Raw genomic sequence first — 144,179 nt, 5'->3', positions numbered from 1 at the left:
TGACACATCAGCTGCTTTAGCTTTACTCAGCCCACATTAAAAAATCAAAACAGTGTGGACAGCCCTCACCTTTAATGGAAGGCACAGTGTTTTCGAACATTAATAGTTATCAACAAGGAAGCGATACTAATGAGCTTCCAAAGAGTTGGCAACAAAATGAACTGGCCCCATATTGCTCTGACTTGTTATTACCTGGAAAAGCTCCATGTCCTCTCCATTGGGTCGCTGGAAGACACACAGATAACTTCCACCATCCAGCTCAGTTAACTGAAGAATCCTTAGGGTCCCATTACGGAAAACTTTAATTGGTCTCTCTGGACTGGAGGCAGATGGGGGAGAGAAAAGGCACTGAGATTAAAGCAGTCTGGTTTAAAGGACACCTAAACATTTTGAGTAATCTCTTTGTTAGTGTTGTACTGGTTCACAAAATGGGACATTTCAGTTACCTGTATCGATGATCCAGGATCGTTTTGGATGGTAGTTGCCAGATGGTCCCTCTCGTGGAGTCAGTAGACTCCAGACAATGGAGGTAAACAGCAGAACCATACATAGCTGAGACGGTGTGTTGACGGGATGGGGTAGCATGCCGGTGTGTTGGAGGAATGGGAAGAGGAGGAGGAGGTTGGCGAGAGAAGGAAGAGGAATCTGCTCTCACATCCAGCTGGATCGTTCTTTTGGCAATTCCCACAGTGTTACTGGCCAAACACTCATACCTGTGAGAGACTGATCACAGCTTAGTGACATCTTTTAAACAACTCAGCTGTCACAGAAGAATATAAGAACAACCATATTGGAGTTTACTCATAAATCTGTGCTGCTTGGAACGCACGATTTTTAAAACCTGCTAGTGGTTGATCAATAATGTTATTTTAAACAATCCTGTATGGAACATAAATAAGAAAACTGCATGCCAATCCCTATGTCATGGGAATTTAATACAATTTATATGACTTATGAAAATAGATAGAGCCAAGATAGCTGCATTCATACATACAATTATTTAATTATTTTGAAACCGTCTAAAAGAAATGGCCATCTCTTACCTCCCACCATCAGATGGCAGAACATTCTTGATGAACAGTGTCCCATTTGGGAAGACAAACAGCCTGCGTCCCAGAAACTGTGAGGGTTTGACTTGGACACCTGCTGGGAGTGTCCACTTGAGAGCAGGTGGTGGTTCACCCTTCACAGAGCAGTGAAGATAGACACTTCTACCTGGTTGGATAGAGATTTATTGGTTTAGAAGGGTTGTGATTCTATGAACGTTTCAGCCATGTCTTTAAAAACACTTTCAATGTAGATGACATTTTTTGTTGTGTGAATTCAAATTACTGGAAAATCTCTGCTTCTGTATCATACCTGGAGCAATGATCACACTATCCAGTGCTTCTTCGCTTATGCTTGGAGGCAGAGCTGCTACGTGCAGATGATAAGTAATTGTATCTGCACCTGCTGCATTGCTTGCAATACATTTATAGTTCCCTTTGCTGGAGAAATTAGCAGAATGAATGTGAAGGGTCCCATTCTGAAGCAGAGACATTGGAGAGAGGATAGTGGAAAGAGTCCTGGCATCACGAACAAATGTTTTGTCTGGGAGAATCCAGGAAATCTGGGCTGGTGGTTTGCCAGAGGCCAGGCAGTCCAGAAACACATTTTTTCCTAAGTAGACTGATATCTCTGTGGACTTGGGTGGTTGAATCTTGGGTGCTTCCGTTTGGACAGCTAAGGTGATGACCATCCGATCTGATCCAAACCTGTTCTGGGCTGTGCAAAGGTACTGTCCTCGATCCTGAAGCTGGATGTTTTTAATAACAAAAGTTCCATTTTTGAAGACTTCAAAGCGGGTACCGTGCTTGGTGTTAGCTGGGATAGTGGCACCTGAGGAGAGACCAAACCATAAAGACTTTCTAAGAATTTCTGCTAGTAGAAAAAAAAATGGCAGACCTATTTAATACCAGACCAGAGCTGAAAGTCGAGCATATGGTAAATTGTGCCTTACCTGTTGAGACTTTCGTCCAAGCAACATTGGGTTCAGGATTCCCGGTTGCTTTGCACGGCAGGAGGACATCACTCTCTGCCAGCACTGACACGCTTGCTGTGGTAACTGTGGTAATGCGAGGTTTAGCCCCACCACCACCTTCAAACATCCATCGGAAAGGAGGTGCAGCTGTAGGATGGCGGGAGCTAATTCGTCCTGCTATTAAATTAATCAAAGCATCAGTATTATCAGAATTAATTTCTAAACAACATATAATATAATATAATATAATATAATATAATATAATATAATATAATATAATATAATATTTATAATATAATATAATATAATATAATATAATGTAATATAATATAATATAGCTCTTTCAAATGACCATACCTCCAACAGGCCACCAACCTTCATGCAAAGCCCCAGCAGTGGTGTGATGGTAGGGAAGAGGAGTCGGCATGAAACCAGAGAATGATGATGATGATGAAGGCTTAGCAGAGTTTGCAGGCTGAAGGTTGCTTGTGTAAGAGGCAGTAGGCACTGCTGGTTTGGGGGTGTAAGGTCTATGTTGGGATGGAAGGTTGGGTTTACGCAGTAAGGGGGGTGGAGAATTGTAGTAACTAGAGCGGGGTTTGGGTGTAACCATTCTCCCCAGCTGAGCAATGCGATCAAGCTGTGCCTGGAAAAATACAAACCAAGCATGATCCTTTGTTTTAATGTCAACATTTTTCAAATAAACATAATTTCTATTACAAGAAAGAAGCCAAACTGAGCTCAGATACTGAAAAGGTTTTTCAGTATCAGATACTGAAAAAGTTTTTCAGTATCACATGTGTACTATTGGACTCAATACACATTCAAGTTCCAAGTTTCCATTTAGTTTTGTTTTCAGTTTAAAAAAGTCAAACCTCGGATTTCAGTAGTTAATGCTTTATTTAAGAGCTAATGCTAACTGTCTGTGTCTGTGGTGAATTTATTCACACAGATTTTATTTCCAACGGCCTGTTTGCTGCAGAAGACATTAGATTAAGCAATAGGAAGCATGAACCATACTCCCAGCCTACGAGCCTACGAGCCATATGATCATTGCCCTGGGCTTAAAGAAGCAAAAAGCTCTTCAGCTTTGGAGTTTGGATGATCGAAGAAAAACCTCCTTAGACTGGTCAACAAAGGTCATCTCTGTAGGGAACGAACATTTTTCTTGATGGTAGATTATTTTATCTTGTGTAATACAACATAATGATGTGAAAAAAGACAATAGACCTGTAATACCTCACAACTTTGCAACAGAAAGAGCATGGTACAATTTTTTGGTCTTCTAAGACAGTTATGCTATTTTTGTGAGGTTGTCCAATATGAGCATGTCTCTGCCAGACATTTTCTTATGAGTATTTACATACAAAATTAGACAAAACAAACCATGTGAACTCTATACCAGCCCCAAGCCCCCCATTATACCTGTCTGTATCTGTTCCTCAGCCTGGTTAGAAATAGTTGGTCTTTTGTTTGGGTCATGCCATCCACATGATGATTCTGACGATGATGCTGAGATAGGTGGGTGTTTGAGTAAGTCAGTCTGATATTCCCTGCTCCTGAAACAGTGGGTGTGGGTTTGACTGTTTCAGCTGTAATTTCTGGTCTGTTGGTGACAAATGCGCCATGAGCCCATGGGTGCGGGAGAGCTGCAGGGTGTGACCCTAGGATGAGAACCATGAATTGCAATAAGGCTTAAAATTACAGAAAATAACAGAAAACTAATATTGTTGTGTGTTCAACCCTCACTTTTTAGAAAGGAAATTATAGCATGCTACTTTATTTACCTTGCCTTTGATGAGGTAAAGATCTTTGTCCTGGCCAGGAAGGGTACAGGGGATAATGATGATGACGATGATGGTGTAAAGACCAGCTAGAGGTTGGAGGGACTCTGGGAGGCTGGAAATGCCTGCCTGGATTCACATTAGTGTGCCTTCCTGTGTTTCTGTCTTGGTTTCCATATGTAACCCTCTGGGTGGTAGTTTGTCCTCTTCCCTGGTTGGCTTGATGAAGCCAGGGGTGAAGGGGCTCCATTACGGGGAAATTGCTCATTTGAGGCTTTACAGTTGGTTTGTGTATCCATTTGTCTTCTCTTTGTGTGCCCTCATCTCTGGTTCCACCACTTGCTGAATGTAAGGTAAAGATGTTGGAGGATGAAGACTTTGCATGCGTTAGTGTTTTTTTCTCTGGTGAAGGTCGAGTGTAAAATCTCGGTTGTGTTGTTGACCTAAAGATATCTCGTGTATTGTAGCTCTCTGTAACCAACTTTTCTGTGTCTTTCTTTCTCCCTTCTGTTTCTATTTGATATTTCTCTTGCTCCTCCAATGCTTTTAGAAGCAGGTTTTTATTGTTGATGCCATTTCCTTGAGTTTGTTTTGTCATCTCTACTTTATTTATCTCGGGTTTCCTTAAGTGTACAACATCCTTTGTCTTTTCTTCAACAGGCCGTAAAGCTGAATTATTTATTTTAGGAGTGACGATTGTCTTTGGATTAGGTAAATGGTTTCTACCTGGCAAATGACCTACGTGGGGATTAGTCTCCTTAACTGATGGAAAGGGGGTAATGCTAATGCCAAGCTCCTGAGCTGTAATAAGGATTTCACTATTTAAATCTTCCTTAGCATCCAAACTGTCACCAGTTTTGTAATTATATTCATCATAGTACTCATCTTCCTCTGTCTGATACTCAGCAGATAAGGTTTCATAGCTTTCCACTGTGGTTGGAACAGTTGTTGTAGTTGTAGTAGTGGTAGTTGTAATGGGCGTTGTTGTCATTGGAGTGGTGGTTGTTGTTGGAGGAAGAGTTGTTTGGGGTTTGTTTGATGAATGGTAGAGGGGGTTAAGATGTGGGTGGATTCTTCTCACTGGGGGTTTTCTACGTCTGTAAGGGCGCCTTCTTCTGTTTGAACCAGCAGAAACAAAGTCAACGTTTCTTCCTCCCTCTCCTAAGTGCTTATTTTCTGACTGTTTGACTGGCTGATGAATTCCAGAAGGAACTGTAGTCCTGGGAGAAGCAGTCTGAAGAATCTGACTTTCTAATGTTTCAGAGTGTTTTTTCTCATCCTCCTTCTGGCCTGTGTTTGAATGTACCTCAGGATTAAGTTTCGCATTGATAGGAAAATCTGTCAATTCTATGCTGGTATCAGGAGGTGTAGTGGTGTGATGTAAGTTGTAAGCAGCAGTATTAACCATAGTTGCAACTGCAGTTGTAGGCTTGGCTGTACTTGGTTGGATGATTACCGTGCTTGGCTCCTCAAGTGTCTGCTCAGTGGGCAGAGCAGCACCTGGTTTTGCATTAGCTTTTGCCAGTATCTCTGCCCAACGATTTGGATCCAACTCCTTAATGGATTTATTAGGTTTTCTCTTTGAATCTTTCATTCGTATCCTTTTCGAAAAACCGTTAGGATTCCTTTGCCTCGATCCCACCTTCTCAGGGAGTTGTGTAGAAAAATGATGTACAATTTCTTGAAAATCTCCCCCTGAGCCTTCTCCTTCTTCCAAAGCAACTGTCAAAATAGGATGTTCTTTCTCAGTTTGTACTTTAGTCCTTTCAGAAGCCTTTTCTCCCTTGACTTCCACTATGTGAGTCAGCATGTCAGCTCCATACAGATTGGAGGCCAAGCAGCTATATTCCCCTGCAACTTCTAGCGTCAGTCTTCTTACAACCAACGTCCCATTCTCCATCACTTCTGCTCTTCTTGTCTGTTGTGTGGGGAGAAGAACTTGATTTCTGGGTAGATACCATATAGTGTGACTGGGATGAGCCGAGGTCACCTCACAAGGAAGAGAGAAAGTGTTCCCTCTCTCAACTGTAATTTTCTCACCATTGAAAGCTGTTGGACTCAGTGAGCGCTCTTTGATGGTTAGTCTCAAGGGCATCAAGTCCACACCGGATTTAGTTCTGACAATACAGTGGTAGACACCGGAGTCAGACAGTGTGGCATTCAAAATCACAAGCTGCCCATTTTCAGAAATGTGTATTTTATCAGTTACATCCTCCACAACGGACAAATCTGGAAGCATCCACTCCATTTTCACCTGTGGATCAGATGCAATGACACTGCACTCTAAGTTAACCTTTGATCCTTCAAGAGCAGTCTGAACGCGTCCTGCTGTCCCTCTGCGAATTAGTGCCCAGGAAGACGCAAAGTCACTGTCATCTTCAGCCCTGTGGATGTTGATGTCCTTTGTAATTAAAGTAGTGAAATCCATCACCAGTTTCTTGGTCGTTGTCTGCTTTCTATTAAGCCTCAAAGTGACTCTGGGTTGAAGCAGCCATGAGGGTTCTGCTACCAAATACCCTTTAAGTTCTGTGAAATATGGAGAGTTCTCATTCACAGCTTGTGTGTACTGATAGGTTACTCTACTTTCATTTCCCCTCTGATGACCTCTCTCCAAAATTGCAGGGCTTTCGTAGTAATACGCAACCAGTTGCCACAGATTTTGCAATTTCTCTCGATCAATCTCGCATTCAATAGCAGTCACCAGTGATACATTGACAGATAAGTCCCTAGGTGAACGTGGATTTGCCGCCCACGTCATAGGTGAACTGTCTCCAGGATGGCGAACATCACATGCCACATGAGCACTGTTTCCATGGCTATCTGAGAGAACAATGGTCAAATGACCTAAAGGTTTTTCAAAGTCCCGAGTGTATGGAGCGTCAGGCTCTGCTTCTGATTCAGCCCACACTGGATTGTCCCACTTTTTGAGAGGGGAACGAAGAGCCGGTCGTTCACATGTAAGCTTGTCTGGATTTAACCCGAGAAAAAGGGTCCCATTCAGGTGCTGAGGTGAGGAACACTGTGGGCATATGTCTTTGGATCCACGTTCCTTCTTACACTTTATTACTCCTGGAAGGATGTGAGGGAAAAAAAGTTTGGAGGGAAAAGTAAGGCATTGAGAAGATATAAGGGAAATATTAGAGATGATAGGAAAACAAGGGGAAATAGTGAAATTACAATGAATTAGAGAAAGTGCATGTACCATAAAAAATATTTAATGATAATAAAAGAGCATGCTATGTTTCCAGGCTTTTAAAGTGCTCATGTGATGAAATAGGGCTAGGGTTATGCTTTCATACCTTCATGTGTGGAGCTCCATTCCATCAACCAGTGGAGCTGACAGTCGCAGGTCCAAGGATTACCATGTAACGAGAGGAGCTCAAGTCTGGGAGCTGTCTGCAGAGCTCCGGCAGGTAACTGCTCCAACAGATTGTCTGATAGATGTAAGTGTCTGAGACAAAAACATTTACACGGTGTCTTTGTTAAAGGGTCTTCAGAGTGATGGGGACTGGAAAGATTGTTGAGTACATTGCACATATTGAAAGGAAACACATGTATTACATTACCTGTGTATCCCATCCTATCCTAGATCCACAATGCAAGAATTTTAGGAACTATCGAAACTCTTTAAACGCTGTTTTTGGGGTCCTGTTTAGCTTCTGTTTGAAGGTTGCTACACTCTAAGAGGAATTTCTGAGCAACACATATGTGATTGGTCTGAGAGTAAGCATACATTAACTGAAACAATCATTTTGGGGGCTATTATCAGTTGCACTGGGAGCTAAAGTCCTCTAAAAAGTGTCTTCTTATATTCAACACATAAAAACACAAAAATTTCACTTGTAATCAGACATTATGTTGCTTAAACTAAAACAGTACATCTCTCTGCCTACTTCAGGATTACGCAATCCAAAACACACGACAAAAACACAGCTCCAGTTTGTTAAGGCATGAGTCTGGGTTTGCTCTCACAACCATCAGCTGGCTAATATGGGACATTAGCATTTCTCTGGTGGCACCATGCAAACCAAAAAAGAAATAAATAAAAAATAGGATGGCAGCCTCCTTACAATCAGGTGAAATCTGCTGTTGCCTGGTGATTTCATTGCATTTTTTGATATTTAGCAGCCAGTTTTCAGTAGCTGTGGTGACCAACTGGTCTGACCGACCACTGCACGGGTCATCTGTTAGAAGCGACCTAACTCAAGATTTCTGAACACCTAAATCCTTTTACAGTTAAATGACAGCAGCTATGTCACTACTTCTGGAAGAATTTCAGTTTTAGATCAATATGGTTCCAGTTCCAGCCTTTGAATTCAAGTTGATGTAAATTTCTGCAAATGCAGATGGTCATTTATTTTTATTTATTTATTTTAAAATTATATTTACATCTAATCACTATATTATCAGAAACAGACTGCATGGAATTACAAACTCAAGTCAATTACAGTACAAACTGATAGCAGACCGACTCCATTAATTTTCATTTCATTGCCTTCTTGAGGCATAATGAAGACAGCAGCTGACTTAAACTGGTTACAGACCTGGTCTTCATGGCAACCATTTAATAGGCAACAAGATAGCAAATTCATTACACATGGTTGTAATAATTTCCTTTGTGCTGTGTTGCCTTATAGCATAAGTATGCAGTGCTCAAAGGAGAACCGCGCAGAGTTTACGTTTGTTTGTCAGGTTCTTTGAGCCATTCCAGTTTCTAAATGAATGCCAGGGCACAAGGTTTCCTAGTAGAGAGCTACACTGTGAACCATATTTTGAACGGCTTGGCTTACTTGCGTATATTTACTTCCAATCAAAATAATGTAAATAGATAATTAGGTACAAACTCAATAACCTTAAGTTAGTTTCAGATAAATTTCTCGATGTCTTACTTGAGTCCTGAGGTCCAAAAGTGTCCTAGTACTGACACTGTTATGAAGGTATGCGGGTGGACCTCTTTGAGAACGTTCCCCTCCAGCTGCAGGAGTTTTAGGGAGGTCAGGCCAGAAAAGGAGTATGGCTCTATAAAGTCTATAAGGTTGTGGTCCAAATGGAGACGAATCAAACCGACAAGACCCTCGAACAAACCAGGATTTATTGACGTTAGCTTGTTGTAACTCAGCTTCAAGATCTGTAAAATAGTGAATGAGAGAACTATGAAAAGACAGAAGCACCAAACTGAAAGACATTTTCAAAGATTGCTGCAGTCTTTAGTTGGCCTGTGATGTTGCTACGGCACAAGAGTAATCAGGCAGTTGCAGTTGAGCCTCATTCCACCTGTCTAATGTGCAGTAATAAAGTCCAGAGTCTCTCATTTTTAATTCTGATGTAATTGCATGGATCACTGGTGTGTTTAAAAAGCTAATTTAGGCGTTGATCGGATCCATCTGGACCCAACAGGACTCACTGCAACTTTAGTCAAGCAATCAAAGAACAGCTAATTACTGGCTTATATGTGGTTTACACACGAGAAGATTGAACTCTGTGCATACACTGTATGCCATTGGTGTTCGTTTCTTTTACACTTATCATTTCTTCATTGTAATCTGTGTTTCCATAAAAAACATGTAATGTCACTGGTAGAAAGAGAAAAACCATCTGATCTACAGAGTGTGATGCAGAAGTAAACTTAGCTGTTGAATGAAGTTTCCACTTATGACCTAATCAAGTTTGTTTTATTCACAAATTTCTCCCGCAGTGGTTCTGAGGCAGTGCGTCAGAAAGCAACACATGGAAACACTTTGACACAAATGAAAAGTGCCACATTGGTTATCGCGAGTTTTTAGAGATGAGTCCAGTGAGTTTTGACTTTTTATTTTGATAAAAGCAGCAGTTCCTTCTATTTATACCAACTGCAATAAACAGAGTCAAGATATGAATGTGATGTATACAAAGAGACAAACTGTACCTGTAGTGATCTCAGGCTGTAAAAAGCTCCAGGATGAACCGTGTTAATGTCGTTGCCATGCAACATGAGCATTTCTAGCTGCCGCAGTGACCTGAATTCAGACCCCTCCACCTCCGTCAGGCTGTTATATCTGTTAGAGAAAACAAACAGCACCAGGTACTGTTATGGCATAAGGCGAAGAAGGCAACAATATTCAGCAATCTATATGTGTAAATGTGACCTTTCAGATAATAGGAAAATGCTTGAAGGACTGACAAGTGGAAAGAATGAAGGGTGACCGAGAGTGTTCAGACAGACTTTGACCCACAATGTTTTTTTCCTCCTTAAAGCTTTCCTATTTTTAAATCAGAGGAAACGCATGTGCAGATTCAAGTGATTTATCTTCTTTACAAACATCTAAAACAGCACCAATGTGGAACAGGAAGTAGCCTAACATGTTCAGAAAGTAGGCACCGTTTTCTAAGATATTATTTCTATTATTTCTAACAGTTCCAGAGTAAAAAAAAAAAAAAAAGACAAAATGATCATGATATGTCAGCATTTCCAGTAACTGGTTATGAACTTTTCATATAGCTTTGCCATGCAAAACCACTCTGCAAACCCCCTCAAAACGTCTTCTGGCATCAACATCAGCACAAAAACTGCGCTGGTGCTTCATGGCCGAGCAGCTCCTTTAAGTGTAGCGTGTATGTGGCCATGCACTTTTGTCCATAAATTCATTCATGTCAACATTTATCAGAAACAGCTACATCCTCAGCCCCACATTGACTATACGAGTCTCAAGCATGTTAGACTACTTGTTGCTTAGAAGTCAGCCTCCATCTCCTTACAACTTTAAATCCCCATGTGCTACAGCAGTCCCCTGTGCTGTAGGCGGTCCATACCATCCTCCAGGCCATTTACTGAACAGTTCCTTTGAAAGACAGTGGAAACCCGCAGTTTTCTTTTGAATTCAAACTGCATGTCTCTAAACCTACACTAAAGGAAACAGGCCCAAGAGTCTAAATAAAACACCCAAACATGTCTGGTGTGAACATTTAGAGTTAAAATCCCTCCACCCTATTTTCAGGGTGGTCCCGTCATTGGAAGGTTTTAAATCTGTTAGTTCCCTAAAGGCTCGTGGTCCCCTTCCAAATGTATTCTCTGTGCAGTGTCCTGCCGAAATTCCCTTTGTTCCTAATACGATAGACGCCGCCGCCACACACAAAGTCATCAGGAGTCAGTATGGAATCGTCAGCTTTCGCTCTCGCATCGTAGCCCTGAGTGTTTTTTGGCTTCACTTTGGAGAGCTGTAGCTGTAGGAACACGCATGTCCGATTTAGTCTGAGTGAATGTTAAACAAACGCTGCCATGCGAGCGTCCGAGTACATCTTATAATGTCTGACTGAGCCCATGTAAGAAAAGCACAAGTCATTTGTCCTCTGAACTTTTACAATCAACAAGTGAAAGACGTGTGGCCTCTATGCTCTACCCAGGCAGCTCCTAAAATGGTCTCTTAAACTAAATGGAGTTTATTTTCCAATGGGACAGTTTGCATCTTTGTCCGATGGTGACAACAGTTCAGACAAATGACTGTAGACATTATTGTCAAGAGTTCAGGTGTAAGCATGGCTGCTGGTCGTACTAAGCTTCCTAGTGAAACATCAAACACGTAGTGGTTAAAGCCTTGATTAAACTACGAGCCCCCTAGGGACCACTTTACTCTATGGAACATAAATTTCATCATCAGACAGTAAACACCTGCGATGTAATCCGACGTCCACTGCCGTAGAAATGTAAGTACACACCGGATCAGTGCAGTCCAGAGCTGTTGAGATCAAGTCCACCTGGGCACAGGGACCTCGGGAGGAAAGGACTGTTGCAGAAACAACACACTCTTCACTAGCAGAGACAGTGCCAACGCTTTCAGGCAGAACACACAACAATTTTTGGTCCGTTCGCTCCAGCTAGCGGTCAGCGCAGTGCATGCCGTTCCCTATGTGAAAGGGTCTTAAATCAGGCCTTCGTACAATGCATCAAGCATGCATATCCCACCCAGAAGTATAAGAGGAATGACTGAATGAATTAATCCACAGAGGAGAATAATTGAGGCATGACTAATAAAATAATCACCATTTAAAGAAGATAAACAGGATTTTTGGGAACTTCAGAAACGCTGGGTTCATTTCAGATGGACATACAGCAGATGAAAAAAGCCTTTTTAATTTTAGTTGTTGACTAGCAGCTTATAAAACTAAGCTAACGTGAGCCTCAGAAGGTCCGATACTCTGTAGAAAACTGTTTTTATTCTTTCCAGCAGTTTTTTTTCTTTTTAACGGCTTGATGGCTACGTACATGATGTAACCTTTGCTTTAAATTATAGGCAAACACAGGTGTTACCAATCACATTAACAAGGTTAAGTCCATTTCTAAGCCTTAATTGATGTGATTTATAACCTACGATTCTCTGTCAAAACAGAAAACATGGAAACCTACAAACTGCCTTGGTGTACATAGCTAAAGACACAGCTCTTACACCCAGCAGTGATTCACAGGAGCTGAAGTTTGCTCTCTGCTTGTTTAATTTCAGAGCAGATAAAGTACAGATGGTTCCAGCATCTCTGCTGTGCTACAGTTGAATCAGGTAAGATTTTCCCGGACACTTTTGATTGCACCTTGTACAACATTATTGCAATATTATCTGCAATATTGTTACAGATGTGAAAATGTTTTTGCTGAAGGATGTAACTTCACGTTAATATTTTATTTGTCTTACTCTAATTCCTTCAGTAACTGTCCCTGCAGTGTAAAACATGCATTATGCTTGGATTCAGCTGCTGCGGCGTGATAGCTTTTCACACAGAACAGGAGCCCATATGGAAACTGTTTGCCTCCTGTGAACTGCAGGTTGGCACTGCATGGTGCTTAGTGGACCACTTCCCCCCTGAAGTACTTATATTAGGATGCATATAATGAGTTAAAGTATCATAAATAGAATAATCTATGAAAAGTAAGTAAACTACACTCATGAAATGCAGTGAAAGGTTTTTCCCAAAACAGAGCCTCACACCCAAACGCCTCCTGTGGACAGTAGTGCTGTTTGCCAAGCAGTTTGATAGATGGATATGTATTGTTTGGAGCCAAGATAATTAGACAAGGCTGTGTGTTACATACAAAACAGTGGCTGGGTGATTTTTTTTTCCTACTGTGCTGGAGGGCAGTGAAAGCTCTATCCATAATTCCCACATGGAAGCTATTAGGAGATTTACTCTAGTACCACATGCTGGTGCTAAGCCCTTATCTTCTGGGCTTAAGGCAAATGTTGTAATATTAAATGCACCAGGGCCACTTGCTGCCTGGGGTTTCTTTAGTTAATATGGCAGGTTGATAAGATGCATGGCAAGCAATAATCCTTCTTCTTGATTGTAATTTCTCTTTAAGATTAATGTCATTAAAACAATTGTAAATATTTATCATGACTTTGTTTGCGAGGCAGCTTGATCATTAGTTACAGAAAGAAAACAAGACCACGGCATTCCACACGGCTTCATGTGTTTAGTTTTCTTCCCCTTGGACTGACATTTGGTAATTGTGTCTTAGTATGTGTGGGATCTTACCCCAGGTTCAGCCGCTCTGTGTCCTTAGGAAGAGTTTTTGTTATGCTGGTGAGGTGTCTGAAGGTACAGTGGACCTCTCTGACACCTGGACAGCTGCAGCTCCTGGGGCAGGATGGGACGGTGTGGACAGGAATGATCTAGAGGAAGTTTAAAGGAAGAAATCCATGAAGTGATATAAGGCAAATGTAGAAATTCAGAAGACAAATGGGCCTCTATACATTTTTTTACCATTTGCCACAGCAGTGATGAAAGGAGCAGGGAAAACCACGCTGTAGCCAGGCTGCGGGCGACCTTGGCGCACCACCACAGTGCCATGACTGGATGGCTGTTTGACTGATCACGTCATGAACACACCTGTAGGTGCAGATTTGTGTTAACAAAAAGATCTCTCGCAGTGCTGTGTACCTTACAGACATGATGACATAACACACTCTTTTCTTTATATTGATCCGTGTGCGGAGTAGATGATGATGTAGCGGAAACTATCACACTACCACACTCTTGCTTAGTGCATGCTGGAATGGACTGCTGATAGAATAAGCTGTCAAACTTTTAGGAAAGATGTAATGATAAAAACTATTTTATTTCGTAGGTGTGTTCAGCTGCAGAGCATAAATCCTTCAATAATGAAGGATGCGATACAGCAGATTCTTTGGCCAACTACAGTCATGTGAAACAGACAGATTTCACAGGACCCCCCCCCCCCCCCCACACACACACACACACACACACACCAAATACAGTGCTGCTGCTTGCACAGGAGTTCAGAAGGAAAGGAGCTCTAATCAAATGCACTTCATTAACTGATCCCCTATAAAAGCTGAAGTTTTGGCATTTTGCTGGTTTGGACCATTCAGGTTTGTCTTAATGCAAAGCCCGAATCTGGAGAGGATGTCCCAGCAAAGTCACCTGAAGGTCTGAGAAATGCTCAGAGAAACTACAACAACTTCACCTCAGACTCTGCAGGCCTCTGCTAGCATGTTAAATGTTAAAGTTAATGACAGTGTCGTTTGAAGTTTTTAGTGCCTTCTAAGTTTTTGAATCCTTTCTCACCCTTTCTCGTTTTACATTTAGATTTCATTTGAGATTTAAGGAGCTATGATGAAAGTAAAAATGTAAATGACCATAATGTCTCTCAAATTAAATCAGTAATCGTTTCCACAAGCCCAAGGTGATGGAAGAGACAGAGGCAAGAGCACTGGTAGCATTCAAAGCATGAGAAGCACTGAGAAAGGAAATGAGAGTCGTGAGAAAAAGTCGACAGTAGTTCTTGTCGTGCCAAACTATTCAGCCTCAAGGTGGACGAAACATCCTGGAGAGGTTAGTGCACTTGGTTTAATCCTGTCGGTCACTACAGTAGCCTGTAAATCCTCTCATAACCAACATAGTCGTATAAAAACAATGGCTGCACTTGGTTTTAATATTTTAATAAGTCACCTCAAATAAATAGAACAGGATAGAATGAAATACAATAAACAGTGGAATGGAAAATAACTACTTAACACTGGAAACTTGTCAGCCGTAGCTCGCTGCAGTGCCAGGGTGTTTGGCAGCCATTAGCCTAGCTTAAACATGCTCCTTTGAGAACAATACATGCCAATTACATACAACCAAGCACAATAAAAACACACACACACTGAATCCCACGTGCATGTGATATTGCTACATAGTTAGCCAAGATACAAATAAAGGAAGAGAACAGATAGAACCAAACATCATGAGCATATTTTAAGTCATTTGAGGCCATTTAAGGGTTTCTAGTTTCCTTGTGTGTCTCTGTGCTCCCGTCCCTCAAAGGCAGGCTGATTCATCTAACAGCTGGTTGTGTGTGCGTGTGTTTGACAGGAGGTCTTACAACGTGAAATTTGATTTGTTATTATCATTGCAACACAAATCTACGATTGTGCACTTCTCATTTTTCTTGCTATTACAGAGGTCAGGTCATCATCACCTGGATTTATTCATGACAGTTTTAATCACAATAAGGAATCTGTTCACACACAAGCGGAAAAAGACCCAAATGGACCGTTCTGTGTCAAAAACAATATTTTGACATTCCAGGAATAGTTTAAATTTCATAATAACAAGACTAAAGGACCCAGCAAAGTATATCACTCGTAGTGATACAGACGTCTACATGTTGTAGCTGTGATGGGGCAGTCTCGCCTGATCATGGGGGCTACTCCTGTTTATGTCTGCGTAGCTGCTGGTCTCTCGGTTTAGCCCACGTGTCTAAGAATGCACAAGTTGGAGTGAAATGGAGTGTTAAACACCAAACACTCCATTTCAGCCATTGTGTGTGCTTCTGATCTATGCTTCTTGGCCTTTCATGTTTTTGCTTTTTTCCACACGTCTTCCTTTTTGCGGTGACTTCTGCTTTCCGTCCAAAGCGAGTTATTGACCAGTTTAACCTACACGAACTTTTTCAAAGACCACACACGAGTACATCTCATAGACCTCTGCATTGGCTAAGTTTTCTAAATCATTCCCTCTGTGTCGCCAAAGACCTGCAAAAAAGCGGATACAACCGTGGGACCGTGAATTGGACTTAAGAGTCTACAGGAAGGATGTCAAACTCGTTTTACATGGTGGGTCACATACGGTCCGCTTTGATCTTAAGCTGCCTGACCCGTGAAACCCCCTGTTCTGTCAGCATAAAGACGTCTAACCACACATTTAATCGTTAAGCTATGTCCCTATAAGAACATGAAGGCCATTTTCAACAGTACTTCTAGAGTTTTTCTACATGATAAAGAAATCCTGCTGTTGGTTTAACTGTGCAAAACTAAAAGAAACAAAAAAGACAGAAGACCCATTGTGACAGACACTTCTATATTAGATTATTTTAAAAAAAAAACAAAAAAACAGTTACTTAATTACTTTTTTATAACAAATTATTCTATGCCCTCCCTCTCATTTTTCAAATCTGTCCAGTGGGCCAGATTGGAGTCTTTGCTGAGCCAATTCTGGACCCCAGGCCTTATGTTTGACACCCCTGGTCTACAACCTTGCCATGAGGCTTATGAGCCCTGAAATATCCTGCTCAGTCTGAGTATGATAGCAGCAGTTTGGGTTCATACAGGGAAAAATGTGTCCTCCACGAAGAGTTCAGGGGCTAAAGTACAAGTAAGGAAAATAATCTCTGGAGCTTTGGGGTCAAGGATGATATCACAGTATTCACAATAAATGTCCACGTAGCTTCAATCATCCATTCTGTGCTTAAAAGGAGTTTTGTTGCAGTTTATTGGGTGTTACACATACCTGAGCAGCAACTTCATGTCATAAAACTTAAAAACTAGGAGCCAGTTTCATCGACAGCTCCTGCATAGATTTTATAGTCCAGTAAAGGTGTCCGTTTGGTCTCAGTCTCCAGGATATGCTAATCACAGTGGAAAAGAAGAAAGGGTAAAGAAGTGTTTTACCCTTTCTTTAACACCTTTAACATTTCTCCGCCTGAAAACGCTGGAAACAAAGAGTAAAAGCTGGAAATTAAAGTGTAAAAACAGAGTGAGAGAGGGCAAGACGTCGAAGAAAGGAAAAAATGCAAAAGAGAAGAAGATTAAAAAACAGAGGCATGAGAAAACACATGAGGAGATGAGAAAAGGGTTTCCCTGAACTATGCAACCATAAAGCACCTGTTTTAGGCTTCCTCCCGACAGAGATTAAATGCATATACCTCCTGAAAGGGGCAAAGCACAAAACTCTCGGAGCTGTTTCTTATCAATTTCACGTTTTCCTGGCAAAAGTTTTTTTTTCTTCATGTCACTGCCAAAATACATCAATCTTTCCTTTCTTTCTATATGGTCATGCTGTCTTATAGCCATTCAGTTCTTTTCATCTCCACTGCACTTTTAAACACCCTGAGTGAATGAAGCAAAGAAAACTATACTGTAACCTGTAAAGTTGGTTTTCTATTTAGGTCAATGGTATGTTTTGCTAACACTTTACACTTCGGCACATGGATTATCCTTGTGTGGAGTGTGCAAAGAAAATCTATATAATACGCCACTTGGCTTCTTTTATGAGATGTTACTTTTCCCGAATCACATAAAGAGTTTTTTTGTTTGTTCAAACACGAGGTTTGTGACCACTAACTACGTGATGTTAACTTGTAAGATCACAGCTGTACGGCCCCAGTCACACAGACCTAGAGACTGTTTCAAGACCACCCAGCAAACACTGGTCACAAGGGAGAAATGTGGGGAAACACTCCTTGTGATTGCTTTGGTTCGTAGCAGATTGCTGCTCCTGCTTAGCAGAGGTGACAAAAGTACAGACATTCTCTACTTAAGTAGAAGTACAGATACTACTGTGAAAAGTAAAGTAAAAGTTGAAGTACTGACTCAACTTCTTTACTCCAGTAAAAGTTAAAAAGTACAGGCTCTGAAAAGTACTCAAAGTAACAAAGTAGCTCCTTGAAGGACAATTCTACCACATATTTTTATGCCAATCTAACTGAACCTTGTGCTACATTAATGCAATAATAAATAATATTAGTAGATGGGAATACAAACTTTATTTCAATCTAAATTTTATTCTAATAAAAGAATCATAATTTCTATTCAGAGCTCCAGCAGATTTTGCTAACGTACAGGCTGTGATCAGCTGACCTGCTGCTCTTTGTGGGTGTACACGTCTGAATTCAACCAGATGTTAGCAGATGTTTTATGAGTCGTCCTGGCTGATTTCCATCCTCTACACTGATAGTCCACTGTTTATGCTGTCTTTATATTTTACACTATACAACCACCTTAACTTCAAGTTCATCTCTGCCCTTTATGTAATCTAACTCTGACCATGAACACCACAGCCACTCTGCACTCTCACACACACTTTAAACCCATCACAGCACAGCAAACTAACCTATTTATCCTGCAGTAAGCTGTAGAGTATTTTCATGCAACCTTAAAAAAAACACAGTTACTCTGACACAGTTTGTTTTGTTTTGTAAATACTAAAACAAAACAAATGACTGTTTCTATTTTGTCAGACTTTAGATATTAACAGAACAGAATTCACATTCTTGTGTACAAACATCTTCTTCCCAGTAAGTACAAGATAGACGTTCAGACAATATTCATAAAGAGCAGATGGTGAACTAAGATAGGGGACAATAGAATATTTCCTTATGGAGCAGAAAGAATGGTAAGCCAGCGTTCATTCAACATCAAAATATTTGCTAGCGACTTCTCCTGTGTACTGGTGGAATGTATCGAATCAAGGTATCAGCAACTCTCGACATCAACACTAAGCTTTAGTCAGTATTCAAAGTCAATACATTCCAAGGTAGTTACTATATATCCAAGATGTGCAATTGCAAAAGTACTTTGAGGTGCTTTTCTTATGGCGTGATAGGCTAGAGTTTTAGTTGAACAGATGTGGCAACAACAGTAACAGGGTCGGGTAGGCTCATTGCTTTTCAGTGCAAGTAAGCTACTGAATGTAGTTTACAGTTTCCTACCACAAGCAAGTCTTTAGAGCTTGTCATATTATGTCTCCCAGCCTTAATTGTGTTGTTAGGGTAAAAGTACTGTTAGTCAACAATCCGCCACTGAAGACTGATCAAAAGTCAGATCCCTCTCACGTTGATTATTCTTTTAAGAATGCCGGAGTAAGGCCAATACACCTTTATGTCAAAAGCATTATGCTGACAGTCAGCCAAGTCACAGCTGCTTTATTCAAGATAACACATGTCAGGAGAGGACTACAATATGATTCCCACATGTTTTCCATGCACGTCTGTAGGCCTGCGATCATGTGCTGCCCATATATCCTCATTCAGAAATCTCTTTCAATATTATGTGCCGAGTGTTGCCATTAGATACTAACCCTGTCCACATAAGGTCATCTAGCAATTATAATGGTTACATTTACTCATTGATGTGGCGGTTATGATTCTTTATTAACGCCTAATCAGCTCATAAGGGAAGAAATGGTAAATGGACTAGAACGTACGCAGCACTTTTCTGTTCTACCTGAGCGCTCAAAGAACTTTATGCAACTTGCCTCATTCGCCCATTCACGCAGGCACTGTTTGCTATGCTTTTTCTGTCTAACATTCACACAAGTTCACACCACGATGGATGCTTTGCCTCTTGAGCTACAGCAAAATGATAATTGAATGTGTGTATTGCACAAAAAGGCTCTATGTTGGTTTTGCTACTATGAAGGTTGAGAAGAAAGTTTTTGTTTTGGTTTCTTAAAGTAGTTTAGTTGGAGATTCCATCTGGATTTTCCCTCCAAGTATAAGGTGTAAATCTCTTATAGTTTTAGCTTAGCATGTGGATGAAGGGAAGCTTAGCTGACTTTACAGCTAATCTAAATGCTGTTGTTGCGTCTTTGTAGAGTGTAGAAGTCTTATTTCTGAAAGCTGGTCCTCATTAGTCATTAAAACAGAGCCGTTTCTAACATATACTAAACTGTGTATTCATGTTGACCGTCTGTTTGCCTGAAGTGCTCATTTGTACCAGTATGATTAAAATGCATGTTGCCAAAGGACCCGGTTATAGTAAACAAAGATTTGGTCTCACATAAGTCTGTCTCGCACATAGTAAATCATGTATAAACATTTGCTCTTTGGACACCTTGGTGGGCTGTGGGCATGCATGTCACATTATTTATGTGAGAGCTAATTCACAGCTCCATTAAGAATTGTGGACAAAAGAATGGCAAATTTAATTCTAAGCCAACAAACAGATGAATTACTGTGACACTGGTGGCCAAAGTGGCTCTAAAACAATCATGTTTACTGTCTTTGGACTCTTATTAGACAACGTCCAATTGTTAAACATAGAAATTAAGAGTCAACAGTCACATTTCAACCTCTTAACTGGAGAAAATTACAGTCAGTTCTTGTAAAGTGTTCTACGTAGAAAACGGCATCCTGAAACTTCAACTCAAACAACTGCATCTGGGAGCATTTAACAAGTTCTCATTAGGAAAAACCACCAGAGACTCACCTGAAAATTCCTCTAGAAGAAGGAAAACATAAACAGCTTTAGTAGAAAATAGACAAAGTCCTTTGTTTTGGCTGCAGGATACAAAGCTTTACAAGAAAACCAGGTGTAGACAAGAAAAAAAGGATCCAGTTGATGTTCTAGTCCTGATGATGTTTGCTGATTTGCAAAGCCACCAATGTCCCGAGGTCTGAGAAGGAGGCAGTAAAAGAGGGGATGGAGCGCTCTGTCTGTGTGTGTGTGGATTAGTTTGACCCTCTGTTGGTCTCTGAGGCATCTGGATTTCAGTTTAACTGCTTTTCCATTTTCCCGTGCCTTTCTGTAACTGTGCAGTCAGGAATGCTGCTTCTCCATCCCCTTCTACACCTACGCTCCCTCCTTCACCTCCTTTATTCATCTCCTATTCCACTCTGTCTCTAACTATTCCTCGCCATTCCCTCTTTGAGGCTCGACTTCCACTTCATGCAGACTGTCCTGGTAGAAACAGATCACTTTCTTTTCCTTTTTGCTGTTTTCTGTCTTAGTTTTTACTCGTCTCTCTATCGCAACATTCTTTCTCTGTTGTCTCTGCCTGTTTTTCTCGTTACACCCTTTCACCTTTCCAACGCTCCCTCTCTAGCTTCCTCCCCCCACCCCCCCTCCTGAGGTATATTACAGTGTGTGAACGCATATTAGCCAATTATCATAACCTGTCCACAGATATCGAGCCTGCGGCTACACATGCCGATTCTCTCTTTGCAGAACTTGGCAGGTATTCAGTGTTATTCATTTGATCTGCCTACATAAGATTTACAATGAATTAAACAAGATGGGGACATTTGAGCTGTTCAATTGTGCCTTAAGCCCTGATGCTGTATGAAATACCTGCTGTTCTAACACTGTGGCACCGTACCTGCGCTCTGTTGACACAGCCGTTTTTACAGGCCTGAAGACAGAATTTTCTTTTAACCTCATAGAAACATGAAGTTTGGACTGTGGTACACCTTGGCTAAACATGAATATTAGATGTGTTATGTAAACTGTAATAGGTTTGATCTTATTGTTACTATTTGGAAAGATTTAAGCAACTAACTAAACATGTCAATATGAATAGGCCTTTTGTTGCAGAGCTCTTTTGTTCTCCAGCCCCTCCTATCATTTCACTTTTATGTAGTTTACTTCACCTAGCTTAGGCCAATAATGTGAGGTTTAAAAGTGCAAGCTAAAGCTTGTAAAACATTCAGAGAAATATTTTGCTTTCTGTTCTCTTCCCCCCCCCCCCCCCCCCCCCCCATTCCTCCATTGGAGAATATTATTCTTATTATACTCAAAATTTCTCTTGTCCATGAACTTAGAATCCAAAGCTGAAGCCACACAGTACAAATAATTACATTTACGAGGGGGCGGGGGGGAGGGTCTTGACTTTATATTGTGTGCAGCTTTTTCATCAGTTTTTTCTTCTTGGAAAAACTGAAAAACATTTCAAGAAGCAAACGAACAGGAACGCTGCTGGTACGATGAGCTTCTGAGGACATTAGTTTTATTATAGCAAAGAGTTCTTCATCTCTGATGTACAACTTGTTTGTTTCATAGTATTAAGTTATTGTATGGGTATAGCCCGTTTGGGTACAAAGTTTTTTGGCAAGTTTGCAGCTTCGGGCTGGTAATTGACACCTAAGCCAAATCTAGTTACTAAGCTAGGCCTCTTTGGTTTTCTCCTAGTTTTAGTGCATTCTTATTATGTTTATAGCATTCTATGAAATTAACTGTACTAACATGTTTCAGTGAGTAAAATTCTATAATTTATTTGCTTCTTTTTTTGCATGCATTGCAGCATGAATTAGCGGGTATTGAGTGCTAATGCTAGCAAGTTTGGTTAGCAAGATGCACTCTGTTGTCTCATCTAATCAGGCTTATTTCTATTGCTAGAAATCCAAGATGGTGACAGCCAGTACATAATTTGGGCAATAAAGTTATTCTCAGAAATTTAATGTTGTCCTTGAAGTGTGTATTGTTGCCAGGTAATGTTAACATTTAGCTGTGCACACGCAGACATACAACTGTAGGTCTACATATGTGTAGCTCTGCTCAGAGAGAAAAGTACAGGGACTTCCAGTATCAAGAGAACACAGTGAAAAAATGCTACATAATATGGCCTTGAATGATTCAGCCTACCTTAATTAGTTAACACGAGTGGATGGATATCAGCTACAGTAAACAGGTAAAACGTAAAATGTTAAGCTGTAATGTTTCCCCACTTCTTCTATAATTTTTTAAACATTTTTTTTAATATATGTTACAATACCTAACAGGAAAATACTATATGTTAGCACATATTTATTCTCAGTCCTAGTTTCTATATTATATTATTTTAGCCATATTTGACAAACTATAGAGCATACCAAAATATGAAGTAAACTTTTTGTCTCTATTTGCAGCATTTTTAAATTATTACTATTAAATTAGTTGTTTGGGTTTTTTTCTATGCATCCCAGAGTAAGTACATTCATTTCTACTTTGCCAATCCTCGAGTATCTCCAATCAAGAAATAGCTATAATTTTGCATCACTCTTTAATTTCTTCATTTTTCTTTCAACTGCACATGCGCGCACACATGCAAACACATATTTCACTCGTTAGCTTATCATACTAATGATAGTGCCTGGTGCCAGTTCCAATCAGCCAAGGCTCCCCATTATTATTCTGTCACTTTCTTTAATCGATACATAAAAAACGTTTTTGACGTTCTATTTTTCCCTCTTTCTTAATAATTTTTAGATGTGTGTGAGATTTTATTTTTTCCAGCTCATCTTCAGCCATTTAAAATCTTTTTTTTTCTTTCTTATTTACCAGTTGCGGGAATGTCCGAGGAGACACTTGTCTGACCATGTCTGAATGTGATGTGTCTCACACCCACACATAAAATGCTATGGAAAAAGACCTTCAGCAAAATACTGTTTTCCCATCACTGGGAGCATTCTCTGCCTCGGTGTAGGATTTCACTTGTTTTCTTTGTTTATTGAGACTCTTGGCCAAAGACTTCAGATTAAAGCTTTGTTATTCTGTCTTAACTTTTGTATGATGTTCTGGTGATCTTCCTCTCTGTTCCTGGAGCAGTAATCCCGTAAGCTCTCAAGTTCTCTTTTGTCTGTTCTCTTTCTTTGTGCTTCACCTAAACACCTCCATATTTCTATAAGCCATTTTCCCTTTCTCTTTGTCTCTTTGCCCTATAATACACTCCTGTAGACTAAGAAAGCGATTACACACATTTGAAAAGAAGTCTCTAGTGTATTTGTAATAGCTTTAGTTGAGGGGAGGCTCTGTTCTACATATTATCAGGTAGATTATTCACTTGTTGACTGTGGCTTAGCTGATGCTGTGATTCAGCTGCTGGGCTCCATACCAGTTTTTTTTTTGTTTTTTTTTAATTATCATTATTTTAATTTTACAGCTCCAGAGAAGGTGGAATTGTCCAATTACAGTGTAAGTAGGTGCTCTCAGATGCAATCCGGCTCTATAAGCATATATGGTGAGACAAAATGATATCAGGTGTACAATAAAGTAGGTGAATGAGAATATTCAATTTTTAAACACACAAATATAAAACATAAACATAGTTTAGTAAGGCTGTATAGTTGGAGCACACTCTGCGGTCCCCCTTCTTAAAGATTGGCAGATCGGGATGGTGGTTCCTGTCCAGAGGTAATGCCCCTGATCTCCACATAACATTGTAGAGGTGTGTCAACCAAGACAGCCCTACAATATCCAGAGCCTTCAGGAAGTCAGAGTGACCCAGGAGCCCTACCACCAGCGAGTTGTTCAGTGACCTCATTGCTGGAGATAGATGAGTCGTCCCCAGACTCTGCTTCCTCTACGGAAGACGAACCAGTGGGATTAAGGAGATCCCAATGGCGGTGGCCTGATGAAGTTCTCAGTCGAAGTCAGCAGGTAGAGCCATCATCTGGTTTGGGGGTTACCACCACCACAGGCTCCAACCACCTTGTGGCCACAGCTCAGCAGCTTCAGCACTGGAGATGCTGAACATGGTCCATTCAGACTTGATGTCCCCAGTCTCCTTTGGAATGCTGTTGAGGCTCTGCTGGTGGTGGGAGTTGAAGATCTTGCGCACAGGGCCTCTGCCAGGCCTTCCCAGGGCACCCTCACTATCCGTTTAGGTGCCCCAGGTCTGTCCAGCATCCTCCCCTGCACTCATCAGCAGGTGGTGATCAGATGACATATCAGCAGCACTCTTCACCCGAGTATCTAGAATATAAGACTCCAGATCTGATAATAAGATTACGAAATCAATCATCAACCTGCAGCATCAACCCATATTTTCAAACATGGTGTTTGTCATGGACAAACTGTGGTTAGAAGTCCAGTAACAGAACACCGCTCGGGTTCCTGCCAATCACACCCCTCCAGGTCTCACTGCCATTGCTCACATGAGTGTTGAAGTCTCTCAGTGGATGACAGAGTACTCTGAACTGTTGTTCGGTACAAAAGCGCAGAGGACAGTCAGGACCCATACCTGAAGGCGCAGGGAACAGACCCTCTGATCCACTGGGAAAAACACCAATATAAAGGCAGCAAGCCGAGGGGATACTAAGATACCCACGCAAGGCCATTACCTCGACCAAGGGCAACTTCAGGCTGAGACGGAGTCCAGTCCCTCCCAGGAGACTGGTTTCTGAGTCCAAGCCGTGTGTTAAGGTGAGCACGACTGTATTGAGCTGGTATCTCTCAGCCTCACGCATTAACTCCTAAGCTCCTTCCCCACCAGAGACGTGACATTCCATGTCCCAGTTGCTATTCTCAGAAGCCGAGGATCAGTTAACTTGCTCTTTGTCTACTTCCTCACCCAGGTCCAATTTGCCATGGGAGACCCTAGCAGGAGACAAAAAGCCCCCAACAATAGCCCCTGGGATTCCTGGGACACATTATTCCCTCCACCATGACCAACTGACATTCTATAAATGAAATTGAACTGAATTCAATTAAATTGAATAGCACATGAATGACAGTCTGAAAGACCGAATGGCAGAAGAGAGGACAGAGGCAGCTTGCAGAGGGCAGCCATCCCCCCCGCGCTGAAGAGGCACAAGCCGCCCCTGACCACCACCCCCAAGGAAAATGCCAACACGTTCTCACTCCCAAAGCGTAACATTTTACACTAGGTGACAAATCGTCAACATATTACGTTTTCGGCTACCCACCACGTTCCTAAATGACGACCTCGGAAAAAAGAGGAAATATGAGAACCGTCTGGATTCAATCTACACATGTTCGCTCTTTTTCTTCAAATCGCTTAGAAACACACTATTTAACATCATTATAGTCCTGGTTAAGGTCAGGAATAAGGTTATGGTAAGGGCTAGGGATAAGGTTAGGTTTAGGGCTGGAATACAGGGCTGGAACGTCTATTACCGCAGGAGCGTCATTGCACTGGATTCCAGCCATAACCCGCCGCGTACCATAAGAACGCCGAAGGTCTCCTTTCGCGTTCCTCAGGAACGCCGCGGGATGTGACAAAATGTCATGTTACGCCTCGGGAGTGAGAACGGGCTGAAAATGCTTATCGATGAACAGAATCAAGGACAAGATTAATCTTCAGTAGCCATGCCAGCAGCTCTGTGAGGCTGTGTGCTGCTGTGCTTTAAGTAAAATGTTGAGGGCAGCCAGCCAGCATAATCAAAGTAACAAGATCAACATGCTGATGTTCAGCAACTATGTTTACCTTGTTCACACTGATATATTAGCAACTTAGTATGTTAGAATTTAAGCTCAACTGTGGGCTATCAGAAAAAACCTGAAGTGAACTGAGACCATGTAAAATATGTTACCTCATTACCATGGTCAGTTTAAAAAGCAAGTTATTTTATGTGTTTTTAGGGTTAAGGTAAAATTATCCAGCATAATTATTTTTATCCTAAACAAGTAGTGATACCTGATGCTATAAACGCAGTAAAGGAAAACAGTTTAAGCTGTCTCCTGCTTGTGACACCTCCACACCACTGACCATTTAACAGACTTTGTCACGCTATTACAGTGAAAGCGCTGCGATATGTTACTTAAGAGTCAAACAGGTCTCAGACAGGTCAGTAACAATAAGTCTTGTTGAATTTAATCTAAAAGCAGAAGAAGTTGACTAGTGCAAAAAAAAAAGCAATGCATGTTAGAAAATGCCAGACATGCCACAAGCAGAGCTAAAGGGTCGTGATCAGCCACAGCTCCACAAAGGTCAACCGTACAAGGGTCAACCGTACAAAGGTCAACCGTACAAAGGTGGGACAGTGGCACAAAGAAGAACAGTAACAATTCTCTCAGACTTTGTTTGAAAGCTGCAAATACCTCGTCGTGCGTGTTAGGTGTCGATCTGTTTGTGAACATGTTTGTGTCTCATGGGTTTGGTTTCCTTCCTTCATTTCTCTTTATCATTAATTCTTTATTTTTGGTACCAGTCCTGTCCACTCTCTTCTTTCAACTCTGCGCATTATTATCCAGCCCAGCTGTGTTGATTTATCTGCAGGAAGTGAAGCACCTGTATGTCTCCCATCTTTTCTCTCTTGTCACGCACTTTCTCTCTTCTCTTCATCGCCAGCTTCTTCACGGAGCCAAGATTCCATCAGCCAACGGGTCATAAAGCATTTACAGTGTGTTGCAAATGTCTTTTATTTTCAGCAGCTCAAGTTTCTGCTTTTTGAGAAAAATAATGACAATAATCATTTTTAGGAGGAATTAAAATATTCTGCATTGTCAAATATTTGTATGCCTTGTGATGGCTAACTCATTATTGATGACAAGTATCTTGCCCTAACCCTGAGCCATCAGCATATGTGATTGTTGCCCTTTAAAAATCCCAACCCTCTCCAAAGCTCATGATTCCAGGGCAGCAAGTGTATTTACACCTTAGAAAAATTAGAAAAAGTGTGGAGGTAAACACAGACGACTTGAGAGCTCTCGATTAACACTCCTCGTTTATTCCTCTTCACCACACAACTGAATACTTTCCTGTCCAAAACACAGCAACAACACTTCCTGAGAACTGGGTGTGAGTGGAGCCCTCCAGTGGTCCACCACAAAAGGACAAAAAAAGGAAAAAAACTGCTCAGTGACAAGTCACCAACTTGTTGAAGATGGATATGGTCTGCTGCACATCTAACCACATCCAGAAGTTGAAAACGTGTTGTAGGGTCTAATATATATAAAGCACCTTGAGGTGACTGCTGTTGTGATTTGGGGCTGTATAAATAAAACTGAATTGAATTGAAACACTGGAAGTCGACAGAAAGCATGAAATTGATCTTCAAACAAACAAAATTACATGAACGGGCTATCACGTTGCTTCCATTACATGAGGACAAAATGAAGTAAACATTACAAAACGCATTCACATCATTTCCTAATTGTTATTAGGAAACATGCTCCTGCCTCTGTTAGGTTTTATGAGCTGTGTTGAATTTACATAATTTCCAGGTGCATCAAAGGAATGCCGATTATTATGAGTATTAAAGTTGTATCAATTACATAAAAGTAAAGGTCGCAAGAATTCATTTTCATAAAAATCTCCTGAGGGAAGTGGAGCTTCTCAACATTTGTGAACACTTGCAAACTATAATTCAGCTGTGCCTGCTTCAACAGGTTTCTGTTTGTTTCATGAAGCTTGATGTTACTCAGTCTTGTGGTATTCCTAAAATTATTAGCAATTTAATGATCAGGAGAATTTTTTGGTGTGCCTCGTAGAATATTTTCACAAGTCACATAAAAGTGGGTTTTACTGCTCAGAGGTCACGTTTTCAGTGTTCTGGGAACTGCTGTTTACTTTTCACTTCCCTTTTTGGTTTACCAGACAAACCTGCAGCCTCCACAGCTACAACACAATTTTTTTTTCCTTTCTAACGTTTGTGATCTCTGCTGATTTTAATTAAAATATTTTATTGTTGCACAGCCAAACTTTAATTTAAGAGCATATTAACAAAGTTCTAAATCCCTTTTGTCAAAGCCACACAGCTGTAAAACACCATGTGCACATCTGTAATAGATTTTTTGGCTTTTGTTTGCACGGTGACTGTTGTCAGCATTTCACAGCTCATTTATCAGTCAGTAAAAATACACATATCTGTGTGTTGTACTGTTACAGTGATTCAAGTTTTTATTGTCTGTATGCAGCGAGTGATTTACTGTCACTGGGATAGCCAGGTATTCTTCATGCTGTGTCATAAGGAAATGGTTTATGTTTATTGGAAAGGAAAATCTGATTGTTACAATTGAATCTTATTTATGTTGCATACTTGGCAATATTATTTCTGTAGTACAAGGAATATCCATGAGAGGCGGACTAGTATCTCCTCAGTTGGCTGCTTTTACATTGGGGTTTTTCCTGCTGGACAAGAGGGTTTGTTCCCTCTGGGTCAGGGAATAGATCCTGACTGTCATCTGTGCTTATGCACCGCACAACGGTTCAGGGGCGGTACCTCTGGATTGGTAGACTGGGATGGTGCTTCCCATCTTTAAGAAGGGAGACCTGAGGGTGTGTTAAAACTATAGGGGATCATACTCCTCAGTCAATGTCCCTACTCTCACATATGGTCACGAGCTGTGGGCAGTGATCGAAAGAACGAGACTGTGGATACAAGCGGCATAAATGGGCTTCTTTCAAAGCATGGCTGGCCTGTCTCTTAGAGATAGGGTGAGCGGTTCAGAGTAGAGCCGCTGCTCCTCCACATCGAAAAGAGCCAGTTGAGGTGGTTCGGGCATCTGACAAGCGTGCCTCCTGGGTGGCTCCCGGGTGAGGTGTTCTGGGCATGCCTCACTGGGAGGTTAGCCAGATAACTCGAAGCCAGTCAGTTAAATTAAACAACAGACCTTTATTCATTATCAGCAACATAAGACCATACAAGCCAGGTTTCCACGGCTCTACTCTGTCCGTACATACATGTGTGGGGATCGGTAGTCGCCGGCGCCAGGCCGTTACAATGGTGAGGTCTATCCTGAGAACAGAACACGAGCAGCATGTAATGGCTGCCACGCTATACTCACACACCCACTAGGAGACTCCCCCAACTACTACAATAGTAGGGCAACCCCCCTAGTGGTGCTATAACACAATAAGGGTTGTTACAATATGCATCCGTAGATGAATCAGACTCAGGGGTGGAGGCAATACTTGCTCAGCGCTCTGGCCCACAAGGTAAGCTGCAGCCTTGGCCCTTCTTTTCACACTGACAAACACCACCCAAGCAAAACTATGATGTAGGAGGCTGCGAGTTACTTGCAGTGAAACTGGCTCTAAAGGAGAGACAACATTAGTTGGAGGGGGCCGAACAGCCTTTTGTCATCTGGAGAGATCATAAAACTTTTAAGTTAGGATTCCTCAGAGACTCAATGATTGAGTGATGAGACTCAAGTTTCCTGTTGTCCAGGCTCCAGGAAGATCAAACTCGACCTTGTCAGCATTTTGCTTTGCTTTGTATTTTAAACATATCCTGTGTAGAAATAGTTATATCAGAGACATTAGAGTCACATTACTCAGTCTGCTTAATCCTTTGGTGAAGATATTAAATGAATGTCTCATAATTAATTCCAGTTTAATGTTCCTCATGGGCAACATTTTAAATAAGCCCTTGATGACTAAGACTGTCTGAGGACTGTTTACTGCCAAAACTTGTTGACTCTTCTTAAAGCATTATTTGCCTTTCTCCATGTAGCTTTAGTGATGGGCCTGTTCAAAGATGCTAACATATTTGCAGGAATACACACCCATCATTTCAAACTTCAAAGCCAAACTTTGGTGAGACTGAAGTGTAATCGACAATGGGGGAGTTGGAGTTCTTCTTTCTCTTGTCCTGAGAAACAGAATGAGGATGCTCTGTGCAGTCCAGTGACTCAGCCTCCATAACAAAGTCAATCATCACCCTCTGAAAGCAGCACTGCTGACAAGTTTAAGCCAAAGCGTTGCACACTAAGCTGTCCTGGAGGCATTTGGTAACTGGCCTGGTGCAACTGAGAAATGAGAATTAAAGAACAATAACACCTGATGCACAAGTTCAGGATGATGGCTACACCTGCAGGCATACACCCTTTCTAAGCGTCTCTCACTATGCACTCGCAGTTATATATAAAAGATATAAGAAGATTTTGGGCACAAAACAAGATACACTAGACATGCAAACTGGAAGATCCACAGCCCACCAAATATGCTATTATTATGTGCAAACTAAAAGGTTTTAAATATCAGGCTCTCAGGTCGAACCCCCACGCAAGCGAAAGAGAGGCCGCCCAAGAAACACCCGGTGATGAGAACTTTAGGCAGAAGCAAAAATGATGGGCTACACCTGGTCCCATCTAGAAAGAATGGCCTAGGACAGAAATCTCTGGAGATCTATCTTTGGCGGCCCGGAGGGGAGACAGGCAGTAGTAGTAGTAATGAGATGACAATGACATGGTCTGGACTCAATCTATGACATGGAAAATGCAGACATGAAACACAGAACAGACTGGGAAGATGGAATAATACACAAGGAGAGGAACAGGAAAACAGATAAGGGGAACGAGGCACTGACATAATTAAAAATCTTACATAGAGGACAAGAGACTCACACAGGAGGAAGAATATGACACATAAACAAGGAAGCATGGATGAAACTTTAACTAAACAAAACCTAACAAAGACACACAGAATTACAAAATGAACTCAAAATGCTGGGTCATCGACCCGGCGCCCTGACACAACCATTTAGCAAGTAAATCCATTCAAACTACAGTCAACTGCAGCAATGCACGAGTGACCAAAACAATTGCAAAGAGGCTTTTCATGCAGCACATTCAACTCTTTGCAATCAGTTTCAAAGTCCTAACCGGTCAGGGTATTCATTTTTCATTAGTGATCACTGGTTGCCAGGTAGTTGCCAGGCCGCCTCGGCCCGCATGACTGGGGCCTAAATAAGATACTTAAGCAACAGTGTCAGTCTTCAAATTTAACCTCAAAGTTTCTTTCTGGATTATGAAGAATCAAAAGCAAATGTGTGTGCATGTAGTGCATTAAATTTGTCCAGGCAATATGCACAACATTAGCACATGTAACAGGAAGGTGCTGACAGCTGAAAATTACACAGCGCTTCTTCCATTCCAGCTTTTCAGTTCTGCTGGCAACCTTGAAACATGCTGGAGTTTGAAACACCTCCCCTGACATCCTTTGCGCACTAGAGGAAAGCCAAAGGAAGAAAAAAACATTATGTACAAACTGAAAGAAAAATCGTGGAAGAGAGATTTTCCTCCTGATTCAAAAAAAAAAAAAACATCTGGGATTTATTCATATTGACCTCAATATTATCCTTTCATTGTTGGATAAAATACAAGCAAACTTTTTATTGTTAGCTCACTTGCCATTTTTTTTTCTGGCCTCAACTTTGACACAGATATATTTTGATAGTAGGTAACTGGAAATATCAGTGTCAGTTTTTGTGGATTTCTGTATCTTTGCAGTTAAGCTTTGATGCACTTTGAAATGATACTTACTACTTATATACATCACAGACAACACCTCTGTGTGTTACGGAGCCCCGCAGGGGACATGGAAGAAAAAAAAATTAAGACGGACTTTTGCGAGATCTTGCAAAAGTCCGTCTTAATTTTTTTTTCTCCCATATTCCCTGCGGGGCTCCGTAGTGTGTTGTCTATATTGTCATGGCGATAACACACAGGTATGAGTTGGAGAGGTTGCTTGTCCTGTGTGTGTGTGTGTGTGTGTGTGTGTGTGTGTGTGTGTGTGTGTGTGTGTGTGTGTGTGTGTGTGTGTGTGTGTAAATCAGAGAGGGTGTGTTTGTGTGGGTCTTAACAAGCCGGCAGAGACAGATGCTTGACAGAACAGATTTGGACCCTGGGGCCAAAACAAGCCAGCTAAGGAGGAAGCCCACACACACACACACACACACGACAGACTTCATAGCTATACAATAGCTATACAAATGAAAATCTTGACAAGCCTCTAACTCTGACAAGTGTGACGCAGTTATTAAAGTTTAAAAGGTCCAAGGTGGAATGTTTTACAGGCTGCAGGATCAACAGTGTGTTATAACTGTGTTATAACTGAGTGTTATTTATATATTCAGCGCTGGATATATCCAGAAAAGGCTGCTGTCACCAGTTGGTAATATTAGTAAAAATGTATTTTAATTCAATTCCCCACGTGCCTCTTGCACCACACACTCAGGCCTTCCTTCAGTGATTTTGGCCTGTCTGCGATTGTGAGTCACATTTGTGTATTTATTTCTTAAGGCAAACCTCACGTCCACTTCCTGTACTGTAGTAGTCACCACCATCAGAGCGACCAGCTGCCCTCACATCAAATTTGACACAGCTACTGGAGGGACTGGGCTCTCCCACCTAAGGCCACAGATGAAAATATCTGTTGACCCTTTGCAGTTTGCATACAGACCTAATGTGGAAGTGGATGATCAAATCTGCAGAGAGCTTACTCCTTTCTAGAGCGTGACAACTGTACAGTGAGGATCTGTCAGTATCCACCATGTGTATCATGGATTACTGACTACCAAACAGACAGGCTGCAGTACGAGCAGTACTTGTTTTGATTTGCAGATGTGCAGTACAGGAGCTCCACAGGTGACTCTGCTGTTTCCATTCCTGTTCAATTTGTACACCTTAAACTTTCAGTACAACTTTGGGTCATGCCACCTACAGAGAGACAATTCTGCAGTGGCTGAATGTGTCAGCAAGAGAAGGATAAAGAGCACTAACAGATGATTTATGGGACACCATCAGTTTGCCTATTGGGCAAAGTCGGTGGATGATGCAGTGAACATGGGACATCCTGCAACATCTCAACTGTCCGGGAACTTATGCCAGGATCCTATTTGTGGACTTTAGTTTGCCTTTAAATACTATTGTGCAGATGACACACCGTCATTGGCCTTATTTAGGATGGTGATGAGTCTGCGTACCGGCAGGAAGATGAGCGGCAAGTACTCTGGTACAGTCAGCACAATCTGGAGCTGAACATGCTTGAGACTGTAGAGATGACAGTGGACTTCAGGAGACAGCCCTCAACCATATCAGACAGCCCTGTGTCTACTGTGGAGATCTTCAAGCTCCTGGGTACCACCACCTCCCAGGACCTGAAGTAGGAGACCAACATCAACTCCATCCTCAAAAAGACCCAGCAGAGGATGTACTTCCTGAGACAACTGGGGAAGTACAGGTTTCCACAGGAGCTGCTGATCCAGTTCTACACTGTAGTCATTGAGTCTGTCCTGTGGTCCTCCATCACAGCCACTAAACAAGACAAGTGCAGACAGCAGCGGACTGTACGGGCAGCAGAAAAGATCATCGCCACCCCCATGCCCTCCATCCAGGACCTGCACCTCTCAAGAACCAGGAAACGGGCAGGGAAAATCATCACAGACCCCTCACACCCTGGACACAGACTTTTTGACCTGCTGCCTTCTGGTAGACGGTAGAGCCTGCAGAACAGTTTCTTTCCCCTCACCATCTCCCTTCTAAACAGTTGAACTGTCACATTGCTTCACACTGCCAGACTGCAGCTGCACTTTATGTACATTCTGTGGTATTAATTTTTGTAATCCTGTATTTTTTATATAAGGATTTAGACTGTTTATACTGTGGTTTATTTATAGTGTTCATTGTGTCGCTCATAAATTGTGTGTTTTACATTGCTGTGCTTGAGAGACACCAAGCACAGCAGGTCTGTGAGGAATTGTCTGAAAGATGGGGATCGCCTTCAGAAGGACGAGGAAGGTTGTGTGACCAGCGTCTATCCTGGGACAGGATATTGATGTGGTGGAGAAGTAGGAGTACCGGGGTGTCCGCATCGGCTGAACTGGGAGACCAAGAAAGAGGCTACAGAAAGGAGATGAGCAGGCTCCTGCTGCAGAATGATGCAGATTTTCTGTTAGTCATTAGTCTATCGTGGGAAGTACTGTCTGATGGGAGAACCTGTGACAGCAACAGATGGAACAAACTGATTAAAGTTGGCTCTGTGATTGGCTGCAAACTGAACAAAAGGTTGTCCAACATGAATAGTTGTAATGACTGTGCACCTGTCATTAATATTTTATTATTATTAGTATTAGTATTACTATGCATCTTGGTATTGGCTTCAGTCCTTTATACACATTAAATTATTATTGCAAATAAAAAGTTAAATTTATACATTAATACATTTAAATCTATACATTGTGATCTGCTGGGGGAGGGGGGCAGCAGCATCTCTGCCGGGGACAGGAAGAGACTGAACAGTCTGATCCGAAGGGCCAGCTCTGTTCTAGGATGCCCTCTGGACCTTCGGAGGTGGTGAGTGACAGGAGAATGGTGGCTAAGCTGTCATCCCTGTTGGACAACATCTCCCACCCCATGCAGGAGACTCTGACAGCACTGAGCAGCTCCTTCAGTGGCTGCAGCACCCACGATGTGGGACGGAGAGATTTCGCAGGTCTTTCCTCCCCACTGCTGTCAGACTCCACAACAAAGACTTCAACTGATCAAACACACACATCCACACATGTGCAATAACACTAAGTGCAATACTTTTCTGGCATCATTGTATTATACTCAATTGTATATAGCATTTGTATTCTATTTTATTCTATTGTACATAGCATTTTATTTTATTCTATTCTATACAGTTGTGTTCAGTGTCTTATTCTTATCTTATTCCAGTGTTTTTCTAATTTTTCTATGTAACTTTGCACTGTCCACTTCCTGCTGTAACAAAACTAATTTCCCACGTGTGGGACTAAAAGGTTATCTTATCTTATTTTAAGTTTTCAAAATAATTTTATTAATGATTTCTGTGTTAGTCGAGCTCTGGTAAGGACAGCTTGTTTACTGTAAATGTGATCTTCTAGCAAACATTTGTTTGCCCCACAAGACATGAAACCCCAGTAAAAACAATTTGTGTTCAATATTATTTTGGGGAAATAAAAGGAGCTTTAAATAGTGCCTAAAGGTAAATTCTTATAATTCTTAATGATGGAGACAGACAGACAGACATATAAATTATACACCTGTGCTAACCTGTGTTGAACTCTCTGTAACTTGCAACTTCAGCAATGAATAATACATAAACGATTCAATTCCAGAGCAGCACTGCCTTTTAGCTCCAGGCAGAAAAACACGGAGCAGGGAGGGAAACAGAGAGAGGGTGAGAGGAAGCAAACAGATAGAAAAATCAAACATACCTCCAGAAATTCCAGTGCAAAACGACTGACAAGCCAACACACATACTGCAGAGTGAAGCCTTTAGTCGTGCCAGCCTCTCCAGCACACTCCTTAAAATTCATGAATGACTAGCTGTGTCCTTCCCCTCCTGTACACCAGCCTAACATAGTGTGTTACTATAAACTTAACCACAATACTGCACAATAACCCATTTACCCTGCACTAAACTGTATCAACTCCCCTGGGATTTTCATATAACCTTTCATGCAGCAACACAGGCATAGATCCAGTCTCTTATTTAAAGTGATCTAATTTTACTCGTTGAACAGTCCTTGTCTTTTAATAATATCTCCCGTCTTCCCCTCCTGCCCTCCCTTTTTCACACCTTTCTCCAAAATCCTTAGGGACCAAACTGTTTTTAGAACAGGTTGTAATGATGCTGTAAAGTTGCCTCTTTTATAATGACTGACTGGGATTTGGAGCCAGGTTTTTAAGCTTCCAGTGCCAGAAGTTGTTGCTTGGTCCTTACCAGTGTTTGTGGTGTGGCATATTGATGGGGCATAGCCCCTTACCCCTAAACCTAACCATGAAAAATGATTGCCTAACCTTAACCCAAACCCTAACCCTCACCCAATTGTAACCCTGACACTAAAACCACATTTTTAGTCTCAAAAATGCCTTCAAACTCGTGGGGACCAGAAATTTGGTCATTTAGCCATTTAATTCAGCTGTGATGGATCAAGGACACATCTAAAACCTGCAGGACACCGGCCTTTGAAGCCTGGAGTTCCCCATCCCTGCCACAAGGGCTGTTGGTCCCCACAAGTATAGTAAACTTCCAATTTTTTAGTCCCCACAAGGATATGAATACACACACACACACACACACAGATTTTTATTTTTTACTGCAGAAAAAAGGGAGGACACACGTGGACAAGACAAAAAGAATACAGACGGGCACGAAGAGGTGAAGGAAATGATGAAGAGGAAATTTCAGTGGGAGCATCTTTGAAAGACATTAAACTTTTAAAGCTTCACAGTGTGACCACATGTTTACTGATCTTTACTGATGCTGGATACAGTGGATACACAGTAACATGGTTGCTTTGTTTCCTACCTCTGTTACCGTCCTTTCATTGCCACGTGTATACAGTCTGCCCTTTTTTTTCTTTAAAAAAAAGTATTTTATGATGCAGAGAAGCTCCAGCAAGTTCCGCTTCATCATTTTTAAATGAGCAGGTGTTCAAGAATGAAACCGGTGCCACTGTTAGTGCTTTGGTGCTGTTCTGAATTCGTCCTCATCTAATTTGTCAGTAAGCTTGCAGAGACATGCTGTCTTTGATGAATAATAGATGCTGTCAAAATCACCTGAATAGCAAAATAATCCTCTAAAAATAGCTCAAAGGTAAACATGAACTACATTTAAACCTGACACTGCCAAGTGATAGCATGCAACAGATTTTAACCAGAAAAGTATTCTAACAGTGTCAGATCAGATTTATTGAACTGTTTGTCCAATTTGTGGCTATTGGGGAGCAAAGAAAATAATAATTGCATATGACATACTTCAAAAAGAGGGTTAAAACTGATTAAAATTGGTTTGCAAATGGTTAGGATAAGCTTTGTTTTCTTTTCTTTTTCTCAGGTTTGTGTAACATTGGGTATACATAGCATTTATACAGGTAAACAGAAAGGAAAACAAATCCTTAGCAGGTCTTAGCAGGCAGTAAAGATGTGATATGAACTATATGCTCAAAGCACTTCATAACGATGGAGGTGAATGCTACTGGGGGATAGTCATTGAGGCAGCTCAGATTCTTTGGGACAGGTATGATGGTGGTCCTCTTAAAGCATGAGGGCACTACAGGTTGAAGATTTCTGAGAAGACATCTGCCAGTTTGTGAAGGCATGCTTTGAGAGCACAACCTGGGATGTTATCCGGTCCCGAAGCTTTCTGTGTGTGGTAGTAACACACATCTGCTTGAGGGATCTAAAACAGACCGGATTATTCTACAATGTTTCTCACTGCAGAATAATGCAATTCAAATTGTTTTTAAATGCCCTTGCATGTAAAAAGTTTTAGCCAACTGCTAAAACTTTTTACACTCACACTAATCAAGTGTGTTTGATTACCTGGCTGCTACTTACTCTCTCAATCACAGTTGAAACATTAACCCTGGAGAACCCATGGGGTCAAATTTGACCGCATGGTTTCCCTAGAAAACCAATGGGGTCGGCTCTGACCCCGTGGGTTCTCCAGGGTTAAGAGTGCATTGGCTTTTCACACACTGCTTCTGTATTTTCTATTTAAAAATAAATAAATAAATAACACAGTGTATATCATATGCTGTGTTATGCTGTTCAGTCTGAGATTTTATTTTCCTAATTTTAAGACCTGACCAGGGGATTTGTATTATGCACTGATTTGTAAAAAATATAAGTTTTAATTATGTGTGGATGAGTTTATTAAAGTAAACTGTATATTATATGTACTGTATAACTTAAGCACATTGCTCAAGGTATCTTTCCACTCTCTTTTAATTGCACGTCTTTACCTTCCTGTAATGAAAAATACAGAAAGCTACTGTAGCTTTCTCTCCATCTGTCGCGGCTGTTTTGTTGTTTTTCTTTCCGGCTCCGTGGCCCCTCCCCTCCCCGTCGCTGCTGTCTCCGTGTGATGACGTATACGCCTCGGTGTTTACTATGGCGGCTATCTGCTAATTGAAAGAAAAATGCGGGTTTTGTAGCTGCAAAGACGACAACAGTTTTTCGTAGAAAGTCAGGAGACATTGCTTTCAGAATGACCAATAGAACATCTTACTTTTACGACCCAGACGTGGGCAATTTCCACTACGGTAAGTTTAATTATCATAATGAACCGGCCTACTCAGGGAGCTGATGCTAAGGAAAGCTAGCTACATGCTAATGTGTACGAGACTGTGTTTTATTCTTATTTTCTCAGTTCTTTTCTTTCTTTCTTTTTAACATTTAGTTTTGCCTCACTGCTACACTTTAATATTTAATTTGATTTGTTTATATATTACAGTTGGCCTTTGCTTGCTCCTTTAACCTTAAGATGTAACGTTATTGACGCGTATTGTAGCCTTGTGTTCAGTATTTGCCTGTTAAAGCTTTTGTTAGGACGTCTCGGTGCTTCCTACGGTGTCCTGGATGGATAACGTGGCGATTGTGTAACAGTAACGATAAATAAATAAAGTAATATGTCTGTCTACGCTTATGCTGCTTTTACGAAATGATACACTGTACAAATTCAAACTTTAGTGCTGCAATACGCATGCTCACAGAATATACTTACCGTGCTTATTTTTTTATTTTATTTTGCGAATTACCTCAAGTATTTTCGCTTTTGTAACAGCGCATGGATGCCTCTGTTTCAGTGTGCCAAATCTCTTTCGTCATAAATTGTACCAATTTCAACCGTGTTTCTCTTTTAGGTGATTAGCCATAATGTATACACTTAATTCTTTTTTTTAACCATTTTGACCTGATTAATGTCTGTGAAATGCAGATATAAGCCCTGTAATGCATGAACTGTGTGTTTCTGTTAGGTGCTGGCCATCCGATGAAGCCTCACCGGTTGTCTCTCACTCACAGTCTGGTGTTGCACTATGGACTTTACAAGAAAATGATGGTGAGCGAGCAGTAGTGACAGATACTGTCACGTGTTCACACCTGTTGATGCTTTTCACACTGAAATAACATTTGATAAATCTTGTGTTTGTTTGTTTGGTTTTTATTAGAAACAACAAGACCATGCTGCACTCTTATCAAATGTTCTTATTCCCACCAGGTGTTTAAGCCCTACAAAGCGTCTCAGCATGACATGTGTCGCTTCCACTCTGAAGACTACATTGACTTCCTACAGAAGGTCAGCCCCAATAACATGCAGGGCTTCACAAAGAGTCTCAACGCGTTTAATGTGGGAGATGACTGGTGAGTGTTGTCTCTTTCTCATTAAATACGTTTTTATCGAGAAAAAGAATCTGAATGATTCAATGAAGTTTTCACAAGACCTGTGAAAAACTAAGTACACCTTTACTGCTTCCATGGGAACTAAGGACTGTATTTTTCAAGCCGCCAACTTCCTTTTCTTACATCACATCTGTCAGGATTGTAAATGTTTCAGTATAAAAGCCTCTCTGATCATCATTGCTGACAAACCCATAACCTAAATATTTCATGTCTGTGTGTTTTAGTCCTGTGTTTCCAGGACTGTTTGAGTTCTGCTCAAGATACACGGGAGCATCCTTACAGGGGGCTACACAGCTCAACCACAAGGTAACACGCACACATAAACCCAGCTGATGGTTTTGGTGCTACAGAGAAAAAACAAAACAAGACTGAGGTAGCCTAGGGTGGCATCTGTTGGTTTCATTTTGAATTACAACTTAAAGTGTTGAGAGAGACACTCATTTATGTGATATCGTTGAGGAGTAGGTTGAATCATTCATTGTTCTATGTGACCAAGGCTCTCTAGCTGAAGTAAGAAGGAAGAAGAAAGAACTCTCTTCATGTTTGCTGGAGGGAACGTATCTCTCTCTCTCCCAGCAGCAGTAGACTTGCTGTTCAGTCTTTGGTCGTGTCCAAATTCATGGGCTGCATCCTCACGTAGACCGTGAAGGCCAGGTCCTCAGGAGGATGCAGCCCATGAATTTGGACACCCCCTTTCTGTTTGTAAAGGGCAGCTAATCAGAAAAAAGTGAACTTAAAGGGAAGATAGGAGAAGCACTGCCTTTGAGGAGTTTTGTGAGAATATTTTAGTTTGTGTTTAAAAACTAAAATCGTTACTCATCAAAGACATTTCTGATTTCTTGTTTTGATTTCCATCCTTTAAAACTGTCATAGTCTTCAGCTTTGTGGTCAGTTAAAGTTGTGAGCTCTAACTAATGCTGACTCTGCTTTATTTTCCAGATTTGTGACATTGCTATAAACTGGGCCGGAGGTTTGCATCATGCCAAAAAGTTTGAGGTTAGAACAAAGCCACATGTATTGATGTGTTTCTTCTCTGTTCAGCTCATTTGAGTTAAATGTCTCTTTTGGTTCTTGTGTTGGTGTAGGCCTCTGGGTTTTGCTATGTCAATGACATCGTCATCAGTATACTGGAGCTCCTCAAGTAAGACGGCGCTCCGGAGTAACTCTCCTCGAATCTTTACCGTGTCTGTTTGTGACATAAATCTCCTGCTCTGTGCTTGTTCAAGGTACCACCCCAGGGTTCTTTACATTGACATAGACATTCACCATGGCGATGGCGTCCAGGAAGCCTTTTACCTCACAGACCGAGTCATGACCGTGTCCTTTCATAAATATGGAAACTACTTTTTCCCAGGGACAGGTAAATGCAGCTTTAATTATCTAACAAATGTTTGCTGTCCACATAGTGGTGTTTATATCATTTATTATTTTACTTGCGTGCATATTCAGCCCCAAAAGGCCAATTTAAAGACATAGAAATACTGAAGTAGTCCTCTGTCAGCTGTATCAGCAGATAAATGATAAGTGTATTCCAGGCGGGTTTCTATCTGTAGACTCAGGGTGTATCTGACCCTGTTATTATGAGCCGTTTGGTCCCTATTAAGTTTGTCTTGGACTCTGTCTGGGCTGCCCTTTGTCACTGAGTCAGCTGTTTAGCAGTGCTATTTATTTTCTTTTTAAATAAGACTCTAAAGTAGTGTTTGTTTTTCTGACTGTGGAAACATTGAATGGAATTAAAAGTCCAGCAAAAACAGAAGTTCATCATCAGTTCTTCGCTCTGCTTCCTGTAGGTGACATGTACGAGGTCGGGGCAGAGAGCGGCCGGTACTACTGCCTCAATGTTCCTCTCAGAGACGGCATCGATGACCAGAGTGAGAGCAACAACACATGAGGTCACACTTTCTTATTGTTCTGCGACTATCACATGAGATTCGACCAACGTGTTTGCATGTTTTGTTTTGTCTTCAGGCTACAGGCAGCTGTTCCAGCCTGTTATTAAACAGGTGGTGGATTATTACCAGCCGACCTGCATCGTCCTGCAGGTCAGTCAGTAGCTCCTATCATTTGCTTCTGTATGATTTAATCTGTGTGTGTGTGCGCGATTGCCTCACCTGGTGTGTGTCTGTCTGCAGTGTGGAGCGGACTCGCTGGGCTGTGACAGGCTGGGCTGCTTCAACCTCAGCATCCGCGGACACGGGTGAGACATAAACAGTTTTTTCCAGCTGAACTCAAATATTTTGAAACAGCCAGCACATGAGTACTGATAGTTGCATAATCTGTGTGTGTGTGTGTGTGTGTGTGTGTGTGTGTGTTTTTCAGTGAGTGTGTGGAGTTTGTGAAGAGCTTTAAGATCCCTCTGCTGGTTCTGGGAGGAGGAGGATACACAGTGAGGAACGTGGCTCGCTGTTGGTCAGTCTGATGTGCACTTTCCATGAATACAGCTTTAAGATGATGATGATGATGATAATAATAATAATCTGTGCTGTGTTGTAGGACCTATGAGACGTCTCTGTTGTTGGATGAATCCATCAGTGATGAGCTGCCTTACAGTGGTGAGCCATGTTTCATGTTTCAGTGAGATTTTAATATCTTTGTTGGATAGTTTTTGTGCGTTCTTGTTGTTCAGGATGTCACAATGAGCCTGAAAAATGATTTATGCATAAACAACAAATTAAAAGCCAGTTAGTAGTTAGTCTCAGAGTCGCTACACGTGCCGCTACAGAGGACTGCGGGTGAAACAAGAAGGAAAGTGAACAGAAATACTTGGAACATCCTGTTTGTCTGATTTGGTTCGTCTGCAGAGTATTTTGAGTACTTTGCTCCAGACTTCACGTTGCACCCTGATGTCAGCACCAGGATAGAAAACCAGAACTCCCGACAGGTAAAAGCGTCATTCCTCTTTTCATTGGTGTAAAGTGCACAGTAGAGATCCTGACATGCAGTCGGCCGACCTCTCGCTGTGTTCATGTGTGTGCAGTATTTGGAGCAAATCCGTCAGACGGTGTTCGAGAACTTGAAAATGCTGAACCACGCGCCCAGCGTTCAGATCCACGACGTCCCGTCCGACATGCTGAGCTATGAGCGCAACGACGAGCCCGACCCCGATGAGAGGGGAGCTGAGGAGAACTACACCAGGTCAGCACGAGTCAGCAACACGTGTGTATTTATAAAAGATTGGTGTGCACGATCCTCACTGTTCATGATGTGACTCCCACAGGCCAGAGGCAGCAAACGAGTTCTACGATGGTGACCACGACAACGACAAAGAGAGCGACGTAGAAATTTGACGGTATTTTCAAATCCCCTGCGGTGAAACAAAGAAAGCATTTCTGGAAAGACTCTGAGAACAGACTCCTGTGCATTCTGGTCTTTGTATACACAAAGAAACGTGACATATATCAGACGTGCTGCTCTTTTTTTCGTTTGTGCTCCAGATGTTTTGTTTCTTTCATTTTTTTTCTGCTCATGATCTTCATGTTATCTTAATGAAATGTTTGGCTTCTGAAAGACTTCTGCTGCACACAGCCTATGATTTAGATTCACCAGTCAGCCCGCAGGAGTTGTGAGCAGCTGGTTGAAGGGCAGAGCGCATTGGGCGCGTTAGGCGAAAAAACTGCAACACCAAGTTAGCACCAGGTGGGAAGGAAAAGGCATAACAAGAAACAAACGTGGGAGTGCCTGCTCGGTGGCATTAGTCACACACAGGCCTGCTCAGATGGTTGCTGAAGTTTTCAAAGACACAATCTCAAATATACTCATTATTCATGTGCCTTACAGCTCTGAGAAGTCCAGCACTAGCACAGAGCAGGGCACTATTTCAACTCTCACTGATCTGGCAGCCTCTGTATGCAAGGCCACCGAGCAGAAGGTGATCCAAGAACTGCCCATGCTCCAGTTTCTTCTGGTGCCCGTTGCTGTTCTGCACAAAACTGGGGATGACTGTGCTGATGAAGCCTGTAGATTCCTTCGGGATTAATAAAGTATTCTGATTCTGAGATTGTCTGATCATGCTTTTGCAGATGAACAGTTCTTTCTGTGGTCTTGGCAGCCACAGTAGAAACACTTTGCCCTCTTTTAGTCATAAACAGCTGTTTTGTGAATTTTGATATCGTCTTCAACTTGTTTTTAATAAACTGACTCACCCGTGTGTGTGTGTGTGTGTGTGTGTGTCACATTATCTGTACGTTTCCTCTGCTGCCACCAGAGGGCGACATCGTGACATTGAACTGAAGCCGATCAAAAAAAGAAAAAATGCAGGAGTTCAAGGTCTTGTAGACTTTATTCCTCATTCATCCAGTGATATTTAGAAGTTCTTGTCACAACAAACAGAACAGGAGAGTACACACTGCAGTTTAAAATCTCTGAATTATGACTTAGTCCTGTGCTTTATAAAGGTTTAACCCCATTTGAGCCGCATGTCTTAGTGACCAACTGAAGATCAACTAGCTAAACCAGTGGATTAGACCAGTACAGGACACTGGTGTAAAGTTAGTCCCACTACTTATTGTAACACCTGGGACTACACTTAAGGCAGAAAATGTAGTTTGGCAAACAACCGTCACAGCGAGGCCGTGGCCACACAGGGGTCAACGCCAGATTTTCATGGCCACAGAACACACGTTTCTATCTTGGTTTTTGTGACGCGAGCTCCAGGCTGGTAATAGCAAGCATGTAATGTAAAATGTAAGCACGCAAATTAAGCATATCTGATTAATCCATCCAAGTCACCAAAAGACAGACTGAGGCTGACATGCTGATACCCGCCTGTACGTTTAACAGGAAAAAACATTTTCTGTCTGGAGTTCAAACGTATTTGCACTGCAGATGTGACCAAGTGTAAACGTTTAAAGTTCAGAGCACGTTTTGGGTTCAGGTATCAGGATGGCAGCCTGTGTTTAGCAGCAAAAGGCTGCAAACATGAAAAGTCTCAACACTGATAAAAAGCTTCAGTCACAAACTGTATCAGAACATTTCAGCCCGATTAAATTCATACAACAGCAGAGAATCTGATCATTTAAAAAGCGTTACAGACACACCACAGGCAGCATTAATTCAAGGACACACAAAATGATCCTTAGCAGTAATTCACAAATACAGAACTCTTTCTCCTCACTGGCAACCTGTCCACGGCGTCCCGACCTCTCACCCTGTGACAGCACAGAAAAGATGGACGTAACTTTAAGCTGGTCTAAAAAGTGGAGCCGACGCTTTGCTTTGAAGCTGCATTGTTGTTAAATGGACAGCAGGGGGCAACGATGGTTGCAAAAAGACTTGAATAGAAGCTATGGGGGAAAATAGCCCTAGGCTTTCTTCTTGTGTGACCTCTGTAAACACTTTCCTGATGACTCCGTGATTAGTTTCGGGTTACACTGAATAATGGAATTACGGTTATTATTAGAGCCAGAAAGGAGGAATGTCCAGGATATTCTCATTGGCTAACGACGCGTCAATCACAAGCATGCGGTGTTCTTAGTTTCACAGTCCGAGTCGCCCCTCCCCTATCACATCCTGTTTCAAACACTAAAGACGGAAACGGCTCGAGGCTTCAGAGGGGACTTCGCTAATCAGTGACGTCACAATGGCTACGTCCATCTTTTTTTTTTTTTACTGTCTGTTCCTGTGACAGCTGGGATAGGTTCCAGCCCCCCCGCAACCCCAAGTTGGATAAGTGGTTAAGAACATGGATGGATGGACAGAGGAGTGATAAGCAGACAGCTGTCAGGATTAAAGTGGAGTGAGTGTGATATGTAGAGACAGTGTGGGATTGCGGGAAGACTTGGTTCTGTTTTCTACTCTCTACCATAGAGGAGTTTATATGAAGGGTGCACTGCAACACATGCACTGCTGTGCAGAGGATGTTTGTCCTCCCCTGTGCAGCAGCATCCAGTTTGTCTGACTCGGCCTGCTCCAATCACAGATTTTACAATAAGGGGAAAAAACTTAAAATGTGCAAATGTTAAAGAACCTTTTAAATATTCAGTACATGTAGTAACATATGGCCGGTGTCCTGTCATCATTGCTTGAAATGTGCGTTTTGAAAATGGTTTCTGGACTGGAGGAGATTGTGTTGCAGTAATGTGGCTGCTCACTGGGACCAAACCTGACAGCAGCGCAGCCTGTGCCACAACATACCCAGCTCTATTAATACATCCATGACCGAGGAGCCGCATTCTGCTGAGAGCAGCCAGGACGGGCACATGAAGAGACTGAGAGGAAAAAGCAGAGCAGACAGACAGACTGGCAGAAACAGTGTGACAAACAGCAGCACATGGACGAGAACAAGTCCTAAACCCTCACACAGTTTTCTCAAAGTAAAAAGTCTCCAATGCTGCATCATAATCATTTTGCCCAAGTGTTGTAAAGATGGCAGATGTGCTTTGCTGTTGCATGAAAGCTTAGTGAATGTGTTACTACTGTGAGTTGTGCGCGCTGCGATGATTATTAGTCTGCACTCATGTTTCGGCCCTGACGCGACAGTCAGAGGCTCCTCTCTTTACAGTTCTGACATGGTGGTTAGTGGAGGGTGGGAGCGTGTGGGTCTACAGCTCTTCGCTCTCGTACAACGGCGCTGTGTGCTGGGCGGGGCTCTCCACCGTCAGAGCAGGGACGTGGCTCAGAGAGGACAGCAGCTTCAGAGTCTTGGAGCCAGCAGGAGCAGTCTTCATGGCCGGAGTTGTGCGGGCTGGTGGGGGCGGAGAGACAATGGGTTAATATATTGTTTTGGGTTTTCAGATTGATTATAAATCAAAGTTTAAATAAATCAAGTTTTTAAAGAAAGCAGAGCAACACCTTTCCTGTCCCTGAGAGCAGCATCAAATCTTACTAACACTCAGGGAAACAAATTCCTCTCATGCCAGGTGTCTGAAAATAACTCTTCTACCCTGCATGCCACAGCACAGCATAGCTCAGAGCCAGATATGTGACCAGCACATATATGCAGGAACAGTGGATGCACAGTGTACACCTCCACAAGCCTGAATGAGACAAACCCACAACACCAACTCATCATATCCACATACAATAATGAAGGCAATGTCACCATTAAAATTTGATAATTAAAACAAAACATCTTTAGTAAACATAGTAATTCACCACTTAATGTAATTTACCTTTTTATATTTTCAAAGCAAACGTTCTACTCTTCAATGACGAGGCTGCAGACTCTTGTCTGGTAAAGAATTATTTCAGATAAACTTCACTGATATATGTTGTTATGAACCTTCTAGGACCTGCCGTCCACATATGTGGACATCACATTTTGGGTTGTCTAGACCAAAATACTAAATTTTGCTCTACGAGGGCCTGATATTCACTTACGAGGACGTTTACTGCCACTGTTCCATTGAAGTTTAAAGCAAATGTCATATGTGGATCTAATTTTTCTCAGAAAAAAAAAAATCAGGTAAAAACAAAACAAAAAAAACCCACGTAATTCTTTGTTTTTACATTAATCAGGTCCCAATCATCTCTGCTTTTCGCGGATGATATGGCTCTGTCGGCTTCATCGGGTGATGGCCTCCAGCTCGCACAAATCTGAGGCCATGGTTCTCAGCCGGAAAAGGGTGGAGTGCCCACTCCGGGTCGGGGATGAGTTCCTGCCCCAAGTGGAGGAGTTCAAGTATCTCGGGGTTTTGTTCGCGAGTGATGGGAGAAGGGAGCCGGAGATCGACAGACGGATTGGTGCAGCGGCTGCAGTGATGCAGACACTGCACCGGTCTGTCGTGGTGAAGAGAGAGCTAAGTTTAAAAGCAAAGCTCTCAATTTACCGGTCGATCTACGTCCCTACCCTCAGCTATGGTCACGAGCTGTGGGTAGTGACCAAAAGAATGAGATCGCGGATACAAGCGGCAGAAATGAACTTCGTCCGAAGGGTGTCTGGCCTCTCCCTTAGAGATAGGGTGAGAAGTTCGGCCATCCGGGAGGGGCTCAGAGTAGTAATAATAATGCACTGTATAAAGACACAACTATGTTATCTATTACTATTCCCTCCTTTTTAAAAATATTTTCAACACTCAGAGGCTATGATGAAAAAAAACCCAAACAGGAACAATTTAAAAATGAGTAAGCATAAAGGCCTAAAGTTAAGATCAGATAACATCTACTCTTCTGGTCTAAGCCTGAAATGTTATCAACTGACTAAGGTGTCAGATTAAAAACGTTTGGACTAAACTAAACACCATCAAATGTTTTTCATTTTAATTAAGATGAATAAACATGGAAAGAGTTAGGAGACAAATCCAGACGCTGTGCTTTTCAACTGCATTTTCACACACTGAACTCTGTCATCACTGAGTAACATCCTAACCCAGCGCAATTCACACTATTCAGTCACATGACCGACTTAACACCTCGGTGGGCAAAACATTACTCTATAGTGACAATCCGATAGAACGTTAGAGCACTTTTGCAAATATGTGATGTCTTGATAAATCGAGCAGGTATTTGAAGTTTACACAGCACCATTCTCGCATGAAAATATCTTAAAAGTTTATTTTGTGACCCAGAAAGAGTAATATTTCAAACTCCGCCCCTCTGTGTTCCTCCGCCACTGCCTCATTTGAGTTTTGGACGAAATGGATTCTGGGATATTGCATTTCGTCATTTTGAGCTGATTGGAGACCAAAACAGCCAATCACATTTTTTTTTGCATCCAAGTCTGTGATTGGCTGGTTTTGTGGCACAAATATAACGGTTTACAGAAAGAGTTGAGCGCGTACGGGCAGAAATGTTGAGAGCACGAGCAACACATTGCGAGCGAGCGCAAAAGCAAAAACTGAGCGAGAGGGGCTGCTGGTGTGTGTGTGTGTGTGTGTGTGTGTGGATAATAGCAAACACTGAAATACAGCAATGAATTTTGTTCACTCAAATTCAGCTTTTCTTTGCTCAAAATAAATTTCTCCTCAAAATGCAACACTTGCACAATGTTTTTTTTACGTGCGCTCAGAATAGTGGCACAAAAATAACGCCATAGTCTTCACTTCTAAAAACCTCCTGATGAGCTCCCGTTTCTGAGCTCTGGTTCAGACAAAGTGCTTTAAACTCACTTTCATGTTTGCTGTGTATGGAGGACCTCTCCACGGAGCAGATGGCGTTATGTGAGAAAGCAGAAACCTAATAGCCGTGTTGTATTTGCCTCACAGTTATCGCTCGGCGATTATACCGTATTCCTCGGCAGCTCGAAACCTCGTGCGTTCATCGAGTTTCCGCTCGATCACATAACGCGCCATTTGTTTGATGAGCTCCCAGAGACAGTGCGGGATTCATGGAGACACCGGGCACACAGCGTTTCCCATCTGGTGTTTGATTTTACAGCCTGGGCTTCTATGGTAACGAGCAGCGTGTCGTATCTCATGCAGCAGATAGCTGAGGTGGCCTCTCAGAGCTTATTTGCATATAAAAATGAACAGACTTACTTCCTACATCCAGCCTGGCGTTGCATGTGGACATGCCAGCTTCGTTGATGGCAGACAGAGTATACCAGCCAGCATCTGACTTCATCACCCTCTCTATCAACAAGCACTGGCGGCCTGACCCGTCCTGGTACAGACTGCAGTGAAACAGTGAGAAAGACTGCAAAGTTACACATACGGGCCAAAGTGTCACAATCACAGAGTCGATGCCAGGTATCATCACCTGAACAGTGGAGTCTGAACTTAAGCTGACGCACCTCATTCTGTTGAGGTCAATGCGCAGCATGTCTTTATCCTTCTTCCAGAAAAGCTGCGGTGGAGGGGAAGCATCCACTTTGCACTCTAACCTGATTGTGTCGCCCTCTAGAGTTCTGGAGTTCACCATCTTCTGGACAAAGGTAGGAGGACGGAGCGCTTCCTGAGCTGCAGAGACGAATGAGGATATATGTGATTAGGTCCTCTCCCACGGTGAAAGGCGGTATCATTAAATCAGTCGCCATGACGAAGAGCACAGTATGCTAATATTTACCGATTACATTGAGCCTCATGGTAAATCTGCTCTCCCCAGCTCGGTTCCTGGCCACACACTCGTACACACCAGCATGATGCACCGTCACAATCTCTATGATGAATGAGTGCATCCCTTTCTCACACACCAGCATCTTATGGTAGTCATCTGGACGAATGGCTTTACCGTCCAGATACCAGAAGACATCGGGTGTTGGGAGGCCTCCCACCTGAAATTAACACATTTTTCATGATTCATCACTAGTGAAAAATAGCTTATTGAACCTAATTTTGTTAGGGTTCTGGTTTATATGAAGTATTCAGTCTTAAGAGAGCCACCTTGAAGTCAAGCCTACAGAAGCGCCCCTCCTCCACTGTGAGGTCTGGGGGGACCTGCAGGAAGCGAGGCGCGTAACATTTCTCCTGGATAGCCAATCCTTCGTTACCCCTCTCATCTGTGCGCGAGTGGTGCCTCCCCCTGCAGAGGACATTACTTATTTATAACCTCACTTTCAATGACTGAACTTTACAGGCCACTAGTGACCACACACAGACGCACGCAAGCAAATGCACTAACACTGACTGCTTTTCCTTTTCTGTCCACTGACATCACAAATATGTTATGAAGAACTTAAGCCTCCTTAACGGCAGGCAGCTGGGGTTGGGTTGCACAACGATTAATTGCTTGGCTTTTGTTTTAAATTGAGGCTTTAATTGAGGTAAAGTGTATAATCTCACAACTTTGTTTTCATTTTTCTCTTGCTTCAGTGATCTGCTATTAGAATGGTATACATTTGCATTTGATGCAGCACAGACTCTGCAGATATAAAGTCCGTTTTAGCCAATTCAAAAAAATAAACTAAGACAAAAAAAGGATGCTGAACAGGTTGAATGGTCAGCTACTGTTTGAGCCAGGAAGTCAGGACGTACTCTAAACTGTCTAAACTGAACCCTTGATGCCCCAACATCCTTCACTGTGCAGCCTAAATGCATCACCTCTAATGAAGCATATGATATTATTAAAGGAGCAGGTCTTTGTGGAAAACTATAAGATTTAAACAGAAGTAATACAAATTTAGCTTGGGCAACCAGGGTTTCTTTCCAGCAGGTTAATAACAACAGTGACACAGTGATGTTACACACCTACAGCAGCCGCAGAGAGGTGGAAATGCAGACAGTGAGCTCAGGTAAAGTGAAAGATAACTGCCAACTATATCAAGCATTAGCTACATTGCCTTCAAGCCTAGGGGGCGAAAATCTTGCACCAAACCTGCTGTTGAACAAGATTAAGCCTAAATAAAGCTGTATTTTCAGCTGCTCCCAGCACCAGAGGCATGTTTACAAAGGTTCAATCATTTTAAAACAAGCTCCTTGTACTCAATCTGCTATCTTAGATTAAATTACTACAACCTGTCAGCCTTCTCTGTTCTAGCAGTGCTACCTGCAGCAAGCAGACAGATTAAAAAATATCAAATCTACTTATAAATAATTGCCATTTTGTTTTTTAGCCTGCAGATGAAGTGCACAAGTGCACAGATGCTGGATAAACATTAAATGAAACCTGGGTCAATCGTTCTGTGCAAATGTAGAAGTTGTATTTACCATAGTCCACCCGTGTGTCTTCCTTCTGGTGAATCTGGCTGTAACAGAAAGACTGAGATAAACTGACACAATCACACTGTAGGTTTCAGCTTTGAAAACTAGCTCATACAGGTCAACAGGAATGACAGCAACTGTGTGTGTGTGTGTGTTGACACAATGGTGCTGTTGTCACGACTGAGAGGTTCATTCCCAGAAACAAGCTAGAAAAAGCTGCTGACAACCTCGTTGGCTTGAGAGGATGATGTGTGTGAGAGAGAAATTAGATGGTGCAAAGCCCTGTGAGCAACAGGCTTTTTGATAGAACAATCCCACGTGCGCGTGCACACACACAGTGACGTGGTCAAAATGACAGTGTGAAGCCGCTCGCTGTGGCTGCTGATTATACTGCTGCACTTTCTCATCTTCGAGCTTGGGAGCCCATCAGGAGGCCCTGAGAGGGAAACTGGCTCCCTGCTCTGCTCTCAAACCCAAATGACTGTATTAATGCGAGGTCTTCACTTAACGGCTAAATGAAAGCTAATGGGTTTTGGAACAGGGCCAGCATGAACGTCAGCCCTGCAGCGCACTCTGAAACGCTCTCTTGAGATTGGAAATTTTTTCATAATAACGCAGAAAGTCAAAGCTGTACCTGGTCGAGTTGTGAGTCTGAAAGATTGTCTTGGTCAAACATGTAGGTAGTGTTGTCTGGACCCAACAGCCTACGAGCCATGCGCTCCTCGTAAGACAGCTTCTGTAAAAATGAAGCTTCATGTTGGTAAGTTTTAATTGATTACATCATTTTTAACCAACACACAGAGGGTGTGGACAGCATGGGTCACTGATATTTCTGGTAAACTACTGCACTGCATTCTCTTCAAACAGACATGGTGTGTGTGTGTGTGTGTGTGTGTGTGGTGGAGGAGGGGGGCACACCTGGCTGTTTCTCCTCCTGGCTTCCTTTGAGCGGAGCTTCTTTTCCAGATCCTGAATCAAAGCGTCTTTGGAACCTTGAATGTCTTCATCTGTGGAGCGGGCGGAGGACGGTCGAGGAGCTATAGCCTTCTTCAGTATGGGTTTGGGAAGGCTGTGAAGTAGAAAGGAAGGAGGGAGAGAACTGAACCCTTCTCCTTACTTCCTTTGTCCTACTTTATTTAAACGTTTCTTTTTTCTTATATATATAAAAGAAAGCACAAATGTATGCACTGAAAGGATTATATGCATACTTACTACAACAAATATTACAATAATAAAGTACTGGTGGATGCTCGTACTAAACATGACTAAAGCTAAAAGCTTAGGCTTCAGTCTGCTGGGTTGTTTTTTTCTTGAATCTCAACGTCGCGTAAGGGCGGATATTCTTCTTATGGTCGTCTTATGCACACAGCTTGGGCCGTGAGCAGCTCCAGCCTCCTGTTAGTAAAATCTTTTATTTGTACAGGCAGCCAATAACAGGAAAGCTGGATTATAGTTCGGGGAGAAAGAGAGCTAAATAGCTTTGAGACAATGGTTGGACTGAGTGCCTATTATAAAATAAAGATTACTTTGAGTTCAACACATAAAAACACGGAGAAATAAGTAGAATCTCCTTTAACTGATTTCACAGGACTGTACAGAGTCTGGTTAAAGTTATTCTAAACTCTGAACAGATGTCAGGTTTTTCAAAGTGTGTACACTCAGGCAGCCATCTATTAGGTACAGCTATCCATCCATCTTCTTCCACTTGTCCAGGCCCGGGTTGCAGGGGCAGCAGCCTAAGCAGAGAAGCCCAGACCTCCCTCTCCCCGGCCACCTCCTCCAGCTTGTCCGGGGAAACAGCCAGGCATTCCCAGGCCAGCTGAAAGATATTATCTCTCCAGTGTGTCCTGGGTCTGCCCCGGGGCCTCCTCCCGGTCGGACACCTCTCCCAGCAGGCATCCTTATCAGATACCCGAACCACCTCAACTGGCGCCTTTCGATGTGCAGGGGCAGCGGCTCTACTCTGAGCTCCTCCTGGATGGCTGAATTTCTCACACTATCTCTAAGGGAAAGGCCAGCCACCCTTCAGAGGAAGCCCATAGCTTCAATGCGCGATCTCGTTTTTTCGGTCACTACCGAAAAACAGGGGTGGCTGTAGCTCAGGTGGCAGAGCGGATCAGCCACTAACCAGAAGGTCGGTGGTTCAATCCCAGGCTGCTCCAGTCTGCATGCCAAATATCCTTGGGCAAGATACTAACCCCATGTTGCTCTCCGATGCATCCATCGGAGTGTGAATGTGTATGAATGTTAGATATTTAGCACTTGAGCTTAGAAGTGCTTGTGTGATTGGGTGAATGAATTAGCTGTATAAAGCGCTTTGAGTGCTCGGACAGAGTAGAAAAGCGCTATACAAGAACCAGTCCATTTACCATTTACCCACAGGAACGTAGATCGACTGGTACAGCCTGGGATAAATTCTTCCTTCATGAAGTTTTTGTTTAAACTTTCTGACAGAAATGTTTAAATTTTATCATCAGTTTGGAGGCTGTGTGGAGTTTTGCTGTGTTTTGGTTTATTTTCAATGTCAAAATATCAGAAACTGAATTTGTACCGACTGTAATAATGTGCATGCCAAATTATAAACTGAGGTATCGGGCAACTCACGTGCTTGGCGTCCCCTTATAGCTGGCAGGTAAGGAGACCACAGCAGGCTGTACACTGTTCTGGGTGCTGGGAGTGAAAGGCTGCTGTGGGACACAGGAGGGTGAGGAGGAAGAAGAGAGAGGGGAGTGTGGGAGGGAAGGAGACACTGGTGGAGGTTGTTGAGGGAGAGCAGATGAAGAAGAGGAGGTTCTCAGAGGGAGGAGAGGGCTCGAGGGTGCAAGTGGGGAGCGGGAGGGGGAGGTGGAGGAGAGGGGACGGTTGGTGTTAGGAGACAGTTTGGAGGAGGACTGGGAGGGTAACACTGAGCAGAGGTAAGCAGCAGAGGCCGACATGCTGTCCTGGTTAGCAGGTAAGGTGGCGCTGCCAAGGCCAGTAGCACTGGGGACGCTAGGGGTGAGGGTGATGGTGGAGCGCATGGTGGTGCGGGGGAGAGATGAGGATGGGAGAGATGAGAAGGAGGTGGGAGAGTGACTGAGCATAGGGCCAGCGGGGGAAAGAGCAGGTACAGCAGAGGAGGCCGGGGTGGAGACAGGGGAGCTGAGGCTGGATGAAGATGGAGAACTCTTGGCTGTTCCGTTGGCCTGGATGTGGATCTGTGGCGGTGCGGCGGACTGGTATTGGTTCTGACTGAGGCTCAGTGACTGAAACTGTGACTGGGTCTCTGACAAGGACTTTGACGCGGACTGAGAAAATGACTGACTTTGTGTGGACATGGCTTTAGTTTGAATCTGCGTCTCCAGGACATTTGGACTGTTCTGGGCACTGTTGAGGTTCTGCTGGGAGTTGTTTTGGTTTTCCTGGGCTTCCTTCAGCACGCTGTCGTAGCTGGGTGCCTGGAAGGCCGGCTGAGACTGAATAAAATGCCTCGGTCGCTCATAGTTGAAGGCGCTGGGAGGGAACGTGCTGGGAGTGAACGTAGGCAGGTCGGACAGGTTCATGTTGTTGCCTCCTGACTGGGAGGACTGGAATGAAGAGGAAAACCAAATTTGCACCATGGAATAAGACTGGATAATGCAACATCTCAGTGCAATGGTTAAATAAAAAATTCTGAGCTTTTTACATTTGACAACAGAAATACTCTTACTGTGAAACTGAGCTTGCTTGGGGTGAACAGCTTGGGCACCTGGGCTTTCTCCTTGATTTCTGGCGGTGGTGATGGTGGTGGGGTTGGGCTAGACGTACAAGTTTGGGCGGTAACCTCTGGGGATCTCTGACCCTCTGAGCTCAGGGCGATCTCGTCCTCGCTCCGCCCAAAGATTTCTTCAGAGTACTGGTTGGCCAGCTGAGGCTCAGGGAAACTGCCATAAAGACAAGTGTGTTAGCTTTAGATTTAAAATATATTACTACAAGTCCCTCAAAGTTAAAGGATTTTTCTCTCAATAACCCCCGATGTGTCCACGTTCTTTGTTTACCAACTTCTGGCTCCAAAATGTGGAGTCTGGTGTTGTACACATTTTACGGGATACACAAGTTTCCCACAGCTATACAGTCATTTGAGGTGGGAGGGATGTCTTTGAAGTAGTGACTGAAATACTCATGTGTGCGATCCATATGATAAAAAGTGTATTTGTATTGTTTAAAAAAAAATAAGATTACAGTATGTTTCAAAATAACTGAAACGGTACCAGTGAGGCTGTTTAATGAAAGTAACAGATATCTACTCCCATTTCAGCCCACTTGCTGGTTTTTCTCCGGTAATACCGAGCCTGGCTCGACCTCTATTTTTCTACTAGGAAAGAATGTTGTTCCCATGGCTACCACGAAGTCTGGGCTACGCAGGAGCAGTAATGACAATAGCAGTCTCCCGCTCTTTACGCGCTCTCACACACTTCCTTGCATCCTCACACTTGTTCTGCACTTCTCCTGGGGGCACAAGATGACCAGCCAGCATCAGCTGACCCAGAGTCTAAAACCTTGGATCTGAATCAACGCCGTCTGATAGATGCTTATTGGGAGATTCTGAAGCATGTTAGACTTAGTGGTGTAAGCACAAAAGACAAGTGTAAAGGGTTCTGTAAGTGGCGGTGTGTGTAATCTCTGGCCTATTTTATATCTCCTTTTATATCCTCATTACAAAGAGTTTGTAATGAGGATATAAAACTGTCTTTGGAGAATGGTAATGCTTGGAGTCTGATGAAAACAAACAAAAAGAGCTGCATGGCTTTCATTTTATTTATTTTTTTAAAGAAATGGGCCCCTAGATATATGTGGGCAGGACTTTTTACAGGTGAAAACTTAATGTGTCGATGATCTTTGCTAGACATGCTAAGCAGGAGAAATGTTTTTGGTACTATATCTGTGATGTGTACATATTAGCAGAGAACTCTGAATACTCACATTTCAGTCATTTAACGGTTGCGTTTTAGGTTAGCATGATTGGATTGAGGATTTAAAGATCAGTGATGTTCCTTCTACCCAAGCGGTTGGTTTATAGCTTTGGACAGTACTGTGTTATCTGAGGGGGTTTCAAAATTCTGACAGCATGAGTTTCAATCTATAAGTAAGAACCAAATTAACTACAGTTTTGGGAATATTTGGCATGTTTTAACAGAGATGGATGCATCTGCGTGGACTTTCTGCTTCTTGAAAGTAGAGTCTGACTGATCCAGGATTTTTAAGACAAGTACTGATATTTGGGGATTTAAAAATCTGATACAGACCAATCAGACATTTGTTATGTGTAGTTACTCTGCTCAGATCAGCTGGTTGTTTGTCTCATCACCAACTCTTACAAAGTGCCTTCTGATGAACAAACTCATAACACAGTTGAAGGTCGCTTCTCCCATTTCTTCCCATTTCCATTTACTGGCAGTTATGAATGCAAACACCAGCAGATCAGTAAATAGCGCACACTGGCTGCCTGAACACTTCTGTCTGAAGACTTTAACACTTTAAATTGCCAGTTTGCCAACATCTCTGCTCAGCACACTTATCGGTTTGTTTCCCTCGCTCTGTTTAACCTTTCTCAGTTTAATACACATACAGTTAAACAGAATTTTAAGTATAGACTGCTGTAAAAGCTTTAGTGTGTCTATCGTCCATGTAACATGCATATGAAATCCGGTCATGTAAAAAAAAAGCAGTGTTAGGAGCTGTCAGGCCTTAAATGTGCAACACTGTAGCTTACTGCTGCAAAAAACAAACAACTTCTATAATAAACTTCATAATAAACATTGTGAACTACATTCATGAGTATTCCATCAAGCTCAGAAGAACTGAAATAGTCATAACTCTGTTGAACAAAGTCATGATCCAGTCTTTAAATTATGACTCGGGTATAAAGATGATTTCTTTGCAGCTTTTAACAGAGATTATATGTGTTTTTCAGCACTGACTGTCCCCCTGTAGACTTTTGTACACAGCTGAAATTTTCTGGGAAAAAAAACAATTTTTTTAAAAAGCCAATGCTTTTCAGCAAATGCCCATGTACTGCATTGCATGGTTTTGTTAATTATCCTAAAGTCACTGTACAAAGAAATCAGCTGATTCTGATAAATTTTTCTCAGATCTGATTGGTTAATTCCTCATATCCACACGAATAGTGTCATATACCTACAAGCCTGGTGAAATATGAGGAAGGCCTGAAAAAAACAGACCCTGCTCAGGCCTACTGGTTAAACGCTCCTGCTTTGTGTAAGTGGATATTAACCTGCCAGAGGCTCAGTTAATTAATGACAGTGCATTCAATGTGTTGATCCATGCGTGGGATTTTTTTTGTGTGTGTTTTAAATGCTACTGTCTGAATACATGATATATGTGCCGGTGTGTGTCTGTGATCTAATCCTGTGAAAATGTGTGTGTTTGTGTGATTAAGTGGGCAAAGCTATATTAATCTTGGTATTTGGACATCGGCTGGCAGGTGCAGACACTTTACTAGTGACCCAACCCATTTAACGCGCACACACACGCACACAAAAAGACTTGCATGGAACATCACTGACTGCAACACAGTAACGATATAATATGAATCTATTCTTTGATTCTATCATTTCCCTTTATATCTTGGTAACAGCCATGTAACTTGGGGTGGGGGTGAGTGGTTGTGGGTACTTAATAAAAGAAAAAAGGAAGAAAATGGAAAACAAAGTCACTCCTATATGTGCCAGCTGGGTCACACAAAGTGTCTCAAAGAAAACAAACCCATTCATTTTCAGATTTTAAAGTGCTCTTTAATAGGTGTTCTCGGAATTAATCCTACCTAAAAAAAAATAAAAAAAATAAAAAAATCCTACCCAATGTTTCTGTGCAGACACCAACGCCGAATTAACTTCTTTTTCTCTCACCCATCCAGAATACTTCTTAAGGTTATGTTTAGGGTTAAGGTTATGGTTAGGTTTAGTCGCAAGTCACCGTCAAATTATAATTCGGGTAGGACCTTTTGTCAGAGTAGGATGGTTTCTCAGAACACCTGCCATAATAAGCACACTGCACCATCATTTATCTGGGCTGTTATTTTTACTGTAGGAAAAACCAACAGATGCCTTGCCAGCCTCAGATAATTTCCTCTTCCTGATCAAATAATTTAATAGATAATCAGATAAACTTGATGGCGGCCAAAGAACCTCAACTTGACCTTAATTGCCAGACTGCTGCCAACAGTTTCTGAACAACTGTTGTTGTGTGTAACACAGAGGAAGACCGGGGAGAGGGGGGGTTTCTGAAGGACACCAACGCCATGTCTGCTCTTCACATTAGAGATGAGATTATAGCTCTGAACGCTCATATAGGCTGGACAGCCAAACATACTTCACACCGTCAAACACTCGCTCTAGCTGAATGTGAACCGAAGAATGAGGACAATCAAAGCAACACACTAAAAAACAACTTACTGAACAGCATCAGTGTAGTGATGTTATTTTTATCTGCAGCCTATTACTCAACTTATATATTATATTTATTTTACTGAGAATTTATTTGTGGTTCATGATCCATTGTGGTTCTGCTTAAACCCATCAATAGTAACACATCAGAATGGAGAAGTCTTCTTTTGGATGGAATTCACACACACACACACACACACACACACACACACGCACGCACGCACACGCCAAAAAATGTACATGCCCACAAATATCGGTGTAGTGCAAAACCAGATGATCAGCAGCTGGAGAAATCATTGGAAAACGGAGCATTTTATTTGACCGCAGGTGGCTTGAAGGGTAGAGTTGCCACTGTACTGATGAGCTCATAGCCCATTCTGAGGTACCACTTGGCCCGAGCGGGGACTGTGCTCACCAAACACAGCTAAACAGCAAAATAAAGCCACATATTTATGGTATACACAGAAAGGAGAGCCTGAAAGGAACTGACGCACCTGACGGCGTCGTAAATGTCTTAATTGGCTTAATTTCAGTTATGACGTCTACCCCACAGCCTGGGTTATACGGCACCAACCAAATGACACCGACCCCCTAAATAGACCAAAGTTCACTTTCCAAGCGCTCTAAACATAGTTTGACCTTTTAAGGAGGACATAGCATATCAGGTTTCCACGATATAAACAAGGAAGGAAAATTATCCTGTTGGAAGATTAAAAAGCGGCGATAGTACGGAGTTAAACAAGCTGGAGTCCAAACAGCTAAAGTTAACAGCAGGTAGTAAAAACATGCGTATTGCCTCTACCGGTGCAGACACATGCGGGGGCTTTCTTACCTCGGTAAACGTTTCCACACCACTGTCCTTAAACCTGAGAGAGGACTCACTTAAGCGGGAAGAGCGCGACCCCCGAAACTCCACTGAGGAGAAGAAGCGCGAGGCAAGACTGCAACAGGTGACACCGCGCGCTCACGAGCAGCACGCGGAGTGACGTGACCGCGCACGTCTGGCAGATTGGTTTAGTTTTTCAGCATCGTTACACGTAGTACACACATGTTATTTCTATTTACTGCGTAAATTTAAATATGTTTCCCCCAAAAGTAGAAATTGTTTTCTGATCAATTATCAAACATACTTCTGGCTTGTTCTTAGAAGTATGGAGTGATGACTGTACGGTGTCAGGTGAGAGAGATAATGCAATAATACAACAGCGACCTCATCTGGATAAAAGTAGAACTACAAATGCGTAAAGGAAATATCCAATACGTACAGTATAAAACAAACTAAAGTTCGTAAATAAAAAAAGGGTATTTTTTTTATACAAAACAGGGGTGTAGAGTCATACACATTGAATAGTGCCATAAAAACACAAATACATATCAGTGTGCATAAACAGCGACATCAGAGTTATGTAATATATGTACTGTGCTGTGAAAAGTCTTTCCCCACTTCCTGATTTCTTAGGTTATTGAATATTTGCCTGGAAATGGTTAAAAGGCCATTTCTAAGATTTTGGGACTGCAGCAGTAGAATGACATTTCGCAACAGTGTGAGTTTTGTTACATCTGGAATAAATCTAACACAGCATTTCATAAAATGATGATCCAACAGTCAAACATGGTGAGATGGTCTGGGGCTGCTCTGCTGCTTTTGAGACTTGCTGTAATTGATGTAACCATGAGTTCTGCTCTCTACCAGAAAATCCTGAAGGAGAACGTCCGGATGTCAGTTTGTACCTTGAACTTCAAGATGAGCTTAAATAGTCCATTCATCATCAAACACCCTCCCATGAAGCCAAATTAAAACAACTCTGCATAGAAGAGTGGGCCAAAATGTATCCTCAGTAGGGATGGGTACTGGTGTCCGGTGCCATGATGGCACCGGTTCTGACATAAACGGTAGTAACCAGACCGAAAAGCAGCGCACATTTCGGTGCTTTATTTCGGTGCTTTTTTTTTTCCTGAGCTGTGATACACTTTAGATTCTAGCCAATCATTTTACGTTTCCGAGGATAGTAGGCGGGTCCAGGTACGTACGTTCTTTTAGAGCAGAGCTACAGATTAAAAATGCCCAAGGCGAAGCGGTCAAAAGTCTGGCTGTACTTCACAGCAAAATATGCAAACTCAGCAGCCTGTAACAAGTGCTTTAAGCTGATACTGTGATACTGTCAAAGGAGGTAACACCTCAAATCCGATGAAACACCTGGCGACGCATAGCATTTTCTTTAGCCGAGAAATGCGCCGTATTTGATAGCTTGCTGCGAGACCTCACACCGTGCACATCTACTGCGGGTGTGGTGCCTGTTATCGGACCCGGAGCCCTGCTAGTGTAGCAGAAATGATGAGGATGATGATGGCAGCAGCAGCCGTTCTTCTCTGCGTGAGTAGCTTCATGTTGTTCGTGTGTAATTTACGTTGAGTAGGCTAACCACGTTATTACATTAATGCATGTAAGGTGAACTAGCAAACACCGTTGTAGTTACATGTGGCTGTCTTCTTGTTTGATGGCAGATGCTCCCTTCACCCTGGCCAAAAAGGCTAAAATGACCAAAGAAAAAGTGGAAAACAGTTAAACATGAGAGGTTTTTGGACAAAGTTTGTGTTTTTTCCATTGTTTAAGCACTGCTTCCAGCCAAGAGTGATACCATATATGCCCCATAGCTGCAGAAAAGGCTAACATTGTTATCTTTTTACAAAAAAACAGCTGAACATGAGAGGTTTTTGGACCAATTTTGTGTTCTCCATTCTTTAAGCACCAGTTTGAGCACCGTTTAAGCACCGGCACCGTTTCAAAAGTACCGGTTTGGCACCGGTATCGGATAAAACCTAAACGATACCCATCCTTAATCCTCAGTGAGACTCATTGTGAGTTATCACAAAAGCTTGATTGCAGTTTTTACTGTCAGTGGTGGCACAAGCTGTTATTAGCTTCAGGAGGCAATTATTTGTTCACACAGAAAAAGTAAGTGCATTTTGTATTTACTCAGGTTATCCTTGCCTAATATTTAAAATTCTTTGATGATCTGAAACATGTAAGTGTGATAAACATGCAAAAGCACTGCACTGCACTGTAGATACTGTTGGATGTTCATGAGACCATCATGCACTCACTCTGCAACAGGGATGTCATCTTCTACAGCGCTGTCAGGCCACTCAGGAGGAGGGAGGTTGATACTGTCTGACAGCCCTGGAGGAAAGTCTCCGCTGCTTGCTCTGCAGGACAAAGTCTCTTGTTGGGACATGGCCTCTTTATCTTGCCTGATAGAAACAGCTTCCTGATGAATGGCCTCAGCCTCCAACTGCTCGTCCAGGTCTGCGTGTGGGGTGTAAAGTAACAGAGTCACTATGTGAACTTTTAACTGGAAAACATTGTGGTATGTAAAACTGGACTTCCCACCGTCATAAACTTCCAGCATGGCTGAGCAGGAGACAGTGCCGAAGGCGTTGTGGACCACACACTTAAACAGGCCAGAGTCTTCGGGAAAGGCCTCAGTGATCACCAGCGTACACAGCTCCTCTGCAGGGGTTAACACAGCATCGGTAATCAAGACGCCAGGGCTGCAGTTTCACACATGATCAAAGACGCACTGCTCCTGGTTGTTATAGAAACACATCCCTATTATCAAATCAAAATAAATAAATATCAATTAAAGATGGAGGCCTTTTACGGTCTTAGACCAGTAGCACTGTTGTATAACAACATGTAAAATTGTCAGTGTTTCACTTTCTTTTATTGGAAAGAACTTCCCCTCTCATCACAGAGAGCTACTGCAATCATAAGACGCCTCTTTGGTTTAACTACTTCACTTCAATCAGTACAGGAAGCCCTGGGTAATGACTTTACCATTAAGAAGACTTAAAAACTGATGATTCAGACATGAGGCTCAAATTAATAGTTCAGTGACTCTGGTCATGTGATCCATGCTTAGCAACTTGTAACACAAGCACCAGGAAGAACCAGGCTTAATACAATTTGCCTTCTTCTTTGCAGTTTTATCCCTCTGTAAGCTCGTGTTGAGAGAACATGGATTCTCTCAACACATGCGTAACTACACAGCTGGGTAATGAGTGCTGATTGTGAAAATGAACATTTCTCCAGCATTTACATCTTTTATCCACTTGGAGCCACCAGTGTGCTGAAGTGCTGAGTGTTCTCACTCTTACTCAAGCCAACAACTTCTACTCATCCCCATTTCCCAGTCACGAATAAAAAACAAAACAAAACAAAGAAAATTAAAATAACAACACAGAAACATCACTTTTAGTAATTTCAGAGACTTTGTTTTTTTGTTTTTTGTATCTTACAATGTCGAGTAGGTTTGACACTTTGGGGAAATGGCTTCTCTTTGAGTTTGAATGTAATTAACATCAGGTACTCACCCGGTACTGATGCAGAACTGGCCTCTGGAAGAATAAGCAAAGAGATGAGATCATTTCTGGAGAATTTACACGGTAATAATATTTTCAGAGTTGTATATATTGAATTCTGTTTCTGGATAGAAAACATCTAAGCGCCTCTAATCTGACCCGTGTGAGCTTGTAACCGTGGGATAAAAAGATGTTTGAGTGCAGGGTGTGGATCTTTACACACTCTTCAGAGGTGAGATCGAGGAGTGTATTTCTGCTTAATCCTTCATCCAAATATATAGTTTAGTCTTTTCTAATTAGCTTTGATTTTGATTTTTTGTATCCAGTTTAGTTGCAGTTAGTTTCCAGAGTAGCTTTTCCTATGTCAGTTTAGTTTTTATTGTTTGAAAATGTTTAATTTAGTTTCTACTAGTTTCAGTCTTTTTTTTTAATGATTATTAAGGTCACCTATGCAGTAGTACACTTCTTATTATTCGTCAGATTTATTCTTCCCAGCCCCAGTCTGAAATTTCTTCTGCTGTGAAAGATCTGATCATGTGAAATCTTGCTGCGAAACTCACCCTGCAGCTTTGAGACAACCCCCACATGTTATATCATTTTGTGCGGCTCAATTGGGAATGGTGAGCTATGACTTTGGGTACCGATTTGTCACACGGTTTCTGCGAAATTCCCAAAAAATGCACCCGAAAAAAAGGCACCAACCCAGGTCACTGTGGGACCCTATCGCTCGGCCAGACTTAATTTAAACTTTATACGAGTCACAAGACTTTGGACTGAAATTCATTACAAGGATCAAGGAGGACTCATGATCTTCAGCAGCAGCTCCCTCATCTTCAGAGTTCCACCGTAGGCCCGCCCCAGAAGATGGATAAGCCCAGCATTTCATGAACAGTCACGGACATCCCCACAAAAGTTCATCTCACAGACAGACAGGGCTGTGGAGGAAGAGGATCAGGGGCGACTGATAACATGGCTCCGAGGTGCTGCCTTGCATTTTGCTCTTTCTCACTACAACTATGTCTATTACTGAAAGGCAGTTCACGGTAAGGCTCAGGCTGCTTGGGAACTGAGCATTTCTTCTCCACTCACATCTTTCGACTTCCCATTTGTATACACCACTACAACTCTGTCCCTTCAACCCCCATAGACAGTATAGAATATAGACTGTATAAAATATTGATATAGCTACAGTAACATCATCCATTGGTCTCTGAAGTCCTATTTTGTAGCATCAAGATGAGCATTATCACCGTTGCCATCTTGATTGCAAAAACCAGATGTGCTAAGGTGGGGTGACTCAAAATTTCTGAAGAAATTTCCGCTGTCTAGTTTTAATTACTGTCTCTTATAATGGTATGGAGGGCACATGTTAGAACCAAGATTTAGGAAAATCAGAGCAAGTATGAAAACACTCACTCTTGCGGAGTATCCTAAAATCATCGGAGTCCAGTATTTGCTCATCCTCTCTGTACCACATAACCTGCAGGGGCGGAGTCCCCCTCAGTCTGCACTCCAGGACCACCAGCTGACCCTTCACCGTAGACACGTCGTGGAGACACTGGCAGAGGGAGCAATGATGACCATGATCAAGAGAAGGTATGACAACAGGTTCATATGAGTATGGTTTCTGGTTTTCTTTGTACACTTTCATGAACAAATACAAGAGTGCACATTTATTTCACCTTAACAAATGTGGGAGCCACTGCGCTGCTTGAATGCTGCTGGTTGTAGATGGGACTCTGAGTCTGGGGTAATGGAATAATATAAATCACCTAATTTGTTTGAAAATCATTTGCCATATCTATTTCTTTATTTACAAAAAGGTCGCTTTCAACATTACAGGACATGACATTTAGCTATTTAACCAGTTTATCCCCATAATGAAACATACTCGTGTGTTTTATCAAATGAGGTGAAATGACTCATTTTAATTGGCTGTAATTACCCTCTGAGGGCTGACACACAGCGGCTGCATCAGGCTGGAGTGTCTCTGACTGAGGAGAGTGGAGGAGGAGATGGTGGAGGAGCAGGAGGAGAGCTTACGAGTGGAGGATGCAGCAGCAGAGGAGGAGGAGATGGTCAGAGACATGGTGCTCGTCTTCTTCTGCACCTTCTGGACTCTAATCACCAATAATGAAATGAATAAATCTGTGTTTGGATGCTTCCTCGGGTTGTGAGAACATAAGTCTGTATACAGAGTCACACTGTGAGGATTCTTTCCTTATTGTTAAGGACAAAAAGTAAGTCTCCATCTTACAATCATTAGAAATGTAAAGTAAAGATTTAGGATAAAATTAGGTTAAATTGAGTCAAGTATTACTTATGGTTCATGAAAAGGAAACGTGTGTGTTTGTGTGCAGGTCTAACTTACTGTTCCATGTTCCAGGATGCAGTGACAGAGGTCCTGCAAAGACAAAAGGACACTCTCAAACATGCTGTGCTACAGTGTTGTAGAAATGAGTGTCTGCAGGTATGACTGAAGACATACATTTCATTTTACAAAGCACCAGCACAGACTTTTAGCCACTAATAAGATGTTAATCAAGAATTAGATTCCAACCCATTAAATCATATTAATTCAATGTTTTTTCCAACAGTTCGAAACACGGTTCAGTTGTTGTTTGCTTCTGCACACGAGTCACATGTGCAGTGGGGAAGTAATTATGTGATCTCCTGCTGAATTTGTGAGTTTACTCACAAAGATGTGAACAGTCTCTAATTTGAAGGTAGTTTCATTTCATTTAATAAACATGACTTAATACTTGGCTTAGAAACCCTTGTTGGCAAGCACAGTGCTGAGGCGTTTCATGTAGTTGTTCAGCAGGTTTTCACACGTCTCAGGACGGATTTTGGTCCACTCCTCTTTACAGAAACTCTCTAAATCCTTTAGATTTCTTGGCTGCTGCTCAGCAACTCAAAGCTTCAGGTTCCTCCATAGATTTTCTGTCAGACTGAGCTCTGGAGACGGGCTCAGCCACTCCATGGCATGGCGGTATGCTTTGGGTCAGTATCAGGCTGGAAGACCCATCCATGACCCATCTTCAATGTTCTGGCTGTGGGTTTTATGGTTCATTGCTCCATCCATTGGCCTCTTAATGGGGCTTAGTGTTAGTGTATTCAAGCTGTCCTGTACCCTTAGCAGAAAAACAGGTGTGCTGGAGTGTTGGGATGGTGTTCTTTGGGTCACACACAATCTCACACTTTTGATTTCTGCCAACCCTTCACTGAATCATTTACAGTGGGGCAAAAAAGTATTTAGTCAGCCACCGATTGTGCAAGTTCCCCCACTTAAAATGATGACAGAGGTCAGTAATTTGCACCAGAGGTACACTTCAACTGTGAGAGACAGAATGTGAAAAAAAAATCCATGAATTCACATGGTAGGATTTGTAAAGAATTTATTCATAAATCAATGTGGAAAATAAGTATTTGGTCACCTCAAACAAGGAAAATCCCTGGCTCTCACAGACCTGTAACGTCTTCTGTAAGAAGCTTTTCTGTCCCCCACTCGTTACCTGTATGAATGGCACCTGTTTGACCTCATCATCTGTATAAAAGACACCTGTCCACAGCCTCAACCAGTCAGACTCCAAACTCCGCCATGGCCAAGACCAAAGAGCTTTCGAAGGACACCAGGAAAAGAATTGTAGACCTGCACCAGACTGGGAAGAGTGAATCTACAATAGGCAAGCAGCTTGGTGTGAAAAAATCAACTGTGGGAGCAATCATCAGAAAATGGAAGACATACAAGACCACTGATAATCTCCCTCGATCTGGGGCTCCACGCAAGATCTCATCCCGTGGGGTCAAAATGATCATGAGAACGGTGAGCAAAGATCCCAGAACCACACGGGGGGACCTGGTGAATGACCTGCAGAGAGCTGGGACCAAAGTAACAAAGGTCACCATCAGTAACACACTACAACGGCAGGGAATCAAATCCCGCAGTGCCAGACGTGTTCCGCTGCTGAAGCCAGTGCATGTCCAGGCCCGTCTGAAGTTTGCCAGAGAGCACATGGATGATACAGCAGAGGATTGGGAGAATGTCATGTGGTCAGATGAAACCAAAGTAGAACTTTTTGGTATAAACTCAACTCGTCGTGTTTGGAGGAAGAAGAATACTGAGTTGCATCCCAAGAACACCATACCTACTGTGAAGCATGGGGGTGGAAACATCATGCTATGGGGCTGTTTTTCTGCCAAGGGGACAGGACGACTGATCCGTGTTAAGGACAGAATGAATGGGGCCAAGTATCGTGAGATTTTGAGCCAAAACCTCCTTCCATCAGTGAGAACTTTGAAGATGAAACGAGGCTGGGTCTTCCAACATGACAATGATCCAAAACACACCGCCCGGGCAACAAAGGAGTGGCTCCGTAAGAAGCATTTGAAAGTCCTGGAGTGGCCTAGCCAGTCTCCAGACCTCAACCCCATAGAAAATCTGTGGCGGGAGTTGAAAGTCCGTGTTGCTCGGCGACAGCCCCAAAGCATCACTGCTCTTGAGAAGATCTGCATGGAGGAATGGGCCAAAATACCAGCTACTGTGTGTGCAAACCTGGTAAAGACCTATAGTAAACGTTTGACCTCTGTTATTGCCAACAAAGGTTATGTTACAAAGTATTGAGTTGTATTTTTGTTATTGACCAAATACTTATTTTCCACCCTGATTTACGAATAAATTCTTTACAAATCCTACCATGTGAATTCATGGATTTTTTTTTTTCACATTCTGTCTCTCACAGTTGAAGTGTACCTCTGGTGCAAATTACTCACCTCTGTCATCATTTTAAGGGGGGGAACTTGCACAATCGGTGGCTGACTAAATACTTTTTCGCCCCACTGTATATGTTCACAGGCAAACTTAAAACAGACCTGTATATGTGCCTTCTTGAGCAGGGTGACTTTGCATCGCAAGATTTCAATCCATTATAGCACACCGATGGTCTTTTAGTCCAGTCCAGCCTTGTGCAGGTCTACAGCCTTGTCCCTGACATCCTTTGGCAGCTCTCTGGTGTTGCCCGTGGTGATGGAGAGGTTGGAATGGAAGAAACTGATCATGTGGACGGGTGTGCTTTATACATACAAGTTGAGATCAAGCGAATCTGTAAATGATCGTCTGGTAGGTTGATTGAGCCAATCTGTGGGAGCTTGTTCTGACTGCATTTTAGGGGATGAAATACTTCTTTCTGTTTTTGGTCGATAACCTGTCTCTTTCCATTAAATTGCAACAAATTGCAAATTGCAACTTAAAAATTCAGCCAGAGATCAAATAATTATTTCCTGGATTGTAAGCCTCCTTTCTGCTGTCTTTCTGTTTTGTGTAAACCATCAAATAAGTAACACATTTTTGGTTTAATGCTGAACATGTGTAGGCCTATAAACAAAACTGATGTCAGCACTGGTATCAGTAAAATCGTAAAAGTTCTGAGAGCATCCCTGGCCAGAAAACGCCTCAGACAAATGCTTGAGATTAAAGCTGGATGAGCCCCTGTTTAAAAAAGACACAGAGTCGGGTGTTGATTAAAACAACATCTTGGCAGGACTGTACGTCACGTTTGGATCAATGAACGTGCACAAAGCCTATGTAATTATGAGATTTCACGTCTAGTGAATCTTTAGACAGGTTTAATTTATAGACTGTATAAAAAAGATGTGCCTTAAATCTGCATTCTTCCAAATGGCCAGAATGGAGAGAACTATCTTACTGCAACAACAAGAAGTTTTGTCCAAATGATAGTAAAACAGATAATAAGGCAGGACGGAGCTACTTTGTAACTGATGAGCTGTTGGTTTCACAGTAACTTCCACCCCTCATTTATAATACTGAACTCAAAGCTTCAAAACAGGATTTCACAACTAATTAACACACAACACTTTGTTTGCCTTGAATTCAATTTTACAGCCACATTTGCCTCAACGCAAATTATATTGTACGGTAAAGACCTTAGAGTGAAAACCCAACAATCAGACAATCCCCTCTGAGGAAGACCTTGACAACAGTGGGAAGGAAAAACTCCCTTTTAACAGGAAGAAGCCTCCAGCAGTTATATTTAATACAGCTAAATTCAAGCTTGATTACATGCATTTCTATTGATCTGTTGTTTCTTTCAGGTGGTGATATACAAACACAGTAATGTTTTGTATTACTATTTATCATCCCCAAACAAATGAATGGTCACACACGCTTACACAGACTCAAAGTTAGACGTGGAAACAAATAAGCTTAAACGCTTGAGCTCACACACTGGATTCCTAAAACAGGGCACCAAATCACTCTTGTAACAGGTCACTGTTTCTCCATGACTTTGTTTGGCAACAGCATGGCCATATCTGAGCTAACTGAAGGCATAAGGAGACTCATACACCCAAAAGACTCCCTCAGATCTCAGCCTTCCAGCCTTGGGAGGTCTGTCTTGGTTTCAGAGAAGGAGCTGCCTGAGGTTCAGGTTTCTGGGCTAAATTAAACTTTGTCACCTCCTAAGCACTGCACAGACTGTCTGAGCTGTGATAAATCAAAGTGTCTCCATGTCGAATTCGCAGAGGTAAAGAAAAGCCTTTACTCTAGAATTATGTGTCATATACATTTAATCTACAACAGTACATCTTAGCTGGGTTACTATTTGTACTAGTTGTGCTACATGGGGTCACAGCAGTCAAATAAACACAGCCTAAACATTGTCTAAATGAGAGGATCACAGCTTAAGAAAGAAGAAACAACTAAGGCATGTATGACATCCGTGTGTACATCCAGTTTTCCCCTCACATAATCACTCCAAACAGCTGTGTGTGCGCGTACTAAAGCCCACTGCTGATACAACAGCAACTGTTGCTAAACCCTTTGTATCAATTGTCTCTCTTATATAACTGCAGAATTTATGGCAGGACACATTCATGCAGTGCAACAAAACCACTACCTGGCAAGCAACAGATGGACAGAGGCACACAAGCAGTGGCAGCCAAGTTCAGTGACGTCCCAAACAAGGATGTAACATTGATATTATCCGACGACAGGCAAATCAAAGACACAGGTGACAGTGGCATCCTTTTTGCTTTAGTGTAGGTGAAGACTGAGCAGTATTAGACCCTACATTTCCCATAATGCAACTTGCTGGAGGCTTCTCAGTATAACCTCCCTCCCTGGGTGTCCGATGTCGACTGTCATGCCTTCAGATTATTAAGTTTAAGTGCCTAAAGTTTAAAGTGAGACGAAAGGACGTCCAGACTGACAGAAGATGTTAAAACATGAATCCAAAGGAGAGCAAACATCATCACTAGATCGTCCAGAAGCTTATTGCCAGTTGGCCTTTAGCAGCCCTCAAAGAGGAAAGATGCTACCCATCTCAGACCTCCTGTTTCCCTGAAGCCATACCCAGTAAAACATAGCCAGGAGTTCGGTGGGCTCCTGCACCAGAGCTCTGAATACAGTGACTGGAATATTTTTTGTTTCAAAGTCATTTGAAGTAATTGTTGTACTCTACACAAAGGATCTGAAGAACAAACAAAGACACACCAAATCTAAAAGAACACAAAACACACAAAAGCAGACCAAACTGCTACAAAGAACCACAAAACCATAACTTCCAAATTGATTCTTCCTTTTCTGCTGTTCCAATCACACATTTATACCTGAGTTTACGTTCGAGCCTGCTCTGCTCCTGTCATAAGTGAGAGTATACCAGCCCCTGACTGTTCTGCCTCTAGCTTCAACCTGTTTTTGGATGGTCTAAGAAACATGTTGTCCTACCACAAATATCTCCACACACACCTGCCTGCAGGGCAATATTTGTCTGTGTGGTGAGAAGCATTAATACAGTATAATGCATATATAAAATCACATATCTTTAGACCATCTTTAGAGATCTTCGTAGGTCCCTATTACTGCAGACTGCTACTCTAAACATTTGCATGTAATTTGTCAATATGGCTTGCTAATGCGTATGGCACACAACTCTGTGTTGCTCACTGATGTGTCAATGAAGAATCATGGCTGGTATTTTTAACAGCATGTTGAGCCCACTGATTCTGTAACACGGGGAAAGAGGAAGATGGCTGCACTGAGTCCAATATTCCAGTAAGTGCATTTCCAGTGCACCTGTTCTCACCTGACAGGAGAAAGCCAGCCTTTTGGAGATGAGTCATGGTGATGACTGTTTGTCATTTGGTTTGCTATTAAAAACGGTGAGTGGTGATAGTTAATAGGTGCCACAAACGTATCCTCCAACCTGTGTTATTAGCATAAATGATCTATTTTATACACTAACAGCATGTATAGATGTGTCATTTACAGTTATCAAAGAAAACTGAGCTGTCCTGCAGTCGACGAGGAGATTCTGACAACCAGGAAGAAACAGTCAGCCTTGCTCATTTAAACAGATCCCTCATTGCTGTACACAACACCATGAAGCTTTCAGCCACTAGCAGCTCTCAGCTGTGGACAGGAGTGGCACATTAGAGCAGAAATCCAGAATGAAGTGGACCGTGTTAAAATTAGCTAACAAAGTAACCTTTATATAAACCTGTGGGCTGTGAAAGGTACCCTCCAAAAATCTAGAGTAATGTATTAACCACTGAATGTAGGAGGTTTATAACAGGCTAAGCAAAATGCACAAACACAAACATCATGTTAAACTTTTTCCATACATCTCTGTGACCAGACCAAGAGCACACCAGCAAAGAGAAAAGATACAAAAAGGCACACACTGTTGCTTTACTCAGCTGTAATGATAAAAGTAGCATTACATGATGCATACTGCACACAGCTATTATTAGTTATTTATGAAAAACTGAAATTATAAATCTAGTACTATTCATTGTTGTACATTAAGAAATATATTTAATACATGGGTCTTTCCAGGAAATATCTTTGTAATTAATAGATAGAAGACTCTTAAGTAAGTGAATGTAGCATTAGTGTCAGTTTATACTGTATATGATATGATGTTTTGTGATAGCAGCAGGATATGATAAGGAATTAAATTGTATCTTCTCTAAAAGCATGAATCTTGGTTCACTCCAGCGTTTCTCTGAGACTGTTCAGATACAGTAGTAATTTAAGCTAAATGCTAATATTGGTAACAATGGTTGTTTTGGTGCCTTCCAAAATAAGTAAATAAGGAAAATTGAAATTCCCAGTTGGAAGTTTTTTGTGGAATTCAGATTTCCCCTTCGGAAAGTCAGAGCAGACCAACATACCCAACATAGTTGTTGGGTATGTTGGTCTGTAATGTTGTGGGGATGGAGCTGGACTCCCTTAAGGTGGTGTCAGAGAGGTGGATGTTGTCCAAGATAAAAGACAATGTTGGATAATACCAAATAATTACCAAAAAGCCCCACTGAACGACACAGGAAATCCTTCCTGCCTGTGGCTCCCTGTACAACTCATCTACTTAACACACTGTATACTGCAATAGCTACACCCTTTTTGCACATGCTCTTCTTTCTTATTCAGCCATTTATCAATAAGTGACTTAATTATTTAATAAAGAGGTGATTTCAAAGGCCAACTCTTTGGAAAGGTACTACTGATAACAAAGAGAAATTACATTTTGAATTTTCTCAGTTGCATCACTCCAGAAACCGTCCTAGTCCTCAACCTATGACTCTCCAATTCTCCTACCTCCTCAGCTTGGCTGTGCACAGGACCAATTTAGCGCAGACTGGGTCACCTGATCTCTCTTTTGGCCAACCAGAACCCAGTGGCTGAACACAGTGTCACACAGGCATGCCAGGCTTGTACACACACACAGAGCTCAAATTTGGCTGGTATGTCTTATGTTGCCTCACACTGCAGGACATGTAACTGACACAGTTCCTTTTTTTATGTATACCCTTTAAATTCCCCTCTTCATTTGCTGCACTGGATATCCTATGTGGATAGTTTGCACCAATGTCTTTGAGTGTGCCTATATATTTTTCAAAGACTATCATTGTGCTAATTTAAAGATGTGTATTGGGATGTTCTCTTTTGATAGATGCCGTTTTGTAACAGTAACTACAAAGAATCTTTAGTGGTGTCACTAAAAGCTGAAGGCAGCCAGGGGAAAGTAAGTAGGTAGATCAACAGATGGATAGGCGAGTAGAAAGGTAGGTTATTAGATAAGCAGGTAGGTAGGAAGCTACGTAGCTACAAAGGTTGGTAGTTAGAATAATAGCGTATCGAGGTAACTATTGTCAATGAAATATAGCTAGATAGCACATGACGCAGCATATAAATTATAAATAACTTTAGACAGATCATTCCAGCTGTCCTCTTCCTTCTGGCTGCAAACTCAGTCACTCCAGTACTGCCTGCAGTATCAGGATCTCATTGGCCATGGACCAAATGATATACACCATTTGATTATCTGATTAACTTGACTTTTGCTTTCTCTTTTCTTTGAATCCTGACAAGGAGCAGGGCTTGAAGCATGCCACACATGCTGGACTTACACTTTTGCGATGTCTCTACTGAAAAGCTAATGATCTGAAATGCAAGCTGGGTTGCACAAGTTCCTCCATGCTGTAATTGTGTGTCATATGCTTCTAGCTTAATTTAGACAAGCAACAGGCAGCTCTGCATCCTCACCACAATCTTTAACCCATCTGAAGTGAACTTCCGCAAAAATATCCCCATCCTTACCTGTCTGCTTTATCCCCAGCAGGCCACAAAACCAAGAATAACAACAAATATATTGATCCAACAAGCAGAAAATCCAAATGCTAAAACCAAAACTGCTATATGACTGTGTGGCTGCCAGTCATGGCTTGGTCACTGGACGCTCCTGCTTTGGGTGAGCTGACACACACATTTACACACAAGCAGGGGCTCGTGTGTGTGTTGAAGAGGTTGGGGTGTGGGACGGGGTTAGGGGGGAATCTGAGGCTGAGGAGGGGGATGAGACGAAGCCATGTGGGGTTCGGTTAGAGGGGTACGGAAGGAGCAAATTTAGAGCAGAGTGAAGTGTTAATTAATGGTCAAAGAGAATAGGGAAGCTCAAGTCTGCCCCAGCTGGTGCCTCATGCCTTTGTGCTAATGCGCACAGCTATTGCCAAATCCAAATGACCATGGATAGCTGACACAGAGCTAGCTTGTTGCACGTTGCTGCACAAACTATAAAGATATATTGTTCCATCTGAAATTACAAAAAGTGGCGGAGGCATCATAACCGGACCAAACTTCATCCAAGTGTGAGAGACAGGGGCCAGAAAACCTGCAACCGGTGCCAGTGAGTCTTTGGGTAGAAACCTGAGAACCAGAGAGAGTCGGACAGATGGAGGGAGACGTGAATACACAACCTTGGAAAACAGATCACACTCAAGCTCAGCTCATCAGGGCTTTATTCATCATATTTCACATAGATCTAACTGATGCAATATACTGAGTACATCAAACAGAATCATCTCATTCCAAAAGGCTTCACTTATTAAAGTAATGGACATAGAAGCTTCTGGGATAGTTTAAGATACATGCCTGAATATGCAAAACCTACATTGATCCATACAGGATCCCTACAGGTCCTCTGCGAGGGGTCTGGGAGCTTGCACGCCTTGTACAGCATCTTTGCTGTTTCTACGACTGCGCTCTTGCTCTTCTGGACAGAGATTTTCAATGTTGTTCCCTGTCACTATCGCCCCCTGTCACTATAACTAGTACTCTGCTGGGACCACTGCTACCTTCACCCTCCACATCTTCTCGAGCTCTTCTCTGAGCCCTTGGTACTTCTCCAGCTTCTTGTGTTCCTTCTTCCTGATGTTGCTGTCATTCGGTATCACTACGGCTGTCTTCCTCTGCTTGTCCACCACTACCATGTCCTGTTGGTTAGCCATGACCACTTTGCCCGTCTGAATTACGAAGTCCCACAGGATCGTAGCTCGGTTATTCTCCACCACCCTAGGTGGCGTCTTCCATTTTAACTTCAAGACTTCCAGGTTATACTTGGCATAGATGTTTCTGTACACTATGCCGGCCACTTGGTTATAGCGTTCCATGTATGCTTTGCCTGCTAGCATCTTGCACCCTGCTGTTATGTGCTGGATTGTCTCAGGGGCATCTTTACACAGCCTGCACCTGGGGTGCAGGTCTATGGATCTTGTGCTTAGAGCTTGTTCCTGTGCTGCTATGATTAGTGCCTCTGTGTTGTCAGTCCAGCTTTGTCCAGCCACTGGTAGGACTTCTGGATGTCAGCAACTTCCTCTATCTGCCACTGGTACATACCGTGCAGGGGCCTGTCCTTCCACGATGGTTCTTCTCCTTGGTCCTCTTCTTTCTCAGGTTTCTGTTGCTTGAGATAAGCTCCAAGCACAAGGTCAGTTGTGGCCTGATGAAATCATGGATGTTCGTCGTCTCATCCTGGACAGTTGTTCTGACTCTCACTGGTCCTCGGCTTTCTTTGTTCCTCTTGGCGCACAGTGTCAAAGTGCTGGATTTGGGGTGAAACCCTCCATGTATGGTAAGGAGCTTGCATGTCTCGATGTTAGTGGCTTCTATCCCCACTTCAGTTTTGGCCAACAGGAATCTGAGTCTAATAAAATGATCCTTTCTAAATGGGAAATGCATTAAAAACATATATGTGATATTCTTTTTCTTTTCAGTATATTAGAGTCATCATTAGAAAATGAGTGACAGAATGTTTCTGTTGATGCCAACAAGGACAAACGCAACATATTTTGTCACTTTGACAGATGCAGCGTGATCAGAAATATCAGCGTGCAAATCAACCCATCAGTGGATTAAATAAAGTCGTCCTATCAGTGAAAACTAGGAAGAAACAGAGACGATACTTGATTCAACATATTTATTGTGGCCTCACCGTTTTTTACCATTTTACATGGAAACACGAGTTAGTGTGCGTTCGTATCAAAGCATGAGGGGTACAGTGTACAATGCATAAAACAAAGGTCCAGTGCAAAAATATACCAAAGTATCAAAAGAATTATCTTATAAATGATACAGGAGCAGACAGATATATTTTCAGATATTTAGCCATATAATATTTGGTCTTATATAATCTCAAAACAACGGTTCTGTGGGTCAAATAACACCAAAAACTTCCAACTAAAGAATAAAGTCAGACTACCATGTAACATGTAATTAGTTGGATTTTGGAAAATATCACGCCCCCCCCAAATTGACCAGGAAAATAATTTTGCTTATTGATGAATGACGCAATAAATGTCAATATTTAATCTTAAAAGGCTAATGTATACAGTCAGCACCCCTTTCACATCCTCTTCCTCCTTCTCTTCATCACAACCAAACCTATATAAATATCTAAACATATGTTCTAGGTATTATTTAAAGAAATTAAGCCTCTTGAAGCCTCTTCCTCGTTCCTCCTATTGACACTTGACTAAAACCTCCTAACTACATCCTCCAACTCTGTCCCTCCTTTCCTTGAAGACTGAATTCTGCCTTTTTAAACACCAGTTTTCATCACACTCTCCCACACATCACATCCACAGGGTGGAAAACAACAGCTGACACTTAAGTGAATACTGCAAAAACGCAAGCTGCTTTGTATTCATTTTTTTCCGTCCTGTATCACGCTTCATCCCACTTTGCAACACAATCCGGAGAAATAATGAGGTTGGGCTAAATGTTTGGGTCCATCTCCATCAATTAAACCTTACTTTTAATCTGAAAAGCTGTGCAAATCTACTTGGTGCAATAAAGATGTGCTATCTGATGTGACAGGTCTCCGTGAACCGAACAGAAATAAAAGGAAGCGGGTGTGGGAAGCTAAAGAGACAGCCAGGGGTGGGAGCATGAAGCTGAAGATGGGGAAAAGATGCCGAGGGGAGGAAAAGTGGCAGCAAGAGGAAACGTGTTGTGAAAAGTGAGAGAAAAAGAGTTTGTGGGAGAGTTAAGGATGTGAGTCACCACAGGCCTGATACAGAATCTATCAGGTTTTTAACCAGTGGAAGGTGTAGGAGGAAGTGCGCTGTTCCCTCGCTCTCTCATTAGTGATACAGCGATCGTCCAGTGCTAAGCAACAGGGAGCAAAGAGTGGCAGCAGGCAGACACTTTGCTTCAAATAAACCAGAAAAATATCCTCATTCTCTAAAAGAGTAGCTTAAGATCATAAATGGATAAACCCTGATAAAAAGGAAACTGTTATTAGGTGTCAAACTGGTCAGCTTGCAGATGAGCTGATTTCATATGCTGTTACTTAAAGCAGTTCAGAGAACAAGACAGATACTCTCAATCATTCCAATGTTAGACCATGTAAAAGAAAAGTGGTTATTGTAACAGAATTTCATAATGAACTCTGCAATTTAATCAGTTTTGAAGACAAATGAGAATTATGGAGTCAGAACTCATTTTAGAGCTGGTTTATTTCCCAGCATATACCCTAAAGGTGTATGACAGAGTGTGGAAGCAGGATGAGCAGATGCAGGCTGTTCGATAACTGAAAGTTAGAGCTGAACAAAAACTATAAGAACTGTGGAGCACTAGGTTTTGGTCTGCTCTCCTGTCTAGTCTGGCCACGGTCCTGCTCAGGAACCTGACCAAAGTTGTCGGTTCTACACTGTCACCTTTCCCTGTAGACCTGACCACAAGCTAGCACAGCAACAGTCTCTATGTACTTGTCCTATTCCATACTTAAAACAAAAACCCACATATACAGTAGCCTACAGGTTTTTAAAAAATGTTAACATTATTGGTAAAAAGTTAATTTAAAAAAAGCAAGCTAGGTAAGGTGTATTTACTCATGACATGCTTGCCAGAATTTAATTTAACCAAATTTAATTTCAGTTGTTATCCACTTCAAACAAGGATAACAGTTTTAAGGTGCCTTACAATCTGAATCTATGTAAATATTAGCGCAAAGTATGCTACGTGTGTACAAGTCCTTTTGTTTATGAGAAAAGTGACTCATTTCGGTACTGCTAGCCAAGCTTTGTTTTCATATAACAGCTAACAGCATTAGCTAGGAACTGCAAGTTAGCTAATAGTTACGGTATATTTTGGCCCTGTTAGCGAGCACCTCTTAGCCTGGTAATATTAGGTCACAATCCACTATGTTAATGCACAATAGCCATGTTAAGTACGTCAGACAATCAAACACCTTCTGTCCCCGAAAGAATCGTTGTAAGACGTGATTAAAACTTAGCAATAAGACAAAAACTTCATTTTCCAGTTCAAAATATTCTCACAGAACCAGCTGTAATATTTCTCACAAGTCATAAGTCTATAATAAAAGTAAAATTATAGTATAAATGTATATAAAAACATTTGGCACAATTATGATAACGACAAAATTCAAGAGTGTGCAGGATAACGTAAAAAACATAAAGTTAGCCGTTTAAGCAAAATCTCGTAGAGGAGAAACAGAATAATAAAATGGATAAATACGCAGATTCACATTTGAAGGTAAAAAAACCGCAATGATTTCTTTACCTTTACCAAAACAAATAATACTTAATGCATACATATGTGCTATTTAATACACAAACACTCGTAACATTGACTTGTATGTATTTTGTTGCAACACTTTGGGCCTGGGCGAGTTTACAAGGTGATCTAAGAGTTTATCAAATTAATAACTTGATTCATAAATGAGATCAGTTGTCACTTGTGAATCATCTGTTAGAATCAAGGAAGCAAATACATCAAAGCTTTCATCTTTGGTTTCTTGCTTTGAAGCTCATTGAATAAAAGACAAAGAGGCCCAACTCACTACATATCCTATATTTTACATTTTCAACATGTTGCCCCATCAAAAACTGGTCCCACAGTGGGTAGTGTAACAAATACTGATCCAAAGGTTAGAAGTGATCTCTTCAATACTGACGACAGGATGGCTTTTGATGTAACGCGTATAAGAGGGCAACTGTGCAAAACACCTCTCTTATACACGCAACAAGAAAATCAAACAAAAAGAATTCACATTTGATTTTCGACGATTCAGCCAAGTTTGTGAGACCTGTGAGCAGCTCACATTCACAATCAAAGACAGTGGGGGGCATGCACGACTCTGTTTTAAGATTGAATTTCACATTCGTAAGCCTGCAATTCTGTACATATATGTAAAGATGGCGTGTAATAAAATATTTAGAAAACAGTGCATCTTACAGGATTATATACAAGCTATACAAAAAAAGAGCGAATTATACTTGCTTTATATCTCTATTTATCTACACTATTTATGCTGCACATTTAAACTGCTCCTTTTATGGTAAATGGCTTTTAAGGTCCTTTGCAAAAAGAAATGCGATTTAAATGACGTGGTCCAGTTCTGTGGTAGACTGACCTCTCACACTTAGAGCCGAGGGGAGGGGCTGTGCTAGCAACATATATTCAAACTAATTCAAACTATGCAACGCAGCAAATATACCCATCAGTATTTTTTTTTCCACACTTCATAACGAATTTGCAGACTAGTTGCGTGAGAAAATAATTCCTATCTAACATTTGATAGTGCTATATATTAAATAAAATAGTGATATGTATTTAATAAACTAGAACATGAGTCAGTACAGTAATATGATAGTTTGTTTGGGTTCTACCACTCTGATAAAAGCAATTATATCAATTCAAGGACTTCATAAATACCGGAACAGTTTTGAGGTATTGCAGACAGGCAGCGAACACTGTGGATCTAAAACTGCTCCAAGGACGTAATCATGGCACGAGCAACAAAGATGGAATGATATGAAGCAGCCCACATTTCATTAAATGCCCAGGTGATGTACAGAGTGAACAAAGCTACTGACAGACAAACACAAATTAAGTGATGATTACTCTCTGGTGTAATCATCTGCTGGTGTGTGCAGCAACAACTGTGATCCAGGTGTGAGGATGCCGATGATCCAGAAATGCATCAGAGCTGGGCATTTTAAAACGCACACAATCGAATACTTGTTAAGCACATAATTAAGTCATAATTGATTCTTGAAAAAAAGAAAAAAAAATCCAGGCGCTGAACAAACAGCCAGGTGTTCATGTGCAATCCCAGAACAACCGTTTACGTGAAGCCCTCTGTTTTGGTGAAACGTCACGTAAAATAAAGGAAAAAAGATGCTGGCACAGCTGCTTGTACCTTTGAACATTTCTGTGGATGTGTGTTTGTGCTGAAAATCATGTCCAGGCGTCAGTGCTGTGATCCACGCGTCAGTAGTCGAGGATGGAGCGATGAATTCAAGCTTTTTTCCTGCAGGTGGATTTTTGACCAGCTCAATCATTGATCATAATGGTTTAATATGGCGACTGCACAAGGCTGAGGGACGGATGGAGAAATCGAGCAGACTCTTGCAATGGTATCCACCACTTCACGGAGGTCAACGCAGGTCAGCACAAAGCCAAAAAACACACAACAAGGCATCACCAGGATAACCCAGAACAATGAAGGCAGACGCCCACCAGTCAATCCCAGAGGTAACTGGTCTCGTTGTTACCAGTTGAACAGCGAGTTCTGTCCGAGAGTCATGAAGTAAATCTGACTGCTGCCGCCCGACTGCACCGACGCAAAGAAAACCTGCAACAAGACGGCGCTTTAAGGAACTGAAATCAAACAAACAGTGCATAAATAAAGAGAGTGAGGCTGTTTTTTGTCATAAGTTCCTCCTACCTTGTCATTTCTTTCACACAGGAACTTCAGCTTTTGAGCCTTTTTATGCATGAACACTCCCTCCAGGTTCCCCGTGTTCGCTGACCTCAGCTCTATGGCCTTTTCTCCCCAACCCATCACCTGGTTAGACTGCAGGTAGGCTGGATTGGAGAGAAACAGACGAGTATGAGAAAACAGTCTAAATATGTCTCCTACATTTTTACTCCTTATACTTGAATACTGCCTCATCTCCATGCCCCAAAAACACACACACACAGATTGACTACCATCTTATTTTTAGCCCACCCTGTCTCCAATCTGTCTCCACTGAATGTGGTTCAGGTTAAGTTCTCAGTGGCAGGACAGCTGCTCATCCAGATCTAGTGAGTTGAACTGGAAAAATCTACAGTGATGTTAAGCAGTGCCTGACTAATCGTTGTAATTGTGCTGTTGTTAGTGGTACCTGCACAAAGACGCACTGTGTACAAAAATAGACCTTTATGGGTGTATATAGCATTTGCATAAAGATGTGTGCTCTAACATTACCGACAGATGTAGGCATTTCCCCCCACTGCAGCACTGTATCCTTGGTGATACGGCCATAGGTGTCAATGTAGACGCCCTCGTCTTCATAGCAAACCAGGACCTCTGTTCCAGCTTTGTTTGGCAAAATGATTATTGCATGAGGACGGATGGGACCCGGGATCTGTAGAGTAATGCACACATAAACACAACATGAACACTCTTTTTTTTCCTTTAAATTATTGTTTGGAAAGAAAAACCCAAATTAAAAACCCCAGAAAATACTATCATCTATATGGATTGCAGAAAACATGAAGGCTGTTCCTTCATGCTATTTAAATGTTATCTTACAGTCACTGGTGATCCAAAGACTAAAGTTCAGGTCTAAATGAACAACCATTGCAACAATCAAATGTAACAAATCCATAGTTACAATTTTATTTCAAAGACTAGATTTCATGATGAAACTAAAGTCCTTGACTAAATATGGCGGCATTGTATCAGAACTGACCAGATACTCAGATTCTCACATTCTTAATTTAATATCTGGAAAACAGTTTAACAGAGATTGAACACAGCAGACTGTATTTAAGATCAAATTCCAGGAGGAAGTAAAAAAACAAGTGAAAGATTCGATTTTATTCGAAGACACATTTCACTGCTCAGTTAAGTTTATCTAACTTTAACTTTATTTAAATCCATTCAGAAAATTGTTATTACATTATTTCACTGAGAACATCTTCAAAGTAGTTACCTAAGAATATATTTAACAGTTCAGACACATGTTCACAACAGCTCAGGATGTTTATCTAACCAGATAAGATCCATTTACTTATCCAGCAGAAGGACGAACCCAACGCTTCATAAACAGGTTTCTAATAAATCAAAGGGTCCATCAAGCTTTGGTGATTGGACAAATACATCAACTATCGACGATAAGCGGAGCCTTTCGCTGATCTTTTTTTTTTTTTTTGCCCGTGAGTACATTTGTTAATAATGTTGGTTGAAGCTAAGAGAAGCAGTCAAAAATAACAGCGCTGTTTTAACGAACAAAAGCACTTTATTTAAATTTAAAAAACCACAATGTTGGAAACAAAGAGGAACAAGCTTCTTTTCCCACTGTAACGTGTTTACAGGCTGTTCCAGTGTTTATCTGTCTGACACACTCGACCGAACAACAAATACAAAATTAAACAAAAAGTAAGTTAAAAATCAAAATGTCTCTTCCAGTGAACATAAAACCCTCTGATGTAAAGTTAAGTCTTTTGTTGGATTTAAATAAATGAACAATCCAAAAAGTATCTATAATAATACTGAAACAAACAAGAAAAGAAGCTAAAATATTCCCTCCAAACAAAACTTAGAAATTTAAAATGCGCAAATCAGTCCGTGCATAATTGCATTGCTCCACCCATCAAAAAGTCTACAGCTGCACGACTTTTTCTCCTATCATTGGTTATTGGACTGTCGGTTGGAACATTTTTACATATTGCACAACCTTAAAGTCCATAAACGTGAAGGAGAGGTGTTTGTTTGTTGCCAGCCACATTTAATCTAGAAACTCTGAAATATCTGTTCAGACACTTTTAGCAAACTAGTTATGAAATATTCCAACCAGCCAAGCGTTCACTGCAGCAGGTCTGACAAGATTTAACTATAAATAAATCATTGCAACTTTCTAAACATAAATATCAGACAAACTACAAAGATTAGGACAAACACTGCAACGTCAATTAATCCTTTACAGATTCCACCGAAGCAAAAGTCCTACAATAAAAGAAGAAAATGCTGGGCTGAGCTCTGTGCCCGAAACAAATCACTGCGCTTCACACCGAACACCTTACCAGAGTGTGAGCCACCACAATCCTGAGCATGAGAACAGGCATCCACAGCCGCAGCGCAATCTTAATCCTCTGCCTCGGAATCAGCATTGTTACATAGTTTGCAGGCAACAACAGGAGATGGCTGCACGCGTGTGTGTGTGCATGTGTGTGTGTATACTTCTTTAAGTGGGTGGGCACATTGTGTGTGTGTGTGTGTGTGAGAGAGAGAGAAAACGTTTGAGGGTTAGGCTTCGCTTACAGGTGAACTGATTTTAACAGTAACAGAAATCATTGTTTTGACGTCTTTAACTGATTGTGTGTGTGTGTGTGTGCACCTAAGACAAGAATGAGTGTGTATCTGATAACAGCAACTGGGAAAAGCCCCAGGAGTGTGAAGGTTCCTCCAGTGTGTGCGAAGAAAGAGAAAGTGAGTGGGTTTAAAGGAGTGCTGCAGCTGCAGCTGAGTGTGTCTGGCAGAAAGCTCCAGTGTGTATGTAAGAGAGACAAGAAAAGAGGAAAACACGGGAAGGAGCAGAAATGATATCGAAGCAGCAGCAGCAGCAGCATAAGGCACCGGTGTAGTAAGCAGCTGTGAGCAGGCTCGCTTAATATACACAGGAGGCGGGGGGGGGGGGGGGGGGGGGGGGGGGGGGGGCAGCAGGTCAGGACACACACACACACACACACACACACACACACACACAGTTAATGATGGTAAGAGAAGGAGGACAGAAGGGGTGTATTTTTAGAGCTAATTTCTCTCTTCATGTGTCTCCAACTCCTCCTTGCTTACAGAAAGTAGCACAGTTTAGCGGTGGCAGGGGCGCTGTGTGTGTTTGAGTGTAAATAAAACCCAAAAAAAACAGCCTCACAGAAAGAAAGTTTATAATCGCTTTAACTCCACGCAGCAATTTGTGACCGAAAAATTTAAATGTGACACGAGTCCTTTCAGAATGACTCACAAAATGATTAAACGTTCCTGGATGCTAGGCGGACAAATATAAAGAACATCTTTAAATAAACCATTAAACTAGAACAACCAGCCACCCACTCACACTCCACACCACATGTAGTGCTGTATAGTTTGCACAGTAAATCAACCGATGGAATCAGATTACCTTCAGGCTCTGGAAAGACTGATTAAATAAAGGCTCAAGCCAAAATGTTTCCAGCGTAAAGTTGAACAACTTTAATATAAACTGAGCCTCGGGCCTCTCCAGTTGTTGCTAAGAACTTATTTAACAGGATGTGTCAGAATGTGAATATGACTCACTCAAGCTACAGCGAGCTTTACATGCCCACATACAGCAGAGGAAGAATAATAACTGCTCCAACTGTACCAGCAGTGGGCGATTGGTCACAGTTAAAGACACAAATACATTTACAGCGTAACCTTTCTAAATATTAAACACTAAACAAGTAAGATTTACATGTTCCCAACAAGGACCAAACAAAGAAATACTGGCCGTGCTGAATCCAGCCACCAAATGCAGTCGTTTACTTTCACCAAAGAGATCATGCAGAGTGTTGAAAACACACCTAAGATGCTCCAGTTCATCAGTGCTGTGACTGTGTCGTTAACCGTGAATGTTTTCAGAGTGTACTTTAAGGTGAAAGTGAGGTTATTATGCAAAGTTTAACTGGGACAACCCACTTGAGATTAAATCGCTTTGTATGTGACCTATAAACTGAAATGAATCTGATGCAGATACTGAGGCTATAGCATATACAGTCATGGTACCTCTTTCAATTCTAAGGTTTTACATATCAGGAAATAATGAAGACATCATTAGAAAAAATTAAGCCTGAATGCAGCAGTAGTGTGTAGTAAGGGTGTGCTTAGTTTGACATGGTGTACAATGTGTTATTGCCTAATTTAAAGGCCCTCTAAGGAGGGTGGTGACTTGACTGGACTGTGAGTCTCAGTTTATTAGGTTTATGTGGCAGGGCGTGGCTTGCGATGCCACTGCAGGTGAGATGGATGCACCTGAGTGGCATCTACAATCACGCCTCACCAGCTTATAACGGATCACTGGGTCTGCTGTGGTTCGTTACAGTTTGAGAACAGCACCTTGGTTCTACATGTAAATGGTAAACGGACGGCTTCAACATGGGGTTAGTATCTTGCCCAAGGATATTTGGCATGCAGACTGGAGCAGACTGGGATCGAACCACCAGCCACTGTTAGTAGGTGACCTACTCTCCCACCTGAGCTACAGCCACCTGCATCAATGACACTAAAGCATGTGACTTCTTTAGTGTCATTGCTTGTGTCAGTCTCATTTTCAGGAGGCGGTGTCGAGTCTGTGATGAATCTGTTGGGTGAAGCTGTGCTAATTCTAGAGAACATCACAAATCAAACTCCTCCACAGCCACACAGGAAATGATCAAACGCTCCAGTGCCTCGTCAAAACATCCACATTTCAATATCAGCTGAAAAATCAGCGTACACGCATAAAAGATCTGTGACAGCAGCTTCACTCAGTCAGTGTCTGCAGATTTAATGAAAGTTCAAACACCACATGTGAACGTGAGTCACAACAGTTTGATATTAGTTCCCACAGACGGAGTGAGGGCGAGCAATGATATTTTGGTAAATGCAGAAAGAAAGACGATGAAATTAAGAGAAAATGAACAGTGGTACCTTGAATGATAGAGTGACAGTGGGAGGGAGAAAAGGAAGCGGATGGAACAATAGTTTCTGACAGCCATCGACTGTGTTGGAGGAGAGTGGAGGGAACACAGCAGAAATGCAGGAAAGTAATGACTGACATGACTGTGAGTGGGAGGAGGGCTATACTGAGATGTATACTAAGAGATGAAGAGTGAGGTGATATGGTTGACTGGAGAGCTGATAAATGAAAGAAAAGGACTTAATAAGCTGCTTTAACAGAAAGCTGCAGGTACAGAGATCAGACATCGGTTTAGTCTTTAAAGATGTAAAACTCTCCCGATGACAACTACAGGTCATCATATGAGCCACAGTGATGGAGCAGAGCAGGGAAACCCTCAAACTATCCTACGTCACAGACTTGACACGCACCTTTATGGCAAAAACAGTGATGACTGGCACTGGCGGCCTTGTTCAACCTCGTTTTTCCTATTTCAATGTGACATCTGTGATTGCTGCAAAATCTGTATTCAGATCAAAATCAACTCCAAAAGATAATCATGTCTAAAATGGGCTAAGCCCCAGCTCTCACAAGTATCCACAACTTTTTGAATAATCCTGCTAACAAAACATGCAAACCAACACAAACAGACACGCACAACCTCCTGAGTCGAAGTGATGACGCGATCCTCAAAGAGTACGAAGAACGGAGCAGATGCTTACATGTGTCGGCAAGTAGAGGTCATATGGTGTTCCAGAGTCTACGTCAATGGCGTGGAAACCAGACACGGAGCCGTAGATGACCTTTAACCTTTGACCTTCCTCCACTGTCAGGTCAACAGAAAGGGGCTTTTGAGGCAGAGTTCTGAAGGACTGGGCAGACACACAGACACGATGATTAAGTTACATAAGTTTGCACATTAGCCCAATTACATAATCTAAAGTGGAACTGCTCCATTAATAATGATGCAGTGTCACAAACGCTGCCATCCTAAGATAGTCCACCTATTCTTCCATTTTTGGCCTTTTCAAATGAGAAAAAAATGTGACACAGTATGGAAGAGAAAGTAGTTCAGGCCTCAATGGACAAACAGAAATGGGACACATCTCTGCTGAGAGTCTGTGGTTATGAGACCCAGAACCTGATGTGTCCTGTCTGTGTACATGCAAGTGTTCGACTGTGGAAATAACACAGCAATAACCCACTTAATCAATGAATCGATCAATGGAAAGGAAAGCTGAGCAGGTTGATGTTCTTAGGTGTTACACCGCGATGTTAAACTTAGCTTCACATTGTCTGTAGTGCTGTTAGTTAGCATGCTAAAACCAGCATGTCAGCCTGTTTACATGACTACACACACTGGTTAATAAAAAGGCAGGTGCTTCAAGTTTTCAACTAGAAGAAAAGTCTGAGATAAACTACTGTGTGACTTTACGATTACTACAAACATCTAAAAAACCTTCTAATAAGTAGAATAAGTAGTACTTTCCATGATATTAGTATTTCACAGCTCCACAGACTGATGAACTTACTTATATCTTCAGTATCTCTTATTTTATATTGCATTTCATTAATTTGTTACCAACCTTAAAGGCCATGAATTTGTGGTAGGGTTTTGGGGCCCAAGCGTACACCTCCACAGCATTCTTCAAGGCAATCACCAAGAACTTTATCTTCTCATAACGCACTAGAAAACAGAAAAACAGAAACAAAACAAGCGGTAAGGAGCGTGAAAAATCTGAGACCGCATATTCTACACGTAGCTCCTAAAGATCACTACATACACAACATCTGTAACCTGCATTATTTGTAAGTTTGAAGCTCTGTAAAAGATCATTCTGTTTTTATTTAGTGTACCTACCCACTTTATAGTGAACACAGCCCTCTAAATCACCCACTGACGTCCAGCCCTGTCTCTTCTCCACCTCCGGGTCATTACGCAGGATTTTATTCCTTAACCAGGACAAGTAGTAGAGACGTAGCTTGTTCTTTTTTCCTACAGACAGAGAGGGAAGGATGCAAACGACTCCTGCTTCAGTGTGACCAAGTTTCAGTCAGTTTCTTTGAGGTGACGGAGCAAACCAGAACAGAGCATGAATATCGAGCAGTCATCCACACAAGTGTCTGTTTTACCTGAAGAAACCTGTTAAACTGTTACAGTTTGAATGTGGTCTCTTTGAACTACTGTGCAAAACTTATAAGCAGAGTTTAATCATTATGCAGGGCAGAGTGCTGCACTCTGTGTCACTGTTTCTGTAGCTCTGAACATTTGAACATGCAGCACATATACCTGATATAGTAATCAACACATTGAGTCCTTCAAGCACGTCCATTTGTTGAAACCGTCGCCTGCTGATGAGTGGGTACACCTTTCCCTGACCACTTCGATCCAGCAGCCACAGACCGTTTTCTGTGCCCACCAGCAGATTCACACCTGCACGTCAAAACAGAAAATATCAACACTGACACAGTTTGTATCATTTTCTGAAAAAAAATCTACTTCATTTAAAAACACAAACAACATAAAACACATAAAAACTACACCCCATACCCCATAATCCAGCACACAGAACCTCCGCGTTGAACTTCTTTTTGTACTTTCGGATCTCTGGCGTGTCGCTCTGTGGTCGAATGTTGGTTGGGTTCACATTAACCACGGAGCCCTTCCTGTGGTTCTCTCTCTTCAGTGGCTCGCCCTTAATGCCCGCTGAATGCAAAAATGATTCAAGATAAAAGTTTAAAAAATAAAACTAAACTATGCTCACAAAGCAAACTGTAGCTCGGCTCTCTGGTAGAAAACTCACTCGGGCTCTGTGGTGGTGATGAGATGGGGATCAATCGTGGATCAATGAAGGGCAGGAAGGAGGAAGATGATGATGTCGGGCTTTTACCAGTAGGACTGCCGATATCCTGATGAGCACAATGGCAAGGGAAGAGATTTTATACTTTAATAAAACGCGAACAAAAAAACCAACACAACAGGCAGTTACAGTTATGGAACCATAAACCATCTATATAATCATTTACCAGTTACAAATTATGGTTTTCATAAATCAGTAACAACAGTTACGTTAACTCGAAATCCAAACTGAGACCCAGGAAGACTGAGCTCCCAGCCTGTGCCACTACCTCCCTCTGGTGGACATTTATAACTAATGCATTCTGTCACTTTATTTAAACCTTGGCTGTGATAATGAGCCCAAAGGTTTATATCAAGTAGTCTGTTGACATTTATTAACACAAGGACATTAATACTGATACAACTGTAAGTCCATCTGAACTTAATAAGCACTTTGTCTTAAAAACAAACAAACAAAAAACAAACAACTATTATTCTCATTTACAATCTAATTCTTTTGTTCTTGGCCGCTGCTGTAGTGTACACTGAATGATAAACAGGGATGCTGATGATGACAATGACCAGAAGAAGTAAAGCAGCAAAGCTCTGAGAAATTTGTGCTGATTTTCTACTTACATGTAGATCCTGGTGTGTGGGGGATCCGGGAGATGTGGGCGATCTCAAATAGCCGAGTTCCCGTACTCGCTGCTGCTGGATGAATGCATTGTGGGTAGGACTAGAGGAAGAAATTTTTTGCAGAAGGTCTGGTAGCAAGTAGGTGTCATCTGAACCCAACTGCGAAATCTATAGAGCAATACCAGGAAAGGAAGTAACTTGAGTAACTGTGAGGCGTCACATGAATGAATGTTAAAGTCACGTGTGCTCTGTGGTTGTGTTTGCTCAGTACCTGGTTGAGATTGTGGTGAGGCTGCAGGACGATGCCGTCGGGTATTCCTCTGAAGTATTTCCCTTTTCCATTGGACATGCCAGACCTTGAAACATACCGCTCGAGATTTTAGACTACAGACCGACTGCAGATGTCGCATTTCATAGTTAGAAACAAGACTGATGCATCCTTCAGCAATAAAAGCAACACACTGGATCCTAATGACACCTGCTGTTTCAGACTGTGACTCTAACTCACAAACAACACTATAGTAACACTAATTTGCTTTCAGGACTGTTAAACCAATGAGATACTTGGCTTCTCCCAGGTTTACTGCCACAGGAATTTAAATCACAATAAGCAGTCTCGGATTTCATTTCCTCTTCATACTTAGCAGAAATATTTCAGTGCTCATTTCACCCAGTAGATGCAGCAGAATGACTAATTTTGTGCCTTTTTACTAGATTCTAAATATCAGTTTTAAAAAAAATCTTGCAACATCAGGTTTTGTCACAGTGCTGTTTGGAAACTAAAAGAGTTGCTTCACTCCTTCATGTGCAGCAGGACACTTTGTTTTTTTGCTAAAAGAAACTATCGAGCAGGTCAAACACATGATGAGCTTGATGGGAACATTTCTTAAACAATAAACGCTAACAATAACATTACAGCATCATAAATACATTGAGGATGTGTTTGGTTACCCGCTTCGCTCCTCGTCATCACTGCTGCCGACTTCATCGCTAGAAGAAGAGTATTCTGCGGCCTTGTTAAGCCGACCCAGAGCGGGTTTTATTCCCTGCGAGAGGAAAAGGAAGTAGCCGGAAAAATGAGTTGGACAGAGAGAAAAATCATAGATGTTAATGTGATGAAGCAAGTTTCAAATCAATGAGGAAGAGGGATCTAGATGACATGTGTATGCATGCTTTGTACTGATACTATGATATACTGAAACAATTTAAATCTATAACCAGTGAGACTGCACACATGCTCCAACAACACTTACCTGTGTGTGTCCACTGCTTATGTTATCCAGCTTCCTGTGCGGGTGGTGCTGCAGGAGAGGACTTTCCAGCTTGAAGTAACCTAAGACACACACGTATGTTAGCAGCAGTAATCAGTGTGAGAGTTACATGTGGAATCTCATGTGTAAATATACCTGTTTCTTGCCAGACTGCTTTAAAGACAGTAAATGGACCCAAGGCTGTGAGCTAGTTCAGGCAGGTTACTCGAGCTGTACTGTCCTCATTGTCTACAGCAACACTTCTGAATCTAAAAAAACGCTCCCTTATTCACAAAGGGTCACCACAGTGGGCAGCACGGTATGTTTGATTTGACTTGACAGATTTATGTTGGATGCCCTCTCTGGGGAAAGCCTGAAATGACTTGGACCTCCTCCCGGGATCGAAGTGACAATCTTTAGCTTGCTAAGCAAATGTGTGAACCACAATCTCAGCTTCATGTCACTGCATTACTGTGTGCTGTTTAAACTCCAGCATCCACCTGCAGCTTCCAGGGGAATGTTTAATAATGACTCCCTAAACTGCCCAGGTGATATAAAATATAAATATATTTAAATTTCCATAAGACAGAGGCATGTTGTTCATAGTGTATTAGAAGAAAACTGATTTACAATCCACCTTTTAAAAGTCCAGCCCACAACAGTTTACTTAAACTTATACACTAGCATTTCTGCTGCGCTCTGTCCAAATAGGGCTCTATTTTCTTTCTAATTTTTTTTTTTATCTCCACATGACAGAAGTATCTGGCTCACCACTTGGTGTCTAACCCCTCTTGGTGCTGGTTGGTAGTTTACTGTGGGGTTTTAGAGCTATTTCCCTGAAAACTGCACAATACTGCAGCTCAAACTTTAACAATAGAAACTAAATCAATACAGTAAAGATTTAGCCTGTAAAACAAAAACAATGGACTAAAAATAAAGCCTTTGTCACGCTGTCACTTCAAACACTCCCTTTATATTTTCCACAGATTCATGTGATGCATTGTAATCATGAAGTAGAGACTTACAGGACGGTTACATTAGGGTTGGTTATCAAGTTGTTCAAGAAGGTAATTAAATACCCAAAGAATGACTGTGTTTATAAAGAGTTTGTTATATGGAACAAAACAGGAAACAACTCCTGTTTGTTGTGTTTCCATCAAGCGTGAGAAAGAAGAAAGTCTTTCTGTGCTGCTGGAATCAAAAGTGTTCGTGGAAATAACATCATCGGGGCACCCAAGTAAGCCTAGGTATCACACATTCAATAAATCGAGACATCAAACACTCCTTTTACTATTTACAAAGCACTAAGCGGCTTTCTGTTGCTTTCAGTTGTAGCATGAACAGATAAAGGTTTCGTCTAACCACAGAGGAGCTACACGACTGTCAAGAACAATGTCTGATCTGTGGCTTCGAACAAAGGAGGCCGAGGCCAGCAGCCAAGCTGAGTGGGAGGCATCAAACGGTGTTTCCTTCCAACTACACGCAGAGGGCAACTTTGAAATCCTAAACATATTCTCCCCTCTGTCTATCCCAGCAGAAGTGCAGCTTCCTTGCTGCCGACCACAGAGGACACACCAAGCAGAACTTTGAAAAAGATGACTTGGTTGTTTCTTTCTCGCTGGAGACGTGGGTGGAGAGGGCAGGCTTTGAATACATCGCTCTGTTGTTGTGCTTTCTGTTGCAGTGTACTCTGCATGCATACACCCCTCCCCCAACCCATGCCAGGCACCCATGAGATCACACCCACATACGCTGTTCACACTAGTGTCACATTCATGGGCAAGTAAGGTGTAAATTTGAAGCGCTGCTGAGAACAGCAGTCAAAAACAAACACACTGCAAACACATGTCGTTACTAAAATAACACGAGTGCTTTTAGCTGTTCAAAGATGGCAGAATATATACTGAACCCTAAGGCGAGGACACTGTGCTCTGTTACTCCAACAGCACAGGACTGAGTTTAGTGAGGTGAGCTGTGTTTAGGCGTCACACACCTGGATGATTGCTGCTTAAAGAGGAGCCTCCATGGGACGCACACCTCCCACTCTTATCTGCTGCAGACACTGGACTGCCACTAGATGGCGAGAGAGACACATAGACAGCATTACAGACAGGAAGTGAGCCGAATTGTGATCAACACTATACTCTCTGTCCTGATCTGAGAACGTCCTTCACGCCGTCACTGCAGTGACACAGTTTTCCCACCATTATTTTAATCTCATCAAAAATAATCATCCAGGCTAAATGAATCTGATCTGCTGTTCTCCCGAGGTGGATGCCGACATGCTGACTTAGAGCGCCACACAAACACCAACAATAAATCAGGCCCAACAACACTGTGGTAAAGAAACATTTTATTCTAATGAGGCATTAAAAGAAAAATGACTCGCCAGCTTAAAAGACAGTTTTACTAGAGTTTACTACAACTAAAATAAAATGTTTAACTTTATATCAAATAATATTTTATACTAAATATGATATATACACCAGTAAAATAATGTGAAGAGCTGGTAGACAAATGAGGTGCTGAACAACGCTTTGCATCTGAAGCTAATTATTCTCACTGTGATTCTGGAAACTGCATTAAAACTCATTAATTATCGAGTTTGATTCCCGTGCATTGGCGTGTGCATTTTAAAAAACAAACACTGTGTCTACTGACTGCTTCAAGAGTTTATTTCTCAGCAGAAGAAGAACCCAGGTGAGGTTTATGGCTGCTTGCACCACAAACAATGAGTAACATGGTTGTTAAACCAACAGTCATCATGTAAGATCATGTAAGTTTCCCTCTTTGTTTTTGTATTTAATCTTTTTTTGCTCTCTGCTGGGGTAAAGTTTAGTAATTTAGATGCTGCACGCTCCTATTCGGTTACTAGCTAGTTGCTATTGTCTAATACTTCAGATGTGGTGTGCAGTGGGTTTCTGTAAAACAAAAAACGGCACTTAAGTGTGCTTCAAGCAAGAGGAAACTAAAGTGCTGCTAAACGTTATTAGTGGGTTTGTCACTGCAAGTAACACTTGCAGAGTTTTTGATATTGTTATGTGTGAAAAATGAGCAACCTGTAACATTTAAACACACTTCTGCTCTGTCACATACCCAGAAATGTGATGGTCTCTACTAATGGCAATCACATTACACACTTTAATACAAAAATTGATCCAAAAAAAAAAAAAAATGCCTCAGACAAATCTAATTTTGCACACACACCAGACTCGTTGTGTTGGTACAGACTGAACTGTAATGACAACCTGCTAACATTATGAACAGAACCTAGCTCAGTGTAGCCTACGCGTGTTAGCCCTCTTGCATTAGCAGCCACGTTTGGTGAACCAAGCGCTGGTTCTTGTATGGACATCATGTATTAGTGCTCTACCTTGAGGCGGCCCTCTTGTGTCCTATCATCGGTTCCCTGCAGTAATACTTTGAGGTGGTGCGCTCTGGGACCTGAAAGATCAAAGCAAAATAGATTTAATAAAACCACGTGGACACAAAGCTCCCGCCTGATTATTTCACTTTTTGTTTTCAAACTAAATATTCTGTCGAGTCAAAGTATGTTAGAGCTGATTCTAAAAAAGGTTTATGTGGTTATGAAACCTTTACATTTACAATGCCTGAAAGGCTGCAGAGCAGAGTGCAATAAAATCTTTAATAACCCTCAGGGAGACATTTATTACTAAGAAACTAATGAGACCATTTGGCTTTGCTATTTCATAACATTTCAATGTTGCCCCTCTTAACACATCAAAGCCACGTCCAAATCATAGAGAGTGGAAAAATTATCTGACTCGGAGCAATTTCTCTTTTCAGATCTTTGTGTGTGTGTGTGTGTGTTTTTCGGTCAAGCAGCTGGCAGCCTTTTAACCTCTCATCTCTTGGGTCAAGTGACAAAGTCACAGAGAGGAAGACACACCCAGGAATGCAGGAAGAGAGCTGTGGAAATACCTATCGTCCTTCTCACGAGTTGCCCACATCCTGCATCTGCACAAGCGCAGGCACCCACAGAGACACTGAGCTGCACCAGTGTCTATCGCTTCCCGTCAACTACTGTGCTAGACACGTCAAATTTAAGGCTTTTAAAACATTTTTTAAGAGCATTTCTAAACCTTTAGTAGGGATTTATAAAAATGCCCTCTAAGTTTAATCATAATACTATTCAGGTGGTAAGTTATGTGAATTCAGGCAGCAGGAAAAGTCATTAATGTCTGCCTCATAACTCACACTGTAGTGTTGTTTAACCCGGTGTTTTCACAGCCACTCCTTTGTTTAAGTCACCACACTGCAAGAAAGTGTACTGACTTATTAGCTGCTCTCTCTATAAGCACCATATGGCCTCCTGTTAGATCAACAACATAACACAGCAAATAGACAGCTTTACTGCACCCCCCTGCTGTCTCTGTAGTACTTATAAGTTGTTTCATCAACCCCATATGGTGTTCTGTTGGTAAATACACCGACTCTGTACTTCTCTGTACATCACTTAGCAGGGAGAGCTGCAATATTAGCAGGTGAGACGAGGTAAATGTGAGAAAGATGATTTTAGTTGGGGGCATTTCACAACACACCTCGAGGTAAAACACAGTCCCTTCCTCCCCTCCTATCTGCTGTACACACAAAAGACTGACGACAAACACGCCAGCAGCATAACAACCTCGTGCTCAATGCACCACTTCCTTAGCTGGGCAACTGATCAGAATACAAGATGCCATACACACACACACACACACACACACACACACACACACACACACACACACACACACACACTCTCTCTATCCTGTGCTCATGTGATGCAGGACATAACAAAGACTTCCTCTTTTGGTGGGAGCCAGAAGAACAAAATGCATCACTTGAATTTATGTCTCGTTCACGCCAATCATCAAATCTGCACCATGACCCAGTAAGGTGCTGGAAACTAAAAACAGATGATACTCACTTTGGGTGGAGTCTCCACAGAGTCCCAGAAGACACTGTCAGTTGGGGACATGGGGGAAAACAGGGACAAAGGGGAGATGGCCATGTCTGACATAGAGCTGCTGTGTGGGGCATCCCGACTTGAGCGAAGATTTTCATTCTGGGAAAAAAAATGTAAAAAGTTATTAAATAGTACCTCGTGAGAGCATTTAGCATTTATACAAAATTAGCATATTAGGCTTCAGTCACACTGGAGTAAAAACAGGATGGCAACCTCCGAGGGACCAAGAAACACCAGAGGTTTGTGAGTAAATAGGCCCTGTGACATTCTGGGGACCTGTTAGGGGTGTACCCCACATCTCGCCCCCTGGAAGCTGGGATAAGCTCCAGCACCCCCACAAGGAGAATGAATAGTTGGATGGTGATTTTGTTTTTGCTGTCTGGGGCTAATTGCAAGTAGTTGTGGCACGAGCGTGCAGCAGCCTCAACCTCTGGTTGACCACTTTTCAACATAAGGCAACAAATCTTGGTCTGACTTGGACTGAGGGCAGTCACTTTCTAGTAGGTTGGCAAAGGGTTGCGATTAATTGCTATGTCATTTATAAATGTAGACAGATTGTCAACATGTTGCAACTAGTGCAACTTATCTGCACCATCAAAACCCAAGTTACAAAGGTTTGTAGCAGGTTATTTTCTGAACACTGCTGAAATTTAACAGTGAAAAGCATATCTTCATCCAACATGCACGATAGTTGCTGCTAGGAATGCTCATTTATTTGGAATTAGAGTTGCGATCAGAAAGAGTGCGTAATTGTCACGGCTGTATGTGTCAAAACTGTGTGCAGTGCCAAAACTTTGGCTTTGTCCTGTTGCTCCACATATTCCTCCTCTGCAATAAGACTGATTTTATTGAAACGGAGCAGAACTGAAGTGTCAAAGTGAGGAGACGGACAATCCAGATCCAGTCCATGTCGTTTCCTTCTTTCCAGTGAGCAGAGCAGCTTCCAATGTTTCAGGCTTTTATTCACGTTACTAAATCGGTACACAATCTCCCTGTTGTTTCTCAGCAGTGCGCACACACACACAGAGGAGCAGCAATATTTATTTCTTAGCTTCTTCTTTCTTAAAATCCAGCACAAAACGCTGTTTTTAAAACTTCCATCTGTAAGTTATTATATACGTTAAATTCTTTGGCTCTGTATCATGTTTTACAGCATCATGATCCACAGGTTCTGTGAATGACGCAATGAATGACAGTCAAGTTAGGGTTGATCTTATCACTCAGGAGTGTTCCTGTTCCTCTCTATCAGCTCATCACAGCTGCACCATCAGTAGCAAAGCCAACAAACTACGCACATAACATTTCTTCAGAGATCAAGGCCCTGGTGCAAAGCTCAGTTTCACGTACTGCAGAAAAACATAGATGCAAGCATTTACGCACACAGCACAATAACAGCATCTTCATTAAGCTGCTGGACACAGATTCGAGGTTTCATGGAGGAATAGTCTGTAACTTCGCTCCACCCGAGTCTCTCTTCTCAGGACCACACACACATTCTGTTACAGCAACGTGTAACAGAAGAGTTCACCCTTATAAACATTTATTCTAAATGCCACGTTTCAGAGAGAAAAACAGAAACCCTGCACGCATTATTCATGCCCTCATTTTTGATGAGCAAACTTGCACTGCTCTTAATAAAATGCAGGTGATTAAAGAAATGAACGAGCTATGTCTGCTTGCTGGTACATTTGCCACGTTTAGATCTGGCCTAGTCTAAGACGGTCACGTTTGATCTGCAGATTGTGCATCGTTGGCTGTGTGAGTCCACCCTGGTTCAGATACAACAATACAAGTCTGATGGGAACAGACTTAATTAACTGCACTAATGCCCTTTCCTACTCAAAACTGAAAGCAGACCGACTGCCTTGTTGCCATTTCATCACTAACTTAATGCGCCAAAGTTTGAAGACAGCAACTGCCTGAGTGGTCCCCAGACTTGGTCCCCATTGTTGAAGTGATCCTCTCAAAGTTAACTGCAATAATTTTGGTCACACAGCGGTCTCCATTCATCGTTTTCTCTAGTGGGACTGTAGCCTTACCCAAAGTGTTAGAATTGCATAATTGCATGCATGAGCTATGTGACACATCTGTTGTATACCTGGATGAAGTGAGCTCTCTGCATGGCTGGGGTACAAGGACTAGAGCTGCTTCCGGGGCCCAGCCTCGAGTGCATCTGGCCAGGAAGACCAGCAGCTAAAAGTAATTTGGCTAAGTTTGATTCATGGAAGTCCATCTAAAATATAAAACAAACCATTAAGTTTGTTTATGTCTGTTTTTAAATAGACATAAACAAACGGACACAGTTGTCTGGTTAGGAGCTAATCTAAATGAGGTTAGAATGAAGGTTGGAATGAGTTTTGAATTTTATCGTCGGGGTGTATGACATTTTGAAAGATGCCATTTCTGAGACTGTGAAAATGTTTCTAATGAGAAGTGACTAAAGAGACAAAAACAGCCTGTGCAGGAAGAAGAAGGGCAAATTAAACAGATTCTTAAGTGTTGTGGTTGAAAAAAATAGTATTAATTTACTTTAAAGTTTATTTTCTTTAACAGTTGATACACTGAAATTGTCCACATAACTATTGGGGGGTCTAGTTTATGTAATAATGTGCCTTTAATCTCTCAACAAGCATGTAACAACATATGAAAATATAAAACCTCAAAGGCAACTTTTTATGCTGATCTTTGCACCATCTTTTCATTCTTGGACTCTAGAGTCGTCTTGTCAGATTCTTGGTTCAAAATAATCCTCATCTATCTTATACCCGCGTCTTGGTTTAACATATACAACTTTCCCTTTAAGCCAACCCTATTTTAATAAAACTTTCCTGTGATTTGCTGCCCCTCACAAGCAAAACATTTAAAGAGGAGATGGCAGGCTGACATGTGTTTCTGAGAAGAGCATATTATGGATAGTCTCTTATTACACGGAACCAAAGGCTAAAATAAAGGAAATCTAAACAGAGCTGCCATGAAACTGTGCATTTAGACTAGTCTGAAGACTCAGCTGAGCTGCCCTAATGTTTAATATAAACTATTGTACAGTATAGCTTTGAAAAATAATGAAAAGCATATTATATTTGTGACACTGCTCTGCTTCCCTGACATTAAAGTCCTAAAGGCGGACTCTGTGAAGCCCTGACTGCGTTTCAACCTGTTCTCCTTTTGAGGCACTCAGGCTTAAATATTTTCACATGTTCAGAAATTCATTTTGTGGTTTGGAGAGTGTCTAATATAACATCAGGAGCAGAAACAAATGTTTTTCAATCACCACGATCATGTGACTGTTTCAACATATTTCTGTGAATAACACCAGTGGGTCATGTTCATGTTCCTTGTGTGGTTTAGCTTCGATGATATGAATAGAGGCCAGAAACCACATGCACCCTCAGCCTCCACCCCCCCCACAGACAGTCTTTCATCTGTCATCATGCATTTACATGAAAAGCAAAAAAGCCAAAGCTGATTAAATCATCACAGCGTTGCAAAAATGAAATGTTTGCACTTTGTGTGTTTGCAACAAATAAAAAAAGTGCATGATATTCGCACCGGTGAGCAAGAAGAGAAAGTACAAAAAGACCAGGTAGGGTGTAGAACAGGGGTGTCAAAGTCCAGGCCTCGAGGGCCAGTGTCCTGCAGGTTTTAGATAACGCCCTGGGTGAACACACTTGAATCAAATGAGTAGTTCATTACCAGGCCTCTGGAGAACTACAAGACATGTTGAGGAGGTCATTTAGCCATTTGAATCAGCTGTGCTGGGTCCAGGACACATCCAAAACCTGCAGGACACCGGCCCTCGAGGCCTGGAGTTCGACACCTGTGGTGTAGAAGAAATGAAGATGCTAGCAGGCTGAGGGGGGCAGGGTTTACCGCTGAGCTCTGACTGACTGGAGAGCGCCTGGGAGAGGCGGCGGCAGCAGCAGCAGCAGCAGCAGCAGCTGTGTTCCCGCTATTAGCCGTTAGCTTGTGGGGTGATGCCACAGGCATTTCTCTTTTCCTCTGCTGCTCTTTCTCCCTGTGTCTGTGGTCGTGTTGCAGGGACAGGAGTTGGGTTTGGTCCTTGGGCAGGGTGCGGTGGGATCTCCTGCCCGCTGAGGGCTGCTGATGCTGGGCCAGGGGCTGGGACTTGGCTTGCGGCTGAAGCCGAGACTGCGAATGCTGGGCCTTACGCTGAAGCAGCTGGTTTGGAGCCACTGCTCTCTATGTAGCAAACATGAAGAGCAGAAATACAAACTGACCAAGCCTGGAAGTGTCCTTCTTAAGCGGCGTGTATACTGTGTTACAAAGTAACACCCAAACAGTTCACAAAGCTACTCAGAAGATTCAAATGTAACACAATCACATGAACAAAGACAAACTGAAATGTTTCCCACCATCTTTGCTCATTTAACTACTAGTAGTAGTGTTAAAGTGATTTAAGTGGCAGATGCCCCATGAACATGAAAATGTGATTTTACTCAAATGTCAATTATGGCGGGACAAATGGACTTCAGCTAAATGTACGTATAGTTTATGTGGAATAACACTTTTTTTGATAGTGGTTTTTTAAATGGCCTAATGGCTTAATATGCACACTTAAAATGTGTTTTAACTGTACAACGGTCACTTTTAAGTCGTCAATTTAAATGGTCATGCTTAGCAATCAATTGTAGTAGAAAAAACTAAAGACGTGGCTAATGATTTTCTTTGCTAACAAAATTGAGTTTTAAGCTTTATTTTAGCAATCTAGTGCTGACATCCCATTTTATATGGCACCAAATTTGTCCATTCACATTGCTAACTAACCAGTGCTACGTGGTTTGGTCCACTCCAACTTATGTACAACTAACTCTGTACATCTGTATCAAATAAAGTATATAACTATATGCAGACTATGAGGGTAACAAAGTTAAATGTTAGCTGTGCATCCCCAATGAAAAGGACACTCCCAGGCTCAGCCCACAGATATAGCACAGAAATATAACACACACTGGCCTATTAAGCTAGTTTCAACAACACAAACTGGTAAAGCAACAAACAGGGGAAACATTCATTAAACAGCAAACGCAGTGACAGGAATGAAGCTGTAAATAAATCAGCCAATGGTGTCGTCTGCACATCAGTATTTAACTACAAATGTATTCATTTCTTAAACACATCCAACAGGAATTTTATATTGTCTGGAACATGAATTAAAATGATTTTTTTTTACAAAAACATGGATGAATTTATGTATCCTGGCAATATTTAAAGCAGATCAGCCTTCAGCACACAGTATCAGATCTGTTAAAACTGCACGCTCTGCTTTTTGGTCTGATTTGCCCAGAGTCACATTAGTCACATGACAATAAATATGACATATTAAAGCATGAACTGTTATAGTGGTTTATTAGAGAACAAAAACACGGGGAAAGTAAGTAGGTTAAAAAAAAATCGCTTCAGGATTTGTGAGAACAATTTAACAACGACGTCCAGTCTGTGTTTAAGACAACAACTACAGCAGCTCAGGTATTTGCTGCCATCGAGGGAAAAACGGCATTAAATCACTTTAATGCAGTTTTCTTGAGAATGAGGAAACAACATGGAAGCCGCAGTCAGAATGCACAGCATAGTTTCCTAATCCTGTTTAACTAAGCTGCACCTGAACACAAGGCCTACACACAGAAACATTACAAACACACTGTCTGCTGTCCAACAATGTGAGACAGAGACAAAATAGAGAATCACTATCACTAATTTCAGATCTATATATAATCTCAAACCAGAACTTGTTTTTCTTCCAGCTAAAACATAAACCTCAATCAAGATAAACATCTGAACAGAGAAAATAGAACCAAAACAGACAACAGAGGAAATCCATGCGTTCTGTTACAGTGATGGAAATGAGTAAAACTCAGACAGACTGCCATACTCTGCTGCTGCCCTGTGCATATCGACATAACGGGGAAACCTTTGACTAATGTTCACCTGTAGTTTGAATGCTGAACATTTCCCAGTTTCAATCATAAGTACTGTCACTATACAGAGATGTGGACGATGTGTCTTCTGCATGCAGTAATGCAGTTCTGCTGTGTTGAGTGATGTAAACAACCAATCGATCTGCACTCTTCAAACGTCAAAATTGATCATTTGATTTTTTTATGACACAGCAGTGGTGAGTGTTCCCACCTCTGCTCTTTGTAACTTTACGCGATTTTGGGCATAATTTAGGAATCCATCTTTACAGTAGCGATTGACCTCAAAGTAAAGCTACCGGAAATGTACAACCCTACATCCGGTCTTAAAACAGGAAGTTAGCATTTTCTCGTGCACAGGGTCTGTATCAGGACAGTCAGCGCATGTGCAATACTGGGGTTTGTGCAATATAATTGATGTGTTTCTGTTATTGAAATCTATATTGTCCTCTGTTGTCTACTCTTCTTGTCATTGTTTGTTCTAATATAATGTGATCACTGTTTTTGTCCTTGTCACATGATCTGTAAATACTGTCTCTGTATGTTTTTACTAACTTGTGTTTAACACCAACCTGTCAGAGGGTCTGCAGATGGAAATTAGCCCAAGGCTATAATCTGGCATATTTACATTTGTTAAAATGTTCATTAATATGTATTGACCCTCTTTCTAAATAAAATAAAATAATAAATAAATAATCAGATTTCTTCACTCAGATGAACATTTGGGGCTCAAAACTGCAATTCACTTAACTTAGTAGCTGCCCACTTTAGTCACCTTAGTGCTTCTAGTCTCTCTTATACTCAGTTGACTGTCAGCTCTTCACTTCTCTCGTGTGCCCAGCTCAGCCTCCACCCTCCTGCAGCACAAAAGCAACCTTCACCTGCCTGCTCTCACTCTGCCTCCACCATCAGTCTGCGTTTCTATCTGCCTGCCCACAAGCACAGTTTGTCCACTCTTGCCTCGCCAACCTAACCATCTCACCCGACTCCACGATCACTCGAAACGCAGTCTTTCCTGACTCAGTGTCATGGTAAGGTTTGGTATTCTGTTTGTAGAGTCTAAAAAGTCACCGAACACCAAACCACACTGAACTGTTGAAGAAGGAAAAATGATAGACTCAAACACACAATACATGTGTACTTCTCACATCAGAAAAGATCATGTATAATGTAATTATTCTGTCAGTCTGCCCCAGGGCAGCTGTGGCTACAACTGTAGCTGCCTCCACCAGTGTGTGAATGTGTGTGTGAATGGGTGGATGACTGGGTGTGTAAAGCGCTTTGGGGTCCCTAAGGCGCTATAAAGCGCTATACAAATACAGGCCATTTACCATTTAACAGTCAGTGCAGGTGGTGGAGTACAAATTAAGAAGAAGTCTAATCACACCACAAAATCATAACAATACTGAGATGTGCGGCTTTAGAACTAAAGAAGGAGATGAAGAGTATGAGCATTACAAATATAACCATGTTTTGCAAATTTTTTTGTTGAAACATCTACTGAGGTTAGATAGTATCATCCCAAGACAAGTTAAAAGAGGGCTGCTGGAAGTGAAAGAGGTCCCATGCTGTGAGCAGAGGGATGGATGGAAGGAGGACCCAACTGAGGATGGGAGGCGTGCTGGGATCAGCGGAGAGAGAGATGGAGAGGAAAGCCTTTTAAAACAAAAAGAGATGCCAAGCTGTAATAAGGTTTGGCTTTAAACTGAGAACTGATGCTATCGGTACAGTAAAGTGTAAGTCAGTGATTTCTCAGAGACTTCTCTGAATTTCTGCAGTAGTCTCACACTGAAAATTACAAACCTCTAATCTCTGACTGACAACTTTAAATAATAAACTTCACCAGAACAAACAGGTCTGTCACCCTCCGTAAACTTCACTTCAAAGATGAAACACAGACAATCAATTACCACCACCGTCCCCTGCTTCACCTCTGTGACTCTTCATCTGCCTTCACTCGCACATCTTTTCATCTTCCATCCACCCGAGACACAAACAACAGCCAGCTACTGTCTCTCTGTCTGCATTTCAGTCTTTGGCTTAAACCTTATTCTCTTGTCAGCAACACATTTTTTCTCACCTCACATGTCAGAAGATTTCTACTTAAGAAAGATTTAAACAAATACAAGTATAAATACAAAAGTCTTTGAATAGTTTCAATTTTACTGTCAGGCTACAAGAAAAAAAAGAAGCTGTAACTATAAGAAATAAGAGAAGTTAACATTTTACACTGATGCTGTTCATGAAGTGTTAAAAATAAAAGAGAATCCAGGTTTATAACACATCTAACAACATGCAACACATTCATAAGAAAATACAGAGACGGTGAAAGAAAGCAAGAGAAAAAGAGACACAAGGTGCAGTCTGGACACTCCCACGCTGTTTGCTTTCATCGACCACATGAAGGATCGGCTCACATTTGGAATATTTCAAGAGAAAATTCACCTGCTGTCACTCGTATGTGAGTAACAGGTAAACAAGCAAAACAAATATGAAGTGAAGGATTGTTACCTGCTCCGCCACGGAGTCCAGAGACCTCACTGACACATCGGCACTCCACTGTCTGCCTGCCTGATCCTGTTCAGGACACACACACAGACTTTAATTAAGATGTTCTGAGGTTTTGAGGAGGTGGGAACTAAAATATTCAGAGTGTGCAAGATGGCACGAAGCTTTTAGCCGCCACACTCAACTTTAAATATTTCATTATAACCTCATTTGAATTTCTCTGAAAAAAGAGAAAAAACTAAGTAGCACAAACTGAATTTTTTTTGCATTTACACTGGTTAATCAAATCTAATCTATGTAAATATTTTCAGTGATTGCACCATTGGCTTCAAATTGTGTCCACTGGGCTTTGATGTGAAGGGTCACACTCAACAGGGTTTAAGCTGAAACGGCAGCTTAACCTGATTACAAATCAAATGTCTCCAGGACAAACGTAAGCGCCCCCTGAGCAGTGATCCAATGTGAAGCTCACCTCATCTGCAAGCAATCGATGGTGCCACTGTGAGGACGCGCAAGGACAAAACTGTTGCAGGGTGAGAACTGAGGCCTTGAGTCTACAAACTAATTACAGCTTTGTTAACAAGGAAGCACTAACAATTACACCTGAGACAGGAATCATGCTACACTGAACTCTACAGTGATACACGTGACAACAGAAAAACAAGAACAAAGCCACAGTGACATTACAAATGAGTTTGTATTTAGATTGAAAGGATGTGTTAAAAGTCCTCCAAAGCAACTAAAACCACAAACATGATCACGAGGTTCAGTTCTGAGGTGAACCCTCAGAGACAGCTCGCAGCTGTCAGTCAAACTGGTCACAACCACAGTCACGCACATTTTAAACCTTAATCTGATTTAAACTGGTAAATTACTGGTAATTTGCACAATAAAATCATCTCCTGTTCAACTGATAGAAAGATCATTTTAGTTTTAGGCACCAACACAGTTTTGTAGCAGCCTACAGACAAGCTTACTGCTGTAAAAGTGATAGAAGATAAAACTGCGTGGGCACCGAATCACTTTTATAACCAGCTTCAAGTGACCGACTCGATGTATTGTTCACATGTGTCATCTGGACCGTGTGGTTTATGACCTTCTGGTGGTATTAGATGAAAGTCACCAATCAATAGAAATAAAGGATATTGTGCTGATTTGTTCTACATTTTGCCAGAAAACCATTTTATACTCAGGTTTAAGCCATGAAAATTGTCTTTTTCAGAAATAAATAAATAGTATTTAATGTGTGCCAGTCAGAATGATGATTTAAGATCCAGTGAGACACACGGGCCCAGTTTAGCTCAGTGCGTTGAGCAGGCGACCACGTGGCGTATGCGTCCGGCCCACGGCCCTTTGCTGTATGCCTTCTCCTGTCTCTCTCTCCCTCTGCTTTCCTGTCATTTCTTCACTGTATCTGTCAATAAAAGTTAAATAAGGCCAAAAACAACTATGCCAAGTTTTTGTGACGATACAGGTGGATTCAAAGCATGACATCACGATTAAAGCAGAGCCATGCTGCAGCTGTAGCTCCTTTTAAGTGACCGTCACCACTAATCCAGTGAGAACTGGAACCCATCCTGACCAGTACTGTAAGAAATGTCACACTGCAACTCTTTAAAGGGAAATCAGACTCTTTGAAATCATAAATCATTTAGATTTGTAACGAGTAAGGTTGTGTAATGAGTATTCCCTGTCCAGTTGGAGAGGCGACCTCTACAGTCTGAAGCCGCTGACAGTGAACTGAACTACATCACGCAATACTTGCTAAATCAATCGATGTGTGCGATGATTGGGAGCAGCAGACGTGTTATTCATCTGACATAATACAAGATCACATCATGTGCTCACTGAACCTGTCGCATAATTAAACACAGATACAGTGAAAGTTAATGAAGCATCAGATAGATCCATTACACATGCTGACCTTAATGACTTTGAGGTAATCTGTGTAATCAGACTAACACGTACAGATACCTCCCTGACACACACACACACACACACACACACACACACACACACACACACACACACACACACACACACACACACACACACACACACACACACACACACACACACACACACACACACACACACACACACACACACAGTAAAATAAGACCGATATTAATAGCATTTAAATACAGCATCTTCAACAAGAAGAACCCCCAGTCACTAACCTGCTCTGCAGTGTTAATATAAACCTATTGAAACCCACTGGTGTATGGAATAGATTCATTAAGCATGTGTCAAAATTAATGAGTAAAAAATGAATTTCTAAAACAGTAAAAAGAGTGTCTTTGTGTCTTTGCTCAAAATGATTGAAACTGATACAGACAGTTCACCGTCTCAGGATACTTTGTTAAATGTGTGCATACAGACACACACATAGCTACAGTTACTTTGTAACACTGCCTCACAGAAAAGGTCATTCTCATGGTCTCAGGTTTCTGTGATGCAATAAATGGAGTTTTAATGAAGTAAAACATATTCATGTTGTAGCTTTGTGGGGGGGAAAAATCAGTCTTGATGGGGGAAAAAAACTTATTCAAACTCCAAAAGTCACAAAGTAACTCCTCTGACAGCTACTTCACAGGCATTATATAACTTTGCTCAAACTATAATCTAAAGACATGAGATGTTTTAGTGATTAGCTGTTGGAGGTCAGAGCAGTTGTGGTACCCAGGTCAGACTCTCAGGGGCTCCTATCACTCACATATACACGTTCAGCTGTTGTGTTGGCTTTTATGTCTCAAACACAGGGGTTATTAAGGACGTGCAGCAGTCAGCCTACTGGGAAGACACAAGAAGTAACTTATCACTATGCACTTCTTCACTTTTGTTCCATCCTGACAGTCCTCATCAGCGTCATTTCCATCTCAGTAGGCAGCTGTTTTTGGCAAAAAAGGCTCTGTTTAATGCACTGTAGACTACTTCTCCAGCACCAGGCAGCAGACAAAGTTAGCAGCCAGGTGACGAACACAGCGGAGCATTAAGCAGCTATGGAGCCTGATCTTCCCCTCAGGAGCTTTTTTTAATAAATCAGACAACCGAGCACGTGAATATGAAAGAAACAAAGTGACAAAGTTGCTGCGTGTCTGCTTGATGCTTCTGATCATTTTTTTTTAAACTCATCTGAAACCCTGGGAAACCATCACAGGTGGAAAACTTGTCAGGTGAAGAAGGTGGTAAAGACATGAACACGGTGGGAGAGCCTGGGACACATGTTACAGCTCATCCAACAGCTGTTTGGTCAGCTAAGAATCAGTGCTTACATCTGACGTTTTTAAACCAATCATTGTCCACCTTCACGTAGTTCAGCTTTTGTCCTCTCCTCAAGCGACATCATATTAACAAACCAAACAAGCTTTTTTGGAAAGCACCAACAACAATGGTAACTGTTTAAGATAAATATATCAAGCAATTTCATTAAGTTGTGGTTATCTACCATATTAGCTTTGCTAATAATATCTGTGCATAGAGAAAACTGAACCATCTTGAGCTCAGGACGTGACAAAAAGGGCTCGCTTCAGGTAAAGTTGCAAATAAACGTAACAGGTCTCCTGTAAGGTTATCATAACACTGCTGTAAAACCTAAGCTTTGGAAATTCACCACTACACCTACAGTGGACTCAGTATGCATGTATAAAAAGATCCTCCAACTGCTACCAAGTAAAAGTTCATCTTCACCTGTCTCCTGTCGCTCCTCTTGTGTCCCTCATCCACTAAGATCCTGCTGTCGTGGAGCTCAGACTCCTCCCCAAGGAGGACCTCCTGCAGCTCTCCCCACTGAAAGGCACAGTCTGTCAGCTGTCGCCTCTGCTGCAGGCAACAACAAAGGGAACTGTTTTAATCAACCTAACAAACGTAAGTATTAAACAAACATTAAGGCTTTATGCTGACATTGTTCCCTGCAGTAAAACTACATAAAGTCACAACGGTCGCAGTTTAAAGACTCGATATGAGGAAGGTGAAAGAGGAAGTTAAGCACACACAATAAAATATCATATTCGCTCTTAACGTTTTATTATTAATGTGTCAATGCTGAGTGAATCCTATGGAAACCACTGTAAATAACAGCACTTACATCCTCTAACTTTTGCCGTTGCTCTTGCTGCTGCTGGATCCTCCTCTGTCTGTCAGCCAGGATCTGCTGCTTGTATCGCTCCTGTTCTTCCAGCTGCTGCCTGTGCTGCTGCAACGCCTGGATGTCAAATACAACATGACCACAGTTAAAATACAACTAAGAAAACCGATTCATGTTTGACTTCATCCACCGTTGAGCGGCGTGCCGTCTAACCCTGACGTGATATTGAAAGCTAACTGCTAAATGTGAAATAGTTCAGTAAGATAAACTGCTGCTCATAATAAATGTATCACATGTAATTCTCTGCATCTTACTAAAATTTATATGCATGTGGACAAAACTGCACGGAACAAAACAAACTACCTGTTGTCCCCGCTGACCTCCACCACCTCCTCCGCGCCCTACATCTCTGCCGCCTTCGTGATCTTCTGTCTGCAGTCGAAGAAACTCCCGTCTCAGCGTCCATTCGCCGGGAACATTGACTATGGAGCTGATGGAGAGAGACACGTGAGTGGCATTAAGTCAAGTGCGAGTGACGTGCTCGAGTTAACGTGAGGACGAAGGGAAAGTGGTCACAGCAACAAAAACACACACATTAATCTCACTCTAGGAGTGAGTGAGCTCTGTGCACGGCACCATCTGCTATTTGACATCCAGGGACAGCAACATCTGTCTGTGGACTTATAATAAAGCATGACCTGTAGTGATTCAGTAGCAATGATCACTTAAGACCTAATAACAATAAAAAAAATCATTTACATGTTTATATGGCAGACGCATGATGTGTGCTTGACAGCTTGTTGCTTAGTGTGATTATTACTTCACAAAGGATCATGCAGTAACTGAGTCCTGCTTTAATTTCTGGTGAATAATATTTTGCCTGGCGTGACAAAGCTTTACCTGGGTTCTCCTTCCTCTTCTGTGACCTCATCATCCTCTTCCTCACTGCCACTGTATTCATACTCTGGGCCCTCTGAGAGAGTAAAAAGGAGAGAGAAGAGAGAAAGCGAGGAGGAGTGGATAGAGTAAAATTTTACTATGCAGCACCCAACATGGTGATATTTAAATACACGTACTCCTTTTCCCACATGGACACTGGTCCTGATACTTCACACTTTTTCAGAGTCAAACCCAAAATGATGGCGATGAAAAATAAGCTGAGACACAATCTCACCTTTAGGCAAACAGCTGATATGGCAGAACATTTTGTCCTGTTTACAGAAGCGCACAGACGCACATCTGTATGAATATCTCCAGTTTAAGTCATCTGGAACATAATTTAATGGGTACTGAACCTCGTGAAACTTTTTCTTCTCTTTGGTAATTGTAGGTGCTTAAATAAATTGCTGTAGTAATAATCTGCCCGTTTGTGCTGTGAGTGGTTACACCATTTCTCCTTTTTGCCTTGCAGCACCGAGGCTCTCGTTCTCTTTTTCTACAGACTATTCTTCTTTTTATGATTCCAGAACTGAAACACCAAAATAAAACGGTTTCTTTTCTCTACGTCGAGCGAGTGCATTACTTTCACTTTTGCTTCTTCTTTGTCTTTCCTTTCACTGACATTTCAAATAACTTGATGCACAAGCAGCCACTGTATGACGTCAGTCACCAGGCCTTCATGCATCTGGCCCCAGATGCAGAGAAAGTGAAAACTCTCTGACCATCTTCACACCATCCACACGCTGCACTGCACGCTCTACTGTAAAGTGACGCGTTAGAAATAGGGCTGGGTATCGTCACTGATTTCTAGAATCGATTCAATTCCGATTCACAAGGTCCAGAATCGATTCGATCCACGATTCGATTTAATTCGATTCGATTCGATTCACTTCGATTTGAATCTGGGAAATTTTGACAGTCAGAAATATAATTCAGATCAGTACATTTACATATTTTTGTATCTATAAAAAGGAAGCTGACACATGCAAGACTTTATCAAAGGTGTGAGCATCACAGCAGATGCCTTTGTGTCAAAGTAGCTGAGGATAAAACACAGAAACACATGAAGGTGATTTTTCCTGGCCTGGGATTTTATAAAAATATTCTGCAGTACATCAAAAACGAAAGAAAACCATTAATCAACATATGAACATTACCTCTGAAGTTAAAGCGGTTTTATTAGAGACACAGCATTTTGCATTTTGCATAATTTTAAAAAGTTTAAATTTGTTCAATATTGAACGGCAGAAATTAGGTTTTCTTTTCGGAAGTATATAAAACGGAAAGAAAAAAAGTCGGCCGATAGCGCTGTAAACAACGGTCGACTTGTGCGTAACAAGCGAGCGAATAATGCAGAAAACAGTACAGAGAGAGAGAGGGGGAGAGAGGGAGAGAGAGAGAGAGAGAGAGCTGTGCATCGTGGTAGAAGCAAAACAGTAAAAGTAAGAGTGAATTCATGACGATGTTTATGTGAAGCATAGTTTGGATCTTCTTTTGCTGCTGGTTCAGTCAATATTGTTTGGAGAGATATCAAACTAACAGCTTTACAATCAGCGCATAAAGGGCGTGAACACAAAGCGCGGACCCGCCGACAGATCAGAATCAGCGGGCTGTCGGCTTTCAGCCCCGACTGTGAGAAAGGCAACATCTGATTCTGATCCGCGGGCTGCTCTGTGTGTTTAAATCTTTGTGCAGAATCTGTGTTCCTGCTCTCATTTACTGTTTTAGCTGTTTGGTGGTTGTTGAAATTTTGTGAGATTTCACCAGAGATTCTGGCATTTCGGGCAAAATAAATTTATATTAAAAAATCGATTCAGGATTTTAATGAATCGATTTTACGTAATCCAAGCCAGAATCGATTTTAATCGATAAATCGATTATAAAAACCCACCCCTAGTTAGAAATGCAATGCGCTCACGGGTGGTGTCTTGGGTGAACGCTTCTGATGTGTCAGCACCGCAGTGGGAATTCTCATCTGTGTTTCTGGCTTTGTGAGCAAGCCGCTATTTCATTAAAATTTCCTCCATGCCCTACCCTCTTCCCCCTTCATCGTCTGCTGCCAGTAGCAATTTTGTCATTATCAAAGCCACACAAAAGTCTAGTGTGGGCAAAGTTATTCAGCAAAAAATGAAAGAGGCTTCTTTTGTGGAAGCCTAAAGGAGCAGAGTAGTAGATTTCAGGACAGCAGTGCTCCCCCATCTAAAAGGTGTCTCTCGTTTCCACATACACCCTTTATCAAGGGACACATGGCAACACAATGCATGCAAGCACGTGTTTGCACAGGTAGGAAATGTTTAAAAATGCGACTATCCCAGTGTAATTTATTTTTAACCAGGACCGCCTTCATAAACACTGTGTCCATTGCACTAAAATCAATCACTCTTCCAAGGGGGTACATGAAGATCGGTCCAGTCAGCTTCCTATAACAACATTTGGCCACCATATGGTGTGATAGGAGCTTGGGGTAAGTTGAACATCAACTTGACACACCATATGTTGCCATTAAGAAGCCAAAAAGGTAACGCAACACAGGTGGATTTGTTCGAAGCAGAAAAGAAGGAGGAAGACTGACAAAACTGACTTTCGTTAACCAACAGGGCAAAAGCATATTTTATATGGTGGTGATGTCATGCTTGAAGGGCTCCAAAGGAGCTGAAAGACACGGGAAGGACTGGAGGCGATGGCCTAGTTTTTCCTGACTGAAAAGTGGGACCTTAATCATTTCTTTTTGGAGTGACTCATCTTCCAAAACACAGACATCTTTGTCCAAACTATACTCTTGGGTATGATGAATGACACATCCGTTTTTGCATCACATCTGGACGTACTGATTTTTTTTTTTTTTTTCCTTTCTTGCAGAACTTGCAAAGTTTTTTTTCTTCACAGTAACACTACCAACATTTCATTACTGTGGAGGGGCACAGGGGAACAGAAACACATACTAAATCACAAATATGGCCTTATACACACTGCATACACACAGCGCATACAGCAGAAAGCCTACCAGTCATTAGAGTGTTGTTATAAGCCAACAGAAGATTAGAACCAGATGGTGATTCGTTTCCTCCTTACTTCCCCTCAGCGTCTCTCTCTCTCACTTTTCCAAATGAAGAAAAATAAAGCTAATAGACATTATGAGGATTACTTACACTGTCTGAATACTGACATGAGAACAAAGCAAAGAGACGAGTCATAAATATCTCCGTCCTGACTGTTTTTCTCACTGTCTGACTGCACATTTTGGCATCAGTGATTCAGCACATGCAGCTCATCCAGACTAAGAGGAGGATAAATTACGTTCACACTATACGTCTCACAGCTTGCTTCCTCGTGTTACACATTCCTAATTTGTTGTTCTTTTGTCTGTTTCTATGCCTTTTGTTCCCTTCGTCCTCGCTTCATTCGTCCATCTTTGTGAGCGAGACATTGTTATAAAAGAATGCAGCAGAAAAAGGAAAGCAAAGGTCAGCCCGAGACTTCCCTTCGGCCTGACCTAACATTCTCCCGCTGCTGCGCTCTCCTCGTCTGCTTCGCCGGCGCTGTTAGCATCAGAATATGTTTTCATAAGCTTTGACAAAATGAATGAAGATACAACAAAGCAGAATATATGCAAAAGTACCAAATGGCAACCAAATGAAACATTTCCATAAACAGCAGGCAAGAAATGAGGCAAAATGCTGTGTTTGTCTGAGCAGCCTGAGCGAAACAGCTGCTGCTGCCGTGAGAGCAGCTGGTCCACTCTCAGCTCAAGTGTGCGGCGTTATCCACCACGGCTGGGCTCAAAGCCAGTCAATTTTTAAAACATGGTGATAAATTCAACCTGACATTTTACTTTGAAAAACCCCTGACACTTAGACACACCTGAAAGATTTTCAGATTCTAACAGCGTAGTGCAGTATTGACAGCCTTTGTTTTACGTGGAATTAAACTGTGAACCCTGTAGAGAAGTGGTGTCAAACCCAAGGCCCAGGGGCCACAAGTGGTCCAGCAAAGACTCTGATCTGGCTCGCTGGATGACTTTGGAAAATGTGAAGCAGCTTATGAGCAGAAAGATACCCCTAGCTTCTGTCGCTGTAAACCACCCTGTATACAGACAGCAGGAAAACAGCCAATAGCTCGTTTATGGTTTAAATTTACTGCTTTTATTTGCCCTGACCTTTCTCTCGCTTCTTCCTGGTTCGGTCCAGATGATCTTTAAGCATGATGCGAACTTGTCTCTCGTTAGCCAGGTCTTTGATGAAGGCGTGTCTCAGTAGGACATCTGTGGTGGGTCGATGTAGATGGTTCTTGATCAGGCAACTATCAACGAATGACAAGAAACGCTTCGACCTGCAGATAAATACAGACAAATGCGAAAGCATTACAAGCAGGTTTAACAACAGACACACTAACGTAACAAAGTATCACTTAACCTCCTCCACATTTCTGTGAATACACTAAATTCTCTAAACCGAATCACTAATTTAAAGACTCATTTTTTAAAATCCACTTTTTTTTGCTATATCATGTTGTTGCTGATATATTTTTTGTATCACATTTGATACATTCGGTGCTTTTGGCAACTTTTTGTTAGCAACAATGTTAATTTTAGACAAATTATGTCTAACATTTTAGCAAATATGATAAAAATGCCTTTGTAGGGTTAAAACCAGCAACAAATTGTAGTTCCAACCATAAAACTCAACAAATCAGAAGAGAAGACAACATTAAATAAATATCTAATTCACTGAACTGCATAACACTCCACATAATTCTAAAATAAGTATTTCCACTCACCCACAGTATAAAAGCTAGAATCGCCTCTCCCAGCGCTACTCTACCAAGGAAAAGCAAATCCAAAATAACGAGTCCAACTTTTACGATGATATCTACCTACAGAAGCACTCAACAATCAGTGACATGCGCTGTGTGTAAAGTCATAGAAAACTGGGAAGGAAAATGTGGGGCTGCTTTATTTTTCTGCCTCAAGGGGGCCTGGAGCGAAATGGGGAAGCAGTTCACCCCAAATCATTGACGCTATTAAAAGCACCAATAGAAAGCATTTTTCAGATGACATTAATACTGAATGAAAGACAGCATGAGAGTTCCACCATGAGTTCAACAAGTGCCTATCAATTATCCACAGAAAATATGGAGAGAGAAAGGAAAGAGGCTGATAATCAAACCCTAAATAGGATTAAATCCAGAACACACACCCACCAGTGGGATTTTAATCTGGACGACTGGACTTCTTTAAAAAAAAAAAAACAAAACAAAAAAAACAACAAAAAAAACTTTATTTATCTTGATATATCTATACATGCCCATTACTTTGAACCTTTTCTTCTCAAGATGAGAGTGCTGGAAGATCTTTTATCAGATGCATGAAACCCACAACAAAGACCCCTCAGAGGCCCCGTTTTTAGAAGAGAAATCTAAAGAAAGAAAAAGAGTGTGTGTGTCTGTGTTTAGGGCTTACCATTTCTTTGACTTAAGTTTTGGTGGAGGGTTTCGAGGAATCAGAAACAGCGCTCTCATTGGATGCATGTCACACAGAGCTATGGAGGGCACAAGGAAGAGAGCAGCAGAGTCACAGATGTGGAAACAATAAAAATAAAAATAAATGAACAAATGAGAAGGGAAATACATACGATGTAGTGTAAAACACTTCAGCATATCAGTTAGTCATGTGCATGTGTGTAGATGTGTTTTTAACTTACGGGGGGCTCCTTCTGCCATCTCTAGGGCCGTGATGCCTAAAGACCAGAGGTCACTCTAAAAACAAGACAGGCGGGTTAAAGGTTATAGTGTAGCTAATAACCTTGGATACCATTTTAAAATGACTGTATGTAATTAGTAAAAGCTGTGTAGTGCATCGAGGTCTGGGAATCACAGAAACAGTTTCCAGAGTTCACAGATCTGCAGATTTCTTTCAATCGTGGGTGTGAGATCTGATTAATATAAAATTTCTTCAAAAACAGTCTCAGGTCGTTTCTGCGAAATACGATAAAATTAATCAGTCACTCAGTAAACTCAAACTTTATTGTGAAGATTTTGGATGAGGTTTACATCATAAAAAAAAAAAAAAAAAAAAAGAACACAGCAAAAAGATTTTGGACTGTGTTTGAAATATGTTGTCACGCTGGTGAATTTCTTATATTTATAGAAGCTGTCTGTTGAATATATGTTTATGCAGACTTATTTCTGAGTGCTGCTATGAGACCGGGGCTGTTTCTCAGCCCACATCTGACAGGCTGGTGAAGCGAACGCTACACGACTTTACGTCACAGAAGTTGGCGTCGTTGGAATTAAATCATGGTCGATGTGATTTGCAAGCCATCTCACAGACATTGAACTTCTTGCATGTGGTGATATGTGTTGAACTTGCTCAATATTGCGAATCGACACGTGATGGTTAGTGACAGACATTACAGATGGAAACGCAAGATAAAGTCTGACTAAGAATGATTTTTTCTGTGTTTCACAACAATAATTAAAAGTGTCAGGCTGTCAGGACCAAACACAGCCATGGCAGACTAACATGGTTCAACAGTGTCAGCTGGAAAACATGAGGAAGGCAGCGAAGTAGCAATAACATCCAGAACCACGTGTTTCTCAGCAGCCAGTCAAACTGAAGGCGACGACTGGACTTTTTATCCCCTCAACAATGTTGAAGAAGAAACTGATCCTGGCTGTCAACACAACGCTGTTTCAGCTAACAGGACTAAAGCAAACCTGTGACCTCCAAGTGAGTTTTGCCTTACACAGCAACAAACAGCTTAAAGTGCTTTACTGACACCCTCACGTAAAAGGTAATAGAGTTGATGAAACATAAACTCACATCTAAAACTTCTAAACAAGAAGAAAAAATAATATTGCGCACTTTCAAAAGTAACTAAGACAGACAACACACAGGAAACGTCTGCAGACTTGCTCTTCGTCACACTGGTCAAATTTGTCAACTCAGGAGGGTTTTCATGGCTGCAGTGTCTACATAACAGGAAGCTTTGTGTTTATTTTGTATTACCTATTTTGAACTTCCTCAATCATAAATGGATAAATCCAAAAACATTAAAGTAACTAAGACTGAAACTAATAAAAACTAGAGTGAAACACTGCAATGAGTTCTGGAAACCAAGTGAAACTAAACTGAGCTCAAAGCAAAAGCAATAATAAGAGCTGTTTGAATCTTGGTTGTGTGTCTCACATGCGTGTGGCACAACAGATATGACTTGTGGTTGGTGACCCACACTCAGCATAATGCCTCTGCATTACAGTACAAAACAACCACAGTTACACAAATGCTGCTTTCCCTGCATCTGGATTTCATGAGCTGTGAGATGACTGAAACTGTAAAAGTGTAAAGTAGTTCATCTTTATCGGTCATTTCCATGTATGTGTGGTTGAATAACTGCAACATTAAAATATAACCACTTCCACTTTGTCCACAGCATAGTCTGCACCATGTTAGATAACAAATAAACCACCTTAAGCAGCTGGGAACTGCCTTAATTCTCACTTAAAAAACAAAAATGAAACAAGGCTGTGTCTTTGAAATTAGGTACCCTGTAGTCATATGTAGCCTCAGGGTTCTCATCACAGGCAATGACCTCCGGGGCCATCCAATAAGGAGTACCAATGAAGGTGTTCCTCCGACCGATCGTCTTATCGAGCTGGGCTGACACGCCAAAGTCAACTGCAAAAAAAAAAAAAAAGGTTTCATATGTGAAAAACAGCCACAACCTTTGCTACTTTCAGAAGCGTCTTTGTGATTGTGTGATTTATGTGTTTGATTATGACTGTGTGATTGTTCTGTTGTTCTCCCAGGGGTTACGTCTGCTTGAGGAACCACAGCGCATGTGTCAGTGTGTCATACCCAGTTTGACTTCGGCGTTCTCTGTGAGCAAAACATTTTGTCCCTTAATGTCTCGGTGAATCACATGGTGGGAGTGAAGATGGGAAAGGCCCTGGAAGACAAATATGAATACATATAAACACTCCCGTGCACACACGGTCAGATGACCGCCGCTATAAATACGAAGGGGCAAATGCTGCCCTCGGAGAGCATTTAGATCACGTGTCTGAAGGATTACTGAACGGAGAGCAGGATTTAGCTTTTAGCTTCAAGTCCATCAGTAGACATCCTTACTTTAGGCAGTTACTGAGTGGCCGAGTAACTCAGGCACAGTTTTAGTGCGTGTGTGCGCATGTGTGTGTGTGTGTATTTGCATTCTCGCTTCTTCAAAGTGGGTTAAATAAACAGAGGAAGTAAGTCTTATTTCAGACAATGACTTCATCATGGTGTCTGTGTGTATTTGTGCGTGCGTGCGTGTGTTGTGATGTTAAAACAATGGGGAGACAGCATGGCTGACAGCAGTGGAGAAAACTCTGGCGACAGTCCAGAGCCCTTTGTCTCTCAAGTTTTACAAAAACAAAAAAATAAAAAAAATGAGCTCAGTTCCATTTTTGTTGCAGATAACGGCAACATCAAGGACACCGGGGGCTGATATAAGCTGATATGTTACTGTGTATGTCTCTGAGCCACAAACACTAGCACAGAAAGCGAAGCAAACATCCCGGAGCCTTTCTCAGGACCTTGTGATCTCTCATAATGATAACCATAACATTTTACAGAGACGTGCTTTAAACTGGCCTTTTAAGTATATAACTAAAAGAAGAAATCCCCCCGAGTCACAGTGGGAAACATACGAGAGAATAAATCCCTGAACATGAGGAAGTATCAGTGTCAGTTTGGCTGCTCTTTGATGTTTTGGCAAAGAATCACTAAAAGCAGCCATCGTGTTTCTTTACAACACCAGACACTGAACCACGCTTTACATCCACAAACAAGTTACTACCTGCATTTTTTTAACCAACACTAAAACAGCACCGCAGGCAGAGAGAGGTCCCTGCTGAGTGTTTGTTTGTGTTATTAGATCACACAGAGTTAGCTGACGATGGAGGGTTTGACACAAACAGCATCGTTGCATTACCCAGAAAGCTCACATCTTCTATACTTATTTAAAATGGTCACTTATAAAGGTAAAAAAAAACTTTTACGCTGTGTGCTTGATCTTACCCTGAGCACCTCCCGGCAGATGTAAGCAATCCAGTCTTCTTTCAAACAGTTTCCTTTGGTTTTCTTCACCAAGTCTGTCACAGAGCCAGCGCCACAGTACTCCATCACTAACTATATGGGAAATAAATAGTAAAAACATGTGGTGTTTGACACAGGTAACCCAAAAGAACAGCAGTTGTTTAATAAAAACTAAGATAATCCACAGTTTGTGCTGAAGAACAAACAAATGTGACAAGTTTACAAACCCAGAGTTGGTGGTCCTGTCCAGCAGGGCCTTTCTTAATGAAGGCACCGTAATAAGTAGCAATGTTTCTATGGTGAGAATAACTTTTTAACATGTTGATCTCCAGCTTTATCTCCTCTTCTTCCTCCTAAACACAAGAACAAAAACATAAGGAATCAAACAAGTGACAAAAATATTACTGTCATGTGTTAACTGGAATTTCATTATTAGTCATGGTCATGTGACCATTCACAGGTGATTGAAAATGGTGCTGCCTGGTGTTTGTCTGAAGAGCAGGTGTTACGGCGCTATGATGCTTCTGTGTTGGGTTCAAAAAGGTTTCAAGGCTTTTATAAAAGTGGCCCTTCTGCCTTGGACACGTGACCTGTTTATTTAAAGTTTCAAAGTGTCGCTCCAAATGTAAAATCACAAACACATCCAGGTAAATAGCCTCTTGAATCTGTTTTATAACAGATGATCTCTCACCCAGCTACTGGACCTTAACTCAACTACTCCCATCCCACAACAAAACCACTGGGGTTGGTCGACTTTACGTGACAGAGGACAAAAAGAAAGCAGAGGAAACTGTGTGCGGCACTTTTTGTTTTCCTAGTATAAATCCTGGAAATGACTTGTGACTTCTCCAATTCACTGGACTCCTAAATCTACTCTGGATCTGGAATCGAGAGCAGAAGAAAAGAGGAGAGCTGGAGAAGCTGGCTGTGGTTGTTAATCAGGGAAGTGGAAACGACAGAGAGCTTCTCACAGTCGCTGCCCTCCCTTAAATCTTCACATGAGGGGAGAAAAATGACAAGGCACAGTTTGAACTTTCACTTCCGTTTGAAACACACAGGCTTCTGCCTACGACGAGGTTGTGTGTGTGTGTGTGTGTGTGTGTGTGTGTGTGTGTGTGTGTGTGTGTGTCTGCGAGAAGGCAGATAATAGCCAAGCATTTCCTGCTGTCACATCCACACAAAGAAACTACGACGTTTAGATGTCAGAACAATCCGTAATATAATTTATTCAGGCACTCTATAATTTGTATTTGACTTCTTTTTCTGGGGGATGCTCAACGAGTTCTTAACACGTCATCTAGTTGTCTGATTATTCTCTCCATTAATCACGTAATTATCTGCTACATAAAATGTAAGAAACAGAGAAAAATGACAAAGTCTGTGCTAAACTCTCCAGTTTGGCTGCATTACTGAACAAGAAACCAAAACCCAAAGATATTCCCTCTCCTATCACATAAAGCAAATCTTATCAAGACAGAAGACGGAGAGTGTTGGATTTAGTGATCTTTTAACATTTTATTTTACTTCACACCGATATAAATCCAAAGCCATGCAAGCCTGTCTGTGGAGCGGTACCTTGCTAAATGCTAACATAGGAACTCACTCATTCTAACAGCAAACATAAGCTGTTTACAAAAAAAGCTCTAGCTGCTCACTAGGCTTCACCTCTTGACTGTATTTGTTATATTGGTGCCCTTTTGAAGCATTTTCACAGCTCTGGTTAGTGAAATTCTGATCATTAGTCTGGTACTTTGCCTCCCCAAGTAGGTAACTCTGTGTGTTATACCCACACAGTTTAGAAATGCAGCTGGCTAACCTACACTCAAGATGGCCACGAAGTTAAAGAGCAAACTCCAAAGCGAGGAATCTAGAAGCCAGTGGTTGACATCATAAACCACAAAAACAGTGTGTGGAGGTTATTACAGAGCCATACGTTCACTGCTATGGGGACTTAAGACTAGGATGTAGGCCGAGAGCAGGGTCTCTGGAGAGAAATACACCACCACAAACTGTCTCGTCTTTTCTTTCAATCCTGCATATTACATGTCTACCGGACATCATGCTATAATAGTACAAGGGATTGTTTTTCTTTAGAGGGTACAACCATAGCGGTTAAAGTAAATATCGAACACATGGATTGGATGGGTTGTTGCCAACATCTGGTGATAATCTGGAACTATATTGGTCACATGTTCAATGCTTATTTTATCAGCTGTATATTCAGCGATTCCTAGTACCGAGAAAACTCAACTGTATGTGTAATAAGTTGCAAGAAACTCTTGCACTACAGTATGTGTAAATTTAATCCAGGAGCTGAAGAAAAACAGGTCATCTCGATGCAAAACCCTCAAATAGGAGTCATGTATTAAAGGCTGTCATGTATGATTTATGTTAACAGGATGATTATCACGGTGGTGTTGAATTTAATTACACTAACGTTCCACTTTGGTCGTTACACATCTTATGATGTTCTGTCAGTTATATACTGTGTAACGCAGTCTGCCATCCATCTGCAGACTCCTGTAAGTATGTTTGTACAAGCTAACAGTCAGGCTTCAGCCTGCTCTCAATGGCTCATTAGCAGAGTTACCCTCATTTCTCCATCAAACTGACGTCAGGTAGTTCATGCGATGGCACAAATAGTGTTTGGTGTTTATGGTGTTGCTCAGGCTGTTTGAACATGAAAGGAGGCATTTGAGAAGTTGACATTCCAGGTAAAGAACAGGTGGAGCATAAAAAGGATGTCGAAATAAAATAGAGATAAATAAGGATTATTTTTGAGCAGGAGACAGCGTTGCCTCAAACACGACACAGGTACACTCTGAGAGTAGTGAGGTAATGAACCCTTACCTCTGTGACCTCCATGACTTTGATAGCTGCCAGCTGACCTGTCTTGACATGACGGCCCTGTTGGAAAACACACAATGAGATACGATCACTGTAGAGATTCTGTTAAATATTCTGCACCAGTTCAAATTTCTTAAATCACAAGTGCAGCTGTGGATCTTGGAAAGACAGGCAGCAACTGGATCGTAATATAAAAGATTAGCCTCTAAATGTTTGACGATTTGTTCTCAGGACTACAACAACTGTCCCACGCTGGAGTCTGTAAACAGACGAACGCTCACAAAGTGTTCCCGCTCTCCCTGTAACTCTTCTGAGTGAATACTTGGACTGTGATATAATTCTCAATATTCATGGACTCGGGCAAGTCCACCTAATTTCATTTTCTCTTGAGAGACGCAGACAGAAAGAACAGGACATGACACGAGAGAGAGAGCGCGAGAGACCAAGTCAGGATGGAGGAGCAGAGCTATAAAGTGCAGTCAGGTGAAAAAGGGAAAATTGAAAACCATGTCACGACTCAGAAAGCTGACAAGATACTAGAGTAGCTACTCTATAAGCCTTTAAGCTGTGATGTATGACAGTTCTGTGGGAGTGTATAGTGTATGTGTCTGAAACAGACCACCAGACATGACAAACTCGCCGTTATTCAATCAGTCAGCAGTCAGGATTCATATAGAGAGACAAAGTCAGACAAACACAGACACTGAAATGAGGGGCGAGTTTAAAAGTAACAAATATCTGCCTATTCATCTTTTTCCCCCTCAGCAGCCAATTCTTAGAAACGCTCGCGGCCATTTCCAAAGAAATATTGCTGATATGAACAATTGGTCCCGTAGCTATACAGCTTGGACTTGGAGGACAGCAGGGTGTCAAAACATGTGTGTCTAAATCGACCATTTTCACATCTGAGGAGTTTTCAGGAGTTTGCAACAAGCTTGATGGCATAAACACGTCTGTCATAATCCAGCTGAATGGTGGGTGGCATATTTTGTAGCTCCGTGTCCTGTTATAGTTAGCCTGTTCCTCTTTATGAATAGAAGACAAGTCATTCAACTGCAGTGGCATGAATGGAAAGTCACCAAGTTAAACTGAACTAAAGATTATTTACAAATGTGCAGTTTTGATGTGAAAGAGTGGTTTTTTTTACAACGAGCACCGAGTTTACTTTTACTGGCTAACAAAACCAGCATCCATCCTTTTGCGTCAACATGTTTTTTGATTATGTCTCAAGAAAACAGAATTCAATCATGGGAAGAGGCGGGAGTTCTTGGCTGATCGTGGGAAATAACAAATGGGAAGTTTGGAGAATATTTATTATCACAGCAAATAGACTGTACTGTTCAAGAACAGAAAGATGGTGAGAAACAACTAACAATGTGCTGGCAAAACCTGCTGTAGGCTTCAGGGATACTCAGCACAGACAATTTATTTTAGAAATAGATCCATGAAGATGTGACATCTTTAAAGAAAGTGTTGTCAAGAGAAAGAAGAGGAGGTGCCTGGTTAGTTAGAAATATACTGCAGTAGAATATTATCCAATGAGCTCAAGTTATTCATGTAAACATCATTCAACAAAACATCAAAGTAAACATCTGTCATGTAGCTCTGGTCTGATATTGATGGCACTTCAAACTCTTAAAAAGAAGAAACAAATCAAAAGATATTAAAAATAAAATAATCTTCCCTCAAAAGTGAACAGTGCCCAGAGAGTGAGCTGCAGCTGGAGTCTGAATCCTTGAAAGGTTTTATTTATCACGCCTTGTGTTCTTTGATATAAAGCATGTCAGTGTTTTGGTCACTACAGTGAAACTAAACATCTTGACCAGTGGCATGCAGACTTGGTTCACAGTCGGTTGAAGTGTTCCTCAGCCAGTCCAAACCCTTTTCAGCTGGCATTCTTCCCACACATTTCACTGAGTATAAGCTGTGATGTGAAGCTGTCTCTTCATCCTGGCCTTGATTGTGTCCTGAAGTAGAGGACAGTGTCTCCATAACGGCAAAGAATTGTGGCATTGAGTCATCCACTAGCCTGGCTATAATAAATAAGGAAATGGCCTTCCTGTCCCATCAGACTTGATGGTGTCTGCTTGCTGCCACCACAGCAAACCAGTGTGAAATGTTCTCCACTCAAGGGTCTGGTCTCTCCATCAGAACTAATTGGAGAAAAATGTTGCTCTTATTTTGCATCCTGAAGTCCATGAATCACACACATAAACTTGTGCGCGCACACACACACGCACACACACACACACACACACACACACACACACTAAGGGAACACTACAAATATCATTTCAGTGAAAAGGTTACTATAATATATTCATGCATATGCTAATCAGATACAAGCGAGACATTTATAACACAGACAGCACGGAGACAAACGAGAGAAACACTCTTACTGCATCTCTCTGCTAGTCTCTCTTTCTGTCCTGCTGTTGTTTCAGTGTCAGTCTCGCCACCCGCTGTATCTGTCCCCTTCAAGATCAATATGTTGGTTACATATGTGGATATGTGAAAGATTAATTCTCCTGAAGAAACAGTGTAGAAACTGTGCCACTTAAAGCCTATACGGTTGTAACCTTAGTCAGTATAAAAGATGGATGTAGCTTCCAGCTCACATAAAAGTGAAGCTGTTGCAGAAGTGCCTTTAACCTGCATTCTTTCACATGGCCAGCAGGGGGCGACTCCCGTGGTTAGCTTCAGGTGTCTCAGCTTCCTTGCTCTGAAACTTCAGCAGCTACTTTTCTAATTGTTATATTGGCTGAGCGGCTGAACCATGAAAGGAGGTGTGACGAGGCAATCGTGGAAAAAATGCTCAAGGCTCCATAACAGGACTTCACTAACCAAGGGGTGACATCATGGTGGTTACTTCTATCTGCTATACGGTCTGGGGCAGTAACTGCATGTGTTTGTGTTCATATAGCTTTGTGAGAATAGAATGGGGACTGTGCGATATGACCAAAATCTCATATCCATATAAGACATTTCTCATCCCGATAACAATATACATCACATAATTTTACATTTTCTGTAAATTCTGTGACTTTCGGGCAACTTGACTTGTGTGGAGTGTTTTCAGCTTCAGATGCACCTGGAGTCGAGTGTTTTGACGGATGCATGAAACTATGTACTTTTAGACAGGAGGTGTAACCCCGCCATTTTCTTTGTGAGTATTTATTACACGGCGTGCTGTGGGGGAGAGCCTGTTCTAACGTTTGAGTCTATGGTTTATTTTGAGCACTTGACGGCTGTTTTTGCTTCTCATCTGTAAACTCTCTCCACACTCTTTCAGGTGCTTCTTGCGTCGGTGGTAGAGGTTTGTCAGGTTTGAGTCTGTGGTGGAGACCTGTTTCCTGCATAATTTGCATAGTACAGTTTTCTGGCCAGTGTCAGACTTTTGAGAACCAAACCATGTCCATGCTGGTCCTCGATTTGTTTGGACTGGTCCTTCTGTTTGGAGCTACCTGGTTCTGCCTCATCTTCACTGGCCATGCTGGGACTCTCTGTGCCTGCATCCATGTGCTGACCATCCAAACGATGAAAAAAAAAATTGCTGCAAACTGTTTATTTTGCGACACCACAAAACAAACAACAGTGTATAATATGAAATGACAGATGTTTTAATTTCATCATCCGATACATGTCCTCATATCGCACAGCCCTAATGAGGACATTTTTCACTTCACCTTCAGTTTTGAAGACTTTGGGTCACGGTTGAAGTTAGGATGGGAGTAATATCTATTGACAGATATCTCCACATGAATATGCAAAATAGATTTTCGATACTGGCTCTTTGGGTTTTTTTGTTTGGAGTCTTTTGTGACGACACCGCAGTGCAGACCAGTCGTGTTTGAGGCGACTTTGGCTTTTAGCAGTTGAAAACTCTGGGCGGAGAGAATAAGAACAAACTTGCTGAAAAGGTTTCTAGAAACCATCAGTTATCATTTGAAGTTCATTTAGCTTTTTGTTTGCTTGTTAACTTGGCCTGCAATTTCCACTTGTCTGGAGCACTGCTGGCACACACTGATCATTTTCCACACCGACAGTCCAAGTCCTTTTTCCCCTCATACGAGTCAATTTTAAGTTGCCGCAGTTAAGTAACATTATCATTAACATGAACCTCCAGTGATAATGTTACATGAATGGTTATTTCTTATTCAGTGATGTTGATAAGGTGCATGATAAAAAGTGTACACCCAAACAAAAGATTCATTTTATTTCAACATCAATAGCAGCTTAGCTGTGCTTGCACATGTGGAGGCTGCATTACTAAAGTTCACCACATGAAATTCAGAGAGGCAGTTTCAATCCCAGGACACGTGAGCGTTCACTGAGAAATGAGAAACAGCAGCAGCAGAGAACAATTACTAAAACTATTAAATATGACAGCTCAGATATGAAGGCTTTGCTTGGCCTACGAGTGAAAATGGTTTTGGTATCTCATACGAGGAAATCAGTCCCACATCCACTGGGCTTTAGCTGGGGTGGGACCTTCAGATGCATTTCACATGTTTGATCACAATGGGATGTGGGGAGTTTTTGACCAAAGTCAAAAAGTCAATCAAATGTCACAGTTTCAATGATGAGCTATGTTGGTGGGAATGTTTGTGGTAGGAGCTGGGCTATGTCTATTACCAGGCCAGGTAATATCGTGTGACGTGATGAGGGCTGAACTAGCATAATTATCTTTATTTTGCTATCACATTAAAGCTTTTTTTCTACCTTTCCATTCACATGCAACCTTCATTAGCTGGAACTACAGTTTCAAAGCTGCAGTGTTTTCACTACATGGGTGTAAACTCCACAAAGTGAGGTGATGGGGGTTGATAGAGGCCATTTCAAGTGACCACTCCAACTGCCTGCAAAATAGCGGAGAGACCCTCCTGGACACATCAGAGCAACTGCAAAAAGGTTGAGGTCCCAGAGGATTCCACTTCCTCCACGGAAATCAACTAGTAGAGGAAAGTTTCACCCTCACTTGGTTGCTTCAGTGGCGAGGGGGAAGTGCTGATTGGGCGCCCGTAGGGAATTGCTCGCACTTCAACCTCCAGCCATTGGCCAACTCTAGAGTAACCAAGTAGTAGGGTGTGACAGACCTGTACGTAGCCATGGGAAGGTGGACCCTCCTGGTTACCTTGACTACGACGCTCACCTTTACAGGACAAAGACAGAATCGGCAAATACAGACTATTATGTCTGCTCTCATGTGTCCAGCACGCCTTTGAGACAAATCCAGCAGGCCCAAAATCAGGACTATGTAAGTGATACAAGTGACTGGTTTTCTTGGCTTTACATTGGCTCCTGGTTACAGGTGCTAAAAGGACGACTCATCGGAGTTGGGATATTTCTACTTTTATTTTGTGTCTTTGTAACATGTATACTGCCATGTTTAAAACTCTTGATTAACCGCATAATATTTTCCACTGTTGCTGCATACATAGCCGTGACAAGTGATGATGATGACCCCGACCTGTTGGAACATGAAGACTTTGTGTGACTAATGACGATGTGACAGAAAATGTATAACAAGGTGGTACATACTGATATCTCACTTAAATTTATACTGACAACAGGAGGGAATGTCAATGGAAAATTGTACTTAGTAGTCAGTACAATCTTTTAATGATATAAGTTTGAATATGGTAGAATACTGCATGTAATCATTTGTGTTTAGAAGTATGTAGTTGGTCTCATCCTAGGAAGTCTGTAACATTCCAGGGTGTTCTGGCTTTCACCCCCACATCCTAGGACCATGGGAAAGTTCGTACCTTGTTTTACGGTAGGATTAACGTAGTTATATCTGTTTCCAGTCTAAGTGCTTTTGTTTAGGTGAACTGCTGGACTTTCCAGACCAGCAGTTTTAGGGAAGTCATTTATGGGGTCTCTCACTCACTCACTCTCACTCACTCACACACACACACACACACACACACACACACACACACACACACACACACACACACACACACACACACACACACACACACACACACACACACACACACACACACACACACACACACACACACACACACACACACACCAATGTATGGAACAAACGCCCACTGAAGTGTATAAATAAAGGACCAGGGCAAGTCCTCAGGGTCAGCCTCTGAGATTCACTCTTGGGGCTGCCCTTGCTAGCAAGAAATTCTGTGTGTTTCTCTTCTCTGATTCTCTACTGAAGAAGTGTTTTAGAATATATCTCTTAACACTATGCATGTTACATGTACAACCAGTCAGATGAATAGCAGCTTGGCCAATCTGTGGGCTCCCACCACATACTCTCTTATTTTATTACCACAAAAGAAATAAAAGGAATGCACAATAAAAACAAAGAACTAATGAAAAAGAATCCTAATAATTTTTTATAGTCTGGGAAAAAAGCCCCAACTGACAGCAATAGTCATTACATACTCAGAGCCTGCATCACAAACTTAGGAGGTGGGTGAAAGGTAATGACCAGGCAAGCCAAATGCATTATGGGAATTCTAAGACTGAGAAACTGTGAGGTTGGCTTCATACTGTCTGATTCTATCAGTGTCAAATACTGATTTCTCTGGTTTTTAAACAAGTTCTACTATTGTACGGAGTTCAGCGCTGAATCACTCGAGTACTTTTAATTATAGTTTTGGCATTTAGAAAGTAAAGTTAGGAGGCCAGATACTTTTATGAATGTTCTAACAATTGGACTCACAGCTCTGGGACACATGGGTAATCAGCACAAACTGCAGCTCTAACCCTCATGGGGGGCCGCTTTCCTCTTCTCTCTCTCTTTAATAAGTCTCTCTCCCTCTTCCTTCCTCCCCTCCGCTCTGTCTCTCTGGCTTTCACCTCTGCCTTCCTTCCGTTGCCCTCACTCACTTTCCTCTCCATTTTTACCCTTTGTCTCGCTCTCTCTCTCTGCTCTCTCCGTTTCACTGTTAGCAAACACAGTATTTCTAATACTACCCATCTCTGCTCCAGCTCACACCTTCCCCCACAAACACTTACCTAAGAAACTAAAACTTTAACTTTGAAAGCTATTACTCATTTCAGTTACATCTAATAAAGAAGCATTAGGTGACTACATTTTTAATGTAAGGAAGCTCTTAGTTGTGTGGCAGCAGAAAGTGTTAAGCTGGGGGAAGGAGTCAGTCTGTGCTGTCAACACAGACTGACAGTTGATCAGTCTGTGAATGTCCACATCTACATTTGGACATCATTTTGGTCAGCAGATCTCCTCATGAGCGACACAGGAATGATGATATGTGAACAACAGAAAGGGAAGCAATGCAACTGAAACTTGAAAGATTTGAGGAAGTGCAAATGATTCAGTCAGAGTGGTACTACAGCCAGCTGTTGTATGGTTTCAACACCGAGTCAAAGTTTGCACAGATGCTCGAGTGAAACTTTCTTTGACCCATCACAAATGTAATTCACATTCATTTATGGATCATTTTACATTGATATTCTCGATTTTTGTTATTCATGTGATTACCGCGACTCAGCCACGCAGGTCAGTGACACACAAATAGTTAAAAAAAAAATAAAAAATTCCAGCTCCCGTAAGTTAGTCACACTAATCATCATAGTGGCATCATTGTAAATTATAAAGCTACAATATTATGCTTAAGATACTGCAGTCACTTTAGTCAGTGTTACTAAGGAAAATTGTGTTGTGTCAGCAGTGCTCAGAGGTCTGTGCTTTAGTAGAGCTTGGCTTTTACACACACACACACACACACACACACACACACACACACACACACACACACACACACACACACACACACACACACACACACACACACACACACACACACACACACACACAACTCTATAGCAGTGGCTCGCAGAAGGGAAGTTCCTTTTGCAAGCAGGGAAACGCCCTGTGCGTGTATGATGTGTATATGGTGAGTAAGACAAGCACACACCATGCACTACGAATGTCCAACACAGCATTTTAATATATTTATGTGCATGACACATATGCATGTGTCACCCATTTCTTCTGTCAAGCACCTCCTTGCTTTTAAGTACTAAATAAACTTCTGCTCTCTCTTTATATTTTCTTTTGTTTTTTTATACTTTAAGACAGGGCAAATTATCAAAGATGTACAGTAAAATGTTTACATCTGTATCTGCATTTATACTGTGGGAACTTGGGTCGCTGCAAGGTATTGTTCTTTGATGTGCCAAAAACTGTCGGGGTGCACTGTGCAGCACGGTGTCAGATTTAATTATATGGATTAACCACTCTTACTATTATTTGTATCGTGCAAATGGGTTTCATCTTTTAATTTTCAAACATCTCGAAATCTACACTTATGAGTGAACACACTGGACTTTTTATATTGGTGTACTGGTTTATTGAATCTGTTATCACCAAGTTCTCTAATTGTCACATGTGCTTAGATGAGGTTGAACACAAAAGCACTAAAGCTTCTTTGAGTCCCTGAGTAGTTCCTGGCCTCTGTTTCTGGGGTAATTTGGAAGAAAAGGTCTGATTGTCTCCAGGCCTCTCCGCTCTCTATGCCGTCTAATTGTGTCTGTCTTTGCATGTCAGAAAATCCCATCTGCTGACCAGGAGGCTCTTCCACTCAATTAAGATGAAAATGAGGATAATTTGGGCACACTTTGCTCCGGTGTCTGTTCCAGTGGACACTGGGGTTTGATTGACACGGGATCAGATGTCCAACTGACAATTGCTGGATCAAAAATCAAATGTGTACATGAGTCATGGGAAAATTTAGTAATCACGACAATCAATTCCTGATGCACATCAACTCTGAGGCCTCAATTTAGAGCAGAACTGATTGGGAACATAACCTAAGTTGGAATACAAACATTTTCATCAAGCAGAGGATCACTGTGACTGACAGCAACAGCAACCTGCACATAAGGAGGTATATTCACACTGGGTGAGGTGATGCAATATGCCTCCTGCATGCTCAGGTAGCACCTCGAATGGGGAATCTGCAGTTGCAAGCAGGCACCATCTCCTGCTGTGTGCTACGTGTAACAAAGGGCAACTTCAGGCAATGCTTGCACCAGATTCTCCTGCCACTGCTCAGTGTTCATGTGTAAAATTAGTAATGCACGACATTTGTCTTTGTCAATACAGCCATTCTTTTTGTCTTGTAAGAATGGCTGTATTGCAATAGCAGTTTCACTGTGAGTAACAGGAATTGCTGTATGATTATTGTACTCACAGATTTTCTTCCTATTAAATAGAAGAGACCTTCAGCACAACCATGTGCAGCTCATACGGCATTGTGTGATTGTTAGTTTTATACCTCTAATACTACCTTAAATGATCTGAATTAAAATTATAATGGTGGCATTTTAATCCGTGGTGCTCACCTTTAGGTAATCAAAGAGCTCAAAAGCAGCCTGTTGCTTGGTTTCTTATTCATCCAACAATACTACACACCTGTCATTCAATGCAGAGGCATGAAGAAATAAACAAAGGAAGAGCCCAGATGCAATGTCAGCACTCACATCAATCCACAAGTGTTTTTGTACAGGGTGAGGAGAGCGTGTGTGCAGTGCCAGTTATTGTTCTCCAGGCCATGCTGCATTCATGGTTTCCCAGGTTGAGGCTCACTCTCATTATAAGACCATGTACATGGGAAACCAGATTTGCTCAGCCTAATTAAGGTCTGATTGATTGCCTGTTAGAGCTACACACCATCATTATTACTTTACCCATAGCGAGGCTTTTAAACCACAGCAGAGTGCTGGCAGACTGCGGCTCCAGCTTATTTGTACTGATGCAGGCAGGAAAATGCCCCAAATAACTTTTTTTTAAGAAAGTTAAAAACACATAGAGGGCCAGCCAATTAACATTTTAAACTATTCTACACAAGTAATTTTTCAAGTAGGGTCAAGCATCATTAGAGAATACAGTACACAGGAAGAAAAAGGTATCAGACATTGTACCGCCTTCAGTCATTAGAATCACTGCTGTGATTCAGCTCACAGTTAATCAGTTTTTGGTTTTCTTCCCTTGTTAATGCTCTACTAAATGTTACTCACATTTGTTATTGCTTTAGCCCTGAAAAAAAAATCTTTACCAAGCATGCAATTTGTGATTTTCCTCCCCTGTTTGAAAGAACCCTGTAAGGCCTGACTGTCCTGCGCATCGCTTGCAACATATCCACTTTCAGGAAATCAAATGGCACACACACCCTACTTTCTGTGTCACCTAATCCCACACAGACATGGACAACTCTGAGAACGCATCATTGGCTACGTGCATCCTTCAGCCCTTAACTTTTAACCTCTTCCTTAAATAAACCTCTTACTTTAAAACTTTTGGGAGAACCTAAAGCCTGCTTCTTCCAAAACAGTTACACCTGTTGTACATGTATCCTGCCCTTCATGTACAACATTGTTCCTTTTCCATAATTCACAGTGGAATAAAAAAAAGAAAAGTTGTTTCAAACATGTGTCCACACAGTCTCTCGTCCCATATCCACACACCAACCCAGTGGTTCTTGATCACACCTGCTAGTTCTTGGTGAGTTCTGTGTAGTCTCCGCCTGCTACAGGTTTTCTAGCTCACGGTGGATCTTTAAAACTGGCAACTGTAGTTATTATTCTAGAGCAAGTAAGTGGAGCTGGAGTTCATCTTACCACTCTGGAGAAGCATCAGAATGATGCTGAGAACAGCCTCCACAATAATCTGTCAGCTAAGCTCACGGGTGAGGAAACAAGACATAGGACTGAAGTTGGAGTGAGCTGACTGGTGTTATTCTCCTAGATTGATAACAACAAAACAATAAAAATCTACCCAGCTCCTACCACACAAGGTCTAAGTAGTGGAAACACTGCTTATGTCTAATCTGAAATCATGCAAACATTTCTGTTTGTTATAGGGCAGGTAGATAGGCATTCATGACTTGACCCCTCCTAAACGGCCTCAACCACAATAATTTTTCACCCAGGAAGCTCTCAGTTGCTCAAAGACTAAACTAACCCACAAAGGTGTAGCAAACAGTGCAGCTGGTAAAGCATCAGCTTTAGTGGTTTAGCAAACTCGTGTGAAAATAGGGCACAACCAGCTGCAGAAGCCTAAATAAGACTAAACACCTTCTACAACCACAAACCACTCACTCACACATATATAAACAGATACTGCGATAAGGAAGTGAGCCCCACCCAGGGCCTTTAAAAGATGCTCTAGTTGCACGGGTGTGTGTGTGTGTGCTAAAGGATATTTCAGTAAACAAAAGTATCTTTTTTTTCCTCCTAATTAACTGGAAGTAGCTGTTGCAACTTTTACCAGAAATGACGTTTTACAACAGTAACACCATGAGTCTGCATATGCCAACAGCTGCTACATGTTTAGCTTCACATTAGCTTGTAAGGTAAAGACGACAACAGGAAGCTACTATTGCTGCCATTTAAACAATGTTTAGATTTAAAGCACTACATATGACACTTTCATGTGCCTGTTAATGTTACAATGTGCAGCAAGGCATCACGGCAGTACTCACCTTGTACACCTGACCGTAGGTCCCATTGCCAACTACTTCAACTAGCTCAAAGATCCCAGCTGGATCCTAAAAAGATAGAAATAAATAAATTGTTATTAAAAATAACAGCAACATGCTGAGAACTCCAAGCATGTTTGTTCTCGAGTGAAGCAACATAGTGTATAGGAAATGCGACATTACAGCAAAGTCAAAATGCAACAGGCTAGTGCCAAGCAAAACTATGACAGTTTCATTGCTCAGAGCTGAGGGTACAACTCAAAGTTATGCTTGGATGGGGACTGAAGAAGTGGGACTGCAAATGTAGATGAGAGTTTGAGCTGAAGATGAGACTGCACCAATTTGTATCAGAACAAAATCAGTTTGGCTGTTAGTGGAGGATGGTGCGTTAATTTTACAGTTTGATGAAGGCTGTAAAACACTTAAGTTACATTTCTTTGTTTCCCTACGCAAAAATGAGGAATAAATACAGAACAAAAACAGAACAGTGACACTGTCTAAATACGGCTTATGTTTAGGTCACGGCCTGAGTGGCTACAGAAACATCATCACACCTAATGTCATATCAAATGTTTCTAGTCACACAGGCAAACGACTAAGCAGCATGAGGCCACAATAAAGTAGCAACTAAACATTACAGTTGGGAAAAAACACGCCGTGCGCTACTTGGACTGCATCTTAAACATTAAACAAACTCTGTTTATTTCAGTGGTCACTTGTTGCACACTAACTTTTCGGCAAGTCTACACCGGGAGAAACCTTGTGTAAACAGTGCAGCTTGTAAAGTTAACACCAAACAGGACACAGAGCAGACAGGAGGCACCGTGGCACACGACACGCTATATTTACACGCCAAGTTAAAGCACACTGAGTTTGTGTAACAGTGAAGAATAGTAGCGAGTAGCGACCGTTAGACGAGGCACAAAAAACCAATCACTGTTTGATTACTCAGCTGCAGCTTGAAAGTACCGTTAAGTTTTCAAGCAACACCCACCACATCCCGCACTGTTTAACATTACCTTTTATATGTATATACAGAAAAAGGAAGCAAGGTTTCTTTACTTACTCTCAAAGCAGCGAGGTCTATGCTGTCCAAACTTCGGGTGGTGTTTTCTTTCGACATTGCTGTCAGAAACTTTGTCAGTGTGCTGATATGTGTAAACAAGACATGGACGGTCAGAGTTTGTCCCCCAACGCTACGCACTAACGGGCTTTTCTCTAGTCGGGTCCATTCTGAAGTTTAGCTTCACCAAGCTAGTCTCCGAAAACACGCAACATCCGGGTGCACCTTTCAGAATAAATGTCTTTCTTATTCTGTCTTTCAAGACTGCGATTTTTCTTTGTGTAAAGTTTTTATTGTTACTTTTTGAGACAGATAAAACATATCATAGACATGTTATGAATATATCTTATTTACAGCATGCTAAATTGATATCAATTTATATTTCAATATCTGACATAAATCTTACTCTGACAACCATTACGTTTTTGTGGTTATACACTGTCGCAATGTTGCTAGCACCATTTAGTTTTTCTACCGAGGAGGGTTTTTGTTTTTTTTGTTTTTTGTTATTTAATCTAAAGAAGTCACTCAACAAGACCTTGTCTGTGAGAAGGAACTTTTGCTTACACTCACGCTTTTTAAATAAATACATACATACCTACTCTATATTACTCTACTCTTTACTCTAAGGGACACGGTGAGTTTGCTGCATATTATTATTCATTTTGCTATACATTAGGATGTAATGCATTAGTAGGTTAACTCACCCTTGAACCTTGAAAGTTTGATACAACTAGCATTAGCTCTGTTGCTAGTAGCAACAGACCATTTTCATAGCATGTACTTTAAGATGTAATTATGAGAGTAGCACATTTGTAAGTAATAATTCTAATTAATACCAAGTAATTTCACTCTTAATGCTGCTACAGAAATGGGAAAACTGGTAAGGAATGTGTCTTTAAAGTATATGCAGCAGGTTTTCCATGGATGAGGGTGGTGATCCTTATACACCTGAATGGCTGATTTACCACACAGTGTCATGACTAAAGACTCAACCTGTGATTAACAAATGCTGTTATAATAAAGCCTAAATTAACATGTAGTGTAATGTAATGTATCCACATTTCTATGTCAAGACCTACTGTCCAATTTAAGTTTCTAGTGAAAAAAAACTAGGTTCATAATTGGTATAGGTAAAATAGGATTAAATAATATATCATAAAATATTCTTTTTAGTTCATTGTTATTCATACATAAGTGTATGAAATGCAAAAATCAAATTTGGGCTTTTGATTCAATTTCCCTTTAATAATACTAATGACAAACTTTAAAAAAAGGTAAATATGTGATGGCTGCATATGCCTTAAAAGAAATTGTGAAAACAATTTGTCTGCTGTTGTTACACAATAAAAATATTGTACAGTATCGCGCAAACCTTTTGACCCAAACCTCATTTCTTTATATTTTTGTTTGGAAAATGAGCCATAAATGTAGTGTTTTATTGAAACGTGTGCAAAAAATGCACAAACAGGATATAAGTAACTCTAACAAGTAACTACAATTACTCTCTTAAGCTACTTCAGCACTGGCAGTGAATAAAAACCTCTAGCGTCTTCAAGGAATTACGTGCAACTGCTGCCAGGCAATGTGGGCAGGTAAACCTTCACCATGTGCAGGTAAGCAGCTGACAGCTTCAAAGCCACGGGTGAGGAGCGAATCGCTTCCAGTGTGGATTCAGCTTTATGCAAACTTGTCATTTCTTTAAAAAGTAAAAATGAAGCTGTTGCAAATCAAACACTTTCCAGATGGAGTTGCACGGTGGATCAAAATGACATTTTTTGTAGTTTTCATCGGTTTTGACAAGATGCCCAACAACCACTGACTAAAATGCCACCCCAAACCATGAGAGCCAACACTGTGGTTTACAGATGGCTCCTGATCTCCTTCCATACATAAGAACAACAGTTTTACATAAATATTTCAAATTAGGAACCACCACTTAGTTAGCTGTTGATACATATTTTCAGTCATTACTTGTGTCATTTGGCATACCTTACTTTTCTGATGAGGCTTTGGTGAAGGTAGTGAGTTTCTTAGAGTTTGTGACACATCACGATGCTAAGCTCTCAGCTATCAGCAGTTCTTTGGAATCGCCTTGCTGCTACGTTACTACTATAACTGCTTTATATCAAACTGTGTCATCTTTGGTACTTTTCATAGCTTTAGCTAAAGAAATGGCTGTTGCACTTTTTATTACAGCTTAGTAACAATGTGACAATAGTGGCATAACAAAGAGGAAAAAGAGGCAAGAAAACAGTAACAATATAAAACAGCATTAGCTTCAAATATAAAGAAATTAGGGGTGGCTCAAGACTTGTGCACAGTTCTATATGCTTAAATATGAGTGCTGAGGATGATTCATCACAAAAAATGTATCCCTGAACTCTATTTAGTTAATTAACACACATAATTTTTTTTCTAAGTGTAAAATGTATTGGAGGAATTGTGCTTTACATTTTAGTCTCTTGACTGAAGCAGCGATTGAGTCAGGATGGTGAAATAAGGGTCATTACTTGGTGGGACACAGTCACTGTGTATGTGTATGTGCTGGGGAAAAACAGAAAGACTACGCTAGACTTCTGTGTAAGAGAATGAGAGATGGCAAGTGACTCTCTTGCTCCCTCTGTGCTGTGCGCTTGTGTGTCTTGGTGAATGTGACAAATTAAGGAGTTAGAGAAGGGGGAGGGAGTGGATGGCTGCGAGTGTGTAATGTGTGTGTCGCAGTGAAGAATGGTTTCTCTGTGGTTTCACACAGTGGCCCTCTTCATGCCAGGGTCAGCTGCCTGCACAGGCACACACACACACACACACACACACACACACACACACACACACACACACACACACACACACACACACACACACACACAGAGATTTCTGGACGTGCATCCAACCTAAACAAGACATTCTGTGAAACAACTGAATAAGAAAATTCCAGAGTGATAGAGGCTGATTGTCTGTCTCTCTTGTCTGTGTGCGTCTGTGTTGCTGCATATTTGAAAACAGTTAACATATTTGCTATAATATGTCAACATACTGTGATCAGCGGCTTTCTATGTATTTCTTATCTCCTGCTCATGCAAGAACACATTCCAAGAAGGCAGAGTAAAGGCTTATTAAAGGTTTATTTTATGCCTTAGTTTAGGCTGTATCTATGACTTATTTTTATTTGAGATTATTGTACTTGTGATAATTTATTTATTTTTGCATGTAAGAAAATGTTTTCTTTAAAAAAGTAAGATTTTTTTAATGGCATGTAATTACAATGATATTTTATGCAGTTAATGATTAAAAGCATTTCATTTTCAACCAAACGACAGTTCAGTTCAGGCTGTACACTGTGCACGTGGATAATCAGTGACTGTCGGGATGGGAGCTACTGGCACACCACTGTGTCCTTTCTGTTTAGAACCAGTGAACATATTTTCATTGCTTTTTTCTTCTTTAGTTTCTGTTGCACGTTTGGATGAGCAATGTTCTCTACGCACCATAGCAAAGGAATCAATCATATGAACTTATGGGCTTTATAAGACCTGGCCATTGGGAGCAAAAGTCTGCAATATATGATCAACTTTGTATCAATGCTCGTGTTCTCTCTTACATTACGTTCTGATCTGAAGCTGCAGAGAATGATATAAAAGATAACATTGTCAATTGCCAATAAGTTACCTTGCATGTATTCAGATAAATTAGTGCGATACACATCATTTCATTTTTGACCTTTTTCTTTAATACAATACCAGCTGTAATATTTAAATGCACTTCCTGAAGCATGTAATATGTTACATTGCTTGTTATTTTACTTTATGTGTTACTGCTGAACACGACATGAGATTTCTGTCGCCTGGTCCTTTGAGGCAGAGCAGATTGTCTCTCGAGAGACAAGAGTGTTATTAAAATATAAAGAAAAACTTTAAACAAATATTTTCAAAGAAAAACAGAAATTTGAGTTTAAGTGACGCTGACATTTGTTACAGTGTTCCTGATTGAAATTCAGATTTTGGTGCCCCAGTTGCGACATCTGCAGGCAAAAGCAGGCAGAGCAGTCGTTGTGAGTGTGGGTGACAGAAACGTGTGTTGAGAGGACAGCAGCAAGTCGGCCCAATATCCTTAATGTTATTTTAATGCATCTCAGCTTTTTTCTACTTGTCTGATATTGCCCAGGACATGTACAATGATTCTTTAACCCTTATGCCCACCTCAGGCATGTGTGATAGCCTGAGGTGTGGATTTTTGCAGGAAATTTTCTTTTTAAAATTTTTAGATTTTTTAAATTTTTAGATATTTGAAAGAACGGCTGAGTAAATTTTTTTTAACCCTTTAAATGCCAGATTAAACATCTGAAGCATTTATTGAAATAAATCACAAAAAACTCAATATTTTCCCAATAACAATAAATGCTGTGGGAGTGGGACATTGGTAGAGTCTTGGACAACAACATTGATTTGATTGCATTATTATTTTTTGTGTAGTGCCTCTCGACACCTTTGCGGACAAAATTGCCCCATTCACTTCCACTGAAACCACATTTTTTAATCTCTCTGCCACTGCACTATAAAACCATGCAATTTGTAATATCAGCATTTCATTTTGAAGAAAAGTAGTGATATTTGACAGTTTCACTGTATTCTACCAGATCAGACCATTTTGTTATTGTAGGCCAATGCATGACTTGTATTCTTGTATTCATGTCAGTTGTATGATGGAGCTGAGTGATCATCAGGGACCCCCAAGAGTGAGCTGTAAGGATGTGTGTTTTTGTTTTTTTGCAAATATATTTATTGAAAAAAGAAAACAACACAGTACTTGCACTTACTGAAATACAATTAACCTTTCTTCATTTTCCTAAGTAAATATACTTATGTATAAAAGAAACAACTAAACAAAAACACACTCTGAAACAAAGAACAAGTCCATTACAAGTGGAAAACATGAAGACATTCCCCAGTCTTCCCTGGAGTGGATGTCTCGGCAAAGGTCAGACTGTTAGGAGCCGGGTTATGGCTGCCCGGTGTTTTTGTTTGTGTGTTTCCTTTTTTGGCATAGGTAGGCGGGGCGGTTGTTCAGTGAACCTGGCACACCTGTTACCTGTCAAACGCTTTCTTCTGAAGCGTTCTTTAGGAGCTGCCTGACAGAGGACTAGTGTCGGAGTATTGACTTTTCTGGAGTGCCTGAAAATCTGCCAGCCTGCCAACTGGAACCTGTAGATTATTTTCGCTGGTGACTGTACGGAGTTTTGTTTCCTCCCCTGGACTCTCATCTCTCGGTTTCTCCGGGTCGCCTTGTTTGGTTTGTTTCCCTTCTGGAGGTTTTTGGCAAACAGTACCAAGTAACCTCTCCAACTCTCGGTAAAGTCTCTTTTATGCTTTTCTCGGTTTTGGGCAAGACCCTCCTAATTCTCCTGCTCCTCTTCCCTTAGATCGAGTGCTCTACCAGTTTGCGTCTCCTCACCTGCACGTCCCAGCTCCGCGTTTCCATTCACATTTTATTGTATATACACTGTCCTTGAAAATTCATCTCCTTCACTATAAATAAATTGTTTCACCGCAACTGTGCTTCTGTGAGTTCTGCTCCCTGAGTCCACCTGTATTTTTCATAACACAGACGGTGTAATGCTCAGAGAAACTGCAGAAAACTCAAACGTGACATCTCAAACACCTCAGTTAGCATGTTACATGTTAAAGTTCACGACTGTACAATTAGACAAAGAATGAACAAGTATGACATGTTTGGAAGGTTTCCCAGGCAGCACAGCTTAGCTTTGCAAAGTTGAATCTGAACAAAACACAAGGTATCTGGAACAATGTCCTGTGGACAGATGAAACCAAAGTGAAGGTGTTTGACCATAATGCACAGCGCCACCTGACATCAACTAAACACAGAATATCAGCACTAACACCTCATATCAACTGTCAAACATGATGGTGGAGCTTGTACGGCAGCTGCAGGCCTTGCGGTCGACCCTGAACGTCTCTGTATACAAAAATATTCTAGAGTCAACTAAGAGGCTGTCTGTCCAGAACGTGGAGCTTGGTTGAAATTGGGTCAGGACAATTAACCCAAGCATACCACCAACAGAATGGCCGAAAAATTATATAATCAATGTGTTGCAATGGATCAGTCAAAGCTAATTATTAAAATACTGTGGCGGGACCATAAGAGAGCTGTGCACAATCAAATGCACACCAACCTCCAGTAACCTGAAGCAATAACCTGACCTCTTCACTAAAGTCAAAAATAGGTAAATTAACTTTTCCATTTAAAAATTAAGCTTCATTCAGACAGTAGTCTTTGTGCAGTGTAGTATCATCACCGTAGCATGGATGAGGAAGATTAAGAGTGCAAACCTTTCACAAAAGTGTCATTTTACAGAAGCGGCATTTCTGTCAAATATAACTTACACAGCGTTATCTCTACATCTGTGCTGTTTCAAAGGCACTTCCTTCATTTACCAATTATATACCGAGTATATGCTTTAGGCTCATTCCCTGAAACATACCCTACTTTAAAGCATGCCTAAAGCTTATGCTTAATTAAACCAGTCCATGACAGTTAAAATATAATGTGATTACAGTTGTCTGTTAGATACAAATGCAATACAATTACAGTAATGTCTGACTTTCCATTTGTCAGCCCTTAGATATATGTTAAGCTGCAGGCAAACAGAGGATGATTTGATGAGGAAAAAAATTAAACCTGGGTTGTTTACCATCTATGGCGCAACCAACCCAACAGGTCATCTCGGATTTTGTTACCAGGGACATGCAGTGTCTCAGATTTAGGGACTTGTGTATTAGTATAAATAGGAAGATAAAGGTCTAAATAACAGTAACACCCATGGAAACATGCATTTTTGATTGACACATCAGGTTTTAGCAGTTGAATCAGGACCAGGAGAGGAACTTTAGAAAGGCTCAGTCTCATTATATACCACTAAGGGCATCCTTTCATTATTTATGTGCACTATTTGAGATGATTGGATGGGTTGTTATAGACATCTGGTGAGAATTTCATGGAAATATGACCTTAACATGTGGAAAATTGGCAACGTGTTCAATACTTATTTTAAAAAGTGTTTTAAATAACAAATTTCCTGGTGACTGAAATCAGTTTTTTGTTTGTTTATTTTGTTTTACTCATTATCCATTTTCCCTTTGGATGAAGAAAATACATTTTCATGGTAAAAAAAAAAAAGAAAAAAGAACTAACCTGTAAAGTCTTGAGCTTTTCATGTCAGCCAGCACAAAATTAATGTCAACAGTTGTTACTGTGTCAAAGGATGAGAGAAGTGAGGGAACTCCAGCCAGAGTGTGAGGACGTGGACATGTGGAGACATGCAGCCCTGGAAAGTGAGGATAAGTAACTCTGACACCTGCAAGTCAGGTTGGCTTGCCTCTGTATTAACTTGCTTATTTTCCCTGCTGGATCTTCCTGATTGCAGCTACCTGTGCTGGTTTTTAGTCTACATATCGTTCTACCACCACAGCCTTATAATAATATACAAGCACACACAGATACACATGTTATTTGCATTTTTCAAAGACAGGAGTCTTAGGCCTTTGTGTATAGGATAATTTACATTTTTAACCCTTCAAAATGTATGTTTTCATGTGTTTATTAAAAGTGAATCAATCAGTTAAACCAATCAAATACATTTTTTACTCCAAATTACATTTTGTTCACTCAATTACCACAAGAGAGCGCTGTTTCTTCAAGAAGCATAGCTAACCAAGAAAACAACCCTACCGAGTACTCTGTACTGAGTACACAATATACAGGACACATGTTTTCAGTTCATTACAAAGTAATTTGTTTCTATACTTTATAATAATTACATAAATGTAAATTTATGGATTCCCATTCATTTCCGATGGCGGTCCCTTTTGACGGGAACACCACAGATGTAACAAGGTTGATTAAAACACTCAAAATTCAATTCAGTTCAATTCAGTTCAAAGTGTTTATTGTCATGTGCACAAAGGAAAAAAAGTAATTTCTTTGTGCAATGCAATTCTTTCTTTGCTGCCACACACCAATGCCCAGTTAGGGAAGTCGGCATTGAGCCAAGCAAGCAAACACGTCTGCCTCGAGGGCACCATGATGAATGAGAGAGGTGATCATCACTTTTATATGTTCAAGTGCATAGTGTGGAGGATGCCACAAAGCCTTGAGACAATTAGATGTAAAACACAATATTTATCATTGTTTTAATTAAATCAATTAAGTAAATCAGTCAGATTTGACCTGAACATGACAGGAAGGTTGGAAAGAAGGAACTGAAGGTCAGTCAGAAAATTGCTAAAACTTTAAATGTGTCCACCAATGCAGTTGCAAAAACCATCAAGTGCTATGAGGAAACTGGCTCACATGAGGACGCCCCAGGAAAGGAAGACCAAGAGTCACCAAGAGGATAAATTCATCCGAGTCACCAGCCTCAGAAATCTCAAGTTAACAGCAGCTCAGATTAGAGCCCAGATAAACAATGAGTCCAAATTTTGAGATCTTTGGTTCCACCTGCTGTGTCTTTGTGCAACACAGAAAAGGTGAAGATGGTCTCTACATGCATGGTTGCCACCATGAAGCACGGAGGAGGAGGTGTGATGGTGTGGGTGTGCTTCGCTGGTGACACTGTTGGAGATTTACTCCAAATTGAAAGCACTGTCATTCATTTTGGTCTTCATTTTGGGTGTCATGGTGTTATTAATAGGGGCGATCGTGGCTCAAGAGTTGGGAGTTCGCCTTGTAATTGGAAGGTTGCTGGTTCGAGCCCCGGCTCGGACAGTCTCGGTCGTTGTGTCCTTGGGCAAGACACTTCACCCGTTGCCTACTGGTGGTGGTCAGAGGGCCCGGTGGCGCTAGTGTCCGGCAGCCTCGCCTCTGTCAGTGCGCCCCAGGGTGGCTGTGGCTACAATGTAGCTGCCATCACCAGTGTGTGAATGGGTGGATACTGGATGTGTAAAGCGCTTTGGGGTCCTTAGGGACTAGTATAAAGTGCTATACAAATACAGACCATTTACCATTTATTTGCGTACATACACACTTTCTCACACACACACACACCAGACAGAATGTGGTTTTGGTTTCCTGTACAGACATATGTCTAGTTGAAGAAGTCAGCAGATTGCCAAGCATATGAGGGGAAGTTGAAACTAACTCAAGTATTGAAAACATTAAAGGAAAAAATTAAATTAATGTATTAGAACGGCAACATCAAGTCTTGATTTCAATCCTGTAGTGAGGAAACTCACCACTCACACCAGCGTAACCATAGCTTGGCTTCTTGTAATAATCAACCAGACACACCCTTTTCTCCATGTTGTCAGTTGGGATAAATACTCTTTACCCCACCCGACAACAACGTTTTTGGCACCACTTTACATATTCTTAGAATTGAGATCTTTATGTCACTCCAAAGAACTAAACACTCCTACTGGTAAGTATTCATCAGGTGCATAATGAGGCTTTTTTTCTGCAGGAAATTTAGAGTACACTGCATGAATCAGACCTTACTAAATCATGAGTCAGTGATTCATTTAAATACTGTCCTCCTGAAATGTTGTACTCTAAAATGTAAACTGCTACAAATACACGTTATAAGCCCCCTGTAAAAAATATCTGCTAATTAAATTATTTTAATATTTCAGTAGTCTGTCGATTATTCTATGAGATCATTGAATAATCAGATATTTTTTAAATGCTCTTATTCATGAGCAACAGTAAATGTTCAACAAAAGGCAAAAGAGAAGTCTTTTAAAATGAACTGCTCGTTGATTATTTACAGACTGCAGTATTTGTAATTGTTTAACTGCATACATTAGTCTAAGAGAAATAAATGGTTTCAGTGAAATTATTAAATAGATGTAATGTCGAAAACATAACTTTAAAAAGAGCTGCGTACACGCTGGTCGCGGCATTGAGCCCAGAGAAAGACTACAGGCGAATTAACGTCGGAGCAAGTGGGCAGGACCCGAGTCAAACTTTTTTCAGCTTCCAGATGAGCGACTACTGACTAATAACGGTGATTGACATGTGACCTGGCGGTAAATACGTTAGAGGATTACCTAGGTAACCAGACCTCGGAACGCCCGCGAGTCGTCGGTCAGAGTAGTCACTTACAGCCGCTTACTCTGCGACACTGACGTGCAACGAGCAGTCGCTTTCAGTGCGCAGCTTAAGGCTCATTAGTAGGAGGTTAAACAAATTCCGACAGCGTTATATCTACCGGATGAGTTAGATTTGGTGTGACAGTGGTCTGAGTGTGTGTGTGTGTTTAGAGGAGGATGTGGTAAATGCAAGAATCCTGAATTAATCAACTTTCTCAGATTTTAAGCTTTGACGCAATGTTTCCTGCTGCAGAAAACAGTCACTCTGATGGTGTAGATGTTAGTAATGAATGAATAACAATAAACAAATTCACTCTCCAACCCAAAGGCCCCAGGACAGCAGCTTGGGGGTTTGCCCCATGGATATATTTCATTTCATTTTTATACTTTTTAGCTTTTAATAACTATTTAATTATTAATAACAAAAAGACAGGCGACAGACACAGAGTTTTTTGTTGGCAGTCACCAGGATAGGTAAGATTAGATTAGCTCGGGTTGAGATGTTTGGAGACAAAGTTAGAGAGGCAAGGCTGAGATGGTTTGGACGTGTGCAGAGGAGGGATAGCGGTCCTATCTGACAAGGAATACTGAAAACTGAGCTTTCAGGCAGGAAGAAAAGAGGAAGATCCAAGAGGTAGTTCATGGATGTAGTGAAGAAGGACATGCAGAGACAGTGGAGGAGGCTAGCGATAGACTGAGACGGAGTTACTTTTTTCAGTAACAAGTAATCTAACTAATTACTATTCCTATTGTTACAACGCGTTACAGTTACTAACAAGAAAATGCGTCCCATTACTATTTTTCAACAAACAGACGGTTGAAGCTGTGTTCAGTTTACTGCATCTTATATCAGTTGCATGGAAGTAGCTGACTACGTAAGTAATCTGGACGCTACAGCTTTAAGCATATATATATATATATATATATATATATATATATATATATATATATATATATATATATATATATATAGAGGCTTTAAAACCAAGTTAACGCTGTAAGTACAAACATCACTAATGTCACACAACTTTGCCAACATGTGGCCAACAGCAATGTTTTAATGTTTTTCGTTATTAAACATTCGCACATAATTAAGTGACGTCATGTTCAGTACTTACTTTTGACAGTTCACTCTTCGGCCGCTCCCTTCTGCCATATTTTGCAGCAAAATTATCCACACCCACCGCCGCGCTATGAATTGTGGGATATATGGGACCACGAAGCGTGCACCGGA

At 41.5% G+C, this 144,179-nt stretch overlaps 4 protein-coding genes across 12 annotated transcripts in view; 1 reads left to right on the top strand and 3 right to left on the bottom strand.

The window, feature by feature from the left end:
* The window catches only part of LOC146524194 (matrix-remodeling-associated protein 5), a 25,774-nt gene extending 4,880 nt beyond the window's left edge, over nt 1-20,894 (bottom strand). Inside the window, exons 1-14 of one of the 2 annotated variants that reach the window (XM_085130469.1) lie at nt 20,265-20,894; nt 13,534-13,659; nt 13,306-13,442; nt 9,710-9,839; nt 8,694-8,932; nt 7,104-7,255; nt 3,808-6,873; nt 3,446-3,684; nt 2,378-2,666; nt 2,000-2,197; nt 1,360-1,878; nt 1,044-1,215; nt 447-713; nt 193-319 (exon numbers count right to left, since the gene is read on the bottom strand). In XM_085130469.1, the coding sequence (XP_084986595.1) occupies nt 193-319; nt 447-713; nt 1,044-1,215; nt 1,360-1,878; nt 2,000-2,197; nt 2,378-2,666; nt 3,446-3,684; nt 3,808-6,873; nt 7,104-7,255; nt 8,694-8,932; nt 9,710-9,839; nt 13,306-13,442; nt 13,534-13,620 (5,622 nt within the window). In that variant the 5' untranslated portion in view covers nt 13,621-13,659; nt 20,265-20,894. The other variant, XM_085130477.1, reaches the window with a different exon arrangement.
* Nucleotides 20,895-38,085: 17,191 nt separating this feature from the next.
* On the top strand, nt 38,086-43,026 carry hdac3 (histone deacetylase 3). The gene is made up of 15 exons (XM_085182421.1): nt 38,086-38,290; nt 39,005-39,087; nt 39,247-39,389; nt 39,653-39,734; nt 40,368-40,424; nt 40,514-40,569; nt 40,655-40,788; nt 41,219-41,299; nt 41,397-41,470; nt 41,561-41,625; nt 41,748-41,837; nt 41,922-41,980; nt 42,230-42,309; nt 42,406-42,563; nt 42,646-43,026. The coding sequence occupies exons 1-15, from the start codon at nt 38,236-38,238 to the stop codon at nt 42,713-42,715; spliced, it is 1,287 nt and encodes a 428-aa protein (XP_085038547.1). The 5' UTR covers nt 38,086-38,235; the 3' UTR covers nt 42,716-43,026.
* Nucleotides 43,027-43,688: 662 nt separating this feature from the next.
* Nucleotides 43,689-73,729, bottom strand: myot (myotilin). Of its 3 annotated transcripts, none has more exons than XM_085182313.1 (18): nt 73,346-73,729; nt 65,099-65,131; nt 64,673-64,847; nt 64,410-64,472; nt 64,144-64,285; nt 62,740-62,763; nt 61,471-61,876; nt 54,630-54,843; nt 53,746-54,507; nt 53,546-53,712; nt 51,860-52,010; nt 51,576-51,677; nt 50,948-50,985; nt 49,685-49,823; nt 49,368-49,575; nt 49,096-49,261; nt 48,842-48,975; nt 43,689-46,110 (listed from the first exon to the last, which is right to left on the bottom strand). In XM_085182313.1, exons 2-18 carry the CDS (start codon nt 65,104-65,106, stop codon nt 45,968-45,970), a joined length of 3,042 nt encoding a protein of 1,013 aa, XP_085038439.1. In that variant the 5' UTR covers nt 65,107-65,131; nt 73,346-73,729; the 3' UTR covers nt 43,689-45,967. The 3 variants fall into 3 exon arrangements, with proteins under 3 accessions (XP_085038439.1, XP_085038447.1, XP_085038429.1); XM_085182321.1 differs by having other exon boundaries at nt 53,546-54,507; nt 61,471-61,672; nt 61,757-61,876; nt 73,346-73,728; XM_085182303.1 differs by having other exon boundaries at nt 53,546-54,507.
* Nucleotides 73,730-75,486: 1,757 nt separating this feature from the next.
* On the bottom strand, nt 75,487-133,054 carry LOC146524191 (mitogen-activated protein kinase kinase kinase kinase 4-like). Of its 6 annotated transcripts, none has more exons than XM_085182267.1 (33): nt 132,846-133,054; nt 131,783-131,848; nt 120,303-120,359; nt 117,680-117,805; nt 117,435-117,545; nt 116,232-116,322; nt 115,921-116,051; nt 114,076-114,130; nt 113,835-113,913; nt 112,533-112,705; nt 108,338-108,410; nt 107,801-107,927; nt 107,438-107,554; nt 107,041-107,169; nt 103,354-103,419; nt 98,780-99,109; nt 97,008-97,142; nt 94,871-95,008; nt 93,311-93,381; nt 91,931-92,010; nt 89,941-90,020; nt 89,639-89,733; nt 88,959-89,043; nt 88,688-88,855; nt 88,017-88,122; nt 87,764-87,919; nt 87,503-87,646; nt 87,074-87,208; nt 86,799-86,899; nt 85,935-86,084; nt 80,802-80,961; nt 80,277-80,416; nt 75,487-80,183 (listed from the first exon to the last, which is right to left on the bottom strand). In XM_085182267.1, the coding sequence occupies exons 1-33, from the start codon at nt 132,900-132,902 to the stop codon at nt 80,100-80,102; spliced, it is 3,816 nt and encodes a 1,271-aa protein (XP_085038393.1). In that variant the 5' UTR covers nt 132,903-133,054; the 3' UTR covers nt 75,487-80,099. The 6 variants fall into 6 exon arrangements, with proteins under 6 accessions (XP_085038393.1, XP_085038386.1, XP_085038401.1 ...); XM_085182260.1 differs by having other exon boundaries at nt 107,041-107,172; nt 132,846-133,053; XM_085182275.1 differs by lacking the exon at nt 103,354-103,419 and having other exon boundaries at nt 107,041-107,172; nt 132,846-133,053.
* Between the last annotated feature and the right edge of the window lie 11,125 nt (nt 133,055-144,179).

This window comes from Neolamprologus multifasciatus, chromosome 2 (genome assembly GCF_963576455.1).
Source record: "Neolamprologus multifasciatus chromosome 2, fNeoMul1.2, whole genome shotgun sequence".
Classification (NCBI taxonomy): Eukaryota; Metazoa; Chordata; class Actinopteri; order Cichliformes; family Cichlidae; genus Neolamprologus; species Neolamprologus multifasciatus.
This window is presented reverse-complemented; position numbering and strand designations above follow the sequence as displayed.

Bases quoted from the DNA above. Each gene is read 5' to 3' on its own strand.
- myot (XM_085182303.1), bottom strand. The intron at 49,576-49,684 runs GTGGCTCTCTTA...TGTTAATTTCAG, and splicing joins TCTGTAGGCTTGACTTCAAG to GTGGGAGGCCTCCCAACACC. The intron at 48,976-49,095 runs GTGCGTCAGCTT...GTTTCACTGCAG, and splicing joins ATTGACCTCAACAGAATGAG to TCTGTACCAGGACGGGTCAG.
- hdac3 (XM_085182421.1), top strand. From the start codon at position 38,236: ATGACCAATAGAACATCTTACTTTTACGACCCAGACGTGGGCAATTTC. The intron at 39,390-39,652 runs GTGAGTGTTGTC...TGTGTGTTTTAG, and splicing joins TTTAATGTGGGAGATGACTG to TCCTGTGTTTCCAGGACTGT. The intron at 41,981-42,229 runs GTGAGCCATGTT...GTTCGTCTGCAG, and splicing joins TGATGAGCTGCCTTACAGTG to AGTATTTTGAGTACTTTGCT.
- LOC146524191 (XM_085182260.1), bottom strand. From the start codon at position 132,902: ATGTCGAAAGAAAACACCACCCGAAGTTTGGACAGCATAGACCTCGCT. The intron at 120,360-131,782 runs GTGAGTACTGCC...GTTTTCCAACAG, and splicing joins CCTACGGTCAGGTGTACAAG to GGCCGTCATGTCAAGACAGG. The intron at 107,555-107,800 runs GTAGTTTGTTTT...TTTGACATCCAG, and splicing joins GAGGTCAGCGGGGACAACAG to GCGTTGCAGCAGCACAGGCA.